We start from the raw sequence: 144179 nt of genomic DNA on the forward strand, positions 1-144179 counted from the left end.
AGTAAAGCCTGTCTGTTGGCAGCAGCAATTGGACAGGCTCACAGACTACAGTTTGTTAACTGTAAGACGGCAACGCCTATCAGTTGCAGTGCTGGCACTACAAATTGCGCGCCATGCTTACACGAAAGCAGACGAAAGGCTTGGAAGTAAACCTCGCTTTAAATGTTGTTCGTAAACGAAACTGAAATCGTCATGTTACTATGCGCTCACAAACCATTCATCCGATTGCAATGAAACTTTGGTGAGTTGTTCTCCGAACGTAGAAAAAGAGTAATGGACCATGTTTCAACAGTTAGGTCACTGCAGCATGCGTAACGCAATTGTTTGGGTAAAGGCTTGTCATTCAGCAGACCCCGGTTCGATTCCCACTGCTCGCAATTTTTTTTTCATTTTATTTCATTCCCTGCAATGTTAAACTATTAATTATAAAATTTAAATATACTTAAATAGGCTATATAGTAAAACGTAACTGTCAATCTCTATATATAAATGAATGTATGTATGTCTGCCCTCTGTGCGTTCCCAAACCATTCATCCGATTGCGATGAAAGTTTGGTGATTTGTTCTCCGTACGACCACGAAGGTTCCTAGCCGAAAAAAAAGAAATAAGACACATTCTTGAGGAGATATGACGTCATAAACAATGAGATGCCACCGCGGGAAAATACCCAGATTTATGCATCCACTATTAGAGAGTGAGAGCACTTAGCGACTAGCAACAAACCTTACGTACAATTTCAAACCTTTACGAAAATTTTTCTCGCTGACACCCCCCACAAAATAACGAAAGGAAAAAAGGTTGTCGCTTACTACATTTTCTCAGTACATACCGTAAATCTGCCGCAGTAGGCACGACGTTTTAATGTATTATTTCGTTACTCTTAACTCTAATCGCAGCATATTTCGCATACAGTATCCACATATATCAGTAAATGCGCCGGCAAATTTATGTCTCTTTACGACATATAATTCAGGAGATACGACGTGGTAAACATCGAGATGCGTGAAAAAGTGCCGCGTCAGGCATGACGTTTTGTTCTATTATTTCTTCACTACTAACACTATTCGCAACACGTTTTGCAAACATGTTAAAACAAGTGTATAAAACCACGGGCGTATTCCTAAAAAACGTTGTGCCAAAATTTTAAATCAATCGGTCAACAAGTTTCCGAGATTTCTTCCGTTGCGCCCGCAGCTCGTGGTCGTGCGGTAGCGTTCTCGCTTCCCACGCCCGGGTTCCCGGGTTCCATTCCCGGCGGGCTCAGGGATTTTCTCTGCCTCGTGATGACTGGGTGTTGTGTGATGTCCTTAGGTTAGGTTAGTTCTAAGTTCTAGGGGACTGATGACCATAGATGTTAAGTCCCATAGTGCTCAGAGCCATTTGAACCATTTCTTCCGTTGCGAAGCACGGGCGTACAGCTAGTGTTTAATAAATATCTTAACTGCAGTTACGAAGTACGCTTATCGCAAGGAAAGGAAACAGTCTGAAATAGAAATAAAATTTACGACGCATTGAATGGCAGATTGTTTTTCGTACTTATTCGAGATGTCATACTTTTGTAAAAACATTTAAAGCCATGTGGTCCACCGCTTTCACTATCACTACGTTCCGTTTCTGTGTTTGATTGAAATAGAACAGAGATACAATTTACAACAAACTAATAGGAGATTGTTTTTGTTATTTATTCAAACTGTTATCTTTTGTAAAAACATTTCACGCCATGTGATCAATCGCTGTGTATGTAGCCGCTCTCACTGAAGATTTGTAAATGGGGCGAAGCAATTTTTTCTGTCCCCTTTCCCTTTCGCAGCTTTCAATCACACGCAATATAATTTTGCGAGCATCGCTACGTAATTCTGGTTTCCTTCTAACCCTAGGCCTACCGGTAGGGATTGTTGGCGACTCCCGAGATGGGCCAGCAACTGCCTCTTCACGCATTTTGATAATGTTTAGCACAACTGCACAATAAAAACACGCAGAACAGTACAGAGCAAAACAATAACGAAGCAGACGACAATGGCTACCTTGTACAACACAGTCAGCTATGTAATGTTGGCAGCAGTCGAAACTGCGTGCCTACCGAAGCCTTCCGACGTTTACCGACTTCTACCGATTCAGGACTAGGGAGAGGTCTGCCATCTAAAAGTTTACACACTGTACGTGTATCTGCGTCAGTTATTGAATATGAAAAGAGGCCTAAAACCAGAAATATTTCGACGTATTAAGTTAGGCCGACAAGCTTATGGAAGATACTCTTCAGTTTCGAAGTCTAAGATGTCGGCTGATGCGAAGAAAATGGTTTTTGACCAACATATTCTGCCAGCAATAGGTTATGGCTGTGAGACATTGAGACATGGCTGTGAGTTCATTGTCAGAAAATTAATAGTAATCCAAAGAGGAATGGTAAGCTCAGTGTTGGATTACACAACAGAAGACAGAAACAAAAGCAGCTGATATCATACGAACAATAGAGGTCAGTTACATAATGGAAAGAGTGGATGCCCTGAAATGGCAGTGGGCTAGTCATGTCGTTCGAAGAAAAGATGGCAGGTGGTCACGCCAAATACTAGATTGGAGCCTAGTTAACCAAAAACAACCAAGGGAAGACCAATAGTCTATTGGAACAGAGGCTTAACAAAACATCCGGATTGAATTGGCAGCGGGAAGCTCACGATCGGCAGAAATGGAAGAATCTGCATGCATCCTGTGTTGCACGCTTAATCAAACAGGCCACTTCACCAGGTAATTGATTTGGCTGATGCTGATAATTATGATATCAAAAGACAGACTACGACGATTCATACTTTCTTTAACAAGGAAGATAGATAAGGGTTAAGGTTACTTCGACAACCACCACATCGTTAGAGACGGAACAAAAACTCGGAATGGGGAGCCATATGAAATAGACCGTGTGCTTCCACAGGAACCCTCCCGGCATTCGACGTAAGCTATCTGCTGGAAACACGGACACCTCCAGTCTGGATGGCTGGACAGGGGTTTTAACCGTCATCCTACCTAATACGTGACCTCTGTACCACCACTACGCTTGGTGAAGAAGATATTTTGCAAAACCCTGGGACTGCTTCTACACTACACTATAACGAAAGAATGCGTCAATTATTTAAAAAGGGGCAGAGTGAAAAATAAAATCATAGAAAGCAGAAATGTTGCTTTAGAAAAAAACGGCGGAATAAATCGAGAGAATTACGAAATAATGTATCAATACCGACTAAATTTCAAACGATTTTACCAAGCGAGGTGTCACAGCGATTAGCACTCCGGCCTCGCTTTCAGAAGAGCAGCGGCCATCCAGATTTTGTTTTTCTGTAGTTTCTCTAAATCGCCTCAGACAAATGGTAGTCCCTCTGAAAAGGATGCGGCGGATACCCTCCACATCCTACCCCCAGTCCGAGCGAGTCCTCCGTCTCTAATGACCTCATCGTCAGTCAGTCATGATCATTCTTCTTCGTTCTTTAGAGTTTCAATTCATTTGCACCCTTATTTTAGGTTGTGGAAATCATCACAAATATTAATGTAATTTAACTAAGTTAGAATGAATTTGACGCCTTGTGCGCAACGACTGTTCGGTATTTAAATGTAGCCAGTCGCAAAAATCCGTAATTTATTGCAGCAGATCTAGATTAAGACTTAAACATAGTCATCATCAGTGCATTGACCTAGAGCCTTTAAGGTCCAAATAGCTCTAGCCTTTACATGGCAGCTATGTAAGGGTTAGTGGTTACACTGAAAAAAATAGTTTCAGAAAGTACTTTCTAACGAATTTATGTTGGATGTTAATCAAATTCTCTTTCTGAGAAACTTCTCTCTCGCTATTGCTAGTCTATATTTTATATCTTCTTTGTTTGTGCCATTATGTTACCTTGCTACCCAAACAGAAAAACTCTTACTTCTTTTACTGTCTCATTTCGCAATATCTTTCCCTCAGCCCGGCCTGATATAATACGATTGCATTCCATCGCCCGTGTTTTATGTTTCTTGATACTCATCGTATAACTTCTTTCCAAGACACTCTCCATTTATTTCAACTGATCTCCCAAGTCCGTTGCCGTCTGTGACGGAATTACAATGTCATCGGCAAGGAAAATTTTTAATTCTTCTACCTGAACTTTAATTCCCCCTTCATGGGTTGCACAATGTACAAATGGAATAATATCGGGGGTACATCTATATCGGCTTGACTACGCTGCAACTGACACTTAATAGCGTGGCACAAGGCACATCGAACCATTTTATACACGTTTCTCTACCGTTCTACGCTTAAACAGCGCACAGGAAAAAAGAAAACTTACATCTGGCCATGTGAGCTCTGATTTCTCCTACTTTATTACGATGATTATTTCTGGCTATGTAGGTGGGCGCCAACGAAGTATTTTCTCATTCCGAGGTGAAAGTTGGAGACGATAATTCTGTGAAAAGATGTCGCCGCAATGAGAAACACCTTTTTGTTAATGACTGCCACACCCAGGCCGTGAACCATATCCATAACACGCCCTCCCGTTTCGCGATAATACAAAAGAAGCTGCCCTTCTTCGAATGTTTGCGATGCCCTCCGTTAATTCTATCTGGTACGGATCCCATACGACCCAGCAATCTCTAGCACAGTCTCTTTACTCGATGTGTTGCATCTTTTAAGTGTTATCCTTCACAAAACGTTATCTATGTGATAGGCTCCAATTTAAGTTGTCTGTAATTGTCATCCCCAGGTACTCAGCTGCATTGACAGACTTTAGAAATTTAATGGTCCCTATTTAATACTCATTTGTATGGCCACATACTTTTCATCATTTAGGATAAATTGCCACTTTTCGCACTATAGAGATGTTTCATCTAAATCATTTTGCAATTGGTTGCGATCTTCTGATGGCTTTAGTAGACGGTAAATGACAGCATCATCAGCAAACAATCTAAGATGGCTCGCCGGCCGGTGTGACGGAGCGGTTCTAGGCGCTTCAGTCTGGAACCGCGCGACCACTACGGTCGCAAGTTCGAATTCTGCCTCGGGCATGGATGTGTGTGATGCCCTTGGGTTAGTTAGGTTTAAGTAGTTTTAAGTTCTAGGGGACTGATGACCTAAGATGTTAAGTGCCACAGTGCTCCGAGCCATTTGAACCATTTTTTTAAGATGGCTCCTCAAACTGTCTCTTAAATCGTTTACATACATTAGGAAAAACAGAGGGCCTAAACACTTCCTTCGGAATCGCCAGATATCAGTTCTGTTTTACGTAATGACTTTTCGTCAGTAACTAGGAACTGTGACGTTTCTGACAAGAAACCACGAACCCACTCGCACAACTGAGACGGTACTCATTCACTCTGATGTATTTCGACTATTATATACGCAGTGTGGTTTCTGCGCAAGTTTTAGGAAGACTTTCGTTCCCTCTATTTTACTGCTGCTACCTTTAGAATTTCAAAGAGCGTGTTTCAGTCGGCAGTGTCAAATGCTTTCTCTAAATCAGCATACGTTACAAACGTAGTTTACATTTTTAAACCTATCTCCTAGAAATCATTACATGTTTCACACTCCACTGCTCCACGAAAAAGAAAAATGGATGAGACGTAGTATGTAAGGCCCACTGACGATGGTAATAGCGACCCGAATTCCCAGGATGTTCACGGGCGCTGCTCTTGAGAAATGGCGTACGTTCGGCTGCCGTCAGTCTCCGGCACTGGCGTACGTGTCAGGTCGATATTTCCAGGAGAAGGCGGCTGCTGCTGCTGCTGCAACACGGCAGCAGGAACGCGCGTTATTACGGGGATGGGCTTTTCATCGCCGCCGCTCGCTATTCAATTCCGGCGCGCATTCACGCGGCGCGGCCGCAGGTATCCTTGGCGAGCAGCCAGCAGCCTGCAGGGCGCGGCGCGCTCCATCCGCCCCCTGCCGTGTAGAGCCGCCCGCAACACAACACGACACGGCACGGCACGGCACAGAGCAGGCGGGGAGGCAGACACAGCCCCGCGCAGAGGGAACACAACCCGCCAGCCTCGATCTACGGCTACTGACAGAGGAGGCGTCCAGCGAGGTGGGTCAGGGTCAGAAGCCCAGAGTACTTGCCCCCAGCTTCTTCTCGTTCTACGACGCACTTGGCAACATGTGTATTGAAACAAGTCAGGTCGTAAGGAGCTCCATCAGTAACGTCTTATACTGATACATCCCATTCCTTGAATGAGATGTCATTAGGTTAGTTACGTTTAAGTAGTTGTAAGTTCTAGGGGACTGGTGAACTCAGAAGTTAAGTCTCATAGTGCTCAGAGCCATTTGGACCATTTTGGACCCACTGTTGGGAGGTTTTTTTAAATTGCTGATACCAGGACTATCGATCCAGTGACTGTACGAAACTGGGCAGCAGTCGGACGACCCCACCTACTGAGTTGGATGATGATGACGTTTCGTTTGTGGGGCGGTCATCAGCTCCTGTACAAAGTCCCAATTTTTTACAGAGTCCAACTGCTAAGATGAAGATACGGAGTTCCATGCAGCGGGCGGCGCTGAAGAAAGAGTTCCTTGAAATCTTGAACACGAAATGACAATGATAATAAATGTATTGTAAATGTTAATTACCAAGTTGAATATCAGATCTGTTATGTATGTAGTACAGAGGGGCAGTATATATGCTGGTAACTGTCCTCATTTATCATGTACTAGGTTGTAATTCTGAAGATAATATAAGAAGTTAAATTGAATCTCACTTCTTATTTAAGTGAAGTTAACTTTCAGCAGCTTTATCTGCAGCCTGTAAGGAGGAGAAGTCTGAGCCAAGTTGGAGGAAGAAGGCACACGGATTCGGGGCACAGACTAGCTGGACCCCGATTCATAATACTTAACGGTGACCGAATATTCGGTGAGCATCATTCATTTATATAAATATTCAGATGGCAACTTATTAAGTATTTGGCGCATGATGTGAAGTATAACAAACCACCACACAGCCCAAGGCAACCTGAAATATTTCAGTCTCAAACACATGAGTGGAGCGGCCAACGACTGTTCCAGCACGACAGCTCGAATTGTCAGAAAGCACATGGTCTAGCACAGATAATTCGGTTTTATTTTGAAGGTAATTTGTGCTTCACAGATGATAACTGCTATAACATTTCATAATAATTACACTCACTGACGGATGCTAGATCAACTACTTTTAACCTACAACCGGTTTCAGTCGTTCAGTCTATCTTCAGGCAAAAAAGCGCCACCACAGAGGCACGTGTTCACATTACGATTATCAAACAAGTTTGTCAAGTCAATTTCCGTAAAAAAAATAGAAACCTGTTTCAACAAACACCTCATATTACACACATTTAAGGGGCGACTTCAACTGCTCATAAAACTTCGACAATTATCATATATTCTTCAACTTTCATAACTGTCGAACATTACATATATTGTCAAAATTTCATATAATCAAGTGTGTTGTTACGGGTGAACTTAGCTGTCGGCTTTATAGATACTGTACAATATCTGTTTCCGTGTCTAAATATACCACTGGTCAATTACACTCTGAACATCAGGTAGGTTAGCAAGAAGGAAGGCCACATAAATTTGCAGGTGATTTCGGAGCGCACAGAGTGCGAAATTTTATACACAGGGGTTCCACTGGTAGCAGTAACAATGGCTCCAACCTGGCTGCGCATTGCGTCTAACAGACTGAATGCCAGTTACGGGTGCGTCGTTCTACGCTTCTTCAAAACTAGGCCAGAGGTCATCAAAGGTCGTGGCTAGAGAGTGGTGGCGTGCCGGTCTCTCAGCAACCCATGACCAGGTGTTTCACTCTGGAGAACACCTCGCTTTATCGAGGTAGGTCATGATAGCACGGGCAACACGCGGCCTTGCGATATCTTGTTGAAAGATGACGTCACGAACACCTCTATCAAGGGGACCATCAGATCTGTTACCCACAAATTTTGATGAATCTCGAGTATTTTATAGAGCGACCTGTTCTGAGTGCCTGGCTAATGGCTATTCATGCGACAGCGTCTAGTTTTTAAAAAAATCAGTGCTGGAGTTTTATTCATACCTCGTATAGATGTAGCATTAGTCATGTTTCTAGTCAGATTTCCAGGTTCGCGACTAAAACGCCGTTGGCTCGAGTTCCAAACGCTTCCCGCGTACTTTATCTTTTTAAATTTCGTCGTACAAAATATCGCTATTACTACATGTCATGCAATATAGCTATTATAGTTGTTGTCCGTTGTAGAAATGCCAAATATCTGGATAACGTTCGCACAATTCGCGGGATGGGCACACTGATCACACATTTTGCACTGTTGGGCAACGGAAAATCCACGATGGCTGCCACAAGTGGTACATCAGCGACCTCGGCGGGGTAATGTATCGTGCGCCATTATGGAAGGAAGGATAATTGGCCCCCATTTTATCGATGGCAATGTAAATGGTGCAATGTATGCTGATCTCCTACGTAATGTTCTACCGATGTTACTACAAGATGTTTCACTACATGACAGAATGGCGATGTACCTCCAACATGATGGATGTCCAGCACATAGCTCGCGTGCCATTGAAGCGGTATTGAATACCATACTTCATGACAGGTCGATTGGTCGTGGAAGCACCATACCATGGCCCGCACGTTCACCGGATCTGACGTCCCCGGATTTCTTTCTGTGGGGAAAGTTGAAGGATATTTGCTATCGTGATCCACGGATAACGCCTGACAACATGCGTCAGCGCATTGTCAATGCATGTGCGAACATTACGTAAGGCGAACTACTCGCTGTTGAGAGGAATGTCGTTACACGTATTGCCAAATGCATTGAGGTTGACGGACATCATTTGGAGCATTTATTGCATTAATGTGGTATTTACAGGTAATCACGCTGTAACAGCACGCGTTCTCAGAAATGATAAGTTCACAAAGATACATATATCACATTGGAACAACTGAAATAAAATGTTCAAACGTACCTACGTTCTGTATTTTAATTTAAAAAACCTACCTGTTACCAACTGTTCGTCTAAAATTGTGAGTCATGTGTTTGTGACTGTTACAGCGCCATCTATCACAAAGCGAAAAAAGTGGTCCAACTAAAACATTCATATTTCTTTACGTACTACACGAATATGCAATAAAAATGGGGGTTCCTATTTTTTAAAAAACGCAGCTGATATCCGTTTGACCTATGGCAGTGCCATCTAGAGGGCCAACCATAGCGCCACCTGGTTTCCTCCTTCAAGCTAGACAAGTTTCGTTCTTTGTAGTTTTTTCGTTTGACGCTGGACATTACCAGAGCTCCCGCAGTTGGTGTCGGCACAGCGCAGCAGACGACTGGAGCGAGCACAGGAGGCTGGTGGGGGACTGCGCGGGTCCCAGACTGGAGGGCGCTGGAGGCCCCTGAGATCCGTCTTCATTGGGCGGCTGAGAGGCGCGCGCCGATAAACACAGCACTCCCAACTGGAGGCGCGAGAGTGCTCCAGAGCTCTGATACGTGGCTCTATTTTTGTGTAGGTGCGCCCTGCAGAGCGTAAGCATTTCGAGAAGTCGTATTTAAGAAGGACAGTAACCTCAGAACTCCACTACTAATGCCACGATCTGGAACTGTCGTGATTGTGCCTTTCTCGCTCACAACAAGCTGCGGCCTCAAACGGAGCTTGTTACTCAGCAGACCGTGCGGAACAAAGACAAGACAGTCCACATTTTTTCGGAGCCTTCAAAACATCGCAATTGCCAAAAGATTGAGTGCTTCCACTAGCACCACACCCAGTACACCAGTACGGTGTTACAGAGATAACTCAATCGTAAAATGATGGAGCAGGAAACAGACAGTGCCTTGTTGAGGCAATCATTCATTCACCGCAATTCCTTTACGACAAAGATCGTCAAATAAAGATCAAGATGACTCCACGGGGATTGGACGATGTTTCCTCCATAATACCACGAAGCGCACATTGTTATTCTTTTCTACGACAGTCTGTCACAGTGCTTAACTACTTATATATATTAGCAGGATTTGTTGAATGGAATGAACAGCGTAATGAGTACACCATATGGACTGAGAGTAAGTCGAAGAAAGACGAAAGTAATGATCAGTAGGCCAAAAGAGGACAGCGAGAAACCTAACATCGCAATTGGTGATCACGAAGCAGAGGAAGTTAAGTAAGGCAGTAAAATAGCCCATGACAGACCGAGCAAGAAGAACATAAAAAGCAATGCTGGCAGAAAGGGCATTCCTGGCCGAGACAAGTCTACTAGAATCAAACATAAGCCTTAATTTGAGGAAGAAATTTCTGTGAATGTACGTTTGGAGCAGAGCATTGTAAGGTAGCGGGGTAGCGAGAACAGACGAGTTGGTTGGTTGGTTGAATGGGGGGGGGGGGGGGGAGGGGACTGAACAGCGATGTCGTCGGTCCCATCGGACGAGAGAAGGACGGGGAAGGAAGTCAGCCGTGCCCTTTCAAAGGAACCATCCCGGCATTTGCTTGAAGCGATTTAGGAAACTCACGGAAAACCTAAATCTAGATGACCGGACGCAGGTCTTAACAGTCGTCATCCAGAATGCGAGTCCATTATGGTAGCCACTCGGTGAACAGAGGAGAATCGAAGCATTTGACATATAGTGCTGCAGAAGAATGCTGAAAATTAGCTGGACTGATCAGATAAGGAATGAAGAGGTGCTTCGCAGAATCGGCGAGGAAAGGAAAATATGGAAAATACTGACAAGAAGAAGGAGCAGGATCATAGTACTTCTGTTCAGACGTCAGGGTACTAGAGGGAGCTGGTGAGGGTAAAAACTTTAGCAGAAGGCAGAGATTGGAATACATTCAGCAGATAATTGACTATGTAAGTTGCAAGTGCTACTCTGAGATGAAAATGTTGGCACAGGAGAGGAATTCGTGGCGGGCGGCATTAAACTAGACTGATGATTCGGAGGTGGGGGAGGGGGGGGGGAAGGGAAGGAAAAAATATAAGCTATTCTTTGTATATTGAGTTATATATGCGGGGTGTAAATGATACCTGTTTACAACGTATCACAGTGGTGTAGGGGAGGCTGGGACGGAACAGTTTCGTACAGGACACTTGTGGGCTACGGATCTGCAAAAAGGCGGAACCCATATCTATAATTTAACTGCAAATCCGGAAAGACAGGAAAAGAGCTGCAGATACAAAAGACAACTTCAGACTCATCTACGAAAGACACCTAAGATACAGCGTACGCGCGCCGTCTTTAATACCCTCTCATCCTCTTATGCCATCGGTGTAGTCAGTCTTAACCGTTTGCTCGTTTCCTTTTCTCGTTAAAATCGTTCTCGGATGTTAAAATACCCCGTGTTGTTCCACTTAGAAACTGAAAAATTGCCGTTTGAGTAAATTTTACCGCTATATTTTGTGAATAGGTAAAATTAAGTATTACGTAGTTTTGTTTCTCTTGCATTTTTACTAGGAACATATTGTGCTTGAAAGGGTAAAGTTTACTTCAAATAGTAAATGTAATTAGTCTCTGCATAATTTTTACAAAAGCTTTTTTTCTTTCATCGCTCTGACGAGAAAGTTTGATTAACTAATGTAACTAAGCCGGTGGGGTAACAGAGGGAGAGAATATTAGAACACAAGTACGGCGCACATGCACTGTAACTAAAGTGACCTTTGTTGGTCAATCCGAGGTTGTTCCGCAGTTTGATAGACCACTAGCGTCCTATATCAAATTGTTCGTTGTACTCCCTTAACACCACTGTGGTACGTTGTAAACAGTTATCATTGCGAATGTACGACCATAAGGCCAATACGTATGAACTAATGCAACAGTCAAGAAAAAAAGAGAAATTAAACTTTATTAATCTTCTCTCAGATTATATTTTTTATAGCAAATGCTCCAAATTCTTGTCTCCAACATCGCTACAAAGATGACATCGTGAACAAGAGGTGAGCACAAGTGTACTCGCATACGCGAGGACTACGGTCCCAATTCCCATCCGTACAGGCCGGCCGGAGTGGCCGAGCGGTTCTAGGCCGCAGGTTCGAATCCTGCCTCGGGCATGGATGTGTGTGATGTCCTTAGGTTAGTTAGGTTTAAGTAGTTCTAAGTTTTAGGGGACTGATGACCTCAGACGTTAAGTTTCATAGTGCTCAGAGCCATTTTAACCATTTGAATCCATCCGTACATGCAGATTTGGTTCTCGCGTGCTTTTCCTAAATCGCTCCAGGTAAATTCCGGGATGGTTCAGAGGACACGGCTGATTTCCTTTCCCAGTCTTTTGGAATCCACGCTTGTGCTCCGTCTCTAGCGACCGCGCCCTCGACGGGGCGTTAAACTCTACACTGAGGTGACAAAAGTCATGTCTCGTAATATTGTGACGGCCCTCCTTTTGCAGGACGTAGTGCAGTATCTCGACGTGGCATGGACTCAACGAGTCGTTCGTAGTCCCCTGCAGAAAAACTGAACCATGCTGCCTCTATAGTCGTCCGTAAATGCGAAAGTGTTCCCAGTGCAGGATTTTGTGCACAAACTACCTTTTCGATGATGTCTCATAAATGTTCGATAGGACTCATGTCGAGCGATCTTGTTGGACAAATTATTCACTCGAATTATTCCCAATGTTCTTTCAACGAATCACCATCAATTGGGATCCGGTGACATGGCCCACTGTCATCCATAAAAGCTCCATCGTTGTTTGGGGACATGCTGTTCATGAATGGTTGCAAATGGTTTCCAAGTAGCCGAACATAACTATTTCCAATGAATGATCGGTTCAGTTGAACCAGAGGATGCTGTCCATTCCACGAAAACTCAGCCCACAGCATTATGAAGCCACCACCAGCTTGCCCAGTACGTTGTTGACAAGCTGAGACCATCGATTCCTCGGGTCTGCGCCACACTCGAATCCTAAAATCAGCTCGCACCAACTGACACTGGAACTCTTCTGACGAGGCCACCGTTTTCCAGTCGTGTAGGGTCCAACCGGTATCGTCACGAAACCAAGGAGATGATGATGATGATGATTATGATATCTCATTTGTGGGGTGATCAACTGCGCGGTCATCAGTGCCTGTACACAGTCCATTTTATACACAGTCCAATTTGTACACAGTCCAATTTGTACACAATCCAATTTGTACATAGTCCAATTTGTACACAGGCCAACGCAGCCACTGTCACTAATGACGATGATGAAATGAGGGGCACAACACAAACACCCAGTCGCGGACAGAGAAAAACCCAAACCCAGCCGAAATCGAACCCGGCACCCCGTGATCCACAGCCAGCAACGCTAGCCACAAGACCACGTGTTGCTGACAAACCAAGGCGAGGCGCTGCAGGCGATGTGATGTGCTGTTAGCAAAAGCACTCACGTCGGTCGTCGGTAGTCTGTTGCCAAAGCCCATTATCGTCAAATTTCGTTCGTCGTACGTCCCGCATTGATTTCTACGATTATATCACGCGTGTTGCGTTTCTGTTAGCACTGACAGCTCCACGCAAGCGCCACTGCTCTAGGTCGTTAAGTGAAGGCTGTCGGGCACTGCGTCATCCGTGGTGAGAGGTAATGCCCAAAATTTGATATTCTAAGCACACTCTTGGCGCTGTGGCTCGCGGAATATCGAATTCCCTAACGATTTTCGAAATGAAATGTCCCATGCGCCTAGCTCGAACTACCATTCTGCGTTCAGAGTTTTTAATTGCCGTCGTGCGGCCACAATCACGCCGGAAACTTTTTCACACGAATCACCTGAGCACAAACGGCAGCACCTCCAACTCAGTGACTTTTTACACCCTGTATACGCGATTCTGCTGCCATTTGTGTACGTGCATATTGCTGTCCCATAACTTTTGTCACCTCAGTGTAATCTTCCTTCATTCTTTGCTTCCTTCCAACATCTACACACACCAAAACACGTTCGGATACTGCAAAAATTTCCGCTGATTGGCTGTCGTCTGTTACCCACAGCTTCACAACGGTGCATTTCTGACCTATGGTTATTAGGAAAAAATTGTTTTGATTGGACGTGACTGTTACCTCCGACCTTACAGCTGATTTACACAGCTAGTTACGGGGGGACATACACTTCAACGTGGACTCTGAACACGGTGAACCTGATCCTGTGCGATAATACTCACAAGAATGCCGTAACTGGCAGAAATTTGAGCCGCAGACTGGATTTGCAGCCTGGCGCTTATCCTAGTCAGCCACCGTGTTACACATGTTCTCTACGCCAACAGTGACACACGAAATGCCCGAACAAGCTCGTACATAAGCGGCGCATTGGAAACGTAAAACCGCCTCTGTTATGACAGTGATTTATACGCGTAATCAGCAGATGGTCCTCTCCGCACTTCCACGTATCGAGCATCAGTCATGCCGGCCGGCGGCTGTTCTTCTGTCGGCGCCACGCGTCACGACCAGTGATCGATGATGGTCGGCGCCGACCGCATTAGCCGTCGCCTCGCCGATCCTGTACCGCTAATAGGCAGGCGCCATCGCGCCGTTCTTCTCCGGAACACGCATTCGAAAGCCAACACTGCTGTGGCTGTAGGGCTCGAGCCGTCACATACAGTACAAACAGTGCGGCGAACATCTGGACACTTGGCAGCTAACTTGCGTACCACATTACGAGCACGGCTGAAAGCCGTTTGATTGTCCTTGTAAGTGTCAGTTTCTCTTATTTTTCTGGAACATGATTATAATTTCCATATGTCGTCCAAATGACTTTATTATTCTGGAGTGCATGAACTTCACGGGGAAAAATAAGAGCATGATTTTACATGTCATATCAAACGAAGTTGTGCAAAATTTTTGAGGCCACAGTTCTGACACAGAAGCAGGTAAAAAATCATCTAAATGCGTTATGCGTCCAGAATATTTATGGTAGGCCTACTCAGTTACCACTGAAAGAATACTTTATTTTATATTAACAACAAAAGTCGACATCCTGACGATCTGGTTGTACGATAACTCGACTGAGCTTCAGTGTATTCGTTGCCTATCACGATCGACGGATAGGCAGGAGAGAATTAGTTTCATAAACACTACTACTTATTTCCGGCGCCTTTAAATAATCGGGACATATCGGCTAAGGTAGATAACCCCGAAAGAAAATCCTGGTCCTCCTAGAAGGGGGTTGAGCAAATGGCCGGTAACCAACTCTCAGAAAACACAGACTACTCCCAGTACCCAAACGAGACTCGGAAAGAGGATGGTCTCAAAGGTAAATGACAAGGCTATGAAAAAGGACAAACGAAAATGGATAAATGGACACATCAAACAAGCAACCTGGAATGTGAGAGTAATTTCCCAATTAGTAAATATACTAAGCTTCATGAATATCGATGCTGTAGCACTCGCAGAAACCGAAAAGAAATTAAGAAGAAATAAATATGAAGGGGATTACATTATATTCTACAGTGGTGTCGAACAACATAAAAGAGCAAGTAAAGGTGTAGCACTACTCCTGCATAAAAATGGGAAAAAGACATTCAAGATTGTACATACGTAAGTGAGAGAACACTTACAAAAAATTCAAATATGTGTGAAATCTTATGGGACTTAACTGCTTACAGACGACTTAACCTAAACTATCCTAAGGACAAACACACACACCCATGCCCGAGGGAGGACTCGAACCGCCGCCGAACACTTATAGTCAGGCTGAAAATGATAAGGGGGTAACGCCACCTTTGTAAACGTATATGCACATGAAGAAGGGAAAAAGATGAGTCTGAAAGCTTCTTGAAGAACTACAGAAGACTCTGAGTAAACACAGTGCTACTGATCAGATTATTATGATGGGTGATTTCAATGCCAGAATACGAAATATCCGAGTAACAAACGTTAGAGGTCCGTTAGGAGAACCGATGTGTAATGAAAACGGAAAATTACTTAGATGTTTTGCCACTTACAACAATCACAAATTCCCTTTTTAAGAAAAAAGGATATACACAAGTTCACTTGGGCCAGCAGAGTCTTAGAACAATAACTGACAACATCTTAGTAAATGATAAGCTAGTGGGCCAAGTAAGGGATACAAGAGTTTATAGAGGACAATAGGATCAGATCATTTCTTACTAATCTCCAGGACAGATCTTTTTACAAAACGGAAGAAAATAAATAAACAAGTAACAAACCAACGAGATCAAAGCGTTTATAAGGTTTACTTGCTTGCAGAGGACAGTATCAGACACCTGTACCAAAGGAGATTAAATGAAGAAGTAGCAAACTTACAAAATGAAGACAATATAGAAGAAGAATGGCAAACTCTGAAGAATACTGTATGCAGAGTAGCAGGAGAATCTCTTGGTAAAAAGAAAAGAATACGGAAAAGAAAAGGCCTAAAAATTTGGAATGAGGATATAGTGAAAGCTGTCAAAGAAAAACAGGATGCATATATGGGCTACCCCACTATTGAGAACAAACAATACTACAATGAGAAAAGAAATAACGCTAAATGCGCAGTACGGAAACCACATCAAGAACACTGGGATAGGTTTATTTCTAATATTGAACATGATATCCACGGAATACAACAAATGGCATATAAGGTTTTAAAAACCTTAAACACAACAGAATGAGAGAAGATACAAATAAATAGTATTGAAGAAGAACAAGGGATAAATCATTACAGCGAATTGTGGTATGATCATACAGTACAAGGAACTGAAATTGAACTACTAGATGAGAAAGGCTTAGATGAAATACAGTCTGACGAATTGACATCTGCGCTAACATCACTTAACAAGAGAAAAGCAACAGGAAAAGATGGCATTAATTATTAAAATATGGAGGAATGATGCTACACCAACAACTGCTACATCTCTTCAATGAATGTTGGAAGAAGAGTATTCCCAAAGACTGGAAAACAGCTAGAGTGATATAAATTTTTTAAAAAGGAGATAAACGCCTATGCAGTAATTACAGATGAATAAGTTTACTGGACTCAGCATACAAGGTGTATGCTAAGTTTTTTAAATACAAGACTTAAAAACATAGCAGAAGCAGTACTGCATGAGGAACAAATGGGTTTTAGGAAAGGACGCTCCACAATAGATACAGTTTTTATTCTACAGCAAATAATAGAAAAACGACGAGAGTTGGTTCAAATGGCTCTGAGCACTATGGGACTTAACATCTGAGGTCATCAGTCCCCTAGAACTTAGAACTACTTAAACCTAAGGACATCACACACATCCATGCCCTAGGCAGGATTCGAACCTGCGACCGTAGCGGTCGCGCGATTCCAGACTGAAGCGCCTAGAGCCGCTCGGCCACACTGGCCGGCAAAACGAAGAGAGTATAATAAAGAAACACACATTGCCTTTATTGACTTCAAAAAAGCTTTTGACAATGTCAATGGACGAACCTTTGGGAAATAGTGACGAATCGCGGATATCCAAAGCATCTAGTAAATGCGATAAAAAGTTTATATCAAGACACAAATATCACTATAGATCTCAATGGTAAAACAACTAATGAGGTACCAACTAACAAAGGGGTACGACGAGGCTGCTGCATCTCTCCAACTTTGTTCAACATCTACATTAATGAAATAATACATATATGGAATTCAGAATGGCATCTACCTAGATAGGAACATTCTTTTAAATAACTTACTATATGCTGATGATGCAGTGATCCTAGCAGACAAGGAAGATGACCTTCAGAAAGGAATCTTCTTGATAAACAAATAGCGTGGAAATTTCAAAAGAAAAAACTGACAATGGCCTTCATGGGGAAAGAACCAGTCAGAACCAAAATAGTGATAGATCGGAAGATTTTAGAGCAAGTAAACGATTTCAGTTACCTCGGATGTAAAATGACATATGGCTACAGCAGAGATACTGAAATTACGTTTAGTAAATTCAGTTGAGTATATGAAACAATCAGCAGGAACCTAAAAAAAAAAAAAGGAAAGACACTCAAAATAAATTTTACAAAACTGTTGCAGTTCCCACACTGCTCCACTGCTCTATGGAAGTGAGGCACAGGTGATTAGCAAGAAGCAAGTAAGTCGGATTCAGGCACAGGCGACACTGGATGCGGATACGGGGAGGCATGTGGTCAGCACACCACTCAGTTTACGAGACCGGAGCCGCTATCAATCAAGTAGCTCCTAAGTTTGCCTCACAAGGGCCGACTGCACCCCGCTTGCCAACAGCGCTCGGCAGACCGGCCATCCAAGTGCTAGCCCAGCCAGACAGCGCATAACTTCGGTGATCTGACGGAAACCGGTGCTACCACTGCGTTGGCGAGGGCACCCAAAACAAACAATTAATTTATGCTACACATGTGACATTTGCACAGACGTCTTATCGAAATGCCCCAAATATTTCGATTCTGTCGGCGAACCTCAACAGTCTGTGTAGTTCAAGCGTGTTTAGAAGCAGGATGACTGATTTTATAAAATTTAATATGAAACTAGAATACTGTAAGCAATACTTACGAAATAACATTCGCAAATACATAGTGCGTCAGTGTAACACATTCTTTCGGTTTCAATTGAAAAACGTACCATTTTGGGTTGTACCTTTGATGTTATTGTGTACGAGTAATCACCAGCAAAGTTTCTCCCTCTATTTTTGATACTTCCTAGGTAGAAATCTCACAAGACGAAAAAAAGAAGACGAGCAACTGCCAGAAGAAGCAGATCTACGTGTACATATGTACATCTTTCCGCAGTCAGCGGTTTCTTAAACGCAATAACGGGACCACGACCTACATGTTCATATACACATCCTTCTTCATTTAGCGGTTTCTTCAGCGGTATAAGGAAAGCACACTCTGACGACGATAAATGCACCTATACCATAACACCAGCTCCTCCGTAGTTCACTGTTGGAACTACACATGACGGCAGGTAATGTTCACCAGGCATTCGCGAACCCCCAAACGCTTCCATGGGTTGTCAAAAGTACAGCGTGATTAATCAGTCCAAACCACTCGTTTCCAGTCATCCACTGTCCAGCGGCCTCACTCTTTACATCATCTCTAGCGACTACAGAAACTTGTGGCTTCTGATGATCTGTTGGATCACTGTACCCCATTCCCTTTTGACTCCCTACGCACAGTAATTGTGGTACATAGACTCACCGTAGCACTTTGGAACTCGCGAGTGCTTGGTTCCACTCACTTTCAGCGATTTTTTACATCCACACTTTGCAATGTCTGACGGTTCCTGTCAGGTCTGCCTGGTCGTGCTTTAGCTGTGGTTGTTCCTTCGTGTTTCCAATCCGCAATCACATCACCAGCAGTTGACTTGGACAGCTATAGAAGGGTCGAAATGTCACTGACAGATCTGTTCCTCACGTGACAACCAGTGACTGGTCCGCACTCGAAGTCACTGAGCTCACCTGTCCGACCTACTCTGGTGTTACCGTTTCTCCGCTGACAGCACAGTGCTCCACGCCTCCTTTTACAGCGGCGGGCCCGCCCTTCCTTTTTTTTTTTTTTTTTTTTTTTTTTTTTTTTTTTTTTTTTTTTGGTCCATTACTCCTCATGTGCGTTCGACTGTTCTACTACTCAGTACATGAAATATAACCACTTTTCGCACCTACCACCCTACCTACGCTCTGAGTGATATGCACGTTTTCGGAGACCTGGAGAAAGTATTGGTTTTTCACATTTCCAATGTGATGAAGACGTGAAAACCGAAGCGTATGAGAAAAAACGGCGGTCAATAAAAGCCATTCTTCTCCAACAGGTATTCACGAAATACGAGAGCATTGAAACACTCGCGCGGTTGATATGTAGAGAGATGATGCAGCTCTATTATCCTCGTACGTAACGGATAAAATGAAATTAAGGTTTTCATTTCGACAAACCTCGAATAAGCTGTGCTTCGTTCGGCAATTAGTGCTCTGGAACGACAGAATTGTTGTGAACAGCCTTTGTTAGCTATATGCCCCACCTCTATCCTCGCAGACCACTCCGAAAGTACTTCAACAAATTTGAAATGCACACACACAAGCCTTTGTTTGCTCTGAGTCAGAGTTCAGCATCCCTCGACGGGGGGCTGTTGTCTGGCAAGTAACTACCGCCTTCCACTGCGAATTCGAGCATGACAGGCTGCTTAACGAAGTTGATGTGGCTGCTTTTGTATCAGTGCGTGGAGCCAGAAACGTTTTTCCTGCCATCGTGATGTGAGGAGATGACAGAGCCATTTCCAGTGTTGAGTGTGTCCGGGAGAACAAAGCACGACTAAAGCCACAGGGGGATTCTGTCCACAAACGTTGGTTTGCTAGCTATAGCTGATACAGACTGCAGTTCGTTTGTAGTCGGTGCGTTGCCACCGTTCATACGCTAATAGCACGTAAATTTTAACGTCAACACACGTTATCATTCGGTATACATGTTTTATCCCAATTACTCTTCGAAACAATTTAAACTTTTTCAAAAGTTCGAGCGTAGGACTCAATTACTGTATCATGTTCTCCGAGAACTGAAATATACGGCAACTACAAATACATTTCATGCTTTTTAACACAGTATTTGTGTCCCGCTGCAGTACCCTCTGTCACTAGAACTATCGCGTTTAGTCCGCACAGGGTCCTTACACTGACTTCGGTGTAATCACTTCTTGTTAATACTAAATATCTTTGTTGCATGGAAACCAAGAGACTGGGTACGTCAGAGTATCACCTATTATTTGATAATTTTTGATGATATTGTGTATAAAGACATGAACTCAATGAATAATTATAATGTAGTGAAATGATGGCCGAGCAGGCCAGAACTGTGGACAATGTCGTGTTTAAGTTAGTCAGTCATTCCCATTTTGGAAGCCCTGTGTTCCTCTCCCAGATAGCTGGGATCTGTCTTAAAAGCCAACGATTCGCCCTACCCTTATGGGTACAAAGTACAAAAACCCGACGTTAAGTCTCGACGAAGCCACTTCAACCGCACGCGCTCAGCTTTTTATACATCCTGAACTTGAAATGCTGGTTTTTGTAATTGTTGTACAATGATGTCCGCCCTACCTTTAACAAAGGTCTACAATTAGTTAAACAGCCGCTAGGCGGTTTGAAACACTAATTGTAACACATGTGTCCTCCTCCTACCCCATAACAATTGTTTGGAAACGCTAGATCAAACTCACCGGGGCTTCAAAAAATACAAGAACATTTCTATTCATCATATACGAATCGGTATTGGAAATAACACAATTAACAAAGCGGCACTGTCGTTGTTCGTACACATGCTGCTTCAAATTTATGATTTACAATGACTAGTTATAAAAAACTTGAAGTTTGGAATTTGTGAGACTGCATCTATGGAGCAAGTAGGTACAAATGTCAGGCATTTTCAAAAATGATCTGGTAAATGTGCACTTGATAGGAGACACGGCAGAAAAATATACTAGCATGGTACAAAGCTGTGTGTGTGTGAGCGTGCGTTCGCGCGCGCGCGGGTGTGTGTGTATTAGAAATTAATGCACATAGTTTTTCAAAACTATTTACCCCTTTACCACTTTTCACGAGGAAAATCTTCTAAACGAAGATAAATATATTGGTGAATTTTAACTTATGCAAATGACTACAAAGTTTTTATATTCAAAAGAACTATGGACTTTTAAGTGGGTATATCCTTTACGTACAAGCACATACAACCGTAGGACTCTTTAGACAACGTAAATCGAAGTTTTCGTTTACGTTTCACAAATCCTCAACGTGCCCTCCACCGAAAGACCGACGAGCACCCAGACAACGGTGAAACTTATCCGATACTTCAGCAAGCACGACTGGAGTTACTGCATTAAATGTTGTTGGTCTATAGCATCACAGTTGAGACGTGGAAGGTCAGGGCTATATGGTACATGCTCATTGTTAAGAAGCGTTCTTACGTTGAGGAGGAAGTCTGTTGATGCTTCCCTATGTTCCAGCATGTCCTGGATAGAACCACATCTCCATCACGTCGAAGTATATCATTACTGTAACCACATTAGTGGAAAAAAAGAAATACGATAAAAATATTTTGCCGCGCGGGATTAGCCGAGCGGTCTCGACGCTCCCGTCATGGACTGTGCGGCTGATCCCAGAGGAGCTTCGAGTCCTTCCTCGGGCATGCGTGTGTGTGTTTGTCCTTAGGATAATTTGGGTTACGTAATGTGTAAGCTTAGGGACTGATAACCTTAGCAGTTAAGTCCCATAAGATTTCACACACATTTGAACATTTTTGGAAAATAATTTCTAGGGCAATGGCGCGAAACATGTGAAGTTTTGGCGAGTCTTCTCACGCTCGACTACGATATGCAGGTGCTGTACTGCCCACAGTCCTACGTTTTGGCGATTTACTTATCCAGTCAAATGGAACGTAGCCTTATCAATGAACATCTCTACGCCTAGAATGAATTCACAAAGCTGTACACGTTGCTGTCTACCGTCATCACCAGGGGATTGTAGTAACTGAATCCTGTACGGTCTGAAACACAACCGTCGAAACAAAACAAGCCACACACACGCATGAGGAATGGCTATGTCTCAGCTGACAGGACACTTGTAGACTACGTGCAAAAATCTTTTGAATGCCTCGTAAGTCTTTGATGAGCACACAGGGGCGGCCCGTGTATTTCGCCTCACCCGAACAAAGAACGTCTTGATACTGCTGGTGCCAGCGTTGAATGCTTGTAGCTGCAGGAGGTGCCGTGCCGGACTCTCGGTGAAAAATCACTCAGCACATAGTAGCTGAATTTTGTCTGTTTGAACGCAGAACGCCAGACGCTTTTTGTTGCTGTGTTAATCACCGTCTTGAAGCATACTGCGTGACCAACGTGCGAGCGAACTGTGCGCTGTTGACACATACTGACAACCGCATGAACTGGCAGCTTAAAACTGGCGCCAAAGTAAGCTTTTAGTTTCGATACGTCAGTCAAAATTCACGCCAAGTTTCTATCTGCAGTATATTCATGTCAAATCGGTTGAATGCATTTTCAAACACCCCGTTCCTAGAGGCGCCATGGAGCCGTCCTGTCAGCTGTTAGAGACACCAGATCCGGCATCAGACGGTGAGATGCTTTGTCGAACCTGAAGTTGGTGAGCTGGTCTGTCCCAAATCCAGGTAAAGTGGGTTGCGATCGGAGCCTAGCAGACTCGCTAATGAGTTGCCCAAACGATTTTCCAGCACCTGTTGGAAATGCTGTTAGAGATAGCACCAAGTGGCCTACGATGATAACTGCATGCTGCTGCTGACGATGATTGGTTGCAAGACACTACCTGGAGGTCGCGACGTCAGCTGATGGGACAGCAGCTCTCTTAGGTGACCAGCTGTGAGTCACCTGTAGTGTAGCTGCTGATACGATAGCGTTATTCTCAGTTCAAGCGGTAGTGGCTTCCCATAGCCGGCAAAGTATTTCTTCCAGTACGGGTATTCCGTGGACAGGTGTGGAACGCTGCACAGTATTTCCGGTTTTTGCAGGCAAGCACGTAGCTTAGAGTACGTGGACGTCGTGGTAATCAATGGAACCGAAGGACTTGGCGACGTCTAATCGAAGGCAATGAACTGAATTTCTTGCCAGAAAACTGTAGTGTTTTGCTTTAACTTTTGATAAAAAAAATGGCTCTGAGCACTATGGGACTTAACTTCTAAGGTCATCAGTCCCCTAGAACTTAGAACTACTTAAACCTAACTAACCTAAGGACATCACACACATCCATGCCCGAGGCAGGATTCGAACCTGCGACCGTAGCGGCCGCGCGGTTCCAGACTGTAGCGCCTTTAACCGCTTGGCCACCGTGGCCGGCAACTTTTGATAGTTCGTTCTGAAAGACACCAGTGAGAAGCAGTTTCCAGTGCAGAGGCACGCGCCGTCCTCCAACAAGAGCAGCATAACTTCAGCAGAGAGCATACGTCGGCGATTCCCCGCAGACACAGGTCTGCCGCGGCACGGATAACAAGTGTGCCGCGGTATGCGACTGAAGTGTGGCGGCGACTGCAAACGTCCTCCAAGAGTTGAAGTACGCGTGACAGTACGATTCTTGTCGGCAAAACGAATTATTTTCACACAAATTCACCGTGAAATTCTGGCGGTATATGGACCAAACGCAATGTGCCTCCGGCCGTAGTGAAATGGAGCTAACAATTTGTCCAAGGGCGTACAGTCTTGGATGATGCTGATCGAGAAGACCAGATCTTGCATCGTCTGATTTCCATACTTAGGGTAGGGAAAAGCGTCTTGGAGGCCTCGGAAAGAGCGTTTCCCACGCTGAATACATTAACGCATCGATTTTCGAATGACTCCGCGACCAGGGAGCACATTTCTATCACCGAGGAACTGAGAGATTGGCAGAAATTTCCGAGTTTGTATGCAAACTAGGAGACTATGATGAAAAACAGTGTCATTTATCTGCGTCACTTTGAAGGGTAGTGCAGCATTAACCGAATGTTACTTGGTTTGCTATAGTAATGCTTAACTTACATTTTGAAGTGCTCTAGTTCTACACCACTGGCCATTACATTTGCTACACGAAGATGACGAGCTACAGACGCGAAATTTAACCGACAGGAGGACGATGCTGTGATCGAGTACAAATGATTAGCTTTTCAGAGCATTCACATAAGGTTGGTGCCGGTGGCGACACCTACAATGTGCTGACATGTGGAAAGTGTCCAACCGATTTCTCATACACAAACAGCAGCTGACCGGCGTTGCCTGGTAAAACGTTGTTGTGATGCCTCGTGTAAGGAGGAGAAATGCGTACCATCACGTTTCCGACTTTGAAAAAGGTCGGATTGTAGCCTATCGCGATTGCGATTTATCGTGTCACGACATTGCTGTCCACATTGGTCGAGATCCAACGAGTGTTAGCAGAGTAAGGAATCGGTGGGTTCAGGAGGGTAATATGGAATGCCGTGCTGGATCCCAACGGCCTCTTATCACTAGCAGTCGAGATGACAGGCATCTTATCCGCGTGGCTGTAACGGATCGTGCAGCCACGTCTCGATCCCTGAGTCAACAGATGGGGACGTTTGCAAAACAACAAGCATCTGCACGAACAGTTCGACGACGTTTGCAGCAGCATGGACTATCAGCTCGGAGACCATGGCTGCGGTTGCCCTTGGCGCTGCATCACAGACAGGAGCGCCTGCGATGGTGTACTCAACGACGAACCTGGGTGCACGAATGGGAAAACGCCTTTTTTTTTTTTTTTTTTTGGATGAATCGAGGTTCTGTTTACAGCATCACGATGGTCGCATCCGTTTTTGGCGACATCGCGGTGAACGCACATTGGAAGCGTGTATTCGTCATCGCCATACTTGCACATCACCCGGCGTGATGGTATGGTGTGCCATTGGCTACACGTCACGGTCACGTCTTGTTCGCATTGACGGCACTCTGAACAGTGGACGTTAGTTACATTTCAGATGTGTTACGACCCGTGGCTCTACCCTTCAACCGTTCAAAAGTGTGTGAAATCTTAAGGGAGTTAACTGCTAAGGTCATCAGTCCGTAAGCTTACACACTACATAACCTAAATTATCCTAAGGACAAACACACACACCAATGCCCGAGGGAGGATTCGAACGTCCGCCGGGACCAGCCGCACAGTCCATGACTGCAGCCCCTAGACCGTTCGGCTAATCCCGCGTGGCGCTCTATCCTTCATTCGATCCCTGCGAAACCCTACATTTCAGCAGAATGCACGACCGCATGATGCAGGTCCTGTACGGGCCGTACTGGATACAGAAAACGTTCGACTGCTGCGCTGGCCAGCACATTCTCCAGACCTCTCACCAATTGAATACGCCTGGTCAATGGAGGCCGAGCAACTGGCTCATTACATAACGACAGTCACTACTCTTGATGAACTGTTGTATCGTGTTGAAGTTGCATGGGCAGCTGTACCTGTACACGCCAACCAAGCTCTGTTTGAGTCAATGCCCAGGCGTATCAACGCCATTATTACTGCCAGAGGTGGTTGTTCTGGGTACTGATTTCTCAGGATCTATGCACCCAAATTGCGTGAAAATGTAATCACATGTCAGTTCTAGTATAATATATTTGTCCAATGAATACCCGTTTATCATCTGCATTTCTTCTTGGTGTTTTAATGGCCAGTTGTGTATTTATATTGTAGTAACAAATTTAACCTCGTCTCGTGGGTGAAAGCTGATTGACGCTTATTAAGGCATTTTTCTGAAGGTGCAGGAGTGCTGAGTATTAATACGGGTCCGCCGAAAAACGCTCTCAAGTTAAAGGAGTGATCTGTCGCATAAAAGTCTAAGAGTGTGGAACCTGCCCGCAGCTGCCAGGGAGATTAAGCGCGGCGCCGCGGCTCCTCCGAGGACGGCCGACCCCACTGAGTGAACTGTGTGCAGTGCACGGGCTCCGGCGGCACGGGAAGCCCGTGTCGGCTGGCTGCGGTACGCCTCCCACCACCTGCAGCGCCGGGGTCTGGTCGGCGCCTCCCGATGCCGCCACCTAAGTGCCGCAGAGACGTCCGTAACAGCGTTATGCGCCGCCGTCTGCCGAACGGGGCGGTCTCTGAAGACGAAGAGGAGTGGATGGGAGAGGAAGCGGCGTCTCGGACCGACAGAGAGCGTGCACACCGCTAATTAACGCTCAAGGCGGCGCCGAGGATGACTGCTGTCGCATACCGAGCACACACTCTCGCCTGCGATCCCGTAGACCCAACCACTCATCCACCCACCCACACACACACACACACACACACACACACACACACACACACACTCACACACACACCGTAATATTTCTGGCTTGGCAGCCATCTTTTATCAGAGCAGCTGAGAAGGCAGCGGTGGCAAGATGACGTAATGTGGTCGAAATGGTTCAAATGGCTCTGAGCACTATGGGACTTAACATCTGAGGTCATCAGTCCCCTAGAACTTAGAACTACTTAAACCTGACTAACCTAAGGACATCACACACATCCATGCCCGAGGCAAGATTCGAACCTGCGAAAGTAGCGGTCGCGCGGTTACAGACTGAAGCGCCTAGAACAGCTAGGCCAGAGCAGCCGGCGACGTAATGTGGTGTGCGGTACCGATGACAGATGGTTTGTTCGATACGGTTATCGTGAAAAATGCGCCTAAATTGTGGTCCTTCTCCGCGTTTGGCTGCTGCATTCGGCCGTTACGCGCCAAAATGACAACCTTAACCAAACAGCCTATTACTTGCACTTCGTATTTAAAGCATCTCTCAATAGTGTGCTATCATTCCATTATTTGGCAAGTCTTAGCAACCAGCAGAATAATAAACAACTGAGAAATGAAAAGGCAGACCAAGCACTTCTGTGAACTTCGGATCGCGCCTAACTTGGATGGCGGGCGAATTGGTTCGGGTGTAAGATCAGAGCTGGTTCGGCAGTCTCGGAGGACGGACATGTTGCCGCCGCGATATCAGTGAAGACTTAATTTGCAAGGTCCAGTTTGTCAATGTAAGAGCAGGTTCGGCAGCGTCGGAGGACAGACGTGTTGTCTGCCGCGGTCGGCGTTAGTTAAGACTTTATTAGCAGTGCATGGTTATTCGGAACATATAGTAGAGAACAATGTGACACTAATTACGGAGATACGCAGTTCAAAAATTTGTTGAAGAATAAAAATCATTTGTGATTCTAAAAAGGAATATAATTCTGCAGTTTCTCGTGTTGCGCCAATAAAAAGGCGAGTGGCAACTCGTATAAACAAACTGATTGGAAATTCAACCATTTCTAAAATAACAGTTCATCGCTAACAGTTTCTTACAGTCTCAAGATTATGACTTCACGACCTATTTTCTGCGCAGGAGACAACAACTGTAGAACACAGCAGGTTGGTGAACATTTATTAGAACTTATGCATTCCACTCAGGGCGGTGGAAACAAATAGGCACCTCGCGTGTACTGCAATCTTAGTACAAGTGAGATCAGTGACACGTCATGTGTGGTAACACAGAGGAGGTATTGAGGAGAGAAATATTTTGGAGGGGAGAGATTTATCATATACACGTACATGTAACTTTAACTTCTTCCTCACTCTCTCTCTCTCTTTTTCAACTTGCCGTAACACACACACACACACACACACACACACACACACACACACACACACACATCATCCATCCACGTATTTTGTGGCATTCGCAATACAGAATTTTTATGTCATTTTCCTTCGCGAGTCTTTTTTCCTTTTGGAGCGTTTTATTTCATTTTCTCAGTGATTAGCTAACTTCGGCTCCTGGGGCATTATCAAGCGACGTCATGAGGAAAATACTTAACAAACTCAGAGCACATAGTCAGTCACAGAGCAGCGTTCAGCACAACCATACTGGCTGTGGGGACAAAAACCACAGAGTCGAAGACTTTCCTTCCTTGGGCGTCAGCCGATGTGTCTAGTTTTCACGCTTTCCTTTTAATTTCTGCGTACGTTGTTACAGCCGGCATGTTCACGTTGTTCATAGTCCATAGTAAAGTGCTGACCTGGCAAATGGAAACTATCTGGATAAACACCCCTTATAATCGACACACCGGGTGGTTATAATCGAATTTTTCCTTATTTAACACGCTATAACACGGAAACTAATTACCGTAGGAGCGCCAAACTTCGTTGCATTAATTGCATGGACACGGGGAAGAGAAATAATGGAGAATGAATTCAACTGAAACACTTTTCATGTGCTGCTAAGATATATCATACGGTTATACCGGTACCATTACTGCTACAAAAGGGGCTCGATATGACGCCCACTCGACAGTTCTGTGTGTTCACCTCACCCGTCAGAGAAAAATGAGCTTGCTTGTCCATAGGATTAGCCAGGGCCAGCCCTCGTCAACTCCAATCCTTGCGAGAAAGTGGAGAGCGAAGTCAACACGTTGTCGTGTGTCCTGTGGTGCAAGCTGCTCTACAGTATGGATCTTGTACGGATACCATTTGAGAATGGTTCGAAGCATCTTCCGTACAGTGGACCACGGGATATGCAACTGTCGTGACACAGCAAGCGCACTGCCTGACGATCGGGAATTGGGCGGCAGCGTTGTCTGCCATAGTAAAGCGACTTCATCAACCACCTGCGGTGCAACCGGTCGTCAGCCTCTTCCCGGAGTGACACACAGTTCTCCAGATGATTCGAATTTCTTCATCCCGCTTCGCCCAGCAGATGGAGAAAGAAGACCCTTCCCCGGCGATGTTTTCAAAGTGCAGCTGCAGCATTACTGTCGTTTTGATAACAGAGCTTCAGCAATAATGGCCTGCTTCTTTTGTCCAAGATCATGATGACACGCCGACAAGTGTACTGAGACTAGTCAGGTGTGTAATGCTATGAATCACGATGACTGATCACGGTACCTGGTGGCCTTAGTTGGAAATGGACGGTGGCGCCGTGACGCATGGAAATCATGCACTCCATATTCTGGACACTAATGCTACCAAATTAGGCACTCGTAAGGTAATTAGTTTCCGTGTTGTAACGTGTTAAATACGGACAGTTTAATTATAAGCATACGGTATGTCATTTCAACGCTCAGGCTTATTTGATTTGATTGCACAGAAACAGAACAGTCCCACAGTGCTGGCGAACTTTGCTGTTTCGCATTGACACTCTCTACGTCAAATACACTCACTCTTCCCTCCGTAGTCAGACATGTACAGAGAATCCTTACTGCACTGTACACCAGTGACAAGTAGTGGACAGGGGGCAGAAGCAACAGAGTTTCTGACTTGACGAAATGTGCCAGACTGCGGCCGCAGAGCCATCAGCAGGGGTCGCACACGTGCTCGGCTCGCTGGCTCCTCTTTGTGTTACGCGGGTAGCGGCGATCTCCTGCACACGCTACGAGGCGGGTGCAGTTAGGAGTGAGACCACAGCGAAGCTGCGCGCCTCTCGCACAGACGGACGCATACGGTTCTGCGTAAATCGAATCGCTTCAGCTCTCTGCGTGTGGATGCGAGGTCTCCCTTGTGGAAGAACGCTTACTGCTGCGCAGCCAGAATACTTCCGCCATCAGCAGCGCCAACAAAACCATTAACACCTACTAATTATGACACTATTTTTCCTTTTTTAAACAACAATGCACAGCGGGCGCGCTTCCGCCCAGCGAGGAAGCTGTTTTCCTGCCTAGATGTTGAACGGTTAAGATCGCTCTCGTGCACGTGAAGATATTATACTATTTAAATTATTTACTTCGTAGGATTTGTAAGTCATGGAAAGTAATACGTCGTAGTGTGGAAGAAAGTATTCACGTTTATGTAGTTTATGTGAAAGTGGATTTTGCTGGAGTTCATTGTTTAATAAATTAACATTATTCAGCTGAAATTGTGTTCATCATTTAAGTAGACACATTTCGTAATCGTCCTCCAGATCCTCTCGATCATATTGGTCAGCACGATCGTGTAACTTCGTTCTTTCTATAAAAAGAATTACTCTACCTGCGGCTGTCAAGAACATTGGACAGACAGAGCCGAGTGGAAGTACTGTATTACAAAGTGCAAACAACGGTGATACCACCTCAATGAAGTACACTTGTCTTTACAGCAACGATTGATAACAAGTTTGCTCTGTAACGGTTCAATTGAAGACATAAAGTCTGAAAATGAGTCAGTGATCATAATTTTGGCACTTTATTTTACAGGTCCGTCTTGATCATACAAACTTATACACTCCACTATCACAGGTTTCGGCTACTGCCATCCTCAGATCTGTTATAAACAAAAAAAAAGGGTGTAATCAACTAAGTTCTGCTGACGCTAAATCTATAAAAGGCCTGTAACGGTTTTTTGGGCTTCATTTTAAAAGCATCGTCAACGACCTGAAGAACGTTACAGTTGATTAAAATATTGTATTTACGGAGATGACTATAAATATTTTACATTAGACTTTAAAAGGTAATGCTGTCACCAAGCCGAAAGTCGGTATGAACAGTACAGTACTTTATTACGGAAAGTCCTGTTGGACGTGTCATGCCGTCTGTCCTCTTCCGACCTTTGAACTCACTCAGTCAGCCAGTTACAAGCCAACTACTATAGTCTGAGGTGGGCTCCAAACAACGGTACAACTAGACGTTTACGTTAAAAACATTGCCAGAGGTGAAAGAAGTGATAAACAGCAGACAATCTTGCTAGGACCAGCCGAGATTCGAATATCAGATCTTACGATCCTAGTGTGACACGTTATCAATGAGCTACCCACATTTCATTTACAACAGTCACAATATGTTTTGTTAACAAGAGCTGCCACGAAAGTATGGATCATCTGGTTTACCATTACATACCTGACTGCCAGAACACACCTTATACACGAACCTCGAACCGATACGAAATTTAAAATACAACGAAGTACACCTCATGACGAGGATTACGAAGCAATGGTCGTGGGAACACGTAGTGGAGAAAATAAAAAGTGCCACTGAGGCACATTTGTTTAATGCAGAGCAAATATTATACACACGTTCCATTTGAACATTTCAATATTTTCCCGCAATTAGATCACGCTTTTATGACAACTTCCAGTATTTTATTCCTGTTCTATCTCACATGACATAAAAAAGTCACCAGCAGAACGAAACATAACGCTTTGTGGCCTACTTCTGTCCTGCAAAGAGGGCAGCTGCGAAAGTCGGCGGGGGATTTCGGAACTTGGCTCTTCTGTCGCACGAGGGAATAAAGAGGGGGTTGAGAGGGGGCGGGAAGGGACGGAAAGGGAGAGGGGAGGGGGGACAGGGAAGCCGTAGAGAGGCTGGTGCAACCAGCCGCCCGGGGAGCTCAGGGCGACCGAGGTGGTCGGGAAATTTCGCTCGGCTAGTACCCGCCGGCGGCTCTTATATTAATAGCGGACAAGATTTCCTCTCGAGGGTAGAATTTACTGCCTTCACCGGCCCGCCGGATTAAACTCGCGCCACATCTTACAGGCGAGGGAAGGGGTGGGGCAGGGGGAGGAGGAGGGGACGTTGTTTACTGTAGCTGCCGCTGGGCGGCTGACGAGTATAAATGAAGCGCCGGCGCTATAAATAAATTAAGACAACCGGACGGCAAAACGCGTCGGTGCGTGCGTGCGTCTGCGCCGCGCCGCGCTCACGCCTGCTCAACAGTACGGAGGAGGGAAGGAACAGCCGCGGGCGCGCTGGTTGCGGATGCGTGCCCGGTGTTCATATTGTGCCAAATTGTCAGTTAGCCGGGTAATGAAAAACCGAGAGCAGTGCGCGTGTTAACGGGGAAACGAGCGCTCCCACGCGGCGAGCCAGGCACCGGCAGCGGGACGCTCTGTCGCACACACTGCAGCGCAGCGGTGAGGGGCAGCAGCTGCAAAATGCGAGCACTACAAAAGTCAAATTATTACTAAATTGCCGTCTAGATTAACGAACGAGTTGTGCGTCACGAGTCCGCTCTGGTGGCGTAATGACTTACCATTCTGTTTCGAAATTTCAGTCCGCTTATTACACAAGAATATGGTAAATTCTCATAACAGCTGGTAAATTTACTGAATTCCCCCACTTCTAATTAAATTCCTCTAAACTTGACTTTTTCAATTAAATTTACTACCGCAATAACATATTTTACAATGCACACTTTTATACTGTGCACCTTAGATTATTTGCAGTCCACACCCTTTTGCAAAGCGTCTTTTTCCTTATTATATAATGAAGTTTCCAATACAGCGTGTCCTCCATGTTGCGCGCTAACTGAGTCTATTATCCTGACCTCTCATCTTGTTGTTCTAAGCAAGCGACGATCCTTCTTGATCCAGAGGGACCAGCTTCAATACGTAGGGTGTTTCTAATACCTGAGATACAAAATAAATTCATGAACCTAAGCAAAGTGTTTTTTAAAAAAATAAGTGGCTTAAAGAACATTATTAAACTATGAATACTTTCGTCATGTTTAACCAAAAAACTGAAAAGAACTGTCTTTTCAAATGCTTCTTACTTTCTTTTTACGGTTTTGTGCCTCTATCTTTAAAAACTGAACCTTCTCTTTTGTTGTCTGTCTTCTTTCTTTCTTTTTACGGTTTCGTGCCTCAATCTTTAAAAACTGAACCTTCTCTTTTGTTGTCTGTCCGAATGCCTGTCTGTCCGAATGACTATCTATCCAACTATTAAGACCACTTTTTCTCAGGAACGAGTAGACTTATCAAGTTCAAATTAAAGTCCAAGGTCCTTTGACGGTATAAAAATCTTAAGTTTCTAGGCCAATGTAATAAAAAAATACGGCCATTTATGTCACATACGTTGACACTCGCAGACTCACTCATGGGAACCCATGGCGTACTTCCCGCTGACCTAGAACCATGAAATTTGGCCGCGGAGGGTACCCGAGGGCTAGGACGCCTTGCCACGGTTCACGCGGCTCCCCCCATCGGAGGTTCTGGTACTCCCTTGGGCATACGTGTGTGCGCTGTCCTTAGCGTAAAGTTGTTTAAGTAAGATTAAGTAGTGTGTAAGCCTAGGGACCGATGACCTCAGCAGTTTGGTCGCATAGGCTCTTATCACCATGAAATTGCTAAGAGGCAATGTTTCACAGTATAAGTAACGAGAAAAACCTGAAACTGATAATTTGTAATTATATCACACGAAAAATATTTTTTTTTGTAATTTTTTATCCGACTTCAAATTCGAAATTAAAATAGTCTCGAAAGTCTTGGAATCTGAGGCACCAATTTCTTGCAAGTATCGATTTCGATAACACGCAAAAATCGTACACATCCTCGATTCCCGGACTGCGTATTCTGTCTATATACGTAATTACGCTTTTACGGGTCACTCGCCAGCCGGAGTGGCCGAGCGGTTCTAGGCGCTACAGTCTGGAACCGCGAGACCGCTGCGGTCGCAGGTTCGAATCCTGCCTCGGGCATGGATGTGTGTGATGTCCCTAGGTTAGTTAGGTTTAAGTAGTTCTTAGTTCTCGGGGACTGATGACCTCAGGAGTTGAGTCCCATAATGCTCAGAGTCATCTGAACCATTTGAACGGGTCACTCAGTGCGCTAGTTCTACTCGCACCAGGCCATCTGTTATTTGTCGAACTTGTGGCCTACTCTGAAGGTCTTGCATTTGTCTCCGATAGACGAAAAGTGGAACCCAGGGGACAAGAGCCGTGGGCAGACGGGGTGAAGTCCCTAGTCGGCACGTGCGTGTTTCGCGTGGTCTTCTGCTTCTTCAGTTTCTGGACGCAGCACTCCAGGGAGTTCACCACGGCCGCACCTGCCGGAGCCGCTGAGAATCTCTAGAACCGCAGCTCCATGACGCTCCGTAAGAGGCCCCCTGAGCAGCCAATCAGAAACGCCGTGTCCTCAGGCAGCATCCTCTGCGTCTTGGCCTTCCTCTACCATTACATCAGCTCCAGACCTGTTTCACCTTGTCAGTGACATTGCGGTGAAGGGTCTTCGGATACCGTGCTTTGACACAGGAGACAGACACAACACATTGCACCAGACCACTTTAAAATGTATTGATCACCGCCGCCGCCGCCGCCGCCGCCGCCGCCGCCGTCGTCGTCGTCGTCTCCTCCTCCACCACCACCACCACCACCACCACGGAAGGCCTAGCGCACATGTACATATTTTTGCTCACCATAGGTCACAGATTTGCATGGTAGCAAGAATACGCCCTTGGACTCTCGAAGCCTGGGAAGAGGTCGCTTGGAATGATTAGTCGTGGTACAACTGGTAAACACCGATGGCGGGTTACAGATACGTGAAGATTAATGGGAAGCTTCATCCGGAATGCCATCGGGGCAACTTTCAGACTGGTGGTAAATGCGTTCTCGTGTGAGATCCGTAGACATGAGACGGAATGGAGCCATCGGATCTTACTGCTCAACTACGTGGAAACTGCTGACCAATCATATCCATCTGTATCCCTTCATTATTCGCCTATAGCACGGGTGAGCAACCGGAGGTCTCAATCTGGCCCCGTGGAAGAAATTCGTGTGTGTGAGGGAGAGGCGGGAGGGAGAGAGAGAAAGAGAGAGAGAGAGAGAGAGAGAGAGAGAGAGAGAGAGAGAGAGAGAGACGCTCGGCTCGCGTAGTTTGAGCTCATGACGTAGTCAAAGTTTTGCTTGACCTGCGTATGCGCAATGACATTTTGCCTCTGCTAGATTTGAACAACACAGAGGAACACGTTTTCAGTCTGAGTGCGAAGTTATGGCCGATGTGGTCAGATTTGGGCGGACCTAGGTATGTGGGGAGACGTATTTTCACCTTTCGGGCCGCAAAAGACACACGTTATTTACTGCTTACTGCCTAAGTCTGTGCTACACAATGACAGATCGCAAACGATTCTAATAGGCAACAATGGCACGAAAGTTACCGATATTCGCGAAATGTGCCGATTTGAACAACGGCAGCATGAGCCATTACTTGGTGCAAAAAATTAGTTCTCCGTTCTCGGTTCATGCGAAAAGTTCTTGGGCCAGTTGGTTGTTGATTTCGTGCAAGTGTTTCTGTGCATCTCCACTCAGTTCATTCGCAAAAAGTCTAACGTTAAGAAGAGAAGAGTAGATGCTGAATGTCGCCAATTCCGGGAGAGAAAGAACGGAGAAATTTTCTTTTTTTTTACAATATTCAAAGATAAAAAATGGTTCAAATAGCTCTGAGCACTACGGGACTTAACATCTGAGGTCATGAGTCCCCTAGAACTTAGAACTACTTAAACCTAACTAACCCAACGACATCATATACATCCATGCCCGAGGCAGGGTTCGAACCTGCGATCGTAGCAGTCGCGCGGCTCCGGACTGAAGCGCCTAGAACCGCTCGGCCAGCGCGGCCGGCTTCAAAGATAACCCTGTTTGCATTCTGTGTAGTGAATTAAAATCTATTGTGAAGTAATATAATATGAAAAGGAACTTTTCTACGAAACACACAGCGCAACAACGTTTTACGGAGTAGTTATGGAAACACAACATGAAAATGTTAATTTCCGATTTTGTCTAGCAACAGCTTATGTTTGCCAAACTGCGGACTCAGTGCGACAATTCGGTTAAAGCTAGTTTTATAATGAGTAGAAAGTTGTCAAATCGTCAATGGCTTTTTCTGAAGGCGAATTCGTAAAGGCGTGCCTCTCAGAAATTGCAAATGTACTATGCCACGATAAAAAAATAAAAAACCCAGTTCGAACAAATACGTTTATCGACACCATCACTTGTTTGCCGAATTGGTATGATGGCTGGTGAACATTTTTAAAAAGTTGGTGTGATCGTGCTGCCTCAATTGAAGCATTAGCGACTGCTTTGGACAAAGCTCAGTCAGCAGTTCACGAAAACAAAACATTAAAATATTAATTTCCAATTTGGTCAGGCAACAGCATATGTTCACCAAATTGCAATTCGGTTAAAATTAGTTTTATAGTTAGTAGAAAGGTTGTCACAAAGTGGTTGGTGTAGATGTGGAGCTCAACTTAACGCAAGAATTATTAGCATTTCAGCCACTAAAGGAAAGATTGTTATTAACTAACGGCTTTGCAAAATTTCGCAACGGAAGTTTTTAAGGCAGGTATTGCAAAACGTCGTTAAGTAAAGAAGCAATGTTCAGAACGTGAAAATAAAGGCAATCGACTGAATATGTGGTGAACATAAAATTAATTTATTCTCAAAATGGGATGTTTTGAGGCACAATTTGTTGGCGTGGTGTGGCGGGAATGGGTGCCATTCATATGGGTGCGTTACCCCACAAACATTACTGTCACGGACGCTGAAGTTTTGGCCTTGTGTACCGCAGCGCTGCTGTCGTGTCACGTGACGTCAGGCCTGCGGTTAACCAAAGGTAAACTGCACCTTCAGCAAGACAATGCATGACCCCATCGCTCCCAAAGTGTTCTCAGTCCTGAACACAGCTGGGACGACAGTCAGCAGAACGAGCGCTCGCTGGACCCACATAAAAATAATCTAACCGGCTGGAGGGTGGCAAACGGGTGCTCTTGGATGGGGGTAGCTCCACAATACTTTCGTTGTACCGTGGAGCCTGTGCCACAAGAACTAAGTTCGCTGCGGTTAAGATGCTCACGTAAATTCTTTAGTGCCTGAAATGTTTTCAACTGATTAGTGATTTCCAGTAGCTCCATAAAAAAATTAAGAAAACACTGTACACAGGAAGGCGGAAAATAACATTACATTCGCTAACTAATGAAAAACGTAAAAAAAAAACGGTTATGAAATATTTAACTAATACTATGTACAGGGTGTCCCAAAAAATACCGACAATGCTTAGTATCTTGTGCAAACTGATCGGTTTACCAATAAGGAACCCAAGCACGCGTCGGGCGCTGGAAAGCATCGAAATCTGAGAACCAACGTTTCTGTCCGTTTGTTCCGATTCGTTTTGATGCCCGAATACGGAGGGAATGCAACTCTTTAGCCATTTGTGTACTGCGGATGGGCGAACTGAGCCTAATAACTTTCCTGCGCATGCGTAACATTCCTCCACACAGTCCTTGTGGGCATCCTAATGCGAACCTGGCGCGGTCTGCCAGTGCAATAGAGTTGTTAACAGCAATGCGGCGTGCACTATTAGGCAGCTGCGGGAATGACCGACGTGGTGCTTGCGTACGGCAAAGCGGATTGCAGTGGGAGAGCTGCTGCAAGACTGTATGTGGAGCGCTTTCCAAACAGGCGTACCCCACATAATTCCACGTTTCCGGCCATCGAGAGACGCCTCAGAGAAGCTGGGAAGTTGAACGTAGGTATTTTCTGCCTTTGGTGTGTCCTTTGTACGGTAAAGCACCAGCAATCTGTGCTTGGAACTCGCGAATACTATCCCCATTCTACTGCTTGTACTCTGGTAAGTGTCGAAACGTGACGTCGTCGTCCACGCTCGGCTCGAACGCGTGCCGACGACGTTCAAAGAGCACCCAGCCACCGTCACTCGGCAGGCGGCACGGGCAAAAGTGCCGTGTGGCGTGTCGTCCACGAACACCTGTTCCATCCGCAGAAAGTCCACGCATTACGGGGGACGACTACACACGATGGGTACCGTTTCGGCAGTGGTATTTACAACAGTGCATACTCCAGCCACAATTTCCTTACTTGGTGCTATTTACGGATGAATTCACATTTACTAAAGATGACATATTTAACATGGACATCAAGCGTGTTTGGGAGTACGAAAATCCGGGTGCGCAGATGACTGAGAATCACCAACACAGTGCCAGTGATAACATCTGGTCCAGGACAAATTGTGACCATATCAATGGGCCAGATCAAACGCCAAACAGACAAAGGTTGGTTGGTTGCTTGATTCTTCCCATCGGACGAGGGAAGGATGCGGAAGGAAATCGGCTGTGGCCTTTCAAAGGAACCATCCCGGCATTTGCTTGAAGCGATTTAGGGAAATCACGGAAAACCTATACCAGGATGGTCGGATGCGCGTTTGAACCGTCGTCCTCCCGAATGCCAGTAGCCAAACAGACTAACAGGACCGATCTACCTCACACTTATAACAGGCTTTTTCCCTACCCCACTGGAAGTAATGCCACTAAATGTCCGGATTGACACGTGTCTGCAACACGACGGAGCTCCAGCACACTTTGATGTCGATGTGCGGAATCATCCCGAAGTTGCATATCCCACTCGATGGATTGGTAGGGGTGGACCAGTTCTGCGGCCAGCACAGTCGCCAAATCTGTCACCTCTCGACTATTGTCTGTCGGGTAGCATGAAGAGTATGGTGTTGGACTTTTTTGCTCGAGTTCACGCAATGACTGAAACACTTCAAAGAGAATCGCGCTTGATGGCTATTATGCGCGAGGCTCAGCACCGCCAATGAAGTCTCTGCACTGACGTTGGCGCTACGCAGTTCGAATCCCGTCGGAGGTTCGAGTCCTCCCTTGGGCATGGGTGTGTGTGTTGTCCCTACCGTTAAGTTAGTTTACGTTAGCTTAAGTAGTGTGTAAGCCTAGGACCGATGACCTCAGCAGTTTGGTCCCATAGAAACTGACCACAAATTTCCAATTCTACTGACGTAATGTGAAACGCACACCCATCTCAGACTTCGACGCTCTCCAGCGCCCAAGCTGTGGGTCTTCGGGTATGGGTTCCTTCTTGAAAACCGATCAGAGTGCCTTCCCCTACAACAGACTAGCGGGTTAATAATTTTTTCATAATGTGGGGCCACAGTCATAATATATTTCTTTATATTCAGTACCGCCATTACACTGCTTTTTATTTGCAGTGTTGCATTACACGATCATTAAGTGTTTTAATGTTGTACAGGTGTAAGATGGTATACTGTCATTATTTAAAATACACTATTAGACACATTAGACATATTGTCAGTGTTTTTTGGACAGCCTGTATACATTCGTCATCATATATTTTCTTGTATAGAGATTCTTCTTAATTTTTATGGGTCCATAACAAATAACTAAACAGTTTAAACAGTTTAGCTACTACAAGGAATAGGTATGAGTATTTGACAGCAACAAACTTTATTGTTAAAAGAAATATGTTCGTTGCTCCCCCCCCCCCCCCTCTCTCTCTCTCTCTCTCTCTCTCTCTCTCTCTCTCTCTGTGTGTGTGTGTGTGTGTGTGTGTGTGTGTGTGTGTGTGTGTGTGTGTGTTCTCCCCTAATTGCTAATAAATGTAAATGACAGCTACTAACCTATTCGATAGTTAGTGCTATGCTCGCATGTGGTTCTCTTGTCACTTTTAACAGGTAAGTCACTGCTATTAGCCCTGACGAATGTACTAGCTATATAGGAAAATGTCAAGCTGGGCTGTATGGTGCTTTTGTTTCTCATGTATCTGTCTATTTTTTCACGAGCCAGTTGGTTCAGCTTGGGAAGCCAAATCTCAGATAAATAAAATTTCTACTTTATTATTTTGCAGCTATCTTTTAAAATAGACAGGTACTGTTTGGTTTCGATCGTGCCTATTAAACAAGTAGACAGCGTTTTAAATTAAACATGCAGACTGACTACCGCTTCGCGGGCTAACCACTTACGAAAGCCCGTAAGTAAGGGAGCCATCCCAGACATTTACGTATTGGAAGACCAGATGTTCCCATCTTTCTAGATCCATCAACAAGTCTCCCACCACTACACGATGAAGCATGTACCACGTACAGATCATTGTGTAAAGCGAAAACTGAACACAATATAAAAATGGAACTTTCCTTGTGCTTCGACCTTTTACTATGGTCGTGATGAAATAATCACGGATAATTTGCTAAAACTGCACCCCATGTTCTCCACAGTACACCACGGAAAATGTCGTTAAAACAACTTCGCTGTATGCTGTTAGAATTTGCTTGAAGAGGCGACCGAATTTTCGTTGTTGAAATGCCAGTTTTCAAAATATCTATTCGTATATATTACGCACATACAAATACTATTTTCTTGCCTCTGTTTTGTGTGTAAACTATATTATATCGCAGTAAAACTGCTGTCCGAGAATGACGACGTTTCTGGGACGATTAAATAAATAACGCAATTATCTTCTCGCAGATTTTTGTAGACTTCCACAACTTCTCATTCATACTGTCATTATATTCGTAAGTGGCTACACTACAAATAATTGAACTGACTGACTTGTTCTGTTATATTATAATTTGGAACATTCTTTTCCCTCTTTTGGGGTTTTACATTCTCGAATAATTGAAAATCACACTGTATAACTTCAGTTGAAAATTTATATATACATTTGAAAATAATTTGCCGAAACGTCAAATGGAAATCTTCCGTTTCTTCCTGCCAGAGGCTTTTCATATGAGGAGCCTGTAAACCACTTACTCTCCGCGCATCATATAAAATATCCATCAATATCGTTTGCCTTACATTGCGACACAGTAATGTCTATACTACATTGTCTGATCACATTAATGTGACCAGCTGTCAAAAGCCAGAATGACCACTGATTGGAGCTTGGACAGCTGCGAGACGCGCAGAAAGTGTCGAAGAGGATCTAGAATGAACAGACATCGATGAGGAGCCATGCTGACTTCTCAGTCTTAGCCGTTTCGGAAATTCGTCCACCCCTGGCCCGAAAGCCAATGATCACGCCCTTTTGGACTTCAGATAAATCGCTCCGTTTCCTCCTTACGGCAGTGAATGCACTGTTTTCTGTATCCTCCCGACGCGCTTTATATATCCTCCACTGCCAGTGCTGCCATCTGCCGTCTGAGATTAGTTATTGCACAATGATGTCGAACGTAGGCGGCGGTGAGATCAATGTGACTGGACTGTCTAAAGTGAAGCACTCATTGATCCGAAGACTGTTTTGAACAGCACTGTGCTTTACCACGCACTGTTCTGTTGGAGGTGGTCTGCCGGTGTCTTCCCCAGACCTTTGAGTTACCGGCCAGTTATAGGGGGCCTTCCCGTTTAACGTGGATTGAGAAGCACGGCGCAGCTCGTCATTTCTCACGTCAACAAACACTACCAGAAGTGAAAGAGAGATAAGGACAGATAATTCTAGGATCGAGCGGAGATCGAACCCGAGGCCTCTGGATTTGCAACTTGACACCTTACCACGGAGCCACGTAATGTGTACATTACAGAGGGAAAAAGCCATGACAGCGGATGGACGCTGCAACACGTAAAACTTTACTTCTTCGCGCAATCAGGACGATACAACAGCGCGGCACAAATTTAAGGCGTTCCCTTAGAACCGTGTGGAGGAAGGTGTTTAACAAGTTGATTGCCGCGACGACCTCCACCGCCGGTGTCACAGAATCGAATCTCCGGACCTCCCCGCTGTGCGTCTGCTAACTTTCTCCACAAGGGGGATTAGCGGCCAAGTCCGGCACAGTCGCAATCCCCCACAAAGCTTCCCCGTCTCGCTATTTTCCTTTTGTTCTCCCGATGAAAGAACGGCGCCTTTCTTCAAAGCCGTTAATCCTCTCTCCGGCACGACTCAAATTCTAAACACGGAGAAGGAAGCAACATTTTTCGACTATTTTCATCTCGTGAAACTGTCCAATGTAATTTCACTTAGGAACTTCGAAAGATGGCGTTTGCTCTCGTTTATTAGTACACAAATTTTATAACACCATCTCACACTATACCTTTTTGTCAAAGTAGAATCGTAACATCGAGGCACGACTGGGCCAAACTGTAGTCGGATGCTTCCGAAATGCGTGTCTCTGCGGGAGCAACGTGTCGGGGACCAAACAGGGCGTGGACAACCTTTCCTTTAGCCACCTGAAGCGTCGACATTAACGGCGGTGTTGTACGACACTCATCAAACTATTCTTTATATAGTCAACTTACATGCCGAGAAGCTCCTAGTGTGTACTGACTCGATGAGTGCCCTACAGTATCTTACGACGATAGCTGAAGAAAAAACTGTTAATCCTTTGGCGAATTCTCAATCGCAAAGGTAGTTGCGCTAACAGATTCATCGACAATTGATACCAGGACTTGTTGGAATAAGGGGCAACGAACTTTAACATCAGCAGGCGGAAATGGCGCACCGACATACCCCTACAATACAGTGATTTTCGTAGTACACTCGACAACCAAGTAAAAACGGAATGCTGCCCTTAAATTCCCAACTCACGAAAAGAGACACTGTTACAATTATGTACGAGCAGGTCACATGAATACCAATAAAATGAGGCATTTATAAAAATTAATTCATCCTCCGAGCTGTGATTTATGCCTCAGTGAGGCAGACACTGTACGTATATTAACAGAATGTGATACATATTATAATCCAAGAACAAAACGGTGTACAATATTTTAAAAATTAAAGACTATTCTTCTCTTAGAGCAGCTCTTAGTTTCACGAATACGTCCGTTGCCAAATGTATTTGCCATTTCATTCATCTTTGTAAAAGGTAAATTTGAAACTTCAGGATATATCTGATGTATGGGCACTCTATAACAAAATTATGACGCAACACCAAGGAATATCATCGAAGTGCCGCTGTGCTATAAGGGTGCCGTGAATGACAGCAAAGAGGTCCTGCTATGAAGACAAACGGCACCCCAGACCATCACTGCTGCTTGTCTGCTGTGCCGGTACAAACCCCCGTTGCTAGATGAACAGGTCTAGTATGCAAGGATTGCTCTGTGGAGAGTGAGCGCGCTACACGGTGCGTGATTCGCGGAAGCGCGTGGCGCGCCCGTGCGGGATTTGCAACTGTCGGTGGGACGCCTCCGTCCCCACGTGGCCCGCAGCTTGGGGCAATGTTTGGTGTTTCGCGCATTACGCGAAAACTGTGTAACTTGCGGTGAAGAGCGATGCGGCAGTGGATTGTGGTCAGCAATATGCACCTTCTGAAAGATCGATCTTTATTTCAAGTCACGAGACGCAAAAGTTACAGTAACCTCAAAATGGATTAATATCACGAATACTGATAGATTAATAAAAATAGTATATAACAACTCACAGCGATGGGCGAGCACTCGTTAAAAACGTTTCGTCATAGCAGATCGAGTGCCGTAGTCATATGTTAAGATTCAATTAAGTCCGTAAAGAGCAATAAACAAAGATTGAGGGAAAATTGTTTATAAAATTCAATAGAAAATTCATGACGTAAAGACCGGCACTATATAATATTTTGGGTGGCATCACACGTATTTTAAACTAGTTAAGGTATACTATACACTTAACTTGCAATAGTTTTCATTGTTTGCAGATTATGATTAACATTTATTGCCCATAATAAATTAATTATTATGGATATGAAGATTTTGAGCAGCGCAGTGTGTAGATCGCTGTAGATTACGTCTGAAAACGGTGCTATATGCAATTCTATGTTAAAACTTTGCAGCACAGATGTAAACAAACAAACTTGCGGTAAGTGGGGAAATTTTGCAAAAACTAAAACTTGATTCACAGGCGATAGAGTAATCCTAGAAATTAATGTAACATGGTAAAGAAGGTGTACTTTTTAGCGCGGTTCCGATGGTGTATTTATTTCTGTCGAGGGACTTATGTATCAAAATTTGTAACCTTAACTAGTGAGACTGGTACTTAAATGACCAGAGGGTTGGACATCCGAGCCTATATAAGCGAGCGGCCATCTTGGCCAGGGGTCAGTCGTTGGTCAGTCGTTCTGGAGGGTGGGTGGCCCCATGTGGTCGTTTGAGAATTCTTTTTCGCGCCGATTTATTTCGACAATGAGTATTGTTTAGTAGTGCAAGTGTGCAAGCATATATTTGGTGAACAGGAAGTGCTACGATTATTTGTGTGGGTAGGATTTACGAGGTATACATCGTCATAAGTGAACTTGTGGCGAACTGTGATTTCGCGCCAAAACTGTTAGAACAAAGAGGACAGTGGGACTCCTGGTTCTGTTCGAATTATTTCAATAATTTTCGTTTATAGCAGCCTACATTACTGCTATTGGGGGCTCGGAGTCAAATTATTATTAAAGTAAAACTGTAAACCGTCTCACCAGTGCTAATTTCATTGTATGAAAGGAAAGAACAACGCCAATAAATAGTGATTGAACTGTGTCGTGAAAAACTGATTTTAGTGTAATAATCGCCTAGTTCTCGTTCCCTAGCGTAAACTTTACTTATGTCTGAGTGAATAATTAATTAAAAAACTATGACAAATGCGCAGGTGTGGAAGTGTACTAATGCACCAAGTGTAGAAATCATCCCCTGAGACTTACGCGAGAGCCAAAATTTGCAATAACAGTTTTAACCAACATTTGTATACGCACATTTCGTGTGAAAACGCTGCAACCGCACTTCTTCCTTATTTGCCGCCCCGTCGCACGGCCCATATGATGGGCAACACTCAGGTGTAAGGGTGTACCCATAAACGTCTCCGGCCTGGACTCTCACTGAATGGAGATTTGTCTTCAGTGATGAGTCCCTCTTCGAATTGGGCCACGATGGTCGGGAAGACGTGGCCTGAGACGCCCCAGACAGCGGTGTCGTTCCAACCTGAGTGTCGTCTGTCATACGGCCCGACCGTCAGGTGTGAGGGTCTGGGGTGCCGTTTGTCTTCATAGCAGGACCCCTTTGGTTGTCGTCCGCGGTACCCTTACAGCACAGCGGCACACCGACGATTTTCTACGGCCCGTTTCCCTGCCCTCACGGTAAGCCATGCTGGGCTTACGTTTAAACAAGATAATGCCCCCCTGCACACGGGGAAAGGTTTTACTACGAGTCTTCCTACTTGCCAAACACTGCCTTGACCAGCAAGGTCGCCTGATCTCTCCCCAGCTGAGAAGGTTTGGGGCATTCTGGGCAGGGCCCTCCAACAAGCTTGGGATTTTGACGATCTGACGCGCCAATTGGACAGAATTTGGCAACATGTCCCTCAGGAGGACACCCAACAGCTCCATCAATCAGTACCAAGCCGTATGACAGCTTCCGTAACGACCAGCCGTGGATTAACGCATTATTGACTTGCTCAGCTTGTGAACTACTTTTGAATAAACCATCCAGTTTTTCTCATACTGTAATCATTTGTTTGTGCATCTACATCGCATCTACCGATTTCCGCCCCCATTCGGGTAATTCCTTCATGATGGATCGTTTTTTTATTTTCTTAGAGTGTTTAGATTGGGTTTTATGTTAATATTTCATGGCTTTTGTTGTAACGGTGTAGTCAGACTAACGTACTTTACTGACTTCTTGTCTCTTTCAATAACGTTTTATATTCTGTAATGAAATCAGACCAATGTCCTGTTTCTATCATTTTGTGCAATAATTAACTTGGTGAAATGGGCTCTGCCCGAAACGAAATAAAAAGAGAATAACAAAAAAGTTACTATTTCGGTGTGGCACAGCGTCATATTAAAAGAATGAGTCCTGGTGACGAACGAAGTTTTTATTTGAATCTTAAACAAGCTTCTTTTTGCTTCACTTCACAGAAAAATCAAGTTTCTCCACTGGAATAGTGGCTTAGTGACACTTTCAGCCACATGCATCTGAACGTTAGGGAATTTGGCAGAGGCGACTCACTTTATTCGTGCAATAGTTGTCGCCTTGCTTCATCCACTTACGAATAAACTTCTGAACGTCACTGCCCTCAACATTGGTTGGACCACTCGCACAGAGACTACTGGGAAGTTTTGCTTTTCAGAAAGTTTTCCCCTATACTCAGTGCATCTCTTCGTCCTTCCACACCACTGAATACTCGGCACTCCGACTTCCTCAGCATAATATAACGAAGGCGACGGGTGAGCGCGAAATTACTGTTTTTTTATCAAATGGATTTTGTCTTCGATGAGGCAAAAATGCCGATATGTGAGAGACTTATTTGGCTATACGGGTAGCTACGCCGTTGGTCTCGATAAATCATGTCACAAAAAATTTCCATATAAAGCTCTTTCATCAGTCAACGGCGTCCCGCTACACCGCACTGACGGTAATTACTTGTCAATGCGTCAGCGAGTCATTCAAACACGATCTGAGCGAACGTCACCTCCAATAGCGCACCAAAAAACACGACAAGACTGTGTGGCATAAAATACCAGAAACACCGTTCTATACCACGTCAATACAGTTGACGAAAAACTGGGAGCAATACGTTGCGATACTGAAAGCGACAGGTGTATTTTACATATTGTGTTCACTTATTTTAAAATGTACGAATAAATATTGTTCAATAGAACCACCACCGGTCGTCATGAACAATACAAAAAGGCATACAGATAGAGGAAGATTTTATGTAAAATATGTCATACAAAATTTTGTATTATTTCTGCCGATTTGTTATGCCACTAATTACACTGGTCTGCACAGCCATCAAAACGCACCGGCCATCATATCGCACAATTGCTCGGGTAAAATTCGAATGCATTCAACACGAAATTCCATAACGTAACTGACTTCCCAGGTAATTTTAGAATATGTATGAAAATTTCAATTTTAATTAAGTAGTAGGTTCCAACATAAGCGGTCGCACTAGGTGGCAATAGGGGGAGTGTGCGCTGCAACTGTATATGGTGTTAACAGAATGTTAGCTACATACAGATGTGTATAGGCTACTATATGTGCATAACACTACAACAAGGTGTTGTTGACAGCAGGAAGCTGAAATTTGGCGGCAGCATGTTAGTCGGAAAACAGACTGGCACAAGAATTTATTATTTTCGGCAGTACAATTGAACATTCAAGACGCAAAGGAGGTAAGAGAGGTTACGGTTTCGCATCCCGTCGACGACGACGTCTTTGGAGACGCACCGCTAGCTCTGATTGGTTGAAGGATGAGGAACAAAATCTGCCGCGTTCCTTTCAAAGGTACCGTCCCGGCATTTGCCTCAAAACAATGCGGACAAGACTGGAGTTCACTCGTGTTTCGTGCGCCATCGGTTACGGACGGATCTCAAGATAACTCCCGTTTTCTACACGCTGCCTGTAGATGCCATCTGCTGTTACATATTTCAATTACTTCGTGTACTCACGTGTTTACATCAGTAGTCAATTTATCAAACTGGACTGCCTTCCACGTACTTTTTGCTTATTTGGCATTTTTTGATTCCGTTTTGATATTTTAAATAGTTACTATTCTCGTCTTCAAGTTCCTCCTGCTGTTTGATGTGGCCCTATTCAGAAAACGGAAGGAAATGAACGAATCTGGAATACTTTCGGAGTTTTTTGACGATTATTATTCAGATGTTCATGGTGAGAATGAAGACCCGGATGACTGTGTGACTGAATGATTTCACGGTTCTGACAACGATTCCAGTGACAGTGACATCATTAGACCGGTAAAGAATCGTAAGTTGTCAGTGTCTTCAAGCGATTCCGAAAGTTACGATGAAGGCGATTCTGTTCTTATGAGACTTAATCCTGGCACTGGATATGTCAATGTACCAGTGGAAATAGGGCGCCGAATCGAATGTGTGAAGCCATAAAAAGAAACCACGCAAAACCTAAAGCCGGATGACCGGACGGGGATTTGAACCGGCGACGTGCAGAGACCATGTCCACTGGCTTAGCACTGTACCTCATCGTTCGATGGGATTCACTTGGATCCATCATTCTAGGTGCTGGAATGTTCTCAAACACTGGTGTACGAGATGACATCACCAAACAACGGAAAACAATTTTCACGTTGCAAAAACCATCTGAAAGTCCTTGCAACTGGAAATCAACTCCAGTTCTTTACGTCGATGATCTATAACATAGACTATTCTACGTTGCGCGTGTCGTTACATTTTTTCATCATCAGATGTATCATTTTTATTTTAAGATCTTAGTTGCATGGTTGTTGTAACCAAACGCCTATTGAGGAATTACAATAATATGATGATGAAAACGTAGAGGAAGAAGATGATGATGGAGGAGGAGGAGATAGAGAAAGACACCAATGCTCTCTGCGGATATTGGAAATTTTATGGTTGTGCGAGTTGTCTTACGTCAGTCGAGAGATTGTACCGGTTGTACATGCGTATCAAAGCGTGCATGGCCGTAACGTTTCAGGTTCGAGGCACCCGTCGTTTACAGCAAATTTCAGATGTCCTGCCCTTTGACATTGTCTCAGCCTAAGCTGAGCGAATGTAATTAGCTCCAGTTGCAATTTACGCTGTTAGGAGCTTACTGTTACTCTAGTACAAAGACCCTCTCAAGAAACAAGAAATTCAGTTCGCGCGAACACGACTTGCTATGAAAAGCAGTTCAGCGAGACTGTCTTAATTTATACAGACGCAAAACGGAGACTTCGGTGGAACTATGCAGAGGGGACAATAAATCTGTGACAGTGATAGACTAACGGCTACTGCCTATTTACCATCAAATATTTAATAGTGCCGGACTTGTATCAGTACGAAGACCACTACAGTCACGAAACATTCTCTAACTACATCACAAATCTGCTTCACGAACGAATCGTTACAAAACACAGAACCTTGTATGACGAAATAGAAGCGTAATGTGCAATGAATCGGAGCTGTCGCAAAAGCGATATTGTGCCCCCCCCCCCCCCCCCACACACACACACACACACACAGAGAGAGAGAGAGAGAGAGAGAGAGAGAGAGAGAGAGAGAGAGAGAGAAACAATGTGTACATGTACTCTAAACTATTAATTCTAAACTCTCGTATACGATAAATCTGTGTTATCTGGCCGAATTGATATTACAAGCTTACACTTTCCTCCGAATCTATTTCGACTGACACAAAAAAAAAAAAATCTACGGAAACAGTTTGAATGGCAAAACAGCCGTTTTCATTGAAGCTGTAATTTGCATAAAAGCAGCTCCTGTTTTAAAGCGACGACATTTTCACAAATGTGTGATCTGTGGTACACGAGGAAGTATACGCAATGCCTCCGAACGAGTGGGCTACTATTTACTGTAGACGAGTACTAACACGCCAGAATTAATTACTTCGTATAAATTACGGAAACACTCTCTAGCACACTCGATAGTGTTCCCTTTCGACATCACAGTTTTCATACTTGGTTCTGCACTGTAGCAGCTGCGAGAAAGATAACGAATCGGAACATGCAGCGCAGCGGCATGACATAGCAAAAGCGTGTACCGGGTGGTTATAATACTGAAGTGCAGCTACTTACACAGTTCGAATGTGAGCTGTCACTATCGTATGGAAGTGGAATTTATTCTAAAGTGTTACCGTGGAACCAATTTACGCTAGAAAAAATTAGTTCGAATTTTGGCCACGCCATCTGGCGCTGAGAATGCAGGAAAGATGTACTGAAATGATTCAATATGTAGAGGATTAGGAACAGGACGTGGGCACGAAAGGTCAAACAAGTGGGAAACGCACAAGGCTGATTTTATTATTAATCACCGCTTATACTATTCAATGTGAGCACCGGAGACGTCGATGGGAAACTGTGTGGTGACAGACTAGCAGCTGGTAGCCAAAATTGGAACAATTTTTTTTTCTAGGGCAATTCGGTCCCGCATTAACGCATCAGCATGCCTACCAACTTTCGCTGACATACGATAATTACAGCTCACACTGCACCTACGGCAGTAGCTCCACTTTAATCATAACCACCCAGTAGAGCGAAGGTTTTGAATGACATAATGGTTAACACGATTCCCACTTTTCTTTTTAAAAAAACAGTACATAAACATGGTACTTATCAGATATAGCACATTATTTCAGAATAAAATTCAGTCGTCAGTTGCAAATACATTTTTATTTCGCTTTATTGGGTTCGAGAAATTAATTTGTTATCTTCAATAGCTTAGTACTGTTTAAGCAGATGTCAATATCTTCTTCACAGAACCATAATGCCATGATATGTCCAAAATTTACATACTGTATATGATTATTGTAAACAACGACTGACATCTGCTAAACGAATACTAACCTCCTGAAGGTGACAAGTTAATATGTCGAAACCGCTAAAGCGAAGTAAAAATATATCTGCAACTGACGACTAAATTTTACTCTGAAATGTATACTACAGTTGCTGAAAAATAACAGCTGTGAGTAAAATAAACACATCAAAAAAAGTTTTGCATCACGAGAGTTCCGGAATCTATAGAGAAAATTGGAATAGAGATCAACATTAACATCATTTCCGCCCTTTCTATTGCTCATGAAAACCACGCATTGCATATTGTACCGCCATACAGCGAGACCTTCAGAGGTTGTACATACATTGCTGTACATACCGGTACCTCTAATACCTAGTAGCACGTCCTCTTGCATTGATGCATGCCTGTATTCGTCGTGGCATACTATCCGCAAGTTCATCGAGACAATGTTGGCCCAGATTGTCCCACTCCTCAACGGTGATTCGGCGTACATCCCTCAGAGTGGTTGGTCGGTCCTGTCGTCCATAGACAGCCCTTGTCAATCTATCCCAGGCATGTTCGATAGGGTTTATATCTGTGGAACGTGCTGGCCACTCTAGTCGAGCGATGTCGTTATCCTGAAGGAAGTCATTCACAAGATGTGCACGATGGGGGCGCGAATTGTCGTCCATAGAGACGAATGTCTCGCCAATATGCTGCCGATATGGTTGCACTATCGGTCAGAGGATAGCATTCACGTATCGTATAGCCGTTAGGGCGCCTTCCATGGCCACCAGCGGCGTACGTCGGCCCCACATAATACCATCCCAAAACAGCAGGGATCTCCACCTTGCTGCACAGCGTGTCTAAGGCGCTCGGGCTGACCGGGTTGCCTCCAAAAACGTCTCCGACGAGTGTCTGGTTGAAGGCAAATGCGATACTCCTAGGTAAAGAGAACGTGATGCCATTCCTCCATTCCTGAGCGATCCATTCAGCATGGTGTTAGCCCCATCTGTACCACGCTGCATGGTATCGTGGTTGCAAAGACAGACCTCGCCATGGGCATCGGGAATGAAGTTGCGCATCATGCAGTCTATTGCGCACTGTTTGGGTCGTAACACGACGTCCTGTGGCTGCACGAAAAGCATTATTCAACATGGTGGCGTTGCTGTCAGGGTTCCTCCGAGCCATAATCCGTAGGTAGCGGTCATCCACTGCAGTAGTAGCCCTTGGGCGGCCTGAGTGAGGCATGTCATCGACAGTTCCTGTCTCTCTGTATCTCTACCATGTCCGAACAACATGCTTTGGTTCACTCCGAGACGTCTGGACACTTCCCTTGTTGAGAGCCCTTCCTGGCACAAAGTAAGCACGGTATTGATCGTATAGGCATGCTAGAACTACAGGTAACACGAGCCGTGTACCTTCTTCCTGGTGGAATGACTGGAACTGATAGGCTGTCGGACTCCCTCCGTCTAATAGGCGCTGCTTATGGATGGTTGTTTACATCTTTGGGTGAGTTTAGCGACATCTCTAAACAGTCAAAGGAAATGTGTCTGTGATGCAATATCCACAGTCAACGTCTATCTTCAGCAGCTCTGGGAAACCGGGTGATTCAAAACTTATTTTGATGTGTGTACTGGAATATTATTTCTACGCCTCTACAAAGTAACACGTAGTTGAGTTTCTTTCTACAAATAAAGCTGACCAGCTTTCATACCATATGGGGACTGGAAATGGAGGTCTCTCGTACCTGAAACAGAAATAATATCATTAGTTAGTCTCGTACCTTACAAGAACGACAACGCAACATATTTTAACAAACAGCTACGAGCTAAATTAATTTCACACAGCAAATAGGCAAGTAAAACGAATTTTTAGCAAAAATAAATCCAAATTTCGTAGATCCATCGATTTCACACGACTCTCTGAGATAGAAAGCTTGCTACTCTGGTTCCTGTTTCCCTGTAGAGAATATGTCTTGGGTTATTAGACGGCACGTGTCTAATGTCACAGCGAGCACCAGACACATACCGGTGAATTGCTTCTCCTCTCACCATTATAAAGTGAAGAAACAGTGTGGCCAACGAACCGCGCTCGTATTACGGAGAACCCTGGGTTCGCACAACCCTCTGCATGATCTGATTTAGGTTTCGCAATGTTTCTTTCAGTAAAACATGTCAGGTGAATGGCGGAATGATTGCTCCGAGGCAACGACAGGTTCACTCCGAATGTGACTTCTCTGGAATTTTCAGAAAAATCTCTTGCTTTTACTATGTACGTGTTCAATGGAACATTATTTCAGTCAGTTCACGTCAACCCTTACATATCGATATATCTGTCTTTTCCAGCATATACGTTTTGATAAATAACTTGATTTTTACAGTCTCTATTAGCAATATACAGCGCTCAGAGGGAATCTGACAAAGTTTCTTGCTACTCCCGTACGCTGAGAGTAACGTATGTTCACATGTGAATAAGTTGGTTCTTCAAGACGCATGCATTCACTGAGCACCGATCCAATATTACATACATTGCTATCGATTATTAAAAACAGTTCTGGCAACCCTACAAATGTGAAACTCTATTTAACCGTTGGTAAAGATGATAGTTTTCTATGTTAAGAATTTCTGATACACAGAAAAATTACCTGAAACACAGAATTTAAGCATTTCCTTGATAAATAACTCAGCAAGTTTTCCGTATCTTAGAAGTGTAAAGCTCACTTCTGTCCTTCAGGCAACTACAGACTGGGTTAATTTGTTTTTTATTTGCTTTTTGTGAATGTTTTATTTTGTAATTTCATATAAATTTATTTCGTAATGGGGACTGGTCGATAAGGGGAGGTGTCTGGCAATGTGAATCGAAATACGAAGCTCACCTACCACTGTGTTGTTCGACCAATCAGAGAAGAAATCGTTCGCGAGCTGTGGGACTGGATGAGGAATTTCGCGCTTCAGGAGAAAAACAGTCCGTGGTCAGTTCCTGTGAGTGGTGATTCCGGAGCTCTAGCCATTTTGGTTGAGGGTGAGTAATGGTAATTTCTTTTTCGTTTACAGAATGTAATTTATCGGTAAAAGTTTATTTCAAACGAAAATTTCGGTCTTTTTTGTGAGAACCAAGGCTTTCCTCCAGAATGTATAAATTGCGCGTGAGGTGATGTGTAGTCATAAGGGCGAACATTGTAACCGTCCGCTTATATTCGGGGTACGTCCGCATTTTTATTTCGCCTCAAAAATAATAATTTGAAATGAAAAGCTAGCATGATTCAAGGAGAATGTTGGGATGGGATAAGGGCTGCAACTGCGGATTGTTTTTAGAAAATCTATTAAATGTAAGAGCGTCCGCTTCGCCACGAGGATGCGCTATCCACAGCCGCTGCTGCCGTCACAAAAGCAGGCTGAACGAAACTTCATAAACATCAGTCTTCGTTTTGTGTTCGTTCTTGACTGACGTAATCCATTTATTTGCGCCAGGCCAGATTAATTCAACTTAATATTACTTGACTCAATGGAAGTTAGACAAGGCGCAGTTACTGGTACCTGGTTGCACAGGATATACTCAGATCACTGGTTTTGGTGATTCACTCTTTTTCTTGTAGGTGATGAGAGGATCGAGTGACAGCGTGCTGACTTATTTTTGCCTCAACGCAGTGCAGTGCACTTTACTTAGTATTTAACGAATTCTGCGTGTAACAGAGAGACCTATTCATCCTTTGAATGTATGCGGACTATACCCTGGAAATGTTCCACGTCAGCAGCGGCGGAATTCTTATTGTCGAAGGAAATCGGACCAAATTCGCAGTAAGATCGCGTAGTTTAGGACACCAGCACGTCTATTGTACTGGGAGAGTGACAATATTCGCGTGTGTTATGTTAGGCTCCTATTAACGCCAGTTCATCCGAACCAAGTTAGTTAAACCGGTACCACTACGGGATTTCAGTGTTCGGCAGGTAAGAACCCGAATTTTCTCCGTTAAACTCAATCTTCCAGTATAAACAGCACAGACGGTCACAATGCGTGTCAGGAAGCAAAGTTTACATATTCTGTTGAGGCACGAAAATCAGAGTCAACAAAAAACAACACACTGGAACAAAATCTCAGCTGTACTGCAAATTGCAGAAAGCCACAGGAAATAAAATGAACCCAATGACGATGGTGGAACTTCACCGAAACATGTTTGTATTTTAAACAAGACGACCTAGCTCAAAGGAGAACCGTATTTTCATCATTACATATTACGAGGCAAACACGGACAAAAAGTGACCTTCAGCCACAAGATGAACTATAGATTTTGTGCGTTAATTTTGTAATTTCCACGCAGGAATGTTGGCATCTGTGCATCTACAGTCAAATTAGGAAATCTAATGCAGAGATCTTATCATTTAAAAATTATATTCGGGGTGACTCCATGAAGACGTTACAAACTTCCAGGAATAATGGACAAGGGTAAATGCATCAATTTGAGGTTAGTGACTCTGGACCGGAAATGACAGAGAACAAAATAACAAGCGAAAACCTTTCTAACACCTCTGACAGTGGACTGAATGTACCGGTACTGTTGTTGCCAATATTGCAAGGTAGGGGTGGTAAATGTAAATGTCGTGTGACTAGGGCCTCCCGTCGGATAGACCGTTCACCGGGTGCAAGTCTTTCGATTTGACGCCACTTCGGGCCCTTAGGATTGACATTCTGTCGCGCTGACCACTCAGCTATCGGTGGCGGACGGTGGAGGTGGTAGTATGGACCAAAACGAGAAAAAAAATGTCAGTAAACATGAGCTCTGAGGTGCATACCTAACCAACTACGGGCACCTGCTCATCTTCGATACTGTGGAACACATCTCTTCCACTGCATGCTCTTTGGTTTCCATGTTTCTGCAGGAGGTAGTACGTACAAGAAAAAAAATTTCGAGTAAGTAAGAGCTCTAAAATACAAACCTTTATAAATATGGGCACTTGTTCAGCGGAAGCGTTTGTTTCAGAGTGGCGAGCATGAACTAGATCTTAAGCTTTGTAGCATTTTAGAGCCCATGTTTAGTGATTTTCTTTTCTCATTTTGATCCATACTACCACCTCTGAAAGTTGCCTACCCTATAATATTGGCAACAAAAGTACCCGTTCTTTAGTCCAGTGAGACACACATCCAACGATCTTCACTTCTAGCTTTCGACTCGGCCGTTTCCGGACCAAGGTCCTTTACCTCAAAGTGATACACCTACCCTTCTCCATCAGTCTTGAAAGTTCGCATTATCATCAAGGAATCACCGAGTGCAGATGAGTACATGAATTTGTGACAACATGTCACATAGTTTGAAAAAATACTAATTACTGTAAATAATTACATTTAAAAATTACATTTTACAGTCACTGAAATGGCATGCCATGATCATACGTACTGATTTAGTTTGCGTGTGAATTCGGCAGGAGTAAGATATTTATATACTGAACTAGAAATATTTGTGAACTTTCTGGGCTTGGCAACTCTCTAAAATACGAGTATTACAACTGATGATATGAGACACCAAGACAACAGCACAGAACTACGTCGAGCTCAACATACTTCGAACGTATTTCTTTTGAGTCTACGGGCATCTTGCGACAATCAGATGAGTATAATAAACTACATACAATCTGACGGATATATTTGCTGCAGGAAGACTTATTGAATTATTAGCGAGAGGGAAAAATAAGAATGGAAGACCGCGAACAAAGTGCTGGGATTACATAGGTCGTAAGGCGTGGCCTTATCGGAGTAACAATGCCAGAAATAAAGGAAAGGTTCAAGACCGTCAGTAAGGTTCATGGTGAAAGAATATCAGTGATAAGACCGACTGATGACATTTCTAGCCTCAGAGAAAGTGCGAAGGGACTGCAGGACCCGTTAAATTGAATAAACAGTCTAATGAGCACACATTATGGATCGAAAGAAAACTGAATAAAGAAGAAAGTAATGAGAAGAAGCAGAAATGAGAACACTGAGAAACCTAACTTCAAAATTGGAAAACACGAAGTGGACAAAATGAAGGAACTTTGCTACACTGGAAAGAAAATAACAAGAACTTTCAGAGAATGCAAGTCTGTAGCACAACATTGTAAAGAAATGAGTTACTAAGAGAATCGGAGCGTTTGAAAAGGGGTATTACATAAGGATGCTGAAAACTAGATTGACTGATAAGATAAAAAGGTTTTGTGTAGAATCGACAAGGTAAGGAACACGTGGACAACAACGACAAAAAGAAGGGACAGGATGACAGGACACGTGTTGAAACATCAAACAATAACTTTCATAGTAGTTGCGTGAGCTGCAGAGGGAACAAGGCAGAGGTTGGAATACATCCAACAAACAGGTAGGACGCAGGATACCTGTGCTGTTTTGAGAAGGGAAAAAATGGCTCTGAGCACTATGCGACTTAACTTCTGAGGTCATCAGTCGCCTAGAACGTAGACCTATTTAAACCTAACTAACCTAAGGACACGACACACATCCATGCCCGAGGCAGGATTCAAACCTGCGACCGTAGCGGCCGCTCGGTTCCAGACTGTAGCGCACAGAACCGCACGGCCACTCTGGCCGGCTCTTTTGAGAAGGGACCACAAGGCAATTGGATTTTTGTAATTTTTTGTATTTGTGGTGCGCGAAGTTCAGCACTCAAAGCAAAAGACTTTCGATGCAGCTGTCAAAAATTCTCGACAAAATCGACTTTGCAGTTTTGCGGCCGTCTTTAACGTACTAAAGCAAGGTCAGTTTTTCTCGATAGGTCGCGAGGCTGTGTGGCAGACGCTCGCCTTGCACATTTGCGATATAGGATCCATTCTCAGCACTGCAGAAACTTTAAACAAAGGTGCATGTTCCATGAACATTTCCATGAAACGTAAATTACGTATAAGGATATAAAAGGTATTTAATTTGTAATGTTTTTTTAATGTAAACAACGTTTTATAAAAGATCAGTGATGAGGAATGTATATATGCAACGAAAACTGGATTTTTGTGCGCGATACACAATTACAAATAAGAAGACGCGCATTTTTCTAAAAACAACAATTAGATATTAGCGAGCATTATTTGATGAATTTTATATTTAAATTAGGTTTACCTGACATTGCGTTGCTGTGGCTCGGTCTGGTTAAATGGAGAATTGCTAAATATGTTTGGGAAATGGATATACGTCCTATCTCCTTCTCCCTGTCTCTGTCCATCTCTTCCTCCAGCTTCCCCTTCTCTCTCTCAATCACCCTCTCACCTTCTCCATCCCTCTCTCTCCATCTTCTCCTACACCGTCTCTCTGTCCATGTCCTTTTTTCCGCTCTCGCTGTCAATTTCCTCCCACCCCTCTGCCCATCTCCAATCTGCCTGACCTTGAGGTTTATCTATCGTTATTACTAATTCAGATGTTGTTGTAATATTTTTTTGGACCAAACTGCTGTGGTCATCGGTTCCTAGGCCTACACACTACTTAATGTAACTTAAAATAACTTACTCTAAGGAGAACACACACGCATGCCCGAGGGAGGACTCGAACCTCCGACGGTGGGAGCCGCGTGAACCGTGGCAAGGCGCCTCTGACCGCACGGTTACCCCGGGCGGCTGTAGCTTTCCAATCGTAAGCTGATATGCCATAAATACAACTTTTCAACTTGCTAACGTTTTCTTATTACATATTTTATATTAACAATATATGCCCTATATGTGTCCAAATGTTTATCGCAATAATGTGTAAAAATCTGAAGTAAATCGGTAGAGTACTTTTTGAGATTTGTGATAGCAATATTACCGCTTTATATATTACATATATTAAAAATATATTGCCGTGTGAATGTTCATTAGTCTCTAGGATCGTATGGAACACCTTTGGGATGTTTTGGAACGCAGTCTTTGTGCCAGGCTTCACCAGCCGACATCGATACCACCGCTCAGTGCAGCACTCCTAATTGAACGTATTCCTGCGAGAGTGGAAGCTGTCATCAAGGCTGCGGGTGGGCCAACACCATACTGAATTCCAGCACGCCAGCCGGAGTGACCGAGCGGTTCTAGACGCTACAGTCTGGAACCGCGCGACCGCTACGGTCGCAGGTTCGAATCCTGCCTCGGGCATGGATGTGTGTGATGTCCTTAGGTTAGTTAGGTTTAAGTAGTTCTAAGTTCTAGGGGACTGATGACCAAAGTAGTTAAGTTCCATAGTGCTCAGAGCCATTTGAACCATTTATTGAAATTCCAGCACTGCCAAAAAAAAAGCTCCGAATTTGGTAAAGAAACAACATTAAATTCGGTAAAAAGAACATCAAATTTGGCAAAAAACAGCAGTACGTAATTTGGCAAAATACACCAGCACCGAATTTGGCAAAATACGACACCGAGTCTGGCAAAAACACCGAGTCAGGCAAAAACAACACCGAATTTGGTAAAAACAATACCGAATTTGAAAAAAAAGGGACACCTAATATAAAAAAACCACAATCTAACAAAACGAAATTTGCCAAAAAAAAATTTGCAGAGGAAAGAACATTAAATTTGACAAAAAGTAGCATCGACTTTGGCAAAAAGTAACACCGAATTTGGCAAAAAAGTAGCACCCAATTCGGCAAAAAGTAACACCGAATTTGGTCATGGAATAAAATAATTTTTTCCTGTTTCTGTATGTAAGACAATTGCTTTCTTTATTCATTATTACTTGACGTATTGTGTTGTCAGAAACGCGTGTGAACCTGTTGCCACACGTACAGCCACACGGTGGACAGACAGTGCCCAATTGGGATAACGACCGTGTTAATTAATTTCTGTATTTTTCCAATTACATTCGTTGCGGACTCTTCGAGTCATATGGTACCCCTTTCGGATTCGTATTTTACGGGAGTGATGGCACTGTTTAAGTGTTAAACCAAATCCAAAAAATGGAAAGTGCAGGGGGCAATGGTTTGCTCATCAGAATAATGTGTTGTACACTTCTCTCCACTATACTGTCAAATTTTCTTCGAAGACTATATCCTTGTCCAAAATCAAATTCAACGCAACCACTATCATATTATCACATTAACCGATTAGTATGGGGAGAGGTTAATGTGCCCTTGTGAGATGAGGAGCTTGGCACACGAGAGGAATTCGTGGCGGGCCGCAGCGAAGTAGTCAGGAGAGCGATTAATTAAAAAAACTGCGTGGCAGGACAGTGGGACGCCGCCGACTCGTCTACTTGGGTCCTGGGGGCGGAGCCCGGCTGCTGTGGAGGGCACTGGTTGGGCAAGCTGCCACTGCCCACTGCCCGCTGCCAGCTGAATGCCCGGCCCCTGAAAGGGCCGCCGCGGTACATCACGGCTCTGAATGCGGCGCCGAGCCGGAATGCATAATGGAGCGCAGATCGCTGTTTGCGGACGCGGCCGGAATCTCTCGGCCGACTCTTGGCTCGTGTGTGAGCAAACACACACACACACACACACACACACACACACACACACACACACGTGCAGTGGTCGCAGGCGTCGCGCGCAGAATTCGGCAGCATCGTGTCGGCCGCACACAAATTATGCTAATCGGGTGTTCGGCAGCGCCGGCACAATGGCCGCGTCACACAAACAGAGCGGCGGGCCGTGGAAATAAAAACACTGCACGCGCCGCATTTCACTGTTTTATTAATTCGCCAGCGGGCGCCACTGCGTGTTGCTCGGGAGTGTCGGCTGTGATTCGATTTCACTGCCTCAGTGCAACAACGCGCGGTCTGGGTTCTTTGCTAACGGGACCCCTCCGTACCAGAGCGAGAGACGACTCCAACGACAAAACATGGCCTGTTCTTCGGAGAAATTTTCGGATTATTTTGGTACAGAGGTGGCTCGATACAGAGCAATATCGTAACTAAGATTTATTCGTATATTATTCCAATTACCTATGTTTCTGTGAAAATACCTTCAGAGCAGTGAAAAAGGCTAACACTGCACTCACGAAAACTTCCAACATAAAAAACAGAGCAATGCAATAACTCTCACAAGGGAACCTCCCTATCGCACCCCCCTCAGATTTACTGATAAGTTGGCACAGTGGATAGGCCTTGAAAAACTGAAGACAGATCAATCGAGAAAACAGGAAGAAGTTGTGTGGAACTATGAAAAAAATAAGAAAAATATACAAACTGAGTAGTCCATGTGCAAGATACGCAACATCAACATCATGTGAACCCAGGAGCGCCGTGGTCCCGTGGTTAGCGTGAGCCGCTGCGGAACGAGAGGTCCTTGGTTCAAGTCTTCCCTCGAGTGAAAAATTTAATTTTTTATTTTAAGACAATTATCAAAGTCCAGGCACTCACATGTAATCAGCTTCGCTCTCCAAAATTCCAGGACATGTTCAGATTTGCTAGGACATATGCAGGATTTGACGGTCTACACACGGAAAAATTTGAAAACGTTAAAAACATGTTTTGACAGAGCACAGGGAAAACTGTGCGACTGTGAAACTGTTGCATTAATTTGTTGCAGTTTATGTGACAAACACGTTATGTTTTCATCACTTTTTTGGGAGTGATTATCACATCCACAAGAGAACCTAAACCGGGCAAGGTAGAAGAATCTTTTTACCCATTCGCCAAGTGTACAAGTTAGGTGGGTCGACAACATATTCCTGTCATGTGACGCACATGCCGTCACCAGTGTCGTATAGAATATATCAGACGTGTTTTCCTGTGGAGGAATCGGTTGACCTATGACCTTGCGATCAAATGTTTTCGGTTCCCATTGGAGAGGCACGTCCTTTCGTCTACTAATCGCACGGTTTTGCGGTGCGGTCGCAAAACACAGACACTGAACTTATTACAGTGAACAGAGACGTCAATGAACGAACGGACGGATCATAACTTTGCGGAAACAAAAACGTAAATTTTTCACTCGAGGGAAGAATTGAACCTAGGACCTTCCGTCCCGCAGCTGCTCATGCTAACCACGGGACCATAGCACTCCTGTGCTCAAACTATCCTTAATGTTATATATGTTGCACATGGACTACTCAGTTTGTATATTTTGCTTCTTTTTTCATATTTCTACACAACTTCTTCCTGTTTTTTCGATTGATCTGTGTTCAGGTTTTCAATGCCTATCCACTGTGCCAACTTATAAGTAAATTTGAGAGGGGTGCGATGGGGAGGTTCCCTTCTCAGACGAGAGACGTAGAAGTTAACCACAGTCTGTGCATTCTATTCTGTCGATGGACGTTATAGTACGAAACGAATGCAAAATTTTTCCTTCACTTTATTGACTGTGCATGACGAATTGTAACTATGGTTTAAATTGGTGATTGATTACGGTATAATATGCAAACAGTTGCGCCTTTTTTTTTTTTAAAAATTGATTTTGTGCACCATATAAATCGTGCCCTGCCCGAGACGTAATAACATACTATTTTCTATCCGAATATTAAGGTTTAAAGATATAATTTAACCACTGAGTCAAGAAACTGCGCTGCTAGTCAGCGAATATGTACGCCCAGAATAATGAGAGCGGCGTATCATTATCATCTGTATTTTGTTCTATACAAGAATGCGCGTTCGTCTTCTCATTCTCTTCTTTAATCGCGCGCCTTTCCGACAGCATCTTGCGCTATCAGACTCATATTTTCTTCCATTTTGTTCGAATGAACTTGTATTCCTGCGAGGAATTTATTTAATCATTCTATTATTATCGCCAATTGCGAGAACTAATATGACCTTATTAGAATGCGCCGGCCATGGTGGCCGAGCGGTTCTAGGCGCTTCACTCTGGAACCGCGCGACCGCTACGGTCGCAGGTTCGAATCCTGCCTCGGGCATGGATGAGTGTGATGTCCTTAGGTTAGTTAGGTGTAAGTAGTTCTAAGTTCTAGGGGACTGACGACCTCAGATATTAAGTCGCATAGTGCTCAGAGCCATCTGAACCATTTATTATAAATGTTTTATTCTTTCCCTCCAGAGTTGAGCTAAGATTATTGTAATTTCCAAGTATTTCGCCGAAATACGGCACAATTCTTTGTTATGTTCAGAACTGGGAGAATTATTCGCAAAATGTTAGATTTCTGTACAAGTTATTTACTTCATTAAATAATAATTGTTTAATTTAACATTTTTGCTTTCATTTAGTAACAGCAGTCCCAAATTTCCAATTTATAAATTTCTTTACTACATTTTTTTCTTACGGTGCCAACGCGACACTCACGAGATTAAATCAAATTATTCTCAATATCTCGCTAGGCGAGAAGACGGAAATTTCCCTGAGATTACAAAAAACATAAATTAATCGTTTTTCAGCACGCTGCTTTCCTACTGATCTTCACTTCAAGCAAAAACTGTAAAAAGAGTAGAATAAATTAAGAGGTGAAGTCTTACTATTGTGCGTCCAATAGTATTGTGGACATTTTATGATAAAAATAATTTATATTATAAAGTCAAAAAAGGTGGCGTGTGTGTGAAATATCTAATTCATTTACTTTTAATTAGCGATAAGAAGTGATACCTCTAACTATTCCACGTACTAATAGTTGTGTGTGAATATTAAAGTTAACTATCTCATGCGTATATTTAAATAACAGTAGAACAGAAAATTTAATAGGGATACATTAAGTTTGAAGAAATTTTGCTTGATAGTCGTTCAATTATTGAACTATTGCCAATATATGAATATACTGCAAGCATAGGTTACACCCATCGTAATTTACGCTAGCCGAAGCATAAATTTCCACAATTCCATAATAATATTCATCCATATTTATAAAATACACCATAGTCATAAAGATTCAGTATAACCGTTAACTAATTACGAGGGTCGGAACTCAAATAGTGGCAACTTCTGATTCACAACCGATACAAGAGAGTTACATGTCTGCACCTGTTACTGTCCTTCATAGTAGGCAACAGCGTTGTGTAGAACCCGTTGCCAGCGATGTTGAAAGCGTAGCATACCGTCAGCAGAGCCTGTTCTGCTGATGGTGCGAATGGAGCGGTCTACTGCCCGTCGAATCTCTGGAACAGTACTGAGGCGAATGCCACGAAGTAGTTCCTTCATCTTCCGAATAAAATCGAAGTCTGAAGGACTTTAAGTCGTATTACTGTTCGTTTTTGAGCATCACCTGCGACTAGCTTTGCGAGAGAAGCGGCACTTTCTGCGCAACCCACCCATCATTACGCACGACAATGCGCGGGAGCATTTGGCGCAAGCTGTGGCTGCTCTGTTCGGTCGATGGGACTGGGACGTGTTGTACCATCCACCATGCTCCCCGGACTCAAGTCTGCTTGAGCAGTGCTCTTTCCATCTATCTGGTGTCGGAAAAGAAAACGCAATTTATTCCGGTTTCTCGCTACAACCGGAGACATCTTCATCGCCGAGAAAGCCGCGACAATCAGTGTGAATTACGGCGCCGACAGGAGTGGCGGAATAATCGATTATGTTCAAGTGGGGGCGATATTTATGGCGGACGCGATAGGCCCCCGGCAGAAGAATGAAAACGCTTTACGCCGCGGCAAACCGTTAAATGGCGCGAGTTAATAATGATTTAACGACCCGAAGCGGCCGCCGTTAAACATTACGGCATCGGCCAGCGCTTTAAACAAAAATTTATACCCTGGGGCTTTTAATGGCTATTAGCAGAATGGAGCGTCTTAAAACCGTGCGCAGAAATATGATGAACTATGAAATGTTACATTTCCGCTCTAATTACGCACTGTGACAACTACGAGATATAAAACGCCCTCACCGACTTTGAGAGTGTTATACAATGAAGCACCAGTCCGATATTCAAGGACGTTGCCAAAATGGGGGGGGGGGGGGGGGGGTGTTCAGGGGATAGATAACCTCTGCCCCCTACTCAACCCTTCATCTAAATGAAATTACACACGACCTAGTTGCCGCACAGTGAAATGGAAAGATATTTTGGTTTTCAATCACGCGACGAAAAAGGGATACGCCCTATCGACAGTCAACAAGGTCACTGTTAGATTTAAGCTATTGCCATGTCGACAGCACTATGGACTACCGCCCATGCGTAATTTAGCCGAGTGCAACTACTGCGCATATTTGGCCTTACTTGAAATCAGATGTTGTTTTGTTAATCACTTCATTTCTTACCTGCAGTTGAATTTAATGCGAGTGCTGCTGTTTATTGCTTTTGTGCTGCGTGCTGTTGCGACAGTTTCTAATTACGGATAAGTTTGTAATGAGAAAGAAGAGGAAGATCGATTTTAATTCGTCGACCAGCACTATGTCAATTTAAAATTATGTACGCACTACTATATGAGTCTTTATCACCTATCTGCGGCAGTTTAATATTAGCATTGGAGTCGTTATTTGCAGATTGGTAGAACCTTGGGGTTGCACTATTTCAGTGCTTCACAAGACAGTGAAGCGGTAAACATCATTACAAATAACATTAAATTAAAATCAGTGCGCAAAAACACACTTGGATTTGCCTGTGTAGCACAAAAAATCGCAACTGATCAACAAAAATATCGCCCAATCGATGATGGTTGCATCTCTTTAAAAATTTTGCTCAAATTTCGATCATTAGTAGCCCAAATGGAAAAATATCGCCCCCATTTGATCACTCGGACGGCACTCAGCTACGAACACCAGTTCCGATCCAGAAATGTGGAAGGCTTTGTAGAGAGCGGAAGTGGTTAGTGATGACAGCACATTCTGTAGTTCGTTCGCTGCTGAAACATGTTTTCGCCGGCCGAAGTGGCCGTGCGGTTAAAGGCGCTGTAGTCTGGAACCGCAAGACCGCTACGGTCGCAGGTTCGAATCCTGCCTCGGGCATGGATGTTTGTGATGACCTTAGGTTAGTTAGGTTTAAGTAGTTCTAAGTTCTAGGGGACTAATGACCTCAGCAGTTGAGTCCCATAGTGCTCAGAGCCATTTGAACCATTTTGAAACATGTTTTATGCGGTTTGCTCGAATTCTTCCAATCCGGCTGCGCCCTATATTCTGCCCCCCCCCCCTTCCCCCTCACCACCTCCACTTTCGTCCAGAATCTATTTACGCTCTTGTAATACAACAACAACAACTCAAGATTTTCTAGTCGTCCTGCGATTATCTTCAAACTGAACTGTTCTTAAGTTGTAGAAACAATGATATGAAAAGTATTTTTAGTTACTTTTTAAGCAGTGCGTATACTGAATTTGGGGAACAGTTGTTTACTTCTCGGGCAGAGTGTATTTAATTTTAATGTTGGTTCGACAATATGCGTAGTTCAGCGATATTTACATTGAAGGCGTCTAACGATCATAATTTTCTACTAAAGCGTATGTGTCTGTGCATAAAAATGGCTTACTTGTGGAATGGCGATGTATCATGTCAAGTTTTCCTACAAGAACGATGTTCTACTACAAAATGTCTTATTCGAAATATCCTAGGAACAGTGAGTCCTGCCGTCAGAGCTGTAACACATTTGTAACTAAGCGTCATACAAACGACAATATAAGTTTTACATCGTAGAGGACTTTATTAGCATCAAGACCTGCATAAACATTTTATCATCGCTAAATACAAACTCAGTTATGAGGTCGCACACACTAGAAGTTCTGCTGAAATCAATGCGTGAATCAACGTTACGATCCCTCCACTGTAGCTCATAGTGACGGTGTGTTCCGTTTTGATTTATAAATAAATTTTGAGGCTACTGTTTCAAACTGACTGGTGAAATAATAATTTAAAAAGTTCTTGATCACTCAACAAAACTAAAGAATTTTAATGAAATTAAAGTAACATCTCACAATGAATAGAGGAACGTAGGATAATTTGGTGTGCTGAAGGTAATCCGACTTGGTTTCAGGTAAGTCGTAAATTTAAATATAAGATTGTACTGGGCGTAAAATCGCTCTTCTTAGGAGTTTTGAACATGTTCAACTCTGTAAGTTACTGATCCCATTGTCAAGATTCTTCTGCTCTGCGTTAGTGAACTTTATAGCAGAAGACTGAGCTGTGATTTGTTAGCAAAGAGGTAATACATTATATTGGAATTTTAATTCGTTTGCCATTAAAGTGAAGTTATCATATTTCCAAATAAATACAGTATTTAATTGTGCATTTGGGTACTCCTCTTATGTACTGTTGAGAATATACGTTAAACCTTTTTAAGAAAGACTTTTATTGATTAACTTTATAGACCAAATAGGCTACTATTTGTAGGAAGGCCACCCAAAAGAAAATCACGCGCATTAAAAGTAAAAAACAAATACGTGTCTTTTCAGAATAAATGAAAAATATGAGCCTTTTTAAGGTCTTCTTTAACAAATCGGACCATCCCTTAGTTAATGTTTCGACTGGCTGAAATGTTTGCACACTGCACGTTACAACACACAAAACCTAACAAACTAATCCTTCCTTTACGCTTGAGATAAATAATGTTATCAAATAATCTATCAACAATTTCTTTTCATGACAACTCTGTAAAGAAATGATAACTGAAAGTTCTTAGATCTTACGGTCTATCGGTCCTCGCTTTATCATCATCATTTACAGTTGAACAGTCGTGGAAATTAAAAGTGGACTGTACTTGGAAGAACTAGAGCATGAAACGAGTTGAATTTGTTCCAGTCATTCTATTTGGTTTTTGTTCAGCTGATGATTGAAAGATGTCTTTAATTATAATTAGGTGAACAGTTAGTGAAGAATACATCAACCCTAACGTCGGTTCCAACAGTGAAGTGCTTTACTAGAATTGGTGCTATGCGCCTTCCTGCGATCCGTGAAGTCAGTTACTGGTAATAATCAAGGCTTGCCCCTGACGTTTTTCAGACAGACAATGCCCCGTTAGACGCCAACTTAGGACTAACAGGCAAAAAATGGCTTCAAAGCAATAGAGGTCTACACGCAAGACTCTTAGGGTACGAGCCTAACACACTTTTACTTAGCACCCAAAGAGCACTACATTAACTACAGAGAAAGATACGTGTCTTAAAGATACATTGAAACTGGTAGTTGATGTACTTCTGTGGTGCAAGACCAAAATTGAATCAGAATCACATACTTTTTATGATCTGCACCAGCGGTTCTCAAAGGAGCAGGAATCAAAAGTTATTAAACGCTTGTTTAAAAAAAAGTTCTAAATTACTTCCAAGCAAAATTAGTCTGCCTCTAACAAAGGAACCTCCCCATCGCCCCGCCCCCACAGGTTGGCCAAGTGGATAGCACGTCAAAAAGCGAACAAAGATCGAGCACGAAACCGGGAAGAAGGTGCACTGAACTACGAAAAAAGAAGAAAACTAGAAACAGTGAACGATCCGAGCTCAAGATATGCAATATCAAGCAAGAAACAACTTTGGCTCCTGGTCGTGTGGCCACGATGTTGGACCACAAAGCGGAGGATTCGTGTTGAAGTCTGCCTCGTCCCCTATTTTTTTTTCAGATAATTATGAGCTTTCGGTCCGTTGATTGACACGTCTTTTTTCTCCTTCTGTAGTCTTGGCAATTGTCATACTAAACACTTGTTATAGACTATGAGTCATGTGGTAAGTATATATTTGCGTTGCAAGTAAATTTGATGAATAGTGAGAGCAGGTGAGATGCGGCATTAATCTCTTACAGAAAGGAAAACAACAAATAAACGGGTGTGAACTGTGTCTCAACAAAGAAATTCAAGAGTCAAAACTTGCAAAACAGAACGCAAGAGTCATAACATGTTGTATTTGTGTAGAACAAGTAGAAGGTACGTAGCTCTGGAGGTCCCTTTCTAACACCTCGCTGCTGCATACGAACGTTACTCCGCGACACAGAAATAAATCTGACTACAGCGAACAGACTCGACAATGACCGCACGGCAGTTCATAAATGGGGCACGATTGGGGGGGGGGGGGTGTTTGAAGACGGGTCTTCCATTTCGCAGTCCAACACCGTGACCACACAACCACGACGCCTACAAATTTGCTCGCTGCTGCTTATGTTAAGCGTGGACCGTTAACTGTTTCTATTTTGCTTCTTTTTCCACAGTTCTGTGCATCACTATAATATGTTTGACAAGATGTAAACGTTGGTTTACTGAAAGAGTACAAGGTGTCTCTTTTTTTTACGTTGCTGTCTTTCCTGCGGTGCGCCTCCAGCTTCGCCCTGCTATCTGACGCATTTACGCGGTGGGCGAGCAGTAGCACGTGCAGTTCACAACACTGGGGCGCGACAATCTGCGACTGTTGTGGCCGAATCAACAAAGCTTTGGAAGGATCAACATACGTGCAGAATAGAGAAAGTGTCTTGAGTTTTGAATGGTTCATTCAATTTTGCAGTGCTTCAAGTACGTGAGGCTTTTCGTTCAGTCGACATTTTTTCGAAGTCCTTCAGAGTCACAGTGTACATCTACACAGTACATTCAAAGGATTACTTACGTGGACCTCTTGTTAAAAATCTATTTCTGTTGCAATTACTATTTACAACAGAGGTAAGTTCACATATTTTGCCTTGCACAGATATCATTTGTGTCGAAATTTCCAAATCTTTGTTGAGTGGAAACAAATGATGATGACATCTTAGTCTTTTGTCAGCACTTGGACGCACTTAAGGAAGCTTTTACGAACTGATTTCAGGGTCTCCTTCAAATTACAATTCCAGGTTGGCTACTTGACCCTTTCTTGGTAAAATGGCTCTGAGTACTAAGGGACTTAACATCTGAGGTCATCAGTCCCTAGAACTTAGAACTAATTAAAGTTAAGTAACCTAAGGACATCACACACATCCATGCCCGAGGCAGGATTCGAACCTGCAACCGTAGCAGTCCGGCGGTTCCGGACTGCAGCGCCTAGAACCGCACGGCCACCGCGGCCGGCAATACGGTATTCTTGGATTAAGACTGTGACCATGGAGTTATTGTTCGAAAAGTGTGTTATGATTTAAACTGTTTGGAAAACATTGTGTTATTTATTTTTTATTGGGATTGTGTCTCATTTACTTTCTCTGAAACGATGAGTAATTATTTCTTCGAAAATGGGGGCGGTGGACGAGAAAATGTTGAGGTCCTATGATATAGACTGCACGAACTAATGAGTGCCGAAATCCAATATATTATTACAGTCTTAGTATTGAGGCATCCACTCACCAATCAGACTTATCTGCTTTTTCAGATGTCATCAGAATTATCTCACTCTCTGAAAAGACTCTGCACTCAACTACGCAGAAATCAAATCTCCATTTTGCTGACACATTGCTCCTTCACAAATTACTGAGTGAGGTGACATGTTTGTTAAGACATTGGACTCGTTTCCAGAGGTTTGGTATTCGAACCCAGTCCAAACGAAGAAAGAAGGAAGGAATATTAGCGGTTAACGTGCTGCCGGCGACAAGATCCTTAATAAGAGACGCAAGAAGAGCTCGGATTGGGGAAAAAATGGAGGGGGGCTGGCAAGGAGAACTGCGCGCTGTCTTACAAAAATTAAATTTGCCTGAAGTAATTTAAGGACGTCATGGAAATGAGGATGGCCAGATGAGACATAATCCCCGCTCCTCTTGATTTCTCATCGTGCTGATTTAGGTCTTCCGTGGCTTCCCCACACATTTTAACGCGAATACCAGGATGCCTCTTCTAATAAGATCTCGACTAATGACCTTTCCGACCCGCATTCAGGGCTAGTGTTGTGTCCCTAATTAACTACCCGTCGGCGGAAAGTTAAAATCCAAACTTACTTCTGAACACCCCAAGACAATAATCACAGCTCACTAATTTCTTTCCTTCTTCACAAATTCTCTGAATACAATAAACCAGTTACAATTCAGCACTTTTCCCTTTTGTCATGACTTCGCCATCGGCGAAGAACGGTTAGTTAGGAAATTCTTCTCCGCGACTATCTAGCGAACTCTCAAGGACGGCAGCACTTCTCCAAACTCCAGCGGTCCGAAGTTTAATTTCCTTACATTCTGCAGCGCTAACGTTTGACTGCAACAAGACCTCCGGAGAATCGATTTCTGGTGCGGATGACGGGGCTCCTCGGTCTTCAAGACAACTGAATTTAACTTAGGCGCACAAACAGGCGGAAGTGCCCACTACAGACTGATTACACGGTTGGCCAACAATCACTGGAAACGGTGGCAACTGCTGAACACCCATGAATATGCGTCGGGGGAAAGGCTGATGGTCGACCGAGATACAAGGGGAGAACGCTAGGGGAATATTATCACCCACGAAGGACGCAGGCTACAAAACTCTCTCGTTCGAGCAGTTATTGAGCAACACACATCGTCATGGAACCTGCAATTAAGATTAATGTATAATAAGAATAGCAGCTAGTCCCCCCTCCCCCCCCCCCCCCCACACACACACACACGTTCGTTCAGCACACGTCGAACATGAATGAGATGATCACACAAACCGCTATGCAGCGTACATCGAAAGACAAGTGGAGCTTACATATAAACGTCCTCCCACATACATCGCATAAACATGGCTGTCAAGTTGAACAAGTAAGGGGGCAATTAAGTGGTACACAAGTACCCATCGCCATACACCGTAAAGTGGCTTGGGAAATATCGATGTAGAATTTTAAATATATGTTCAGAACACTGACTAAGCATGAGAACAAATGGCTTCAGAGTATTTAACACACGTTGCGACAGCTTGCACAACAGGTAGTCGAGAATGTGTCCCAGTCCATTCACAATAACAAGTAACAAAACAAAAAACTAAAAATTTTTTTTTCAGTGCGATAATCACAATATTTACACTTGTCTAAATTGAATTAAAAACTTTCTCCGCGCGACAGAACTGTCTGACTACACCTGCAGGAAAAACAGTTCCCAGTGGAGCGGAGCGAAACAAAATTTGCAGATGACAACGTGCAGGAGACGGTTCTCGAACACGCAGAGGATTCAAAGCGCGATTACGCAAGAAATGAAAGCAGAACTTAATCGAGCAGATTTAACGATTCTGCACCGAAAGGTCTTTTAGTTATTACCAATTCAATTTCAGAGTTAACTGACAAACACGATCGATAAACAATTTCAGTGTCTGGATTCTGGATGTAGCATGTCATGAGCTATACGATGTACAGTAGTTATTTTTCTTTTTTTTTACTGAAATTGCTGCAGCGCAACAGAGTCGTGGATATAACAGAACGCCCGAGTTGAAGACGCCAAAATTGTTGGACATTTGGTCATTCGATCAGTCAGACATTTACAAACGAATAGAGGTTTTGTTTTAAAAATAGTTTACTGTCCAGCACAATCATACTCATTTACATTACGAAAGTACTGGTTCCGGCAGTCACCACACATCTTCGGATCCGTAAGACAATTAAGTTTAAAAGTTCGAAGTGAAGCTATGCAAATTACGTCAAATAAAAACATATTGGGTACAGCGACGTCATACCACAAGACCGATGCAGTAGTTCCCTCCGACCGCTGAGACAGGCACATGGTCAGTGGATGTACACCGATGGGTCAAAACATTATCATCACCTGAATGATATTTTCACTCTGCAGCGGAGTGTGCGCTGATACGAAACTTCCTGGCAGATTAAAACTGTGTGCCGGACCGAGGCTCGAACTCGGGACCTATGCCTTTGACGAGGTACTGGCAGAATTGAACTGTGACGAAGGGTCGTGAGTCGGGTTTTAAGCTGCCAGGAAGTCTCGTAGAGCACTTGTCCGCGTAACGCAAAGGTCCCGAGTTCTAGTCTCGGTCTGGCACACAGTTTTAATCTGCCAGGAAGTTTCATTATGATAATCTGCTCAATAGCTTGTTTGTCCGTCTTTGGAACGAAACACATCACTGATTCTGTATTAGGGATCCGAAAGTTCGTTGGTGGGTTTGTAGAGGCATGTGGCGTTAGATGTCTACGCGTAAGTAACTGATTTGCGTACGCGGTGATGGCGGCCGATGGCGACCCGGATGGTTCTAGCAAGAAGGTGGACCTAATTCATCATTTATTTTCTGCAAGCAACGAAACAGAGCTTAGAATTCCATTGCGGTAAGTATCCAACGATTTTTAACGTCTTTCAGCTTTGCGTTTGCCGGATCTGAATTAAACGTTGTCATTGCACCCTTTAAGTAAGTTGATTGTTCGCCTCGGTAGCTGAGGAGTCAGCGCAGAAGGGGCACAGGTTCGATTCCCAGCCGGGAACTGGGTGTTTTGTTGTCCTCAACTTCGTATCGTTAAAACTGACACTAAAGTCGCCCAAAACACAGTCGTATTGTTTTCCTCTATTGAGATGGCTGCAGGGGCACGAACGGACAGCCACTAAATGAATAAGAAAAAAGTTGATAACGACACGCTATCAATTCGACCTACGAAAAATACTCTCCTATTCTTCTTGATGACCTCTTTGCCTTTGGTCGCTAATCTCTCCCCCTACCTCTCTTTCTCCCTCTCTCTGTCTTATTGGTGACGCTACGAAAAAGACTGGCTCTGTTTGTAACTAGGTCTACAATATTTCTTCGTAAATTTAGTTTTTTTGAGGCCGTTGTCAGACAATGTTTTCAATATTATTTCTCAAGCCTGTCATTAAAGGCATATGGGTGGCATCAGAGTGACAGGTACTTAGTTATGTGTGCTACGGGTCATATTAGTGATAAACGCTAAGGGGTGAAACGTCTCAACTGAACAAACACAGAAAGTATATTTTAAAGAAATTATATTGCTACATGCTGGCCATTCACAGGTTTCTTTCGGTATACATGACTTCTTATTTCTGTTCAAGAATTCCTCTATCATATACGGTATACATGACTTATTATTTCTATTCAAGAATTCCTCTATGATATAGTAGAAGTTGCTACGGAGAAAGGTCTTTCACCCACATTTGATAACACTTCTGCTGACTGCAACACATTTGATTTACATGAGCAGACTGCCAAAAAGTTTTGTAGCTGGTTATTTCGTCCCTTTCTGTACCAAAAATGAGATTCATTAAAGAATAAATCAGTCATTTCTCCTTCTAGTGTTGTGCTTGCGAATATTTCGCTACTCTCAAACTCAGATGGATTGTTAACGACAAATTTCATAAGTGAATAAATGTACTAGACAGTGCCGTTAATATTCCCAGCTGCTTAAAGACATAACTGCAAGATGTACCTATGTGCACTCGTGATTCTCATTAGATTCTTTTGTGCAATGGATATTTTTTTGCCTAAGCGAGGAGTTATGCAAGTATATTTGTGTGTAAGACATCAGGGAACGAAAATACACACAGTACGTCACATTACTAACTTCTCTGTTCCCAAACTTAGTAATTATTCTTACGGCGAAAGTAGCCGAACGTAAACGTTTATCAGGTCTATTACATGGTTTTTCCAGTCGATATAATTTAGTAGCGTTGCACTGGGACTATGATGCTACAAGGACAAAATGTTTTCGGCGAAGGAGAAGTGGGAGCGGCGTACGCTGATCCAGTCGGTTCGTGGACAGAGGACGCGCGCCGCGACAAGTAGTCGAGATGAGGGGCCGCATGTGACACAGCAGGCCGGACACAAGTAACTCTCGCCGCTCCACGGCATCAGAAGAGGAACAATTCAGTGATTCGTTTCGCCGCGCTCAGAGACAGGTTCGCTTCTGAAAACGCAGCTGTTGAGTGCAGGGGACAGGCACAACGTGACATGGGCTCGGCGCCTCTGGTCGTGTCAGCTGGGCGGCTGCTGCGCTGGTCTTTTGGTGTGGGCGAGACTTCGTTCGGAATGTAATACACACCGCCCGAAATGCCCGCAATGGCATGGCAGAGGGTACTCGAACCAATTGCGCGCGTCATCCAGAAAGTTCTGGCCATCGGTGGAGAAACTTGTCCTCAAAATGTTCAAATGTGTGTGAAATCTTATGGGACTTAACTGTGAAAGTCATCAGTCCCTAAGCTTACACACTACTTAACCTAAATTATCCTAAGGACAAACACACACACCCATGCCCGAGGGAGGACTCGAACCTCCGCCTGGATCAGCCGCACAGTCCATGACTGCAGCACCGTAGACCGCTCGGCTAATCAAACTTGTCCTCCCGTGTATTGGAGGCACAGTATACTACGTTACCGACAAGGAGACGTCCCCAGCGGTGGGCCAGGCTTTCTGAAACCGTCTGTACGGTGACGTAGTTTAAGATACCAGGCATCACACCCTGCAGCCATTCACCCTCGTTTGCGACCAATCGACGAAAAATAACTTTCGTGACAGCGATGAAAAATGGGTAATGTGGAGGGTAATGGATACGGTAAGGACTTCACAGGTGGAAAATCATGGGTTCGATTCTCGTCAAGTGCTTTGAATTTTTTATTTTTAAATCTTTATTAAAATTGCTTAGCTTATTTTTTTAAATCAATTAACTTGTTTAAATGCAATTTTTATTTATATTCCTTTGTGCCAGCATTTTAGTCACAGAATCAACTTTTTCTTTCGTTCTCTTTTTTCTTTCCATCTTTCTTTTTTTCTTCTTGCCATCGTTCTTTTCTCCATCGGGAATTTTTGTGAACGTGAATTTCATTATATTTACCTATTACCATATTTAAATATTTGAAAATATCGATCTATCGGTTGAAAGCCGGAAAACGAAATAATCTGTTTATATTACTGTGGAATGTTATCAAAAATGTACATTTCGTTACAAGCTATGCATTATAAGTAAAACGAAATTCAAGCAAAATGAGGAATAGAAATAATGAAAGCAATAACATGCCCAAAAAAATAGGATGATAAAATGAAAGAAATTAAATCAAAATTAATACCAAAAATTAAATAAAATCACATGAATATAGATTTCAAGCGGAAAAAGAATTGTAGGAGGAAACATGAGAGCTAATGAAGAAGTTGATATGACGATTTAAATGGTGTGACAATAGAAATAAAAAAAATTAGATGTAAACCATTTAACTGAATACAAATAATGGTCAAAATCATTTTGATAAAGGTTTAAAAATAAAAAAATTTAAAGCACTTGACTATATTCAATTCAACTATCTTCTGCAGTCCGCAGCTCGTTGTCGTGCGGTAGCGTTCTCGCTTCCCGCGCCCGGGTTCCCGGGTTCTATTCCCGACGGGGTCAGGGATTTTCTCTGCCTCGTGATGACTGGGTGTTGTGTGATGTCCTTAGGTTAGTTAGGCTCAAGTAGTTCTAAGTTCTAGTGGACTGATGACCTCAGATGTTAAGTCCCATAGCGCTCAGAGCCATCTGAACCATTTCTTTTATCTTATGCACGCGAGTCCTTGCCCTATCCATTATACCACACAGCCGCTCAGTTCAAAAGTAATAACGCTACTGACTGTCAGCCAAAATGTCGAAATTTGTTTTTCGTCGATTACTCGTAAACGATGGCCGCCCAGGGTGAATGCCTGCAGGCTGTGACAGCTGGCACCTCAATCTACATCAACGTACAGGAAGTTTCAAAAAGCCTACCCCGCCACTGGGAAGCTCTCCTTGTGAGTGGCCCAACCGCTCGTTACCTGCACTGCCGAGTGCCTGTTATACGTATTCCGAACGCCGTGGGTCAAGGCAATCCGGAGGATGCAGTATTTCGTGACTTCCGAGAGGCATACGACTCGTTTCCACACCACAAAACTTGTAACAGCACTGACGATTTACTGGAATGGCGTACGGAACATGTTTTGTTGGATGGGGAGCCGTCGAAAGGAGTGTAAGTAACTTCAGGCGCGACTCAGGGAAGTGTCTTGCAAACCTTGTTGCTCTTATCGTACATTAATCACCTCTCAGATAATATTAATAGTATTCTCAGACTTTTTGCAGAAGGTGCAGCTATCTATAATGAAGTACTATCTCAAAAAGTTTGCGCAAGTATCAGATCACATCTTAATAACATTTCAAAACGGTGCAGAGATTTGAAAAGTGTTTTAAAAACGCTGTGCACAGCCATAAACGCAGAATACTAGTAGCGTATGGCTGCGTCATCAGTGAGTCACGACGACAACCACCCTACTCCTGGAAATACCTAGATGTGACAATTTTTGCACAGATATGATATGGAATTATCACATCGGCTCGATCGTAGGTAAGGACGGTGGTAGACGTCGGATCGGCACGGGAACTTGAAGTCGCTTAGCAACCGAGAAGGAGGAGAAGAAGAAGAAGAAGAAGAAGAAGAATACGACTGTTTCATTTCCTCTCACCAAGTAACAAGGCTAACCAAGTAATAAGGCTGCGGAGATGTGGGAAAATACTGCTGAGCGATAACATCTTCTAGAAGTGGGGGATAAACTTTGTTTTAATATTTTTGATGAATGTTCTAATAAAACAACACGCCGCCACGAAGTAATTCGAATTACTCTGGGAGAAAGCAATCGTGGGGTGGCAGCAGCTTAAAAATGGGTCTCAGATATAGTGTGTCCAGACGCCAACACCGTCTACTGAAGATCTGAATGAACTGTAGAGGACAAGGAGTAATTGTTAGGAAATATGGTGCGAAATGGTGATTTAGTGTGTTTCAGTGTGCGACACGCCAGCCTCACGGCAAACGGCGGACGAAGGCTGGCAGGTGACACAGTTTTGCAACGAGCGTCGGTGCGTGTGTACGTGAGCGGCAGCCGTCAGAGCGCAGCATCAGCAGAATTAGGCAGGCGTGGCCCGCGTGTGGCGCGGTTGCGTTAGCCGACTCATCTAGGACCTTCTAATAAACACGCCGCCGCGTAACCGGCGGGTTCAGCAGCGGCCTGCACTGTTTGAGGGCATCACAGGTGGGCGTCGGCATTCGGTTCGACAGACTTGGCGTTCGGTCGCCGTCACGTCGTCGTCACCAGCGACACTGCCCCCGAGGACCGGCCAGTGGAGGGCGTTACCCGCTGCTGCACCGGCGACTCCCGGCGTCGTCACGAGCCGCCGCGTCTGCAGGGGCCGGGCCTCAGGCCGCTAACCTCCTACTGCCTGCGCAGCCGCCGACCGAGCCCGGCATCGCGTTCCCCGGACTGCGTGCATCGGCACGTCTCCACCACGACACGAGTGGTGGGGCTGAGCTACCAGAAAATGTATCGGGAGAACCAACAATAAAGAGGAAGATTGCTAAAAACAGCCACCTTCTTCTACCCAGCCACGCCCTACAACCCCGACCACGTCACCCGCTCCGGTCATCCTATTATAGAACTCTGAAAAACGCCAGTTTTGGTTCTAATTCGTAAGAGATTGACGTTTGGTGCAATCGGAAGATCGAGGTTCCATATTAGAGTTGGTACTTCAGGGCAGAAGCACGAGCTAAGCACAGTCGCTGCCAGACACAGCCCAGAGGCTCCGTACGCCGCCGCTGCTGGAAGTCTACTTACGTCATAGAGCAGCGCCGCTCGCTGCACTCTTTGATAGCGGACTCTGATAGCAGCTGCACCGTAATTCCCATCTAGGAGCGAGCTACTGTCACCAGTCAGAACTGTGACCCAAAGTTCACAGTATATATGACGTGATAACTGACTGTCATTCAGTGACGAACTAAACTGTTATCTTTGTGTTCTGCGATATTAATTGTACTACATATCCTCCCTCATATGGATTTTGATGTTCCCAAAGATAAGTATTCTGTATTAAAGTATTTTACTGAACCCGAATAATATTCTTTGTACGTTGTAGCATCCGCACGACCTCCTCCATAAGTCAAACCTACTGAACTGTTGTCACATATAAAATGGTGTAATGATTTTAGTTGCGCCACGCCAGATCGTTTAAATGAAGTTGTTATTACAATGAATTAAATATCTTGCAGACACTCAAGGATCACAAAGCGCAGTGCTTGTTCCAAGACGGGGCTTTTATGTCAAGAGTGTGTTTCAGTGATAACGTTCAAATGTGACGGTTAACCTGCTAATTTGCAGTGCTCCCCAATGTTTAATTAACCTCGAGAATATTAAGAGAAATTAAAGCAATACAATTACGCCTTTATGCGTAGAGAAAGAGCTTTGACTTATAGGTAGTGTGGCGTGTCTTTTGGATCACAAATCGATAGTTTAATAAAATATCCGTTCCATATTTTCGGGGACTTTGAGTACTAGTTCTCTATCGATGGACGTCTCAGCTGAGCCAGAATTTTATATTTATCCAGGCGGTCAGGATCGGGAGCCTGGAAGTGACAGCAGTAAGTCTCAAGTTCGCAGATGAAACCCACCACCAAATGAAGAGGGCCTGCTGGTGCCAGTCTGGTCAGTATAAATGCCGTTACCGTAATGGTTGCTCGACTTCAAGAGGAGATGGGAGAATAAGACGTATGTATGTACGTATTGAACTGGGGACCCAGAAACGACGGAGAGGCTTCGTCCCCGCCGTAGCCCTCAGTGGTTCACAACCCAACAACAGGATACAGCAGTCCACTCACCCCACTGCCGCCCCACACCGAACCCAGGGTTATTGTGCGGTTCAGCCCCCAGTGGACCCCCCCCCTCCCCCCGTCTCATTCCAGAAGAGTGTAACCCCAATTTTTGCGTGGTAGAGTAATTACGGTGTACGCGTATGTGGAGACAGTGTTTACGCAGCAATCGCCGACGTAGTGTAAGTGAGGCGGAATAAGGGGAACCAGCCTGCATTCGCCGAGGCAGATGGAAAACCGCCTTAAAAACCATACACAGACTGGCCGGCACACCGGATCTCGGCACTAATCCGCCGGGCGGATTCGTGGCGTGGAGCGGCACGCCTCCCGATTGGGATGCAACGCGATAGGCAGCACGACAAGCCGCGCGAGCGGGAACAAGGCGACCACTAAATGAAAGTTGGGCGGGCTCCTGGTACTGGACTGGCACCAAGAGCGTCGGTCAGTGTCACCGAAGGCCGTGAGTTCCGAGGAGTACAGTATACGCAAACAGCTTATGGTGGAGATGATGATGATGATGTCGAAGCGCGGGAGAAGTGCGGTGGAATTAATGCATGCGTCACGAGGCTACGCCATTTACATAGACGCGAAATCGATGTCGCACTGCACACGCATTTATTGGAATATTAATGGCAGTATTTTCATACACTCTACCAGGTTTGCTCATCAATATTAATTCTTCTGCATTAGTTATAGCGCCGGCCGCCGTCGACACACGCCCCTGTGGACAATGGGCCACCATTTCTGACACACGGACGCCATAACGCGGTTGATGCGGCTCCGACGCCGTTCCGAATAACGCGGTTAATTACCGCTATAAATATCGCGCTTTTCGGACATTTCGTTTAGCTGCATATTATAATATGCTGTCCAAAAAATAATGGCTTGCGGGTGGTCTAAAATAATTTAAAGGATGCTGAAAGAGAGATGGCGAGGGAGGGGAGGGACTAGACGTCAGAGGGGAGAAGGGATGCAGATATAACTCAGCAACAGTGTATTTCATGAAGAACAATGCTGGAGCAATTTGTTCGCTGCCGGCCGGGGTGGCCGAGCGGTTCTAGGCGCAACAGTTTGGAACCGCACGACCGCTGCGGACGCAGGTTCGCATCCTGCCTCGGGCATGGATGTGTGTGATGTCCTTAGGTTAGTTAGGTTTAAGTAGCTCTAAGTTCTAGGGGGCTGATGACCTCAGAAGTTAAGTCCCATAGTGCTCAGAGCCACTTGGCTGACATAAACTGAAAAGGACATTAAAGAAGTGGGAATAACTGATCTCCAGAACAGACAGTCTGCGAGACGTACCCTGAAGGAAGCCCAAGGATGTCAGGAAAAGCCACAAAGAAAAGATGCCCCCTGGACAAAAGAAAGGAAGGAGTTACATCGGCAGCGGATGCGACAGTTCTGGGCAAACCCAACTGTCGAACAAGCGTGGTCCAAAGTAGGACCATTCGGAAGAAGAAGTAGTAGTAGATGAAGAAGAACAACAGTTTTACTATTTGGGCAGCAAACGTACTGATGACTGCCAAAGTAAAGTGGATATAAAATGCAGGCCGGCAATAGCAAGGAAAGCATTTCCGAAATAGAGAAATACGTTTAACATGTGAAAGTATTTATCAGGAGTGTAGCCTTCCACTCGTTCCCTTTCCTGTTCCATTCCCAAACGGAGCACGGGAAAAACGACTGCCTGCATGCCTCCTCACCAGCCCTACTTCCTCTTATCTTTTCTTCGCGGTTGTTACACGAAACGTACGATGCGGCAGTAGAAAGGCACCGGAGTCAGCCGCAAGTGTCTTGTACGGTAGTGAAACGTGGACTGAAAGCAGTACGGATAAGACGAGAACTGAAGCTTTTGGAAAATATTGCTACAGAAGAATACTAAAGGTTAGGTGGATAGATCGTTTAACTAATGGTCGAATACTGAATAAAATTGGAAAAAAAATTGTGTTACAACTTGTATCGAAGACGGGACTGGTGTGAACATCCGCATGCATGAAAGAATCGTGAATTTGGTAGAGGAGGTAAGTATACAAGATAGGAAATTTCAGAGGGAGGCTAAAGGGACAAATACAGTAAACAGCTTCAAATGGGTGTTCACTGAGGTGAAAAAAGTCGTCGTTTACCTCTTAACATCGTGATGGACCTCCTCTTGTGTAATGCGACAGCTCGACGTGCCATGGACTCAACAAGTCGTTGGAAGTCCCCTGCAGAAATACTCAAGCCACGCTGCCTCTGTAGCGGAGGTGTTGCTGGTGCAGGATTTTGTGCACGAACTGACCTCTCGATTATGTCCCATAAATGGTCGATGCGAATCATGGCGAGAGATATGATTGGCCAAATCATGTACTCGAACTGTCCAGAACGTCTCCAAACCAATCCCGAACCAATGTGGCACAGTGACATGGCGTATTGTCATCCGTAAAAATTTGATCGTTGTTTGGGAACATGAAGTACATCAATGGGTCAATCGGTCTCCAAACAACCGAACATAACCATCTGGAGTCAATGACTGATTCAGTTGGACCAGACGACCAAGTCCATTTCGTGCAAACAGACCCACACTGCTATGGAGCCACCACCAACTTGTTGAGTGCCTTCTTGACGACTTGGATCTATGGCTTCGTGGGGTCTAAGCTACACTCGAAACCTACAATCAGCTCCAACCAAATGATATAGGGACTCATCTGACCAGGCCACGGTTTTACAGTCGTCTAGGGTCCAACCGATACGGTCACGAGCCCAGGAGAAGAGGCGCAGTAGGAGATGCCGTGTTTTACCAAAGGCACTCGCCTTGGTCGTCTGCTGCCATACCCCATTAACGCCAAATTTAGCCCCATTGTCCTGACGGATACGTTCGTCGTACGTCCCACATTGATTTCTGCGATTATTTCACGCAATGTTGTTTGTCTGTTAGTACTGACAACACTAAACAAACGCCGCTGCTCTCGGTCGTTAAGTGAAGGGTGTCGGCCACTGCGTGAAAGGTAATGCCAGATATTTGATTTTTCACATGAATCAGCTGACTACAAATACGAGGGTGAGTCAAATGAAAACCTTAAATTTGTAATAACAAACCGAAATTTCACGCCGTTATCCTGTAAGTTGGTTATCGTGCTACAAACAGCGTGCAGAATGACCTGTAGGTGTGTGCAGATGCACACATACCGTTGCAGTATCAGTATAAAGATGGCCGCCCCACCTGCGACTTGCACCAGGGAAGAACAGCGTTCTGTTATTCGGTTTCCGCGTGGTGAACGTGTGAAACCCATTGAAATCATCGACGAATGAAGGTTCAGTACGGTGATGCATGTTTGTCACAGCAGCAATGGAGTAGGAAGTTCGCAAATGGTGTGACTTCAGTGGAAGATGCTCCTCGTCCAAGTCAGGCACAACGAGTCGTGACTCCACAGAACTTTGCAGCAGTCGAAGCCACAGTGAAGGAAAACCGCCGAGTGACACTGAATGACAATGCAGCGTGTTTACAGATTAGTCATGGGTCAGCACACCACAATGTGCATGATGTGCTCCAGTTTCACAAAGTGTCTGCAAGATGGATGTCACAGAAGCTGATTCATGAAACGAGAGAACGACGTGTTGATGCTTGTGATGAACTTCGGCGCTTTGAACGAGAAGGTGATGGCTGCCTAGCAAGAATCGTTACTGGGGACGAAACCTGGGTTCACTTCCACCAACCGGAAACGCCATTCCTCTTCACCAAAACCAAAGAAGTTTCGAGCAGAACCATCAACAGGAAAGGTTATACTGACTCTCTTTTGGGACGAAAAAGGCATCATTTTGGAGCATTAGACGCCTAGAGGAACCACTGTCACCGGTGCATAATACACAGATCTCCTGAAAAAATAATCTGCGGCCTGAAATCAAATCAAAACGACGTGGATTGCTGTCAGCAGTTGTCCTTTTGCAACATGGCAATGCAAGGCCCCACACTGCCCGCACAACAGTTGCAACAATTACAGACCTGCATTTTGAGTGTCTTCCTCATCCACCATACTCACCAGACCTTGCCCCAAGTGATTTTCATATGTTTGTACCACTCAAAGACGCAATTGGAGGAAAGAAGTTGCGTTCTGATGAAGAGGTACGCCACGCGGTGCATGAGTGGTTGCGCAGACTAACAAAAGAATTTTTCCTAAAGGAATTTATGCACTTTGTAAGCGCTGGAGAACTTGCATTGAGCGTGGGGGAGATTATGTTGAAAAGCGATACAGCTTTGTGCCACTTCTGCACAATAAATAATATTTAAAAAAATATTTAAGGTTTTCATTTGGCTCACCCTCGTAAAAGCTCCGCCAATGTGCTGCCCTTTTATACCTTGTGTCCACGATATTTCCGTCAGCTGTATACGTGCATGTTGCTATATCCCGTGAGTTTTGTCACCGCAGTGTATGTACGCGGCAGTAGTTATGCAGGGATAAAGAAGTCTTCACAGTATATATTAACGTGGAGTGTTACATAAAACCAGTGTTCGGCTTCAAGATTACAATAAAAAAGCAATAGCAACAAAAGCAGTTACACTTAGGTTCCACACGCAGACAGGCCGGGAGAAGAGTTGGTACAGCAGGCAGCCAGCTGCCACGGACCACAGAGAACAAAGTTCCACGTGCAACGTTTCCGCGAGGGTCTTTTTAAGTCGCGGCACTCGCGGGGCCAGGGTTTTTCCTCGTCGGGCCGCACACCACACCACACGAATGCAGATGAAACGGACGGCCGTCTTAAGTAAGAGCTTTTGCGGCGCCCGCGGCGAAAAATGAATTAAAATGTGTCACCCCCACGCGCGGGGCGTTTCTGCCCGCGTTCAAAAGAAATCCGGCTGCGGCCCATCCAGAGAAAACGCGCCGCGCGAGCGGTCGGCTGAATTACTGTGTGTATACAGTGCAGCTTACTCTGAGCGGGGACAGCGGCCGGCGCGCCTTGTTGCCGGGCAGCTCGGCAGCAGGCGGCCGAGTCACCAGAGTGAGCTGCTCCACGCCGCTTGCCGATACTCCGCCAACTCTGTCGTTATATTAAAAACCACACACACGCACACATATACACACACACATACACATACAGAAACTTGCAACAGACGTACGACTTTCTTCGTCTCCTTCATCTGAAAGCGAGTCTGCCAATTTCAGTCTCCCTTTCGCATTCTTAACGACTGGTCATAATACACTGTTAAACATTTCCAACTATTCAAGTCAAAACAGTTAACGTATCCTATCAAAACTCCTAACGTGTGGCCGGCCGAAGTGGCCGTGCGGTTAAAGGCGCTGCAGTCTGGAACCGCAAGACCGCTACGGTCGCAGGTTCGAATCCTGCCTCTGGCATGGATGTTTGTGATGTCCTTAGGTTAGTTAGGTTTAACTAGTTCTAAGTTCTAGGGGACTAATGACCTCAGCAGTTGAGTCCCATAGTGCTCAGAGCCATTTGAACCATTCCTAACGTGTGGTATGACCTCTCACACACTGATGGAGACTGTGTTGACAACGCCGTGTCTTTCACTCGTACGGTTAGCACGCACTAGACTTGACTCCGTCATTATTTCGTTGTTATACAAAACAGTCTTACCCAATAATATGTGCAACGTAGTAAAGGCAGAGGAGTAACTACTCGAAAATAATATATCCACTTGTAGAGAGAAACTGCGCGAACAAAGAATAGTTTTCCGATCGAACAATTTTAGCGACAAAAATGGCGTAGTTTGATAAACAAATCAATCAATACAGAATATGATACCAGAGGAAAAAACAAAATTTAAATCCACTGACACAATGACGAACGGCGACAAGACGCAAACTTCGAACAGAATTCCTACATTCCCGCAAGGTTCCCAGTATTCCCTTTCAAAAACCTTAAACTACATCCTGAAGATAAAATCAGTAATTACTAGTTTATTGCACGACCTGTTTCTGAGCTTAGGTTCATCTTCAGGTGACACAAAATAATTATACAATCACAGTGGCCACCTGGACAGCACGAGATGGAAGTGATCCATTACTGGTCCTACACTTCCACGCGTTTCTTTGACATGGGCGTTACCCCCCCCCCCCCCCCCCCCCAACTACTGACAGGCCCGACGCCACACATTTATGTTTTTATAATTATTTGGTGGTACGTGAGCATGAAGCTTTAGGCTTCGAAATCGGTCGCGGAATAAATTAATAAATTACTGGCAACTGCAGCGGATTTTGTTATTCTATAAATGTGTTCCTCAGTTCTGAGCGTTCATCTGATCAAATATTTTGCACATCATAAAAGAAGAAATATCAACCGGAAAATAAATACCCTAAAATCCACTCAATTCAACTAACTTATCATTCTCCTTTAAAAAGGTGAGAATAGCGTACAATATGAATATCAATGAAGCACACGTACAAATATTAACAGAATCTTCCGTCGGTTCTTGGTAGAACAACATTCTAATAATAAATGAAAAGCACCAGTTTGCTTTTGTTCTACAATATTATTTTTATTGCTAACCGGTTTTCGGCTTACAAGGCCATCTTCAGACATTTTCTGAGTATTATCACCAAAGAGGTTAAATGTTAGCAGACAACATTGGAAGAGAAGTAACACATCTAGAGTGAAGTAGAAACATACAGTGAGTAACATCTTTGCAATGAAATAGTAAAAACTGAACAGTACATAAATAACAATGGAGTTGACAGGAAAACCTTTAGCACAAAATAGGAATAGCATGCCTACATAACAGTTTCTATTAATAAACAAAACTAATAAAATAAGATAAAATTAGTACTAGACAAGGCTGCATCAAGAGGTATGAAACATGAAGAGTGATACTCAACCAATTAAAAAAGAAGAGACAGTTGTCAATGTAAATACAGAATACACGAGGAACTTTAGCAATATCAATAAGATAAACAGAAATTAGCAAATGCAGGAAAATATTGTAGAACAAAAGCAAACTGGTGCTTTTCATTTATTATTACACGTACAAATACTCCAGTGTTGCGGAGTGAATGTAAAAGAATCGTGTTTCTCTCGCGAACAACTATGTGAAGCGTGTTCCCGTGTCCGACAATCACAATACGGCACGGTGTGAGCAATGTACTCCACTTCGTAGAGTAACCAACCAATCCATAACATTCTAGGTATGAACTTATCACGTGCTTTGGTCTTACCTTAAAATACATATTTGTAAACAAGTTATCGTTTGTCTTATTTTTACAAAAGATTTCCTTAACTTTTACTTTAACGATTATCTGTAACGAATACAGTCAATTTTTATTCTGTAATGTTATCCAGTAAGTTCCTTGTAAAAAATGCCAACGATCTGGTTGTGGACCACTGCGCAATTTCACGCTTTTGCGTAAGAGTATGCTAAGTCGTTTACTTGATCGGCACCTTCCACGTACTACAGGCAAAGCCGTGGCGCTCGGCTAGCATATCTGCCCTCTAACGGGCGCCATGTCGTCTTCTCCAGTGCAGACAGTTCAGCTTGGGCTGTGGGTAATGTCGCACTACATCAGCAGTGTGTGGTTTAAGTTTAAGAATTTGCGTGAAACAGAAGGCGTGCTAGGTTAGTCCTTGCAACTGCGACGGCCAACGTGTCCGGATGGCGTAGTGGTCAGCACAACTTCCTAGTAAGCAGGAGACCTGGCTTCGAATCCCAGTCCAGCACAAATTTTCAACTTGCCCCAGTGACATAAATCAATGCTCATTGGCAGCGAATGTCTTTAATTTCTTTGTATCGTGACCACAGTTCTACCCTATTGTCTGTTATGTATCTCGTTGCTACTAAGTTTTTAATTTTGAAACTTAAGTTACAGCTACCGATACGCGACTGGTATGTGAAAGTCGTGTTGTATTTATATACTTTATGCTATGTATCGAACGTCCTCATTTAATTACTCTTGACTTGTTTCAGTATACTGGCAATCGTAAGACTCTCATAACATCTACCATTATAAAAAGAAATTTTGTTTATTTATCAGGTCATCAGGTTATGTGATAATCCCGAAACGCGTCATGACGAGAAATAACACAGAAATTCACAAAAAACAGTCAACATTTTTGAGCAACCTCATAGCATGTTAAAGTCTATTTTATAATTACTGTGATACTGGTTGTGTTCCTCTTTAAGCATTTTCAACGAAATTTAGAAATCACAAAACGCGAAAGTAGTTTATAAGGATATACTTTGACTAAATTAGATGCTATACAGATGAGATGATTAATTACATTTTTTCCAGTTCAGAAAACAAACGGAGAAGCCTACGAAAAGCACGTCCTTTTTAGCACCATAAGTGAGAGAGTCATTAAATCGCACTAATTTTAGGGACTCTACAGTTGACTACGTTTCACACAGTTCCAAGCACATTTCCATGCACTTCATCCTCAACGGTTTGCCTAAGACGCGGTGAATCTGGAAAAAAAAAAATAATGAAATACTCGAGTGCACCATTTTGGAGCTAAAAAGCTGGTGCGTTGGGATCGGGAGAACTTGTGTGAAACAAAGAGGATGGCGGCTGGTGTCCCCGTCGGGTATTTGGAGGGGGAGAAGTGTTCCAGGGTGTTCCCGCTGGCTCCGGCTGGAGGGAGACTGATGGCCAAACAGGCAGCGCGAGCGAAGCCGCTGGGACGCTCAATACAGCACGGAACCCCTCTTCTCTTCTCTTCTGTTCTGTTCCGTTCCCTTCCCTTGTCTTGTCTTCCCTGGAGCCGGCCGCCCGTCTTCCGAAGTGGAGACCTAACTCTCCACCAGCTCGGCTCGGGTTCTCGGCCGGGGGGAGGGGGAGGTAGGCCTTACACGAATCAATTCCGCTCCAGAGCTAAGGGTCGCACGTCATTTCGAAGCGACCATCAATGAACGTTCTCGTTGGCGCAGTTTTTCAAACGAGCTGAGTGCCGTACTTTAGAACCAAAGTGTTAAGCTGTTCAGCTGGTCAAAAATTTAACAACGTCAGTGTACGATGTGTCAACGACCAAGGAGTTCGTTTATCAAAAATGGATCCCTGTATGAAAACCATAGGAATCGTGTGGCAATCTTACTCTGTACTAGCTTGTTCGCGCTGACGCGTTGCTCCGGCTCACTCAGGTTAAATGGAAAACAACGACAACAGAAAGCCGGTTTCTAATATGTATGGGAATTGGATATACGTCCTAATCTCGTTGCCCCTCCCCCCCATTGCCTCTGTCCATGATCTCCTCCTCTCTCTCTACATTTGATCTCCCTCACTCCACATCTCCTCCTGCCCACCCCTCTGACCTTGAACCTTATTTACTATTATCGCAAATTCAGATTCTGTAATACTATTATAATCATAAGCCGATAGGGATGAATACAACTCTCTTGTTCGCTAACAACATATCAGTATTATGAGTGTCCAAACGTTTACTGCAGTAACAAGTAAAAATTTGAGATAATTCGTTCGAATACTATTTCGGATTTTTGGTAACGATGTTTCCCTTTAACATATTAAATATACATTTATATAACAAATATATTAAAAATATGTAGCCTATGCCTGTCCAAATGTTCATCACAATATTGTGTAAAAATTTGAAGTAAAGCGGTTGAGCACTATTCGGGATTTTTGGTAATAACGTTTCCTCATTACATATTTCATACTTCGCCATACAATACATGTATTAAAAATATGTAGATAAGAACATACGCGAATTCGAGTGCAACGTTGTCTCGAAATTTCGATGATATATTGACTGACTCACTGATTTGGGGGAGGGGACCAAACACAGAGGTCATCGGTCCCATCGGATTAGGAAAGGATGGGAAAGGAATTCGGCCGTGCCCTTTCAAAGGAACCATCCCGGCATTAGCCTGGGGCGATTTGGGGAAATCACGGAAAACCTAAATCAGGGTGGCTGGACGCGGGTTTGAACCGTCGTCCTCCCAAACGCGAGTCCAGTGTGCTAACCACTGTGCCACCTCGTTTGCCGAAAATTTCGAAGCAATCGGTGAACAACTTCCGGAGATTTAAGATTTTCAACAAATGACCATTTACGTTTTAATTTCTACGGATGTCAGCGTTTCGTTATGAGTCCAGCTAGATTTTTTTTCAGCATCGCAAAACCCCTAATACATTTAACAGTTTATGAATCATACTGCAAGTTACAGTACCTAGTTTATGGTCACTTTAGTGGTGCGTAATGCGATCATATGATCTATTAGTAGCCTCACTTCAGAAATGATAAACACCTCTCCTCTTAAGATGAGCACGCGACCATCGGTGATAGACGTTGGCGCATGGTCTGACGAATCCCGATACCTTCTTCATTACGCCGATGAAAGGTCGCGAACCTGTCGTCTTCCTGGGGAGGAGCTACTCGATCTGTACTACGGGCCGGAGACAAACTGCTGGCGGCTGCATTATGCTCTGGGGAACATTCACGCGGGCATCCACGGGTCCAGTGACCTCGTGCAAAGCACCACGACGGTCATGGAGAATCGTGCACTGGTTGCAGACCACGTACATCCCTTCGTGACGATCGTGTTTCCCGAAGGCAGTGGCATTTTTCAACCATGATAATGCGCCATGTCACAAGGTCTGTAGTGTGATGGAATGGTTCGAGGAACACAGTGGAGAATCTCAACTGATGTGCTTCCCCGCCTCCCCCCAACTCGCAAGACATAGACACCCCCCTCCCGGAACTTCGGGAATTAGATGACTTGTGTGCGCAGATGTGGTGTCTCAGCTCCCTCCAGCGACCTACGAAGACCTCATCGCTTCCATGGCACGACGGGCCGCTGCCACAGTCAGACACACCGGCTATTAGGTAGGTGGTCATAATTTTCTGGCTGATGGGTATATTTAAACGACACGGCACCATAAGGAATTGGCCGTTGTGCTTTAAAGCAATGTGTGCACAATTCATGATACATTCACCTCAAAACTAAGAGCAAACCATATGAAATTAGTATGTTAGAGACAAACGTTTCCTACAATAAATGGCTCTGAGCACTATGGGACTTAACAGCTATGGTCATCAGTCCCCTAGAACTTAGAACTACTTAAACCTAACTAACCTAAGGACAGCACACAACACCCAGTCATCACGAGGCAGAGAAAATCCCTGACCCCGCCGGGAATCGAACCCGGGAACCCGGGCGTGGGAAGCGAGAACGCTACCGCACGACCACGAGCTGCGAACCCTACAATAAATGCAGACACTATTAACTGTTAGTGTGGTATTTAATATACGATAAATCACATATTTTACAGAGCTTACAACACGCACCTCCGGCAGATTTGAAGACAAGATCAGAAGTAAGTTAACAAGCAAAGAAATCCTCGCTTCCGTAGTTTTTGTTTTTCAAAAAATTGCAAGTAATCAGAGAGTTTAGTTAACACTTCTCATGCATACTGTCTGCGATTTACAATTAATATTCTTCCACTAATCTTCGGTGTTATATGCACATACTGTGACATGGGTTTCTTACAGATTGATGATTTCTTCGCATGAAAAATATTTTTTTGTTTAAAATCAATACATCTTTTACAAGATATGTTTCAGTGTCGATGATATGAAATAATGATGACAAAACACACACACACACATCCGAGCGGAGAAAATCTTTGACACGGCCGGGAATCGAATCCGGGGCCTCTACAACGCTGACCACCAGACCACGAGTTGCCGGTGATTTCTAGAAGTGTTCCGAGGATTGGAGAAGGGCACTGGTGTAAGTGTGTGATACATAACGGTAAAAATTTTGAAGAGGGTAACATTTTTTGTGGATGAATAAATAAAATACTCTTTCCGAAACAGAAATCTCCCTCATTATCGGAACATCCCTCGCACGTGCTTGCACTCTGCACTCCACGTAAAACGCGTGGATCAGAGAGGTGCCACCACAGTGGGACGGCGCAGAGCACGGGGGCACAATTAGTCAGGCCGGTAACCTGGCAGCACTTGAGCCCCTCATCTGTAGCCCGCGGGCTGCGCTGCGCTAGGCTAGGCGAGACGAGGCAGTAATCTGAGCGATTCCTCTGTCCCTGAGGCCGGGCTGAACAGCGCCCGCCGCGGCTCTAATGCGGCCAAATCCTGGAGCGCTGCAGCGCCGGCGCCGATTAAGCGATTACGGCGCAGCCACCCGGCTAGTACTGTGCGGGTCGCTGCAGCCACGTGTGCCGCCGGTCGAGTCAAGGGATGACCTGCAAAATGAGTCCCGCACTGCCAGCAGCGCGCGCGTAGAATATGTTCTTAAAAAAACTAACGAATACACCAAGGGTGCCACAGGTCAAATAGCCAAATACACAGAAGCGCCAAACAAACTGCTACAGGCAAATACAGAGATATGTAAACAGTCAATATGTGGCGCTGCGGTCGGCAACGCCTATATAAGACGACAAGTGTCTGGTGCACCTGTTACACCGGTTACTGCTGCTACAATGGCACGTTACCAAGGTTTAAGTGAGTTTGAATGTGGTGGTGTTATGGGCACAGCATCTCCGAGGTAGCGATGAAGTGGGGTTTTACCGTACGACCATTTCACGAGCGTGCCGTGAATATCAGGAATCCCGTAAAACATCAAATCTCCGACATCGCTGCGGCAGGAAAAAGGCCATGCAAGAACGGGACCAACTAGGACTGAAGAGAATGAGTCAACGTGACAGAAGTGCAACCTTTCCGCAGACTGTTGCAGATTCCTATGGTGGGGCATCAACAAATGCGAACCATTCGACGAAACAACATCGGTATCGGCTTTCGGAGCCGAAGACCCACTCGTGTGCCCTCTACGACTGAATGGTAGACAGCTTTATGCCTACCCTGGGGCCGTCAACACCGACACTGGACTGTTGATGACAGGAAAAATGTTGCCTGGTCGGAAGAGTCTCGTTCCAAATTGTATCGAACGGATGGACGTGTACAGGTGTGGACACAACCTCACGAATCCGACGACCCTGCATGTCAGAAGGGGACTGTTCAAGTGGTGGAGGCTCTGCAATGGTGTGGGGCGGGTGCAGCTGGAGTGACATGGGACCGCTGATCCGTCTAGATACGACTCTGACACGTAAGTAAGCATCCTGTCTGTTCACCTGCATCCATTCATGACAATTTTGAATTCCGACGGACTTGGGCAATTCCAGCAGTATAATACGACACCCCACACATCCAGAATTGATACACAGTAGCTCCAGGAACACTCTTCTGAGTTTAAACACTTCCGCTGGCCACCGTAACCCCCAGGCATGAAGATAACTGAGCATACCTGGGATGCCGTGCAACGTGCTGTTCTCCACCCCCTCGTACTCTTACGGATTTATGGACAGCACTGCAGCATTTGTGTTGTCAGTTTCCTCCAGCACTACTTCAGACATTAGCCGAGTCCATGCCACGTCGTGTTGCGGCACTTCTGCGTGCTCGCGCGGGCTCTACACGATATTACGCAGGTGTACCAGTTTCTCTGGCTCTTCGGCGTAGATTCCAGAATGCATCAGGTTTCTAGCAAAACGTAAATACCATAAGGTACCGCAGGTACACCGGAGTAGATCTTAATGTAGCAACGAAACAAGAAGGAAGAGCTTTTTGGCGAAAATTAACTTCACACTGGCGCACGAAAAACTAGCACCGTGTACACACTGCTCGCCGATTACGCGCGAAATGTTGCCCGTCACGAACGGATACAGCAACAAATAGATAAACATGTAATAATTAGATCATGAAAAATAGCAAATAAGCTGATGCGGAAGATCCATACTTACTGAACTGATCTTGTCTTTCACATTACATCAGGTGCTGAAAATGCCCCCCCCCCCCCCTTGTGATTCAATACGCTTTTGCGCAAGCTCTAACATCTTCATACAAACTATGCGCAATTCTGCCGCATCAGTTCTCAAAATTTCATAACAATATTGTCGTTCAAGTCAGCTAACGCTACTGAGTTATCTATATAGGCTTTTCCCTTTAGCCCCACAGACAAAATGTCGCGAGCGGTTAGGTTCGGCGAACACGGTGGCCACAATCCTTTGCTGACACTATGTTTACATGAGATACATCTTCCGGAAGACGAAAACCTAATTTCGGAAACCGTGTTTGGCTGTCGTGTTTACATGTTAAAGTCTGAAGCGAATTTGCCAACACAATTAAAGATGGCGCCTGGCAAACATTTTCTGATTTAGTCCGCAAAATCGCTATTTCTCTTCAATTAGACGAGACGTAAACAGCTTCAGTCTAATATTTCTGCTTATCCACCACCGAAGAAAACGCCACTCCGACCACTTTAGCCGAAAATTTTTAAAAACAAGACGAAACCAGACAGCCCAGGCACGTTTCAAAACCGGCAGCGTTTACATGGGATCGAAAGTCGATTGCGCAATTGGAAAACCCGCCGTCCAGAAGCGGTATTGGGAAATCGGTTTACGAAATCCTGTTTTGGGAACCCCATGAAGACGGGGTGAGTCCTTTCTTCTCTGAATCTTTCATGAATTCGTGACAGTCACTAGCGAGAAATGTGGCAGGTCGACCTATCCTGTTGAAGGACAGCATACGAACGTTCGTGAGGGTCAACTAGATGTAAAATGTCTCCACGATTCGCATATACACAGCAGTGTTTGTTATTGTTCCAAAAAATGTGAGACCCTAGATTCGACTTGCTGACACGGCACACCACACTCCGATTTTTTGACCGTGGAGAGATTCCTCTTAATCGTAAGCGAATCCTTTGCTGACCAGTACCGGTGTTCCGTGAGTTCACATGTCCTGTCAGATGGAACCACGCTTCATCACTCATGAAATACAGCAGCGGATCAAAAGTTCCATTCTCAGTTGTTTGACAGCCACGTACAGTAATACACACATTTTACCTTACCTTCATCCTTCAGTTCTTGGACAATACTCATTTTGGACAGCTTCATCCTTGCACTGGTGTAAACACGTTGACAAGACCTACGAGAAATGTTCACTTGTAGCGACAATTTGTGTGTGTTTCCTTGTAATCTGGATCATTCGATCTCAAATATCCGCGATCACAACAGGTGCACGAACGGACGGGGCTCGATCCTTTTTTGCGTTTTCATCTGACCCTGTGGAACGCCACTTCGTCACCAGATCCTGCGTACTTCGCTTCCTTGGTGTGGAAACCTCAAGAAACTTCTCTGTAAAAAATGTAGCGCGTTTCCCGAAGTGAAACGGCAGACACATACGCCTCCACTACGGCGATTCTCTCTTGAAGAGGATACATCTCGCACAGATATTACTTTCAACCGTCTTAATTAAGTTCAAAAATGGTTCAAATAGCTCTGAGCACTATGGGACTTAACATATATGGTCATCAGTCCCCTAGAACTTAAAACTACTTAAACCTAACTAACCTAAGGACAGCACACAACACCCAGTCATCTTAATTAAGTAGCAACAGCTTTCGTACTGACAATATAAAACGTAGTCGTGAAAGCTTAGAAAAAAATTAGTGGGCGATAATGATCGGTCTAGTACCTGGGGTAGGTTTTACTAATAAATAGGGAGTAGAAGTAATGATAGGACATAAAATGGAACGGATTTCTGGAAGCGTACAAGAATGTGATGCGACTCACTTGGCTGGAATTGCCGATGCCGTTTATTGTAGTTTTAAGGGTTCTTATAAACAATATTCGCCCGAAAGAGAATATATTACTTATCCTGTACATGATTTCGTAGACAGACTCCATCTCAAGGTAACCAATTTCTCAACAGATGTGGATGAACTACAAAATCTACTAAAAGACGTTTCTGCGAGAAGAAACAAATTATATTGCTGAGACGTTATACAGTCACTCCGTGATGGCTTACAGTCGTAGAACATGTGATTACAGGCAAGAATATCTAAATTGTCTAACATATGAGAGAGCGACACAAAAAATTTTGAAAAAATCAAACAAGGATTGAATGATTTTATTATTTTCTCAAAATATTTCCATATAAGATCTACACATTTTTGCATTCGATGAAACCATTCGTTAATCAAACGATGCGCCTCCGTCTGAGACACTTCAGAAACCAGCTTTTTATTCTGTTCCACGGCTTCGTGATTCCATGCACCTTATCTTTCTTTAATTTTTGGAATTAGGGCAAGGTTGTACGTGGAGAGTCCGCGGTGCTGGCCGTAAGCACTTTCAAAGAAGTCTGTTGCTGGTTTTGCTGCATGCGACGATGTGTTGTCGTCATGTAAAACCGTTTTTCCTTTTTGGGCCTTTTTCACGTAATTTCTCAAAAATTGTCGGTAAACAGACATTTGTGTAGCAATCGACAGCTGCAGTACGTTTATCTTCTAAAGCTGTAGAAGCAATATAGCCTGTTTTATTAAAAGTTCTTGCCAGCACTACGAAGTTGTCGGACTTGTGTAGGTTTGGGTTCTGTTCGAAAGACTCATCAAGGCGCACAGTTCTGACCTCGTGACCCGGACAGTTGTCCTGACTGAAGATGCCATTGCCGCCGAGGGGGACATGAGGTATGAAGAGGCGCAGCAGTATGTTCACGTAGTCCACAGCTGCCACAAGGCATTCTATTAGTGCCACAGATCGCATACCCACGGGAGCCCGGCGAGCGGTGCATGTTTCGAGCAGGCGTTCGCCCGCATGACGGCGTATCTGGACCTGACCAGCGACCTGGTGTGACGAGAAACGTAATTCAGCCGACCATGTGACATGTTTCCATTGAGCTGCAGTCAAACCTCGATAGTGTCTCGAGCCCAGTGTTGTAGTTACTGGCGACGTCGTTGGGTCATCATGGGAGCAAGCAGAAGCTGTCTGCTGCGGAGGCGCTCGTTCGGCGGTGCGCTCCGAAACATCTGTGCCTGTGCCGTCACGTGTCCCACTGATGGCTGCTCATCCTACTTTACAGAGCGGACAAGCCCCAGACCTCCACGTTCTGTGAGGAGGCGTGGAGGTCCAGCAACTTGTCGCCTAGTCCTGGAGCCCTGGTTTTAGTATCGCCGGTCCCGACAAGACTGCTGCCAGACGCCGACCCACAACACTCTGTCCTTCCTCGACGTCGCCTGTGTCAGTGGGTTCCCCATTTGTGGCCCATATCGTTGCTTGTAAGAGTCCCCGTTCGCCCCTGCTCCATTTACATATACGATGTTCGGAAATTCCCGTTACAAACTTCTAGAGCTTGTACGGGGAAGTGAGTAGATAATACTCTGAATTGGAAGCCATGTCCCGAAACGTACCGTTCATGTGCAGCAACCATCTCAGAACATGTTGGTAACGCGACCACTTCTACACGTAACTGATTAGGCGTGAAGCAATACCTCACTTTTACAATTCCACTCATTAACAGCCAAAGAAATTGTCCGTGTACCCGTTGACGGGCCCTCTTCAACGTGATGCAGTACGGTCTCTTCCAATACGAACGTTCCGCGCCTCCTCGGAGCTCCACAGTCACGCCTGCTGACGGTGGAGGTACCCTTTCTCGAAGCCGTTGCGTAACTGTGGCGAAAAGGGAATCCGACGGAGTCTGACATTGTGGAGAACTATCTTCATAAAGGCGACGAGTAGCTCTTCCATTACCGTGAGCTTTGTCATTCATAAGAATCGCGCGGTGTATTCTGCAAACATGTACTCAACCGTGTTGCCTTAACACTCACAGACACGTGGGTGAGGCTCGAGTCAGGTCAGCGAGGTAGGACAGCCGACCAACTTAATAGCCTCCCCTCCCCGAGATGACTACCCCGTTGCACACTCACATAGCAAACATGTTTTCAAACGACTGTAGTCCGGGAACGGTACGATTCCGGACATGGGATCCTGTTCGAAATATTATGTACTCAGTCCCCTCTACATGCCCTAGAATTTTGTAACGGGAATTTCCGAAACACATCCATGGTGTCATCGTGTCATTTTTTAACACAACCTATGGAGCGTATTTGATCGACTTTTATTACATCTGTACGGTATGACGTCATAATGACGTTGGTGCGACTGCTGATTAGCCAGTGGCTAGAGTAGCTGTGCGCTCATATGACAGCTGCCACTTACGAGTACAGAACCGTCGACCAATATCTGCATTTCCACAGCCGGCGCCAGCTGGCTGCAGAGCTGGAGCCCTAGCGTCCCGCATCCCCCAACCCCTATCCTCCAGACGACCCCCGTGTAGCCAGAGCTGAGTGGGGCGGTTCGGCAGGCCTCCGCTGGATTAGACCCGTCAAGTCGGGGACGGAGCGCCCCGCATTAGGCACCCCGGGTAGGTCGACAGCAGCGGCGGCAAATGCAATTTGCGTGTTGGCACGGCGGCGCAGTGATTGTGCCGCGTCGGTGTCGGCGTCGGCGTCCCCTCCCGCTGGCTGCCCTCCAAAGGCGTCCGTCCATTCCGGGACAGGGCCGGTCACGGCTAAGTAACGCGGCCTGGGCCAGTCTAGGCCCCGAATAATTGCTTTCAGCTCGTCGGCTCTCTGGCGGGACTGCCCATCCTCATCCTCAGAACAGCGCCTTCACATCGGCTCGACTCGAGCGAGTCAGCCCCTCAAAGAGCTGGGCGTCCGCAAAACCAGCCAGCTGTCTGCCGCTGTATGGGCCGTTCAGAAAGTGACGCCACCTCATAGAGCAGTTGTTCCCAACTACACCTGAGTGCTATCAGACATTCGCTAGTACCCCCCCGCCCCCCCCCCCCGCCATCTTTCGCCCCCCTCCCTCCCCCATATTATCACAACTTCAGCACCTAAGTAAAACGTAGAATGAAGAACTTTTCTTGGAACACTTTCATTTTTAAGATTATGAACGATATTGTGTGTGTGTGTGTGTGTGTGTGTGTGTGTGTGTGTGTGTGTGTGTGTGTGCGCGCGTGTGTGTTAGAATGAAAGACGAAGGAATTCGTTGTGTACCGCAAGTGCTACTCACAACTGTTTCTCAAAAAAGAAAGCTAACTATCCACAGTGAGGCTACACACTCGTTACAAAACTTGCTTGCCCTGCATTACTCCTCTCCACTACGGCCCTTGCTTTAACTGCACGCTGCTACCACACTTAAAATCAAACAAGTTCAGATGTGTGCACTATACTTACTCTTCATAAATCACTTCGTTGCTGCACTTATTTCTTCTGAACTGACAGAAACTGGACTATTTCAGATCGTTAATGTTTCGTGTCTAACAACAACAACAACAACAACAACACTACTAATAATAATAATGTGTACAGTACTACAGTAGGCCTTACGTAGTTAGTGTTGCGTCGTGCTGCAATTAGTTCATTTATCTGTTTCGAAACGAGTAATGAAGCAATTTCTGGACTACAGCAGGTGCTGTCTACAACTTGGAAAAGAGATTTTCTTGAGATATTTAGCATTTGTTACGTGTATATCTCACTTTTATCATCAGCGATGTAGAGGGCAAAGCATAACAAATGTGTGTAGCGAATGGACTATGAAAGGAACCTGTAACCTCCACCGCATTTATGCTACTAATTGAGAAAAACTGATTATTGATAACTTACATAATCAGTATCAGAGTCTTACAAAATTGTGATAATAGTAAACATCTTTTGAAAATAATTTAGTTTCGTGACTGAAACAGACTTCAATAGTTTAGTTTTTTCCCCTCAGAAAATTTCATTGTACCCCCAGGTACCACAGTTATACAGCAAGTGGATTACATACACCAGTGGGCAAAACTTCGGGACGAAAGTAACTTTAGCATGACGCGTTAATGCCAAATAACACAGCTCGATAAAACTTGGACCACAGATAAAAAGAAATGCTACAGAAGCTAAACTGAAATAAATACGCAAACGCCCGAACAGGAATGACAGTTTTATCCAACGGCAATAATTACACTGAAGACACTGCGGTTCATGGTGGTTTTTACCATTATAAAAGGCGGGACACGGTTCTTCATACGGCGCGTAATCACCACGGCCCGCAACGCATGCTATGCATCGTGATTCCATGTCGGGCAGAAGGGTGGTGAGGAGTTCACAAGCTAGCGCGTTGCGTTCCTCTGACAGCGCGGTTGACCATTACTGACACCTGCTGGGTGGTCATTCGTGCATGTAGACGTGCCGCAATACAAGTGCCCAAAGCATCCCACACGTGCTCGATGGCGTAAAGTTGGGAGAAAACGGGCAGGCCAGAGCATTCGCCGAACATCCTGTCGTTGCAACAGATCCTCCACCTGCGCTGCTCCATTCGGTCGCGCATTGCTACCCACAAAAATTAAGTCGCGGCGGAGTGGACCTCTGAGACGAGACGCACATGGGAAAGGAGTTCACCGGAGGGCGTACCTTCTTGAAAGATTTGGAGGTCAGCTGGTCGCCTTCCCTCGGCGTAACATCTGATCCGCCAAAACGATCATGTTCGGCAGTGTTCCTGGTTGCATTACGTGTTCCCATCTCTCGCCTAAATCGCTACTCAGATTGAATCTGCTCTCATCTGAGAGACCCAGATAACTGGAGCAAGCCTAACAGCATCACTGATGAAATATCAAAAGCGTTACACACGACTTACAAGCAGCAACGATTAATACAAGATCATGACCCGAAAAACACCCTATACCACAATATGGTGCACGGCATAATAGAGATTCAAACACTGATATGTAATCAGATGAACACATAGAGACATTCAACAAAAGCCCGTGCCGAACTACTTAGCGTCTCTCTTGCAGAGTCTTCCACTGGAGTTTATCATCTCCGTGACGCTTTCGCGATTACTAACGAAGCGCGCTGCTCTCCGCTGAATCTTCTCTGTCTCTTCTATTAACCCTATCTGGTACGGATCCCACACTGGTATTCAATCAGTGGGCTAACAAGTGTACTGTAACCTACTTCCTTTGTTTTCGGACTGCATTTCCTTAGGATTCTTCCAATGAATCTCAGTCTGGCATCTGCTTTACCGACGATTAATTAGTAGTAGCGGATGACACGACTGTAAGAATAGTACAAGTAGTACGTACATGGAATTCAGAAATAAGTTAGTAACAGACATAAATCAACGAATATTCCAATTTTCCTGTTTTCAGAAGTAAAACAAGTAATTGTTTAGTTCTCAGGATCATTGTTTTCAAACATATAACTGTGTAATGGATAAGATGCAAACTTTAAAACATGTGAACTTTATAAAATTGTATGTAAACGTACATATTCAGTATAATAAGACGCAAATACACAAACAAAAGCGAACAACAGTGATAAGAACCGCCCTTCGGGGAGACGAGGCTCGAGGTCACCTCCAGCGGCTGCCCTCCCGCTTACGGTGCGGTTACCTGGAGGAAGCAGCTGTAGTAACAAACAGTGCTGTCATACCCTGTACATAAATCGCGTGGAGTTACAGTATCACAACACACATTCACATAGTAGTAGCTATATTAGAATAGAATATGCTGATTCAGATAAGACGAGGCTCGGAGTGTTTATCGAAGCCCTCCCACTTGAAATAGCCAGGTGAAGGGACCTCTTTTGCTATCTAAATCTTTCCTTTCGTGTATAATTTTCTTCTTAAGAATGTAGCACAATTTGTACTTTATGTGTCTCTTCTGATTTTAGTTTTGTTTTTTCTTTCTGATTAACAATTTAATCATATTAAAAACAAGAAAAGTGCTAAAATTCTGAAAATTGTCTAGTTTATAGTAGCAAATGACCCACTATATAGGGTGTGGCATTTAAAACTGTTTGTCGGAATATTTGGCGGAATACACATCGGATTAAAAAAAAGTGGTACTAAACGTTGTTCACCTCGAAGTGGGACATCCATTCACAGAACGCTCGACCGCCTTGCACCACCCCTGGCGGCCGGTGAGAGATGACTTTCAAATCTTAAACAGGGTTATCTTTATCTTGGGATTCTGTCTTCAAGGAAGCTATAGAGATTAGATTAGCTAATAATTTAACAAATAGAAATAATGGTTTAATTTGGACAAAGCATAGAATCCGACTCTTGGGGTAATTAAACTGCAGAGAAGTCGTCATCGTGTGACCGCCGCCAATTATTCATCGATAAGCGAATCAAATGGCAGTACGCCTTCGCCACAGGCGGCGCATGTGTAAGCGTATGTCTCTGCCGCTGACCAGCATCTGTGACCCGCATGCGCAGTAGCGCCGCCGTGGAGCATATAAGGCCGCGCTTGGCATCTTGTCGCCACTCTGAGGATGGCCGGACGATACGCGGCCGAAATGTTAGTGGAGGAGGATGTATTTGCGCGGCTGCATGCCGGATATTTAATGCCGCGAAAAGTTGAAAATGCACAGGAACCCCTATTTTTTACTACACATTTGGATTCTCCGTGAAAAAATACGTAACTTCTGTACGAAAGATTTCTTTCGTTTCACGATAGATGGCGCTGTAACTCGCACACCTGGATATGGGGTGACAATTGTTCCAAAACGGCAATACCTCAAACAAACACACAACGTTTATTAACATGTGTATTTCGCCAAATATTCCGACAAAAAGTTTTAAATGCCTCATCCTGTCATTACCAACGTGGCGGGCCACTCTGTAATGTCAATACATAAATAAATAAATAACAACCTGATCCGAGAAGAGAACGAGACACCACAGCTCGCTGATCCAGTTGCTATGCTCTTGGCACCATCGCGAAGATCACCGTTATTGTGACACTGTACGCCTTACACACAGGTGTCTTTCCAAGGCCGCATTCGGCCCTGACTTCATTTTTATGGATAACATTGCAAGCTCGAAAAAGTGAAGTTATTACGAAATTATATTTTTGTTTGTTTCGAGGCACGTGCACATGCTTTCAACCCTGGTAGACAGTGAAAACCGCCCCGTGCCATAGTACCGCGGCAAGCTGTTAGAAGAGCGGAAACGACGTGGCACAGTCCGTTGATTGTATGAAGAACTGTACGGTAATTTGTTTTCTGCACTGTAAGGGATACAACGATGAACATTCCACGCTCAGTACGGCAGTAACGCACCATTAAGTGTGGATACGTGGCGCACACGCTTCCAGCATCGTCAAACAAATCTTTATGACGAAGAACGAAGTCGCAGACCACTTCTTCGTGAAGAAACGGGAATCGCGAGCGCAGTGGAGGCGTTCGTGCTGGAAGACCGGCGTACCACAATGGAAGCGATGGTCGGAAATGAAATGTATATCAGTCTGCAATACATTGCACGACATTTCGAACCTGACGAAGGTAGCCGGTATTGTCCACACTTATTCAAAATGCATGCTGGTCGAAGTCAGGCAGCAACGAGTATGTGCGAGGGGTGCTCAGTAATGTAAAATATTTTTTTCTTCCCGGTCAATTTCTATTGAGAAAACGCGGAATTTGTTGTGGGACATCGTGGAGTATTCCCACTTCAACCCCTATGTTTAGTGAAGTTTCGATTTGTAGCGGCGTTATACGCAGCCCTCAAAATGATGTCTGCGACGGAGGTGCGTACCAAGCAGAGAGCCGTCAACGAGTGTGTTTTGGCGGAAAAGCCGAGCAGTTAGCGGAGCCTTCCAGTAGGGAACGAAGAGTGACGCGGAGGTGACGGTCGGCAGGGGAGATCCTCCACCATCAGCGACGCTCCCAGTCGTGCGCAACCTGACGCGCCCCACGAGCCGCCGTCTACTTAAGAGTCCTCGGGCGAACGCGCGCGGGCGGCCCGCCGCAAACAGCGCCTGCACAGTAGAAGGGCGGCGCCGGCTGCGGAGTACGCTCGCCGGCAACCGGGAAGCCAGGCAGCCATCTCACGTCGCAGAGGGCGGCGGGGTGGCCGGCGTCTGCTCCAATTTTTGAGAGCGCGGCGTCCTTTCTGTGTCTCTGTGAGGAGAGGAGAGCAGAGGAGCCCCGTGTGTGTGTGTGTGTGAGGCAGGGCGCGGTCGATGGCGGCGCCTTCTTTTGAGTCGCTGCCTCGCCCCGCCTCCCGCCGCCCCCGGCTGCCCCCGCCGGCGCCTCTGTAGCCGCGCCGCCTTGCATCTCAGGAGGCGGCGCCCCCTCGCGTCCGCTGCCCTCTTCCGTCTGTCTGTCTGTCTGCACATAGCCCTGCTACCACTGCGCTGCTCTGCTCTGCCCTGCCATCTCACGCAAATCATTCACATCAGCGTCCTACCTAATATTAAAAAGACACTACCACAGCTCTGCTCATACACATTTCCCACAGCTGCATCTACAGAATTGTTATACAAAATTAGGCTACTAACGCATGTATAATGCGGGCTCTTAACTATCCTATGGGAGCGAAACTTGGTATATATTTTAATGCGGTACTCGGCAACCGATTTATCCTTGGAAGAAGAAAAGGTACCGATTTTGGCCAACACGTGCACATCTGCCGCTGTGAATGCAATAAGAACGTAGAGAAATATTTCCATATAAAAGGTGGTAAACTGATCGTGACCGGGCAAAATATCTCATGAAATAAGCGTCAAACGAAAAAACTACAAAGAACGAAACTCGTCTAGCTTGAAGGGCGAAACCAAGTGGCGTTATGGTTGGCCCGCTAGATGGCGCTGCCATAGGTCAAACGGATGTCAACTGCGTTTTTTTTTTTAAATAGGAACCCACATTTTTATTACCTATTCTTGTAGTACGTAAAGAAATATGAATGTTTTGGTTGGACCACTTTCTTCGCTTTGTGATAGATGGCGCTGTAATAGTCACAAACATATGGCTCACAATTTTAGACGAACAATTGGTAGCAGGTAGGTTTTCTAAATTAAAATACAGAACGTAGGGACGTTTGAACATTTTACTTCAGTGGTTCCAATCTGATACATGTACCTTTCTGAACTTATCATTTCTGCGAACGCATGCTGTTACAGCGTGGTTACCTGTAAATACCACATTAATGCAGTAAGGGCTCAAAATGATGTCCGTCAACTTCAATGCATTTGGCAATACCTGTAACGACATTCCTCTCAACAGCGAGTAGTTCGCCTTCCGTAATGTTCGCACATGCATTGACAATGCGCTGACGCATGTTGTCAGGCGTTGTCGGTGGATCACTGAAGCAAATATTCTCCAACTTTCCCCACAGAAACATATCCGGGCCCGTCAGACCCGGTGAACGTGCGGGCCATGGTATGGTGCTTCGACGACCGATCCAGCTGTCATGAAATATGTTATTCAATACCGCTTCAACCGCACGCGAGATATGTGCCGGGCATCCATCATGTTGGAACTACATCGCCATTCTGTCATGCAGTGAAAATCTTGTAGTAACATCGGTAGAACATTACGTAGGAAATCAGCATACATTGCACCATTTAGATTGCCATCGATAAAATGGGTGCCAATTATCCTTCCTCTCATAATGCCGCACCATACATTAACCCGCCAAGGTCGCCGATGTTCCACTTGTCGCAGCCATTATGGATTTTCCGTTCCCCAATAGTGCGTATTATGCGAGTTTACGTTACCGCTGTTGGTGAATAACGCTTCGTCGCTAAATAGAACGCGTGCAAAAAATCTGTCATCGTCCCTTAATTTCTCTTGTGCCCAGTGGCAGAACTGTACACAACGTTCAAAGTCGTCGCCATGCAATTCCTGGTGCATAGAAATATGGCACGCGTGGAATCGATGTTGATGTAGCATTCTCAACACCGACGTTTTTGAGATTCCCGATACTCGCGCAATTTGTCTGCTACTGATGTGCGACAGCAGCTAAAACACCAAATTGGGCATCATTATTTTTTGCAGGTCGTGGTTGACGTTTCACATGTGCCTGAACACTTCCTGTTTCCTTAAATGCCGGCCGCGGTGGCCGAGCGGTTCTAGGCGCTTCAGTCCGGAACCGCGCGACTGCTACGGTCGCAGGTTCGAATCCTGCCTCGGGCATGGCGGTGTGTGATGTCCTTAGGTTAGTTAGGTTTAAGTAGTTCTAAGTTCTAGGGGACTGATGACCTCAGGTGTTAAGTCCCATAGTGCTCAGAGCCATTTTTTTCCTTAAATAACGTAACTGGCCGGCGAACGGTTCGGACACTTGGATGATGTCGTCCAGGATACCGAGCAGCATACATAGCACACGCCCGTTGGGCATTTTGATCACAATAGCCATACATCAACATGATATCGACCTTTTCCGCAATTGGTAAACGGTCCATTTTAACACGGGTAATATATCACGAAGCAAATACTGTCCGCACTGGCGGAATGTTACTTGATACCACGTACTTATACGTTTGTGACTATTACAGCGCCATCTATCAGAAAGCGAAAAAAGTGGTCCAACTAAAACATTCATATTTCTTTACGTACTACAAGAATAGGTAATAAAAATGTGGGTTCCTATTTTAAAAAAACGCAGTTGATATCCGTTTGACCTATGGCAGCGCCATCTAGCGGGCCAACCATAGCGCCATCTGGTTTTCCCCTTCAAACTAGACAAGTTTCGTTCTTTGTAGTTTTTTCGTTTGATGCTTATTTCGTGAGATATTTGGCCCGGTCACTGTCAATGGACCACCCTGTATAATGCATAAGGGGCAGGACGTGGGCAGAAAAGGTCAAACAAGTGAGAGAGAAATAATTTTGATATTTTTAATTAACGGTAGCTCAAACAATTTGTGCAATATGAGCACCGGAGAAGTCGACGAGATGCCATACAACGTCAGATTTGCAGCTGGTGGCCAAAATTGGAACTAAGTTTCTTCCAGCGCAAAACGGTTCCGCATTATGGGGGAACGACAGGTTGACGGTCGAAAAAACTCGACGTTTTTTATTAGGAATTCTAATGAATATACACTGATGAATAATTCCCGAAAATATTAATCGAGAACTGCAAAAAGTAACAATTCTGTGAACGTTTGAAGTTAAAGCAAACGGTGAACTGGGATGTTATAAACAAAAAACGTCACTGCCACAAGTCGTTATCGATGCCATCACCGCTATTTATACCCATTTGAGTAAATCAGACTTGCTGGAGTGCTGTTTGGGCGGTTTTTCTCAAAATGTGAACGAAAGTTTCAATAGTCTTATTTGGAGATAAGCTCCAAAACTAACATCCAGCCGAAGCGAAATTGTCAACATTGCTTCAAATTTGGACGTATGTCTATTCAATGTAGGCCATGCTCATTAATGCACGTGGCAAATGCCCTTCAAATCAATATCGGCGACGAAATGCGCCGATTCTGTGAAGATACAGACGCAAGTGGCGATGTGCTTTAACGATGAAAAGGACACGGAGGACGAAAATGAGGGTTCATCAGGTCAAAGTAGCAGAAAGTGACCATCCGCCAGCCAGGGCGGCACTTATTATGGACCAGGCATCGATGATATACGGTGAGTTTCAAGCTTTGTCGCTTTTTTTATGATAAATGCTTGTCAAACTTTAAAAGCGTTTTTCTCAACACTATGTTTTTCGGTATGGTTGTCGTCGTCCACGCTACAATTTCCATGCGATTTCAATGATTTTTGGTCTCCCTTGAAGCAAAATGAATTCTTTTCAGTTTTTTATTTTGCTATTTAGAATTTTTTTGGCCAAAAGAGGGGTTCAAAAATGTCCACTTTCTCAAATATCTATAACTCCGCCAAAAAAATGTTTTTTTTTTTTTCAAATCCCTACGATGAACAAAAATTACATGTGTAAGGATTAGGGTGATACGTTACTTTCATGTTTCAGATAACCTAATCCGTAGTTACAGCAACAAATGTCTGTGTACCTCCTTTCGGAGCTGCCTCGGCAAAATCCCAATTACACAGTGAAGATGCTGATATTTTTCAAGAGAAAAATACCAATAAAAACTTCAATGCATGCTTTATTCATTGCAGCAAACCCCATTTGGCCACTACATTCCAGTACAGAGAAAAAAAAATCCTGAATTTAAGCAATATTTTCGTCCGTCACCCTGTTCCCCCTACCAAGTTTCGCTAACGTACGATAATTGCAGCCCACACCGGACCTCCGTGAGAGCGGCTGCGCTTTAATTGAAGCCACCTGGTACTTTCTCGGAAAATTTAAAAACAAAGCAGAGAGTGATGCAGAACGCTTCTTTTGCAGTGTCTATTGTTGGAGTAGGCTGACAAACTCTGTGACGCTTTCGTCTTTACTAAATGAATCTGTAACGAAACACCTTCCTCTTTCTTGAATCTTCACTATTTTCTGCGTCAATCGTTCTGATCTGGTCTTTTGCTGAAAGTAACCCACTATAGTTCAAAAGGAACAACGATGTACATACTTGCAGTACCAGAACAAAACTGGCATTCATTGTTCCAGATTAAGTTCGACTGTAGCCCAAAAAACAGACGCTCAATTATGATACCAAGTTCTTGATCATTTACACAGTGATATAAAATGATGTAAACAAATTGTTGAGAAACTTTAACCTTTAAAACTCCTACTCCGAAGAAGAATTTTTACTTATGTAGGATGTACAGCTTGGCGGGTAGGCATTACTAATTGACATCTGTATATTACGGAAAGAACGTGGTAGATGTTCAGCATAAAGCTAAATTTACATATTAATGTATAATCGAAATGTAAAATGATCCTTTCTACATCACTACGACTAACACAAATACTCTATGGAACGCAAAACTAATAAACCAAGTAACAACTCATGGGCTAAATATCAGCTGCTCTAAGATTATTTGTTCTAAAAGAAGCGTACAAGTATGGCAAAGTCATAATCACTGTGACATGATGGGACAAAAATCCCTTTAGATGAAATTCAAAGATTGACGAAAGTGGTGTCAAATATATATTTTATTTAAGTTCGTGAAGAAAACATACATAATCAAAAATTTAGGAGGATCCGTAAATCGTGCAGTGTGCCCAAAAGAGATGTTTCTGTTTATTTTTTATGTTTGGAAATATACTGTTGCAGTTCCACTGGTTCTTTGTTCCATTTAACAATTACTACTAGTTCATGTTTTATTGGGATGAATAATAATAAAACTTGAATTGTTTTGACATTAAGCGGTAATTCTCCGCCGGCCGGAGTGGCCGTGAGTTCTAGGCGCTATAGTCTGGAACCGGGCGACTGCTACGGTCGCAGGTTCGAATCGTGCCTCGGGCATGGATGTGTGTGGTGTCCTTAGGTTAGTTAGGTTTAATTAGTTGTAAGTTCTAGGCGACTGATGACCTCAGAAGTTAAGTCACATAGTGCTCAGAGCCATTTGAACCATTTGGTAATTCTCCAACTATTGGAGTCGTGGAATTCGAAGCTTGGATGTGAAAACGTGATTGATTTGGTAACTGGTGAAGAGAGGCTGAATGGTCGCCAGTAAGTGGGAAGAATCGTAAACACTGCTGTCACGCACGTCGTAATCCCGGTACCAAATGATACACTCCTGGAAATTGAAATAAGAACACCGTGAATTCATTGTCCCAGGAAGGGGAAACTTTATTGACACATTCCTGGGGTCAGATACATCACATGATCACACTGACAGAACCACAGGCACATAGACACAGGCAACAGAGTATGCACAATGTCGGCACTAGTACAGTGTATATCCAGCTTTCGCAGCAATGCAGGCTGCTATTCTCCCATGGAGACGATCGTAGAGATGCTGGATGTAGTCCTGTGGAACGGCTTGCCATGCCATTTCCACCTGGCGCCTCAGTTGGACCAGCGTTCGTGCTGGACGTGCAGACCGCGTGAGACGACGCTTCATCCAGTCCCAAACATGCTCAATGGGGGACAGATCCGGAGATCTTGCTGGCCAGGGTAGTTGACTTACACCTTCTAGGGCACGTTGGGTGGCACGGGATACATGCGGACGTGCATTGTCCTGTTGGAACAGCAAGTTCCCTTGCCGGTCTAGGAATGGTAGAACGATGGGTTTGATGACGGTTTGGATGTACCGTGCACTATTCAGTGTCCCCTCGACGATCACCAGTGGTGTACGGCCAGTGTAGGAGATCGCTCCCCACACCATGATGCCGGGTGTTGGCCCTGTGTGCCACGGTCGTATGCAGTCCTGATTGTGGCGCTCACCTGCACGGCGCCAAACACGCATACGACCATCATTGGCACCAAGGCAGAAGCGACTCTCATCGCTGAAGACGACACGTCTCAATTCGTCCCTCCATACACGCCTGTCGCGACACCACTGGAGGCGGGCTGCACGATGTTGGGGCGTGAGCGGAAGACGGCCTAACGGTGTGCGGGACCGTAGCCCAGCTTCATGGAGACGATAGCGAATGGTCCCCGGCGACACCCCAGGAGCAACAGTGTCCCTAATTTGCTGGGAAGTGGCGGTGCGGTCCCCTACGGCACTGCGTAGGATCCTACGGTCTTGGCGTGCATCCGTGCGTCGCTGCGGTCCGGTCCCAGGTCGACGGGCACGTGCACCTTCCGCCGACCACTGGCGACAACATCGATGTACTGTGGAGACCTCACGCCCCACGTGTTGAGCAATTCGGCGGTACGTCCACCCGGCCTCCCGCATGCCCACTATACGCCCTCGCTCAAAGTCCGTCAACTGCACATACGGTTCACGTCCACGCTGTCACGGCATGATACCAGTGTTAAAGACTGCGATGGAGCTCCGTATGCCACGGCAAACTGGCTGACACTGACGGCGGCGGTGCACAAATGCTGCGCAGCTAGCGCCATTCGACGGCCAACACCGCGGTTCCTGGTGTGTCCGCTGTGCCGTGCGTGTGATCATTGCTTGTACAGCCCTCTCGCGGTGTCCGGAGCAAGTATGGTGGGTCTGACACACCGGTGTCAATGTGTTCTTTTTTCCATTTCCAGGAGTGTATATTCCAGCAGGATAAAGCATCACCCCAACCCTACAATTCACAACACAAACGCCTTGAGGAATATATGGGCCACTGACTCGCCTGCCTCATCCCGTTGACGTAAGTTGTCACCAGCAGAGCTTGTTTGCGATGCAATGGGAGACACATACCTTCATACCAGCCTTTAGCCAGCGATCTCCACGAACTGATATAGTACGTGTTTCGGGCAGTTTCATCCTTCTCTTGGTAAAAGTGTCCGTTATTGTTTCTGTCTGTCTGCAGATCTATCTCGACGGCCTCTTTACCCAAATTCCTCCACGAAAAACCGGTCCGAACATTTTTCTGAAAATGTTTCTTTCCAGATTTTCAATCTCACTTATCTTTGTTTGGCCACGAACCACCGTAGTTTCTGCAGCTACTACTCTGTTGTAATGCCTTAGTTTTGCATTGGAGATACTTCTCATGGTGGCGATTGTATGTGATCTTATATGCTTTCTGTAATTTTGAGATAATTTCTTAATTGGCTATTGTGTTCAGTCCTGATGGTTGGATGACCTCTCTTAGATATTTAAAGTACGTAATTTATAACACTTCGTCGTACCGAGTTATAATGGAGAGAGTACCTGCAGGCTTTCTTTCGATGTATTGAGTTTTCTAGTACGACATTTCGTGAAGCTTCTCCAGGGAACTTTTGGTTGTCTTTTATTATTTGCTGTTATTTTTCAGAACAGCTAGATCTTCTATGAAAACCAGACGCTTCACATTTATTCTCTGCTCTTTTTGAATCCGGTGTTAGATTGCTTTTCACTTGTTCTCACTTTTTTTTCAGAATTATGTTTAATGTGGGGGGGGCAGTGGGGGGGGGGGGGTCCATCTCCTTGGAGAACACTTGGGTGGATTTGAAATTTTTCTGCAATTTCTCCCACGGACTTAACTTTAGAGGTAGTACCAGTTAATGACAGTTGGACGATTTCGCTTGTTTTACTGCCGATTCTGACTTCCTTATCTAAAGTACTGAAAAGTGTTTGCCTATTTGTCGAATCACAAACCTTTTTAAAGTTGACAAAAGTTAGCACTGTATTTCTACATGTTCTTATTTGAAAAATTGTCTTCAGGTTCGATAAATGTTCTATGCAGGATCACTTTTTACGAAATCCTGCCTGATCCTCTCCTATTAATTGGTCTGCCATTTCTCCTACAGATATTTTGAAAGAAATTTGTACACAACAGGGAACAGTGAATTTCCTCTTTACTTATTCTTTAGACATATATCCCGTTGCGACTCATGACAATATCCCATGCAGACACGAACAATTCGGAGGCACAAGTGAAGCCGCCTGAGTCAATGGCCGGCGGACTGCCGCTAGAGGGAAATGCTGAGCAGGTTGGGGTCAACGCGGAGGCGACTGCAACACGTGGGACTGCAAGAGCGCCCTAGCCTGCACACGAAGCACGATAACATCACGGCAACAGAAATAGGCTGTCATAATGGTGACCGAGCTGCGTGCCACAATAAGGTCCAGGTACAATGCAACAGTAGCTATTCAGGAAGCGACGCAGCATTAAAAAAAAAACCTGTCTTAAAGGGGAAGTTATGAAAGTTTGAAGCCACCAGGAGAGCTGGCCAATGGGAAAACTGGTAGCCTTTCTTAATCAATGATCTCAGTTGCAGTGTCCTGTGGACTGAAGGCTATGTCAGTCGATACTCTACGTACCTACTCGTCTACCATTATCTACGGAGCCCCCAGTCTTGGTGGAGACACTATGCTACTACACGCTGCAGCGCCAATTTGGGAGTCAATAGTGATGGGGTGCAGAAAAGCTGCCATCAACCTGCAGGCCTACTGGGGGCGAAACCCGCGGGGTCAGGAAGCTGTTGGCCATCTCCCACCACGAGGGCTGGCCACTCTCGCTGCGCGCCCTTTCCTCCAGAGGACACTGACGCTGCCAGCTTCTAACTGGAGGCTGTGGCTCCAACTCTGCACGGCAACGAGTACCTCAGGCTGGGCTGGAGGGCGAGTCTCTTCGACGTCAACGAGAGCACTTTAGCGATCAGCCCGCAGAGCTTGTGTGTGTCGCCGTACAGCGAGGACTCCACCGGCGACGACGCTGCAGGGGCACCGACCAGCCGTGACGTAACGGCTGCAGGACGGGCCGTCCAGTACGGCAGCAGCGGACACGTGCATGCTATAATAATGACAGCGGTACCACCTGACTGAGCTGCCAGCATCATGGGAAGACGATTTATATTTCTGAACAACAAATATGTCACTGTCAGTAACGTTTTCTTGGCACTCGCAGGCGTAAACGGATTCTCACCGTAGCACCCTGCTCGGCACAGTCCTGATTACTGTAGGGGTCTCGGACTGGACTCACACATATCACTCACTTTTATAACACACGTAAAAGTGTGCAGACTAAGAAGCGGACTTCGCAGTGGCAAGACTGCTTCGATGCAGCTGTCCGCGCTACTCTATTTTCTGCAAAGTCTCTCCACACCTGTGTACTGAGGCAGCCTGCATCCACATCATATCGCTGGCTGTATTAAAGCCTTGGCCTCATTCTACAATTTTGTCCTCCCCTATCAAATTCGTGATTACTCGATGCCTCACGCTACCGATCCCTTCAAACTGTGCCATAAATTTCTTTGTCTAAACAAACTTCTCTTTTTGTGAGATACATTCCTGGTTATTGCCAGTCTGAGTTTTATATCCCATCTACTTCGGCCTTCGTCAGTTATTTCGCTGCCGAAAAAGCAAATTCATCTACCACTTTTACAGTCTGATTAAAAATTGAAGAATGGAGGGCATTCGGACTTACGTTTACACAGAGCTTTTGTTTTGGTCTGGGCAAACAAGCGCTCAAAGTTTGCCAACGTATTTCTCAGAGACTCAAAATCTGTGTCGATTACGCAGGGAACGGCGTCGCCCACTGGACAAAAGGCTCGCGAGCAGTGACTAACTCCCCCCCCCCCCCCCAGTGATTCAGTCAGTCGGTCGCAGAGGCGCCCGGAGGGAGCAAGTTGCCACCGCCGCCTGGGGGCGAGCGTTCGGCTGTCGCTCGGCTTAAGCCCTTTCGGCTCGTTCTCCCGCGCCCGCCCGCCTGCGGGCCCGCCTCGGTGAGCACTTCAGAAAGTTTCCAGAAGGCGGCGCTGCTACCCTCCAGTTTACACTTTAAACAGCTCTGGAGCAAGTGCCGAGATGGCAGTAAATAAAGAAGAAACTTGCCTTCCAGACAGCAGCCGGAAAGACACCGGTTCCTTCCGCATCCGAACCCTCTCCCTTCGCCCCCTCACGCCCACTTCTTTTTTCCCCTCCAGAGGGATTATCCTCGGACGTCGCGGATTACCAAGTTGGTGCTCGTTAGAAGTTGCTCTTAGACGAACGCAGTTACAACCTCTTCGCTGCTCGCTGCACTGCGCTGCCACACCTGCTTTCAAAGGCCTTGTGCTCGCCTCCACTGCAGAGGGGTCGATCCGTCGCAACTGTGCAAGGAAAACACCGCAGTACGGTACAATGGATTCGTAATAAAACATTAATTTTTTCAAACAATTTCAAATATTTACCTAATTACATTGCCATTCAGTATGTTTACAAATTACACATTCATTTGTACGAGGGCAGTTCAATAAGTAATGCAATACATTTTTTTTCTCGGCCAATTTTGGTTCAAAAAACCGGAAATTTCTTGTGGAATATTTTCAAACATTCCCGCTTCGTCTCGTATAGTTTCATTGACTTCCGACAGGTGGCAGCGCTGTACGGAGCTGTTAAAATGGCGTCTGTAACGGATGTGCGTTGCAAACAACGAGCAGTGATCGAGTTTCTTTTGGCGGAAAACCAGGGCATCTCAGATATTCGTAGGCGCTTGCAGAATGTCTACGGTGATCTGGCAGTGGACAAAAGCACGGTGAGTCGATGGGCAAAGCGTGTGTCATCATAGCCGCAAGGTCAAGCAAGACTGTCTGATCTCCTGCGTGCGGGCCGGCCGTGCACAGCTGTGACTCCTGCAATGGCGGAGCGTGCGAACACACTCGTTCGAGATGATCGACGGATCACCATCAAACAACTCAGTGCTCAACTTGACATCTCTGTTGGTAGTGCTGTCACAATTGTTCACCAGGTGGGATATTCAAAGGTTTGTTCCCGCTGGGTCCCTCGTTGTCTAACCGAACACCATAAAGAGCAAAGGAGAACCATCTGTGCGGAATTGCTTGCTCGTCATGTGGCTGAGGGTGACAATTTCTTGTCAAAGATTGTTACAGGCGATGAAACATGGGTTCATCACTTCGAACCTGAAACAAAACGGCAATCAATGGAGTGGCGCCACACCCACTCCCCTACCAAGAAAAAGTTTAAAGCCATACCCTCAGCCGGTCAAGTCATAGTTACAGTCTTCTGGGACGCTGAAGGGGTTATTCTGTTCGATGTCCTTCCCCATAGTCAAACGATCAACTCTGAAGTGTATTGTGCTACTCTTCAGAAATTGAAGAAACGACTTCAGCGTGTTAGTGGGCACAAAAATCTGAACGAACTTCTCCTTCTTCATGACAACGCAAGACCTCACACAAGTCTTCGCACGCGAGAGGAGCTCACAAAACTTCAGTGGACTGTTCTTCCTCATGCATCCTACAGCCCCAATCTCGCACCGTCGGATTTCCATATGTTTGGCCCAATGAAGGACGCAATCCGTGGGAGGCACCACGCGGATGATGAAGAAGTTATTGATGCATTACGACGTTATCTCCGACATCGACCAGTGGAATGGTACCGTGCAGGCATACAGGCCCTCATTTCAAGGTGGCGTAAGACCGTAGCATTGAATGGAGATTACGTTGAAAAATAGTGTTGTGTAGCTAAAAGATTGGGGAATAACCTGGTGTATTTCAGTGCTGAATAAAACAACCCCTGTTTCAGAAAAAAAATGTGTTGCATTACTTATTGAACTGCCCTCGTATATTCAGTGTGATGTTTCGAAACACCTTGAGCTTTTTATTCATATTATCACCCCAAGTAATATAAACACATAAATCATCTTATTTTTAGCGCTCCGTGCCTCAATCTGTAAAAACAGAACCCTTATAGGATCATTTTGTAGTCTGTCTGTCTGTCTGTTCGTCAGACTGTTAAGAACCCCTTCTCTCAGAACGGACAGACCTATTAAGTTCAAACTTATGTCACATGCTGAGGTCAATGGTGCCTCGCCGGTGTAATAAATTTCAGCTTCTAAGTCAATGCATCAATGCACTCAAAAGTTCCGGTCACTTAAGCCACATATTTTTATACACGCAGACTCACTCAGCAAAACCCAGCAAAACCTATGGGGTGCTTCCCGATGATTTCGAATCAAGAAATTAGGCAAGAAGCAAATTTTCACAGGACAAGTACAGTAAAAAATCTGAAAGCTCTTTAATTGTAATTCTATCACACAACAAACATTTTTTGACACTAGACATACATTGCGTTCATCATTCGTCAAAAGCGTAACAGACAAACATTACTGCATGCAAATATAAATGTAAGTTTTAGTAATGTTTTAGTAAATAAATAAATACAAATCTTTCACTACATCTTCTCTTCCTAGATATATGAACTGAAGTCCCCTGCTCGCTTCTTTTCGTATGTCCGGGCTAGTCTGAGGAACTACTGTAGACATTTTGACAGTCTTGCAGTTCAAGGCACCAATATGATGCCAGTATCGATACCGAAAGCAGGTAAAAATCGATGATATTCTCGACTTCCAAGACGAGTGAACTGTGTACACACATAATTAAGTTTGTACGGAACCCTTAGAACTTGGCCAGTTTTGTTCTGTATCATGTGATGTAACACACAGGTCCGCTCGGATAGCTGACAGCGTTGAAGCTCTGTTCCCGGGAGACAGGGAGGCGCACCGGTCCCAGATCGAATCTGCCGGGCCAATTAACGACGCGGGCCAGATACGCCGGCCAGTCTAGATATGCTTTTCAGGCGGTTTCCCACATACGGCTAGGTGAATGCGGGGCTGGTAGCCACATCCCGCCTCAGATACGCGCCAGTCCAATATTTGCAGTACGTTCTCACACTTGATCATGGGGTAGTAACAGACGCAGACAGGTGGGGGTACACTAATTTTATACGGGGTCGGGGTGCGGGGGAGGGAGAGCATGGGGCAGGAGGGTGGGGAGGGGGTATGGGGGAAAGCGGGGAGTGGACTGCTGGAGTCAAGTAAGGCATTCAGCCATCCACTAACATTCCCACATCCGAGATACAACACGCTGGCCTCGTGGAAACAGGGGAAAAGGCTAGGAAGAAGAAGAATGAGGAGGAGGAGGAGGAGGAGGAGAAGAAGAAGAAGACGTGATGTAACAGTCTCAAGTTAAAAATGCTTATCACAGACAATCGTATTTCACTTCCAAATGAATATGTAATTTGTAAGTATATTCAATAACTATGTTAAGTGACTAAACAGCTAGCCAGCTAGTTTTCAAATACATAGATATCATAGAAATGTTCGTGTATATGCATGTTCCACATCTCCTCCAAAAGCCAGTGTACCGATTTCATTCAAACTTGGTACACATATCAACTACTGTCTGGAAAAATAGCCAAGTGCAAACCCAGATTTTATTCATCCTGTACTTGAGAACGGTAGCAGTTAGTGACTTGCAACAAAATTTACACATAATTTCAAACCTTTACGAAACTTATTCTCGCTCGCTAACAATCCCCACAAAATGGTGAAAGGAAAAAAAGTTCATTGCTTACTACATTTTTCACTTTTCATCCAGTAACACTGCCGCATCAGGCATGACGTTCAAATTGACTACTTCTTTGCGACTAACTCTATTCGCGGCACATTTAGCAGAGAGACGCCGCTGAACGTGCCTACAGGATTATATCACTGTACGACGCGTAGTTCAGCAGATATGACGTCATTAATATTGAGCTGCGTAAAAACAAAACTGCGGGCCAAATTCGCTACAGATACAGGTGAACTATGCGTACAAATATGTGTGAATTATGTTAAATATATGTGACGTATAACATGTGACCTGTGCGTGCGCAGCAAAGCTATGCGTAAAACGCGTCTCCTAAACCCCTGTATCCATTTCGACGAAACTTCGGCCTCATTCTACTTACTATCTTGATTGAAAAACTGTGGGAGCAAGAACCAGCAATTTCCTAATGGCGTAGTCGTGATAACGTGGAGAGAGGCCCGCAATTGAAGACACTGTGCAGCCCCGTTTAACTGTTTTCACAAGACTGGCAAATGATGTGACGTGCAAATTTGAAGCGAATTTTCTGCCAACTAAACTCCAACCTGCAATTTAATAGACTCTTCGTTTCCTCCGAGTACAGTGTTCGACGTTTCTCTAACTTATCTAAGTCCTTAAAAACATATGAAAAAAGAGGGTTATCGCGTTGGATAAGATATAAAAGCTTCTTTCTGTAACATATCAGCTGACGCGTATTTCCTCATACTGATCAGTTCATGGTTTCGTTTGCGCAGAGAAAAAGTAGCAAATAAAAAAACCACCTGGAGAATTAGGGAGTAGTTATAGCATATGGTAGCTTAGTTCGATAGTTTTAGAACGAAAGAAGGATTTGTAGGGTTTAATGTGACACGGACGTCGAGTTTACCAGGCGAAGCATTAGCTTAGTAGGAGAGGGGGAAGGTGACTGAAATAGTCGTCATTGTCTTCTTGAAGGTAGCAACTCACCTCCAGAGATTAAGCGAACCCACAGACAAGTTAAATGTGGGATTTCAACTGGAATATGAATTCACTGCCTGAACCACTGAGCGAAGTTACAGGTTCGAGCCCCGATGTGACTCACAGTTTTAATCTGACACAGAGTGTCCAGAATAAACGTTATTTTCCTCTCTTTTGGCAACACCGCCATTCCTCCATCTTTTTCGTATGGCAAACCTCAATATGCGAGGCCCCAGTTGCGGCAGAGCTGTGCCCGAAATGTGAGTTCCGGAGGACGCGGTATTTACGCACACATCAAAGTCTCACTGCGTCGAGACCTACGTCATGTGAACGTGAGAGAAGAAATGGTGACCGAAATTAATTGTCAAATATGAACAGGTAAGATGCTTCGAAATGGTGTTGTGAATTTCAAGCGGGAAGAAAGCATGCAGATGATGAAAGGAGGTCGTGAGAACTCTTCCGTAGTCACTATGGAACCACCAACACGAGTGAAAAAGATCCTCATCGGTAGTCAACAGCGGATATTATGAGTTCTGAAACGATTACAGACTTTTCTGGCAGCCGAAAAAGTAAGCGCTAGTTCTGCACTGAAGATCGTGACCTGGATGAGGTTCGATATTAAAATTCCGCGCATGCTGTGAACACCAAGGACACCACTTTCCAGAAAGAACAATGAAAGTCGGAACTAACACTAAGAGTCACAGAGTCAAGCTGTAATGGAATGGTGACTCATTTACTAATTTTTTTTAAAAATCCGGTTTCAACTTCACTCAGAAAAAAGGCAGTAACTTTTCTACACAGAAAAAAAAAAAAAACAATTCGAGGTTTCTTCGTCGAGGAGACATTTTAGTGGCGATATGTGCTGTAAGACGTTACGAAGAACCTGCTTCGGGCCGTTCAAAACGAATGCTGAGAATTGCTGTCACGATGAATCTGTTTACTGAACCGTCGCGAGCAAAACATCACGTAGCAAACAGGAATTGTGGCAAGTCTTAGGATGGAGGAAGGAATCAAGATTGGGGTTTAAAGTTACGACGAGCTCATTAGACATGGAGCACAAGCTCCGATTTCCACACAAAGACAACCTTCAAAAGACCTCACTGTATTCCGGATTACTCTACCAGTACCAACAGATCTTATTACGCAGCTACCTCTGACATCTCAGCGTTTATCAATCATCATATTCGCCACCATCGCCGCTGCGACAAAGGTCAAAAGAAAAACAATCGGTAAACAGAATCACGGTTTGCTTTCGCCACGTTACATCTAATATTGTGGAGCTAATTATCTTTGGCGCCGCAAAAAGTTTCTGTTGGAGTAATCCGGAAGGTTTCGGCAGGCTTTTTAAATCATATAAAGCCTTCTCTCGGCTGACGAGGATGAAAAACGGGAACAGGCATCCAGTGAAGGCTTTGTCAGAATACCAATCCTGCGAATACTCGCTTTCATGTCTTGCAGTTTGCGGAAATATCTGTAATGTTCCGCATGTTAAAAGAACTTTAATTTACTGCATCTATTGGTTTTAGAAATGAGACATCCGGACAGAAATTTCTGGCCTAAACCCTGTGGGATTCTGTTGCCGCCTCCATTACCAATAAGAAATCTCATTTTGTACCACTCAATATATGAGGATAGCCTCTAATCATTTTTCAATTTGATCTTTCGTCCCTGAAGTTGTGTCCTTTCGTTTCCGTTGTAATTACGGAAATAAGCCGTATGCAACACAGTTTCGGAATTCACGCTTCACTTTCGCCGTTCTCGTGGAAAATGTAGTTATAGATTGCACTCTATTATTTACTTAAATAAGTTAAATTTAACTGAGCATGTTCTTACCGAATTTGCCGAGAGCAGGCAACTGCCAGTGGGTAGCGCTGTTGCCGTCTTCCAAGCTCAGAGTTCAAAAGCGTGTAGCAACACTGACTGAAAGACACAGACAGCTGCCTGAAACTACTCAACGCCCAGACGTTGCCAGAGAAACGGAAACAATATCGCATTACGTGACTGCTCATGGCAGACAGGTGATCAGCGGCGTCTAAGCTCACTTTGGCTGTTAGAGATGGGCAAAGTCGTTCATCCGTGGGAACTGGTTCACTGGTGATCGCTCTTTTTTGGGAACCGTTAATTTTTACTCGTTCACCGTTCATTGTGCTTGGTATATGATTCTTACCAAAAATTGAAAATTAGTAGCATAGGTGACTGAAGATGAACTTAAAGTTCGTGGCGCCCTCCATCGGTAATTCTGGAATTCAATATGGTGTTGGCCCATCCTTAGCCTTGATGACAGCTTCCACTCTCGCAGGCATACGTTCAATCAGGTGCTGGAAGGGGAATGGCAGCCCATTCAGCACGGAGTGCTGCACTGAGGAGAGGTATCGATGTCAGTCGGTGAGGTCTGGCACGAAGTCGGCGTTCCAAAACATACCAAAGGTGTTCTGTATAATTCAGGTCAGGACTCAGTGCAGGCCAGTCCATTACAGGGATGTTATTGTCGTGTAACCACTCCACCACAGGCCGTGCATTATGAACAGGTGCTCGATCGTGTTGAAAGATACATACGCCAACTCCGAATTGCTCTTCAACAGTGAGAAGCAAGAAGGTGCTTAAAACATAAATGTAGCCCTGTGATGTGATAGTGCCACGCAAAACAACAATGTGTGCAAGCCCCCTCCATGAAAAACACGACGCCACCACACCACCACCGCTTCCGAGTTTTACTGTTGGCACTACACACACTGACAAATGACGTTTACAGGGCATTCGCCATACCCACACCCTGCCATCGGATCGTCACATTGTGTACCATGATTCGTCACTCCACACAACGTTTTCCGACTGTTCAGTCGTCCAATGTTTACGCTCCTTACACCAAGCGAGGCGTTGTTTGGCATTTACAGGCGAGATGTGTGGCTTATGAGCAGCATGTCGACCATGAAATCCAAGTTTTCTCACCTTCCGCCTAGCTGTAATAGTGCTTGCAGTGATACTGATGCAGTTTGGAATTCCTGTGTGACGGTCTGGATAGATGTCTTCCTATTACACATTACGACCCTCTTCAGCTGTCGGCCGTCTATGTCAGTCAACAGACTCTACGTGTCTCTTCACGTCATATTCGAAGTCCATGAGTTCCGCGGGGCGCCCCATTCTGCTCTCTCACGATGTCTAATGACTACTGAGGTCGCTGATACGGAGTACCAGGCAGTAGGTGGCAGCACAATGCACCCAATATGAAAAACGTATGTTTGGGGGGGGGGGGGGGGGGTCCGGATAGTTTTGATCACATACTGAATATCCTCTTATAGGGAGAAACTACGCAAAGAAAAACTGCTTCTGTGAGGAAAACATTTCAGCAACAAACAAATCGCCGAGTACAGAATATGTTAGCAGAGGAAGAAAAAAAAAAACAAATCCACTGATATAAAGAACAACCGCGACGAAAGCGTAAACGTCCCAACCGATCACTAAATTCGCTCTGTGTTTCCTATACGTACTCGTAGCAAACGCCTGAACATTATCATAGAAGCAGAAATGTCATCCGGAAAATAAAACCCTCAAGTCTGTATCCATACCACGAACTCTTGCTGTTTCAACTAACTTACAAGTCACCTTCAAAGGGCTCAAACTTTCCTAAGATTAGCGTACAATGTGAATTTCAATGCGTACTCGTGCTAATATTCCAATATTGCTGAGTGAATTTAAAACAAGCACGACTCTCGCACGGGGAACTACACACACGGTGCAATCACTCTAAGGTGGCTACCGCTTATGTTCGACGTCAGTGTGTAACAGCCACTCACAGAGGGCGGGTGGCAGCACTGGCGGCGGAGGGTACGTAGAGCGTGTCGGCGGGACGGCGATTCATCTGATGTCCGAAAGGGCGCAGAGGTAATTGTCGTGTATAACGGGCCATATACGATAGGGGTCAACGATGGCTGCTGGGGATTTGCACGGGCGAGTAGACGTGCAACTGCTGAGCAACAAACCGACCAAATGGGCTACCGACAGCGTCTCCTCAGCGAGCGTTCAGCGAGCGTCGCTGCGTGTGGGTGTCCGCAACAGGCGCCTGGTCCGTACACCCACGCCTGAGCTGCTGTTCATCAGCGACGAAGGTTGGAATTTGCACGCGAATGCCGCAGCCGGACGTCCAGTGAGTGGCGGCAGGCGGCCTTTCTTGATGAATGGTGCTTGATGCTCCGTCGGATAGCTGGCCTTTTGCATGTATGGCGCGAAAAGGTCGAAAGCAAACGCCCTGCAACAATCGTCGGAAGAAGGATGTTTTCGTGGCATTCACTAGCTGGTCTCATCATTCTGTGAGGCACAGCGGATCAAGGCAAGTGTGCATCTATCCTTGGGGACCTTGTACACCCACACATACAGTTTGGTTTTCCTCAGTAAGATGGCTACTAGAAGGACATTGTAACGTGTCACACGGCTCGAAGTGCACGTGCGTGGTCCGAAGAGCACCAGTCTGAGTTTACCGTACCATCCTGGCCAACAAACTCTCCGGATTTAAACCCAAACGAGAATCCGCGGGACCACCTCGGTTTGTTCGCGCCACGGATCCTGGCGACGGCACTGCAGTCTTCTTGGCTCCACGTCACCGTCGGTACCTATCAGAACTTCACTGACTCTCCTACTGCAAGTCTGTGCTGCAAGAGGTCTTTATTCACGCTTTTGCCAGGTGGTCACTTTAATCAACTTGGATCGTGTGTGATGTGCGTTCGCGGAAAACCAACGCGCAAGAAAAACACCGAATGTATATTACAAGAATACACTATGAAGAAGTTAGATGTCATACAATTACGATGAATAGCTGCATACTGTAGTTTTGTCTTGAAACTCTTCCACAGGCCCATGTTTGCGTACAAAAACAACAATATTGGATTGTGCGTCCGCCTTGATGCAAAACACTTCAGTTATATATTTATTTACTTATTCTCCCAAACTAATTTCAAAAAAATGGCTCTCAGCACTATGGGACTCAACTGCTGAGGTCATTAGTCCCCTAGAACTTAGAACTAGTTAAACCTAACTAACCTAAGGACATCACAAACATCCATGCCCGAGGCAGGATTCGAACCTGCGACCGTAGCGGTCTTGCGGTTCCAGACTGCAGCGCCTTTAACCGCACGGCCACTTCGGCCGGCTCCAAACCAATTTCAGCGACAAATCTCGCCATCATGAGTCAGTTCTTTAATACTAAAATACGCTGAAATAGCATAATTATAAACCACTGTAAAACTTTATTCTATGTGTACTGTTTTGTTCTGAATATTGTTTCTGTTAATAATTTCATAATACCTTACTTACTATACGTCATAGCATGATTTTACAATTGCCGACGGTGTTTCCGGCATATTTTCTGCGTTTTTTTGTGTTATTTTTCTCGGCATACATTGTGTCACCTGCAACTGTAGGAATGGCTGTTAGTAAACAAACACAAAAACGTCAGTATTACACATCTGGGACTGCGATGTATTGTGGATACAATTTTGGTGTGTACTAGGTTGTTACGTAGGCAGTCATGTACTCACGTTCATTGGATGGCTTGCAGCTACTTTTATAGACAGAGAAATGATTTTGTGTGTGTGTGTGTGTGTGTGTGTGTGTGTGTGTGTGTGTGTGTGTGTGCCGCTTGGGATTAGCCGAGCGGTCCAGGGCGCTGCAGTCATGGACTGTGCGGCTGGTCGTGGCGGACTTTCGAGTCCTCCCTCGGGCATGGGTGTGTGTGTGTGTGTGTGTGTGTGTGTTTGTCCTTAGGATAATTTAGATTAAGTAGTGTGTAAGCTTAGGGACTGATGACCTTAGCAGTTAAGTCCCATAAGATTTCACGGAATTCTTTTCTTTTTTTGTGTGTGTGTGTTAGTTTTCCCGTTCTGTGTCCTGTGTCTGTTCTCTTAGAGCGGTAAGTTCAAATGGTTCTGAGCACTATGGGACTTAACATCTGAGGTTATCAGTCCCCTAGAGCTTAGGACTACTTAAACCTAACTAACCTAAGTACATCACACACATCCATACCCGAGGCAGGATTCGAACCTGCGACCGTAGCGGCTGCGCGGTTCTGGACAGAAGCGCCTAGAACCGCTCGGCCACAACGGCCGGCCAGAGCGGTAAGGATTGTGTTACTACAAAGTGTTGTATTTTCGTTTATTACGTTTTTTCGTCCCACTGTTACCTTTCGCATCTAATAATTTTCGGTGTAAACTGTTGTGTTTCAGGGTGTGTAGATCACTTTCGATATTAGAGTGGTTGTGAGTTTTGTTCATAAGGCATTCTGCGCAAGTTGAATGTGTTCTGTGTACCTTGTTCGGAAATTTCTGCTTGTTTGTCCCACGTACTGGGCCCGACAGGAGTTACATGTGAGCTGGTATAGTCCGGCATCGCTGAATTTGGCGGAGGTTCTTTTGTCTGGTCTTAACCTTTCTTGTTTGTTCTGAATGTTATTGGGATCCCTTGCTTTTTCAGTATGTTTCCACTTCCATGGGCTATTTTATTGTTTTATGTCCGTGTGTTTCTTTTTCAAATGGTTGAGATGGCTCTGAGCAGTATGGGACTTAACATCCGAGGTCATCAGTCCCCTAGAACTTAGAACTACTTAAACCTAACTAACCTAAGGACATCACACACATCCATGCCCGAGGCAGGATTCGAACCTGCGACCGTAGCAGTCGCGCGGTTCCAGACTGAAGCGCCTTAAAACGCTCGGTCACCGCGGCCGGCGTGGTTTTTTTTCCCTGATGTGATGTGGTCTGGTGTATTGTCTGTCTGTCCTGTCCTGCCTCTGTGTTCTCACACCCTTTGGTTGTGCTCTTGACTGGATGGCCACTATTTTTATGTTTTTTTTTTTTCAAATGAGGAACAAACGGGAAAAAAGGCCTAGCGATGTGCGCCGTTTTCAGCTAGTACATAAGTAAATTGTTTGTTTCCAGGGAGTGAAGCATAAATAATGCAGAGGGATTTTAAATGCGACATTTGAAATGGTTCGGAAATACAGTGAACAGTTGTTTGCGATAAAAACCACGTGTATCTTGGATTACTCGTGTTTTTTCGATCATTCGTCGAGGCCGGTGCGGAGCCTCCGCGGTGTTCGGCGCCCCCTGTGCGGCAGCGGCCGCCGCCTCCGGAAGACGCCGCCTCCGGCGCGGCGCTCAGCCACGGGCCGGCCGACGCCGCCTGGGTTCGCCCCGGGCGCTCGGCCTCGCGGCCGCCCCGAACAAAGGCCTAATTACATTTCCATATTCCGACTCGAGTTCCCCCCGCGCGCGCCGCCCCGTATCTGAATTTCGTCGTAAATTAACGGCAGCCGTTCGCGATACCCTGGCTCCTCACCTCCTTTGAGAGAGCGGTGTTAATTTCTGGGCAAACTTTGGACGATTTGCATGTTAACTTTCAGCATCACTAAAGAACTGCTTCAAATACAAAACGCTTTACCCAGTTTAATTTCAAGTTGCCGGAGTTTTTTCTGTAAGACTGCCAAACTTTTCGAACGATCAGAACGTAAGCTCCCTCGGTGAATTTCACTGATGGTATTTCCAAACAAATCAATGCCAGTACTATTTATTTGCTCGTACCTAGATATTTCTGCACAACGAGCTTGCCCGTTTCGGCTTAAAATGCAATTTTAAAGTGCACCTGCGGGTGCTTTGAATAATGGATCTTATTTACATCTAACTTATGATCAAGAACGTATTTTTAGAGAGTACGTTACTGCTTTCGTCCAGGTGGACTTCACGATCATATGGCATCCAGGGGTCAAACTGAGAGCTTTCTGTTGCAAAACAATCACGTTGCTGTCATAATACGAAAATTTTCGTGGTAATAATTGTTTGACGGCTATGTAGCAGTTGGGATCCTTAGATTCTATATATTTACAGATTATTTTACGTTTGGGAGTCACGGATGGTGTGTTTGTTCCATAGATATTAGATCGTTAAATTTTTTGTTTATGTATAATCTATGATTTCATGTGTTTATCCTTTCTCTAGCTCGAAAATTTCAGTACAATTTTCTAAGTGGAGCGGGTGTTTCGGGTCAATTTGTCCACTGACTAAGTCGTTCGGGAAATTTTTCAAAAAAATTGTTCAAATAGCTCTGAGCACTATGGGACTTAACATCTGAGGCCATCAGTCCCCTAGAACTACTTAAACCTAACTAACCTAAGGACATCACACACGTCCATGCCCGAGGCAGGATTCGAGCCTGCGACCGTAGCAGTCGCGCGGTTCCGGACTGATGCGCCTAGAACCGCTTGGCCACCGCGGCCGGCCCGGAAGTTTTTAGTATGAGTGCATATCTCCAGTTATTCCAAAATATTCATAGTACATCTTTTAGATATTTCGTGTGTACTGTGTTTTCACTGTGTTCTACTTTGTGGTTTTCACTTTTAAGATTCAGGCAGAGCGTTGACTCCCTTCACATGCTGTGGTATATCCTTCAATATTGACGTTTCTTCCGCTTTGTCCGATGCAGAATTTCGTGCACTTTTCACAAGAAATGATCTAGACTCCTGTGTTCGAAAATTCTGGGAATTTCGCTTTTCCTGATCGAATTCGTACTTTCAGATTATTGGTCGCGCGAAACGCTAGTTTTACATCGGTGTTAGGTAAAATTTGGTTCATTTTATTTATTGTATGGCCTACATAATTTACTGATATATATGTCGCATTTCGACGTAATTCATGCTCAGGCCCTACTGAGAAAAAACTGATGGTATTTTTCCCTGGTTATCAGCTGAGTAACGGCTTTGGACAACGTTGACTGGAGCAGACTCTTTGAAATTATGGAAGCAGCGGCGTTAAATACTGTGAACAAAAGATTACATGCAGCTTCCACAGTTATAAGAGTCGAAGGACATGAAAGGAAAGCAGTAAACGTAAATGTCGTGTGACTATGGCCTCCCGTCGGGCAGACCGTTCGCCGGGTGCAAGTCTTTCGATTTGACGCCACTTCGGCGACTTGCGTGTCGATGGGGATGAAATGATGATGATCAGGATAACGCAACACCCAGTCTCTGAGCGGAGAATATCTCCGGCCCTGCCGGGAATCGAACCCGGGCCCTTAGAACTGACATTCTGTCGCGCTGACTACTTTTTTTTATTCATTTTGTTCGATTTTGGTCGTAGCGTTTGGTCTGGGCGGACGTCACAAGACATCCGTTCACGTTTATCGTTGATTCTTTGACTCAGTATTTTTTTATTACAGAGAGCACGCAGCCCTCTGACCGAACACGCTGAGTTAACGTGCCGGGGGCAGACAGGAAAGCAGTAGTTGAGAAGGGAGTGAGACAGAATTGTAACCTATCTCCCGTTATTCAATCCGTACACTGAGCAAAAGGCAACGAAACCAAAGAGAAATTTTGAGAACGAATTAAAGTTCCGGGATAAGAAATAAAAGCTTTTAGGTTTGCCGGCGGCAGTGTAACTCTTTCTGAGACGACAAAGTAGTTGGCTGATCAGCTGAGCGAAGTGTATAGTGTCTTGAAAATAGGGTCTAGGGCGAAAATCAACAAAAGTAGAACAAGGGTAACGGGATACATTCTAATTAAATCTGGAGGTGCCTAGGATATCAGATTACGAAATAATACACTTGAAGCAAAAGACCTATTACCGTTACATTCAAGCATCTGTCAATGTCGCACCCCTCTGCGAACGCACCACGGAAGTACGAGAAATACGAGGGCTGGAAAACCCTAAGCACCCTCTGCTGCTTCGGATCACGCGCAGATTTCGTCGAATTGTTTTGGACGGTCCCCATGGTTCCAATCTGTACAAAAGATCAAAAGCAGCGGTCGCGCTGCAGTCCAAAGCGGTACGATCACGTTTAATGGGGAAGCGTCCGTACAGTGTACTCAGAGAAGGGTTGAAATACCTGGGATTGTTAGCAGTGTTAAAGGCTGTCGAGGACTTCGTACTGTTGCGCGTCACACCGTGAACTGCCGTTTCTGACCGCAAAATGTGTAGCAATCAACGCCCCAGGGAGCGGGGTGGTTCCACTGGCGCCCTTTATGCCACCCCTAAAGTGCATTCTGCGCGGCGGTGTGTCTGGAATGTTTTTTTTGGCCATTGATAAGTAAACCGCGTAATTTCAACATTTTACTGCTCCCGTAACACCAAGTTCCTTTCATAATATCCACAAATTTACACCAGGCTATAGAGAGAGAAACTGCCCATCGTGTCACACGTCCACGATTACACTGGGCAGATTTGAGGTGAAATTGTGACATCATTAAACAACTTTTCGCGTCAAATGAACTTCTGAGTTTTTTTCGCACGTGTCGACACCTTGCTGTCTGAAGCCCGAGGGTGGCGTTGCAGCTCTTGCACCGTCACAGAGGAAGGTTGTAGGCAGCTCTGACTCAAATTTCAATCTTACGCGTCGCAATGGGAAGCAGTTACGGCGTTTCGAAAAAGTAAGACTTTAATTCTGTTGCGCACTGTATATTCAGGTGAAACTATCTTTTAAAAAAAATACGATAAAAATGAGGTAGGGAACTGTAAATTCCCATATATTCAAAACGAAAATAAACGAATACCTTATCAGACACTCCACTTGTAATTTATCAGAATATTAGGATCAGACATGTAAATTCCGTTCAAATCTAAGTTTTATATTAAACAGCGTTTCACTTTGCCGTTATGGAAGTGGCTAAAAGCATTCTATGTTAAGTTACATAAATGCTTTGTTCAAAGTGTTAGATAAAAAGACCTACTGGGTATTGTAGGAGAAGTAGTAGTGGCTGTTTTCAAAGTAGTTGCTTTATCTGATTATTATTCCTATAATTATCTGTGTGAGTAGATTTGCACCAGTTATATTGCGTTGTCAGTAGATACACTTCACACAAGTAGCGTGCCGCGGCTGCTTCTTGTTAATGTGCAAGTCGCGTTCTGCACCCCTGAACGCTTTCCTCCACGATGGTATTTACGGAACATGATGAACGAAGGAATGTAAAAACAATGCACTTGGTGAGGAAAACCTAATTTCCGGCGCAAATACACGCCATTAGTATTCCCCGTCCTTGTAGATTTCACAATGTATACTGGTTTGCTGAATATTTCACAGCGGAAACACTTCTTTCCCATTAAATATCCCTCTCTTGTCATGTCTTAGGACGAGCCTAAAGGAATTCCAAAAAATGCAGTGCCACCTTTGCAAATTGTCAGCTGCCTACTTTGGACGGAGGTGTTTCATTTCAAAGTGACCAACTCAACATTTTACTCTTTCGTTATACCAAGTTCCTGTCATAATATCTACAAATTTACACCGGGCTTTAGACAGATGAGGAATTTCGTGAAATGCAGGGAAATACCGGTGTCATGAGTCACATTTCTATCACAACAGTGAACAGTGGACTCTGCGATGCAATCGGTGTCGTGTTATTCTACAACAGGAGAACAGAGTAACAGAACGGCAGGTGAACATGAATGTGTGGGGAATATCGTGTGCTCTGCTGTAACCAAAGCGCATAGAGCAGTGTAACAAAGTGTGAATATTCGCTAAGGACAAAGGAAATTCAAAACCAATTGCCACGTCTCTTTCTAATCTTTAAAAAGGTACGAGTAGTTATCATCCGAGAGGAAGACGTACTGCAGTCAATCTGTGCAATTGATACTAAAAGGAGTAAGCAGTTTTTATTCAAATGTTTATTTTAATAGTAACTATCTCATCGTTAAACTAATAACAACAATAATAATATGTGTAATAGAAACAACATGAAATGCTATGTACAAACAACGACGATGTGTTCACGTTAAACAGCTGAAAATGGGAACTGCAGAGCCCGAAATGATTCGTGCATTTCAGTTAAAAAACAACACGATTTGCGATTGAAGGCGATTGCTATTCCTTCCATATTTTACGAATTTAAGCCAGTCAAGGCCCGAGAACAAACCACACTGGATAAAATTAATTTACATTTACGATTTATCTGGGTACTGCAGTTTTCACAAAAGTCAGTGTGTATTATAAGCAACCGAAAAAGCCTAAAATAAACTGAACGAAATGCGCATGGAAAAACCGGAACAGTACACTGAATCCATACTATCAACTAATGAGATGTAATGGATGGCGAACGAACGTTACTCAGAACGCATTAGCTGGTTATACCACCACCGCCTCCATCTCGCGTACAGTTCGCGGTCACCTGCCCGTTCCGTCGCCACAAAGTTTACGTACATCCACCCAACCTTTTCCTTGGTCGACATTCGTTTCTCCTTCGTTTTTTTATAACTTAGGATAATCTTTCATCACTTAATTTGTTAGCATGTTGTTTAATCTTACCTCTTTATGCAGTTATTTTCCCATTAACAGCGCATACCTTCAACCGATTACGAATGTTTTCATCCCTAATTAGATGTCTGCTGCTTGTATTTTGTTCCCATCTTTCTACTTATTTATTCGAATCTCGCATCCATACAACAGAAGTGATATCACCATAGTACTATAAAATGTCATTTTTTCGGGATTTTTAGTTAAATGTTTTTGGTTTATCGAACCATTCGTAGGGATTTTCAGCTACATCATTACCACACACGTTGCTCTTGCTGCAGCCAAGACATTTAAAATATGATTTGTGCTCAATTATAGCTTTTTTAATTACAAACTTCGATCTTGCTTCGCATTTTCCTCAAAGGGCTACATCTTTCCTCTTACGTAACGAGATTTTACGATTGTATTATGTATTTCTGGGTGAAGCGACGTGCTGCCGACTGCTGTTCACTTTTAATTTCTTCTGTTATTAGTTTACCATTATGTGGGTACCATAGCTTGTGCAACATCGTGTAAAGATACAAGACTTACGATTATTTTACAGTGCAATAATTTTCCTATTTCAAAAGTTTCTGTATCATTTGACATTTTATGCTATCACACTGCCACAACGTGATTCTTCAAAGTTCAGCAGAACATAAATATACCAAGGCTGGAACTTTAATAGTGGCAACTATTAATTTACAGCTCGTACAAAACAGATATGCGTTTCAAAGTTTTACTGATCTTCAAGGTAGTCACCAGCATTGTGTACGACCAGTTGCCAGCGATGTGGAAGTTGTAGTGCCAGTTGTGTTGACAGTTCGAGCGGCGCCGTCTACTGCCCGACGAATTTGTAGCAGTTCTGAAGCGAATACCGTGAAGTGTTTCCTTCAGTTTAGAAATGGAGTTGAACTCACGAGGCCTTGAGTCAGGGGAGTTCAGCAGGTGGTATAGCACTTAGCAGCCCTATCAGTCAAACGCATCAGTAACAGCTTGCACTGTACGTGCTTCAGCATTGCCCTGCAAAATGCTGGTCAGGTCCTGCAGAAAGTGTCATCACCTCTGTCTCTACGTTGTTTGTTTTTGGAACACAAGCTACGACCAGCTTACCGGAAAAAAAACAATGACCATCACTTTTAACCTTGATTTGCTCAATCAAGCTTTCTTCCCTCACGGTGAAATTGGGGCCTCCCAGTGCATGGATTGGCGCTTAGTTTCTGCGAAACCAAAATTCATGACATGTTATCTCTCTTTCCAAGAAGTATGGATCGTTTTCAGTCTCCGTGCCAGTACAAACATTTTCACAAGTTTCTTTTTGTTAGACTGTGAGAATTTTAAGCACCAGTCTCGCACACACTTTTCTAATAACTTAGTTACGTAAAATTTGCCTTACGCATTCTTTGTCAAATCGGTCAGATTCATTTTATCTATATCTACTTTTTACTATCTACTTTTTTGATATTTTCATTCGTTTTTGATGTTGCAAGGTGTAACGGGTGTGAATCACTTTCAATGTCTTCCTGGCCGCCTTGGAAATGTTTGAACCATTCAGCAACTCGCGTATGTGATAAATAGTCTTCGTGATACTCTTCTTTTAGTAAAGAATAAATTTCAGTAGCAGTTTTTTCAAGTTTCATGTGAAACTTCTAGACGATTCGTCGCTCTATTCTTACATTTACCATTTTTCCGGCAAAACAAAACAACAGTTCTTGCACAAACGAAATCCACGACAAAACTGAGTTGTCTACAGACACCAGAGATGCTGCTTTCGGCTGAGAAGTGAGAAGGCTTCAGGCTTCACAGCTATTCGTACTTACTCTGTGATGGCATCAGATCCGGTACTTTATAGCGACACTCATATATGTGCTTACTGTGTATTTTTAAACACTTACTTCACTCTTCAACTATTAGTAACAATTACTCCGGAAACAGTTCCAGTAGATATTTTGTGTAAACCACAACAATGTAAACATTATCGGCTGCCTACAAACAGGTAACTTAAACAGCACATCAAAAAAAAAAAAAAAAAAAAATTAGCTTCTTTTACATCAAATGACTCACCAATGTAAAATAATGTAAGATAATACGCCAATGGAAACGACTGCCCCAATGGAGATAAATTGTTTTACTGATAATTGTTGACTCCAAAAATACCTCTGTCTTAGTTCGTTTGATCAGAAGCTAATAGTTGAAATTTATGCGCATAAAGCAACCGATAAACCGCAGTACGAATATAAACGCAACCAGAAAAAACACGAAATAATTGGAATAATTATCAATTTTTTCTTTCTTTCTATGTGCTCATCAATCAGAGGATTGTTGGCAGCAGATCTTCACTCCTCGTGTCTTAGCGATTCTCTCTTGATTATTCCACAGGTCGTGCATCAATCATCTTCCACAATTTGGTCTACGTACTTCAGCAGTGGTCTCCCTTTACGCCTCTTTCCATTAAAACACCCCTCATGCCTCATTAGATGGTCAATGAGTTGTCCTCTTTGTTTGACAACTGATTTCTACGGGGTTCTCTTCTCACCCCCTCTTTTATGGGCCTCTTACTTCGTAACCCTTTTAGACCACTTTATTTAGAGCATGCGTTCATGTTGTTGTTGTGGTCTTCAGTCCTGAGACCGGTTTGATGCAGGTCTCCAAGCTACTCTATCCTGTGCTTGCTTCTTCATCTCCCAGTACCTACTGCAACATACATCCTTCTGAATATGTTTAGTGTGTTGATATCTTGGTCTCCCTCTACGATTTTTACCCTTCACGCGCCTCTCCAATACTAAATTGGTGATCCCTTGATGCCTCAGAATATGCCCCACCAACCGATCCCTTCTCCTAGTCAAGTTGCGCCACAAATTTCTCTTCTCTCTAATTCTATTCAATACCTCCTCGTTAGTTATGTGATCTATCCATCTGATCGTCAGCATTCTTCTGTAGCACCACATTTCGAAAGCTTCTATTCTCTTCTTGTCCAAACCATTTATCGTCCACGTTTCACTTCCATACATGGCTACACCCCATACAATACTTTCAGAAACCACTTCCTGACATTTAAATCTATACTCGATGTTAACAAATTTCTATTCTTCAGGAACATTTTCTTGCCACTGCCAGTCTACATTTTATATCCTCTCTACATCGACCAACCTCAGTTATTTTCACTCCCCAAATAGAAAAACTCATTTACTACCTTAAGCCTCTCATATAACACTAAAATTTAAAACAAACTAGCTTCTTCTCTTCTTCTGTTCACAGAGTTGTAACTGAAGGCCAACCACAGCACAAACACTGGGGCGGGCGCTGAGCCTCGTGGGCGAACGCAACCTGGAGTAGGCGGCTCACCAGGCCTACGCCATACACGCGTACGTCGCACACAGACGGAGCCACTCGCATCACTGAAGAAGACACTGCGCCACTCCACTCTCGAATCGACTCTTCCACGATACCAGAGTAGCAGTGCTTGGCGCTGACGTGATGTCAGTGGTAGCGTGCCCCTGAGACACACGCAGGCTAAGTCCTGTTGCAAGTAGACGGTTCCCAGTGGTTCCTGACGACACAGCAGGTGGAACTTGTGCCCGGATTTCGTCTCTGGATGATGTTCGGTCGGTCACTGCTGCTCGCACAATGCGTGGACTTCGACCTGCGTCTGCGCTAAGCGGACGTCGAGGGCCCCCCGGTCTTAAACGTGACGTAACGTCTCACAGACCACTGTTGAAAGCAACGACACCCTACAGATACTTTTTGCTCAAGATGTGCAGCAATTCGTCCATACGTATCCAACTTCCAGCACGCCCACAATGTGACCCAGTTCAGATTGCTGATGTTGTTCAACGGCTGTAGATACTCGCCAGTGGGCATGGTTGTACCCTAGAATCAATGTTGCGAACACTGCTCACCTCTTAACTCAGAACACTTACTGCCCCATCTGATCGCCACAAACTAATCAGGAACACTATAGCCCCTCAGTATGCATATATCAAACAAGCTGCCACTGAACAAAGTCTTTGAGGGTATTGCATTTTTCTTCCAGCAACATATTATCATGTATTTACAACAATGTCAGCATATGCTACTAGTTATGATAAACCCTGTACGTACACTAATGAAATTCGTTCCCGACAATCCATAGCAATTTCAGAAGAATAATGATGTCCATTACAACATTAGAAGAAAAAAAGTGACCCTAGTGGCCGGCTGATGTGGCCGAGCGGTTCTAGGCGCTACAGTCTGAAACCGCGCGACCGCTACGGTCGCAGGTTCGAATCCTGCTTCGGGCATGGATGTGTGTGATGTCCTTAGGTTAATTAGGTTTAACTAGTTCTAAGTTCTAGAGGACTGATGACCTCAGAAGTTAAGTCCCATAGTGCTCAGAGCCATTTGAACCATTTTTTTTTACCCTAGTGACCCATTCCTGAAGCTGTCAGGGGCACAGAAAGGAGCTGAACTTGTAGCCCGATTGATCATTTTGATCATTACCATAAAATGTCTGAGAGGTAGAAAAGCAACTCCTACACCTAATCTCAAATCATTTCTTTTGGGCAGCTCCTACAATTCAACAGATGAACAGTTAATTAAACACCGGAGCATCAGTCGTACAGTAGACAATAATATTTACATTGCTATTAAAGCTGTGTTTCACTTGTAGCCTAAACAGTAGCAAAGACTAATTAGTATGTTCATTTTTTTAGGCCGCTGGGTTACTTAAAAATCTGTAAATGGCCAGCATGCGAACACACACAGTAACACAGCTCTTAACTAACATTTTCCACATAATTTTGGCACAATTCGTGCAAATGTAACATCTAATTAACTAAGTAATCAACTTCGGTTCGATTTTAAACAGTAGAACCGTTTTTGGTCTCAGATAATCGTCTCTGATTTTTACACAACAGCAACGGACTCTAACAATACGTGCTCCCTGTCCCCGTCGAAGCTTCGGATGGCAGTCTTCGCCAGCGTGGTCACCATCAGATAGTGCCTCGCTGCCGCGGCAGCTTCGGTAGCAGGTGACCCGAGTTAAACCACGACACAGTGGGGGGAGTCCCCATGACAATGAGTACTCCGTGTGTACCGTCAGAACAGAACAGAACAAAGCGGCCCGTGTAAACGACAGGCGTCCCTGTACACACAACACAACACAAACCCCGTACCGCTGATGCTCCGGGCTGGCCACGACAGTGCGACCCCTCGCTTATCGATCTCTCGTCCCAAACAGTCGCGGCTACGCACTGACAACTATTAGAACAGGGAACTTTGGTCAGTAACAACGGACTACACAGCACGGCTACCTGACATGGATACTCCACAGGCAAAACAATGTCGTACACGTCCGCCACTAGACAAAGACGCGGTAACAGCGCAACGAGACACGCTGATGTTTATTCAGTGGCAGGCCTTGTAATGGAGCGGGCTTCGCAATAGCAGGTGATAGGGACGCTTGATCCTGAGGCTTCTGTACCTACTCCTGGTGCCGGAAGTAATTTTTCTCACTGAAACAACTACGGAGCCTAACCGGGATCTAAGAAACTAGGATACTTGCCTCTGCACTCACTATCTCCCATTATTGCCTGTCTGGCAGAGTAGGACACGAATTCAGTTTGCGAGGATATTCTCTCTCTCTCTCTCTCTCTCTCTCTCTCTCTCTGTGTGTGTGTGTGTGTGTGTGTGTGTGTGTGTGTGTGTGTGTGTGTGTGTGTGTGTAAGGGGGGGGGGGGGGGGGGAAGCTGCCTTCCTCTGCTGCTCGATCGATGTGCCCTTGGCAGTCGACAGTCGATGTCACTGAGTGAAGTTGTTGACCAAGACCAAGACAAGACCTTTCTGCATTTCTATCCATAGACACGCCAAAGGACAATCTTTCGAGAGGAATAAGCTATTACACAACGGTAATTCATCTGTCCCTACCGACGGATTTTATGCAACTCATAGCACCATCAAAAAGCACGCGCATGATTTTCATATTCCGTAGCTCGCTACGCACGAACTATTAGTCCTAAAAGTAAAATCAACAAGACACTTTCGTAAGAAATGTAATGTAGTTAAGTGTTGTACTGGGATACCTTTTCGCTGGAGGCCACCGTTTCCGAGTTATTCAAGAAAAACATACAGATGTGACCTTCAAAACGCACCTCCACACTCGTCCCTCACCAGTCAGGATTTATAGCACGTTGTTCGTTATGATCCGTTCTACCACTGTACAAAAATTTCCGTCTAGACGAAATATTCCCGATATGCGACCTTTTTTGTATCTGCTCATTCAGCCTTAACACCACCAACATAATTGGCTACTTTGTTGACATTTAAACGTGCGCCTCAGGGTAAAGAACGAAAAACGACCCTTGCAAACGTTACACTAAAACTAGTTACGTTGAGAATTTCATCCAAACTTAACCATTAAAAGCACAGCAGTGTCACAAGACGGATACAACGATGTAACTGTTGATTTTATTCTGTTAAAATTCACAAAAATGTTAGATAAAATTTACACAAACGTCAATTCTACTATTTGTAAATGCTCAACTAACCTTGTGGCGTAATAAGGCCAGTCAATGAAGACCAAAAATGGACGAATCTGGAAAATAATTCGAGCACTCGAAAATACTTGTACTGTCGAAGTATGGAGTGCCGTGAACACAATACGAGAGCTCCTAACCAGTGCAGACTGCGTGTGGGAGTAGGGGTGCATTCGAAGGTCACTTTCTTCAATAACTCGAAAACTAAGGCCTCTAGCGAAAACACATTCCGATATAAAATTCAAATACAGTACATTTCCTACAAAAAAGATTTGTTCGTCTTTTTTTTTTTTTTTTTTTTTTTTTTTTTGTAGGACTAATAGTTTGCTTGTAGTGAGCAAGAGAATATGAAAATCTCACACGTGGTTTTCGAAGGCAATGAGGGTCGCATAAAACCCATCGGAAGGGGCAGACACATTCTCCAGTGCCTGTATTAATGCCGTCGTCGTACGTTAATAGCAATAATAAAAGAATGGTTGGTTGACAGCGGAAATTACAGGACGAGCCAACCACGCAGAACCATATTAAAGCTGACATCCAATTGGATGGAGCAGTAGTCCTGACGCCACACAAATGTCAACAACTTGTTTATTATTGTTTCGTCACAGGGAGTCTAAGTCCCTCGGTAGACCAAAGGCTTACCTCCTGTCACTGTACATAATACGGGACGCTAATTCCGGTGGATCTTCACGCCGCCGGAGATAAGCATATGTGACTGGGCAGTGTCCTATACAACGTTCGTGAGTAAAGATGGAAGTGCCGTGTGGCGAGGGCCTCCCGTCAGGTAGACCGTTCGCCTGGTGCAAGTCTTTCGAACTGACGCCACTTCGGCGACTTGCGCGTCGATGGGGATAAAATGATGATGATCAGGACACGCAGGACGACCCAGCCGGGAATCGAACCCGGGCCGTTAGGTACGACATTCCGTCACGTTGACCACTCAGCTATCAGGGACGGGCAACGTTCGTGAATATCAATTCGTCTCTTCTAGGAGTTCGAAAGGAAGCGCGTTATGGTGGGATAGTTAGTTTGACCTACAGCAGCTTGTTGTTGGCCACTCCCTGCCACTGTCCCTCCCATTCACCCGATACTCTCATTGTTATCCACGACACGATGGCCTGTAGCGGGACTTTAAGATACTAATTGTAAGATTGGACTTCAATCTCACCTTGCCTTTTCATACTCATCCACAACACAGCCACTTCACACGAGTACTAACAGACTCCCATACCACACTATCACAGAAAGGCACACCACACAGTGAGTTTCTCAGTTATAGGTAGAATAACATATTTTCAAATAATTAAGGCTGCTTTTTCATTGATGTAAGTGTGCAGGAGTCCAGCAATGCGTGTAACAGCTATTTCACCGTTTAGTTTGTGAAAAAGCTTCAAAGAAGAACCCCTACGTGAAGGACAATACAGACCGAATTTTTAAGATGCTACGATGGTTATTACTTAGGAAAATTTCCAATAATAAAGACTATACGCCTCAAGGCTAAATCACACTTATATCTGGTTTTATGCTTCCAGTGTGCAACAGCTGTTCTTGTACAAAAACTGCTAAAAGACGCAACCGGGTTGCCTTTGACAATTATTTGGGAATAAATAATTTAACTAATGACATAGAAATGAATGTAGACAGAAAAAGCTCCTCCAAACAAAATTTTGGGTGCTTAAGGCTGTTTAGTGATAAGTTACACTGCCAATGTAAATATATGGAGAAATTTATTAAACTGGGAATCTATAAAGTTTATTTCTAAATGTTAACTAAGACAATAATTATGAGTAAACACTAATAAACAAGGTGAATCCGAAAACCATCGTATAGATTTCGAACGTTTTTCACGGATATTTTCTGAGTATTTTGCTAAAAAGATCGCGCGGTATGGTCCATCCCGTATTTTTTACGCTTACTGCAAATGAAAATACGTTGAACCAAATGGTTAGTAAAACCCACCACAGAAACAGCTGCTTATAAAGTACAAATAAGGAAGGAATATACAGTTGCGACGTCCAGCCTGTCTCGAAACAAATTAATGAATTTTATGTGCGTCTCGGCGCACTGGTATTTCCTCTAAGGAAATACAGTGTAAAAACCTAAAACGTGTACGCCCAGATCCTGTTCCGTCGCGCTGTAATTCTAAGTTTTAAAAATGTGCGTGTCGTAAACTTTTCTTCCGGTCCCGTCATGTCATGTAGTTTGCGTTCCCTTCATGATGCTTCCATACATAGAAATGTTGCCGTGTTTTCCGTTGCAGCACGTTCTGACCACTGACTCAATTTCAGTATCCAACTAGGGTTCGCGCTACTGAGATATTCAGCTATCCGGACGGTAAATAACATTTCCTCTAAAAATTAGGCGTTATTAGTAGACTATGGCCCCGTTCTGTGTCGGTGTGCATAGTGCGAGATGATGTCGAGAGCGTGTGGAGCGCACAGACTAATTTAATGAGAGTGCTGGAATTTTAGATGCGGTGGTCGGCGTGTGGCAGCGGGATTTGGACGGGACTAAAAAAACTGTGCTTGGTGGGTTTCGTCCACTCATTTCGTATTAGAAGAGGACCCTATCTCTCGGCTTCGCGGAAGTGGCTGGTGCGTATCGTGTGCGATGGTAAACGTATTCACCGGATCCGCAGCGGGTAACAACTTTAGAAAAGCGGGTTAAAATGTAGAAAACACTGGAAGATACGGACGAACTGATTTCCGCAAACACATTTCCAATCGGCAGTGTTTCACGGCAAGAACGCCCGTAAGAGAGGGAAATTTACATATTTTATATGATTTTGTGGATATCCTGGGAACGTTACAAAGGAGAAGAACAGTTACGAACGAAGCAATCACACGAAGCATAGCGTATGGGAGTTCAGGAGTAAAATGAAGACTGCAGGGTTAAAAGCAACGCACCAGGATAAGAACATAACAATTGAAATATACTTGCTGAAACAGTTCAGCAATGCTAGAAAACAGTATGAAAAGTGAACTATAAAAAAATAATATAAGAACTTTCAATAGTAAAATATAACATTTCGTCCTCTATGGGTATAAAATATTTGCTATTCGTCGATCGCTCACAATAGGCTATAATGTCCGTCTATAACGAGGTTTTAGATTGCTGCTTAGTGTAATCTGTGGTGCATTCTATTGCAGGAGACGCAAGAAAATATGAAGGAGGCAGCTAATAATTTATCTTTACCTCCCGCCCCTTAATATTTTCCTTACCCATCTATGAGCCCTTTTCCATTGCCTATGAGCAATGCTGGGCCCTTATGAAAAGTTTACCTCAGACGTGTGAAGTCGGGGATATCTCCTAAAGATTAGCTTTGATACTCTGTGTGAGACGTGGAAAATTATGATACATATCAATGAGTAATGGGCAGCTCATTATTATGTCACCAAAGACGACTTCACACGAGAGACTACGCAATGCTGCCGAGATAAAAATAATGTCTAGAATTAAGTGATGAAAAATTGAAATGTTTAGAAAATCTGGTGGGCTAATTGGGATGGAATTGCTGTAGTTGAGTGCAAGAGGTGGAATAAAGTGTAAGATGCTATGGAACGTCTGGAGATACAGTTGTAACACCTAATTTTGACCTATTTTTGTATCTGTATCGATATTTCTGTGTCAGTTTGTAGTATTGCTTATGTATAATGTTGTATCTGTCATGGAAATTCTTTGACTATGTATACACGTTTCAGCTACGTGAAATTTTTGAACGATGTTGTTTAAATTATGCTTATGAATTTAAATAACTAATAGAATGACTGTTATATAATGTACTGTAAATGACTTGGTCCATAGTTAGGGAACGTAGGGTTGAATGTAAAAGATGTGGTGAAGCCCCGCAGCTACGGAAGTAGCCTGGCGGAGTGGAAAAGATGTTCAAAATGGTTCAAATGGCTCTGAGCACTATGGGACTTAACATCTGAGGTCATCAGTCCCCTAGAACTTAGAACTACTTAAACCTAACTAACCTAAGGACATCACACACATCCATGCCCGAGGCAGGATTCGAACCTGCGACCGTATCGGTCGCGCGGTTCCAGACTGTAGCCCCTAGAACCGCTTGGCCACTCCGGCCGGCGTTTAGAAATTCCGCGCTCCAATAAAAGTGGAAATACTGGCAGAAACGTGTCTATTCCATCCCCTGTGTATAGGTTGCCCTTTAATTACAGGTATGTTGAGTGCGAACAGTACCAGCCTGCCAAATAAACCACCTTTGCATGGCAGCCTACATATCAGGGGCAAGAAACGGTTTTCAGGTCCCAGAAATGTAGCCTGCCCTGCAAGACATGCGTGTTGTTGTCGTCACGTCTTTGTTGTTGTTGTTGTTGTTTCAGAATGCTTTATTGACTTGCTTTGCAAGCCAGCCTGCAAGTATGGATGAAATGCATGTTTTTCAAGTCCTCAATGTGTAATCTGCCCTGCATGACAACATGCCATGGGAGTAGTATTGGCCTCGTTTATTGAACTGCGGTGTGGGGATTACATATTCTAATGAACATAGCAACACAGCTGAGGATAGGTTGAGATGGATAAAGGAGGTAATGGACAGAGGCTGTGGGAGGAGGAAACAGACAGAGAGAGTGGTGGATGAGAAATGCATGAAACAATTGGAACGTGTAGAGAGGTAGTGGGTAAGAGATATGGAGGAGAGGTAGACAGACAGAGGTGGGAAGTTGAGTTGGACAGACAGAGGAAGAAACAAGTGGACACAAAGAAGGTGAGGAGAAGGTGTGTTCAATGTGTGTCGAACATATAAAATCATAATTCAACACATGTCTACGAATTTTGACATTATACGTTTTGAAACCGTACCTGAAGAAAAAAACCTAAATTCTATCATCGGGCCCGAGGACCTCACGCTACCTACCGGCCGCCATATCATCCCGTGCTGACGTCCACGATAAAAAAAAAAGGCCTTGACGCTCATCGTGCATATCCGACAGTAGGCCTGGGCTCGCTCGCAAGCTCAGCTAAGCAGACGAACTGCATTTCTACACCTGTTAACTCCCGGGAAGGGTATAAGGTCAGCACACCCTATCCTCGCCGTTGCGGGCTTTCCAGCGTTCGAAGCCGCTATTTCTCATTCCATCAACTCTTCAATAGACACCACAAGGCCGAGTGGATCCTGTTCCACAAAGGAACGTACCAAGTAAAAATCTGTAGCAGTTCCAGAAACCGAACTCGGGTCCTCCGCGCAGCAAAAAATGGTTCAAATGGCTCTGTGCGCTATGCGACTTAACTTCAGAGGTCATCAGTCCCCTAGAGCTTAGAACTACTTAAACCTAGCTAACCTAAGGACATCACACACATCCATGCCCGAGGCAGGATTCGAACCTGCGACCGTAGCGGTCACGCGGTTCCAGACTATAGCGCCTAGAACCGCTCGGCCACTCCGGCCGGCTTCCGCGCAGCATTGAGAGGCGCTGAGCACTTTCTTAAAACCCATTTCAGCCTGGCCTTCGCTCTCCACGTACGCATTCATCGGCTGAGTGGACACAGAGCCGTTTTGGAAGGCCTGGAACAAGGAAAAGTGGACCCCAGGGCCAGTATGCAGTGCTTTTCACACTACTTATTTTAATACCATCACAGCCACACGCCACCGAACTATGAAAGCAGACGAAATCCTGTGTAACAATCAAAACATTTCGGCAATGGTAGATTCCTGAGGTGTAGCCACGTGAAGAATTACATCATCAATTCGCAAAAGTGACACCAAATTCTCGAAACACATTCAGAACTGTATGGCCAAACTGATGCCATTAATATACAAAGCCTTATCAGATAACACATTCGGCCCCGCGGATCAAATATGTCTCCTCCGGTTTCATAGGTACGTAGGCTGCTCAACAAAATTAATTTTATGTACGCTGTGGACCATTAAAATTGCAACCTCACGAATGAGGCATACAAAAATGGTATCAGCTGTACTTCATGTTTCGATATGTTAATGAGTAGCATTTCGTAGCAATTGCGCAACGCTGTGTGAAATAACAGTATACAGATTTCGTGACAGCTTTCGTTATCTTGGTAAAGAAAAAAACTATTGTAAAAAGCGCGACTGGAGTGCACGCAGACGAAATTTGACTCTGATTTGAACACAGATTATATACTACTGATACATTTGCATCCATGTTTTAATTAACTGTAGCGCCGCGGGTGTAACACCATAGATCGAGGGTCGACCTGCGACAGCAATCGCACAACTTGCGTACGTACCGCTAGACGCCGCCGCGAGCTCTGAGAGTGCATTGCGATCGCAGGCGCGCGTGTTGCGTACGGGCCGCGGGGTGCCGCCACGAGCGCAACCGTATATAAGTGCCGACGGAGTTCAGCCAGCTCTCATTTGGTTGGCATCTCATTTTTTCCTATTCTCTTATTCGCTTAGTTGCTTAGCTCTTATTCGTTTATGGCTCATGTTATTGCGCTGTCTTTCAGCCATTCTGATTGTTTTGATTTACTCACAATTGAGAAATGCTCATTTTGGCATTTCACTTTTGCATATTTCTCATTTTGCTAATAATATGCTCCTTAGCTTTTTACTGTTTAATTGATTAACATAGTCTCATGTACTGTTTGTTCATTTCAGCCTGTTCATATTCTGATGTTCTTTAAATACTGTAATAATTATCGGAAGCATTTCTTCCCTTAAACTTGTGTAAGGTATTCTCGATGTAGGATTTGTTCTGTGACACAGGTGTAAGGTTTTGAATATAAATTATATACGAAACTGTGCTTTAAAAGGAATTTATTTTTTCAGTTTGTACTACATCAGACGACAATTTTGTGATATGAGGGAGAAATTTGAGGGGCGAACTCATGGAAGTAGTCTTAAGTGATCCCCTTTAAAAATAAAAATTTGTGTGACACTGTAGGCACGGAAAATTTATAAATATAAAATTATACGTCACACGGGGTAGCCGTGGGGTCTAGGGCGTCTTGCCACGGTTCGCACGGCTCACCCCCGTCGGAGGTTCGAGTCCTCCCTCGGGGATGGGTGTTTGTGTTGTCCTTAGCGTAAGTTAGGTTTAGTTAGATTAAGTAGTGGGTAAGCCTAGGGACCAATATCCTCAATAGTTTGGTCCCATAGAACTTACGACAAATTTCCAAATTTTAACTAACTAATGTTTGTTAATATTAGTGGTTACAATGAAAAAATTACGTGTATTAAGGTATTTCGACTTTGAACATCTACTGTGCTACTTCAGAATCTATTTAAAAAAACTGTCGAAGCGTAAACTGAACAGTATTCCTCTATCAGACTTTGCAAAATTAGTTAATGGGAAGCTATCCCCACAAACCTATGTCACCGATGATAAGAAATGATTCAGACTTCCAACACAGGTTGTTAACGCTGGAGAGAATTTCTAAGAAAGAAACCAAATACGAAAACTTGAAGCACACGAAAAAAGCTCATAAACTAAATACAAGTAAAAGGATAGATACGAAAAAGAGACAGATAATTTAAAGCAATTTTGTATGCTAGTTTAATGTGTCAGTTATGTTACATCATAATCAGCCTTCACTACACGAAAATTTAGGTTATAGTGAACAAAGGGCATTTCTTCTAAACCAGTCCATTAAGAATATACCAAGTGGACACACTATCTCTGAATTACGAAGGGAGAAGAGAAATCAATAGAATGACATCACAATGACGATGTGGTGGTAGTAGTAGTTGAGCGGTGCGTTTTGTTGACAGATGTGGCACAACGAATCACCAGTTCGATTAGCTGCATGGACTTTAACGAGTGGATCTCCACAACACATGTACTGTCTGAACATGTACTGAACTTAAAAATGGCAGCGCCTTACAAGGACACAGATGTTTATACCTGAGGTTATGTGGATACTGAAGACTAAAGTTTCTTACAAAATATTTGATCAGGCGAACATCCGCAACGGAGGATATTAAAAGAATAAAAAATCCCCTTCAGTTGTCACTAGTTTCTAATTTATTGTACAGTCGGTTTCGAAATCTAAAGCTTCAACTTCCTGACTAAAATTTTTTATATGAATACTTCGTTTTCTCTCTTTAAAACGAGTCTATGCATGATTAACGACCTTAACCGTTGGCATGTTTCTCCTACCACACTTCACTAGTCACTGTTTTATTGCTCAAATTTTACATATATATTTTTGTATACTATCGTACCACCTATTTTTATCGTTTATCCATTTCTTGGGATGCACAGTTTCACGCTGACTTTCAGGCATTTTTGCCGAACACTCATGCTTACAAGTCATTACACTTATTCTTATATCTGTAATTCTCTTTCGTATCGATCCCTCGAACAACATTTATGTAAGCAGATGGACCAGTCAGTACCTGTTGCCGGCTCTTTTCCGGCTACCTGTTTCGGTTCTCTCCGGTTCTGTCTCCTACGTCAGTCGCTTCCGCCGCCGCGGTAGTCTGAATTCTGCACCGTTTGCACTGTGCAATATACAGTGAATTCCGTCTGCTGAGGTGGGCGCCACGGTTGCTGGTCCCACGCTTCAGTGCAGTTTTTTATTTCTTATCGAGCTTATTTTTGTCCACATCCGTCGTATGTTAGGGCGTCTGTTCCAGTCCCATGTGTTTGTCTGCCTATCTGCCCCCCCACCCCCCCCCCCCCCACCCTACCACCAAATAACTAAGTGAACCCAGCACCACACATTTACGATTTCATAACTATGTAAGCAGACCACTTTTCACAACTTAAACTTTCATTTTGTTGTCAACCCCATAGTTCTTTAAATTGAGATTGTCACTCTGCAGCAGAGTGTGCGCTGATATGAAACTTCCTGGCAGATTAAAATTGTGTGCCGGCCGAAGTGGCCGAACGGTTCTCGGCGCTACAGTCTGGAACCGCTAAGGTCGCATGTTCGAATCCTGCCTCGGCCATGGATGTGTGTGATGTCTTTAAGTTAGTTAGGTTTAAGTAGTTCTGAGTTCACGGGGACTGATGACCTCAGAAGTTAAGTCCCATAGTGCTCAGAGCCATTTGAACCATTAAAATTGTGTGCCAAGC

The sequence above is a fragment of the Schistocerca piceifrons genome, chromosome 7, assembly GCF_021461385.2.
Source record: "Schistocerca piceifrons isolate TAMUIC-IGC-003096 chromosome 7, iqSchPice1.1, whole genome shotgun sequence".
NCBI classification, from domain to species: domain Eukaryota; kingdom Metazoa; phylum Arthropoda; class Insecta; order Orthoptera; family Acrididae; genus Schistocerca; species Schistocerca piceifrons.